The 144,179-nt window shown below is 43.7% G+C and overlaps 1 protein-coding gene across 1 annotated transcript; it reads right to left on the minus strand.

The window, feature by feature from the left end:
• Positions 1–5,708: 5,708 nt before the first annotated feature.
• On the minus strand, positions 5,709–70,773 carry UBE2H (ubiquitin conjugating enzyme E2 H). The gene is made up of 7 exons (XM_088468677.1): positions 70,314–70,773; positions 33,169–33,245; positions 31,157–31,231; positions 23,574–23,613; positions 22,476–22,528; positions 9,912–10,040; positions 5,709–7,707 (listed from the first exon to the last, which is right to left on the minus strand). The coding sequence occupies exons 1-7, from the start codon at positions 70,364–70,366 to the stop codon at positions 7,583–7,585; spliced, it is 552 nt and encodes a 183-aa protein (XP_088324803.1). The 5' UTR covers positions 70,367–70,773; the 3' UTR covers positions 5,709–7,582.
• Between the last annotated feature and the right edge of the window lie 73,406 nt (positions 70,774–144,179).

Genomic DNA, 144,179 nt, shown 5'->3' on the forward strand with positions numbered 1-144,179 from the left:
TAGGGTTTTTCTCTGCCCAAGGCTGGTCCAACTCCTTGGATCCTATATTCACTCACCCACCACCCATTGCTAAAGCCATCTCTATACATTACAACTTCTTGCATAACACACTGGATTATGAGGGAAACAGAACAGGGCTGCCCCAATGGTTGCATCATTTTCAAGAGTTAACAACAGATAAGCTTACTGCCATGGAAAAATCTTGCAGTCTCATACCTGCCAGTTCCTATAGGGAACATTTACTAAATACAATTCACAGAACATACATCAGTCCTCTAATACCCCTTTTACACCAGAGCAAAAACCTGGGTTTTTGCTGGGTCTACCCGGGTCGCAGCTCAGTGTAAAAGGGTCCCTGAAAAATAACCCAGGTCAAGTGACCCAGCAATCCAACCCAGGTAGCTACCAGGATGGACCCGGGTAATGGTGCAGTGTAAACGGTGCAACCCAAGTTATCTGACCTGGGTCATGCCTAAAATGAGCTGATTGGTGGTTGTGGAGCATTCACCTCCCACTTTTTATGACCTCACAGGTTTAGCAGGGCAGACCTAAGTTCAGTGTGAACAGGGCTGACCTGGGAGTAACCCAGAGCAAAGGTGCAGTGGAAATGGGTCTGACCAGGGTTGGAACCATGTCCAAAAACCCAGGTCGGACCTGGGTTTTTGGTGGAAAAGAGGTAACAGAGGGTTTATTTGATGTGGAAAGGGGGGGGGGGGGGGAGGAGAGCCTTTCCGCACAGCTAAAGATTCTACTATCTTCACATCTGCTATGTAATTTTGTATTTCATATGACATTACCTTACCTTGTTTTGTTGTATGGACTCTTTTGTATAACTATTATACAATGTTTAACGCATTGTGCTTTACCTTACACTGAGAAAAAAGTCTCTAAGTCTAATATTCTTCTGAGTCAATAAAAATCTAACACTAAAAAAAAAAAGTTATTAAATATAGCCATTAACGATCATTTTATTATTCGCCAGCTAAAACTTTTTTTTTTTTTTTTTAAAACAGAAATTTCTGGCACTGGTACCAGCTTTTTCACTTATACTTTCTGAGTTCATTATATAGTTGTGTTTATCAAGGGTACCAGGGTCCGTTGCAACAAAAGATCCCCAATCACCATCAACCCACCACCATATTTCATAGTGGGTATATAGTGGTTTACTCGGTATGGCTCCATCTTCTTATGCCAAAGACATTCGTTCAAACTTGGTGTTAAATTTACTAAACATCGCTTTTTCAAACATCTTTTTTTGTGGTTTTCCTGGCTGTTTTACCACACAATGCACCAATTTAGAAAACGCCACTAAACACATTTAACCTGATTCAGCAGTGGACGGAATTGCAATACCATCCTGCTAAAATTCTAATGCTGCAGGAGATGTCTGAAGTGGAGAGATGCCTCCTGTCAGCATCTGCGGTCCCAGCGTTGTGATAGAGGTCACAGTCTGAGATCGCCATTAGCGACACCGGCCGGCTTGCGAGGCCACAAGGTCTGCCCTTAGCCTCGTCCCTACCGATATACGTAGGGCAACACACCACCATATCTGGGAATGCAGACTGTCCCTGCACCACCCCACAAACGCATAGAGGAGCTTGCGTGCGATCTCGGCAGGACCCGGTTCTGCACATGCTCAGAACAAGTCATACACACGTGCAGATTCCCCATAATCGGGCATCTGTGTGAATAACCTAATCTGCGTACTCTGCTGGATTAAAAATTTAAAATTTTCATGTTAATAATAGAAGCCACCACATTGGGTATGTTTGTGTGAAGCTGCTTGAACAGTGTCATGTGAAAATTAACAAAGGACATAATTAATAGTCCTCGCCAGGATCTAAAAATGTGATCAGTCTAAAATCATTTCATGTGAATTTGAAGACTCTTTGGTGTCTGCTTCTTTAGCCCTTGATTGGGCCAGAGTATTGTAACCAACCCCATAAATATATATATATATATATATATATATATATAGAAACAAGCCCCAAATAATTAGACCCCTTTTAATTTTGGGGTTGTAATGGGGAAGACATTATTGTTTATTTATACATAATGTCACAAACATGTGCAGCACTGTACAGTGAAAATCTCATTCATATCAGTCCCTGCCCCACTGGAGCTTACAGTCTAAATTATGTAACATGCGCGAACACACACACACACACACACACACACACAGTTTGTCAGAATCCAGTTAACATACCAATATGTTGTTGGAGATTAGGAGGATGCTGGAGCACCTGGAGAAAACCCACACAAACACGGGGAGGACAGACACAGCTGAGGCAAAGGATGAATGCAATGTGAATAAGGAAAGGACAAGGATACAATTAACAAGTAGGACTAAAACAATGTCTGTATACAATTTCTGATCATAAACCACAGACAAATTATACTCTACCAGAACTCTAAAAAGTTTTAGCCAACTCTTAAACATTTGCTGTAATTTCCTATAATCATTCAATTGTCTAATTGTTTGTTAATGTTGGCTAAATTACAGTTCAGCTGGTCCTTGCATATATACTGAGGGTAACAACGCTGTACAATAAAAAGCCAAGCACAGCTATAGTGCTGGACATGAACACCTCTGCACTCTGTTTTCTATATATTGGTATCAGGGACCCTGTTCAGTGATGAAAAGGGAAATGAAATGTTGCTATTCACCAGCCCAGAACTTACATATGAAATAGGTCTAGCGTGAGGAATACATCAGCTTTTTGTTTAGCTGAGTAGTAGCACTTGAGCCTGGCTTTAGGGCCTTGTAATTCCAGTTCCCCTGAAACATATGATACTTTCAGATGGACCAATCTGGAAGCGGTTTTATATAGACCTGACGTTTCAGGCCCTGCCTCTTTGACCAAGCATCTCCAGCCCTTTCCTATCATCCTTCATATACTCAGTCACACTGAATGCCCTAGTAATCATCCTTCCAAGTTGAACTTTGCAGTTATTGTAATTTGTTGCTTTATCCTACTGTATAGTCTCACACCCTCACTCTTTGCTAATATTACCCTTTTCATCTATCACTCTCTCCTCCTATTAATACTTATTTTTTTTTACCTTTTATTCCTATTTATCCGGCTTCACTCCCTTGCTAAATAGGACTTTCTACACTCCAATATCTCTGCTCCCTTGTAGCCCATTTGTGAATCATGGGCATGATTCAGACCCGCTCGCAAGCGGATCGATGATGGCCCAGTGCGCATGCACGAGACCCGGATAGCGACGGCCAACCCATGGCTCCAGGTCTCGTACCAAAGGGGGCGTGCTGTCGATGTTGAGTGACAGCACGCCCCCTTTGGTGGGCGGGCCGGGGGCATGGCGACCCAGACAGAGGGAACGCCTACCGTCTGGGGCCCGGCCCCACTGACATCACAAGTGGTGGGAGTGCTTTCGGCTCTGTTGTTGCCGCAAGCCCAAGAGTGCTTTCGGCTCTGAGACCCTGCCACAAGGGTCTCGTCGGAAGCCCGATGGTCGTCTTGGTCTTGACCATCATCATGGCCACTCGCTATAGCTGTGGGTGGTCACCCACAGCTATGCGAGCGGCTAGGAGGCCGCTCAAAAAAAAACCAGAGGGCCGGCCCCGATTCAGAGCGAGCGCTCTGGTCAGAGCATCCGGCTCTAAATCAGGCCCTATATTCCCCATTTCTGTCTTTACTTTTCCCTTCAGCATTACAATGTGCTCACTCTTTCATTAGCTTGTAGCATCATAAAGTCCTGTTGCTCTAGCCAATGCTACCCAGTCAGCTCTGCCTCACAGAGTGTAAACTGCACTGGAACTGCCTGTGACTCAAGCTGGGCCCCTATTGGCACACACTTTATTAAACAAAACCTCCAACATGAAGTGATTTATAAAAATATAACCCACGATTGTCACTTGTAGCATGAGCAGTAATAATCATTTGGACATAATTACTTTCTATATGGTATCAGATTCTTACATTATCTCAGGCAATCTTGTACACTGTCCGTAACACTGCCTTTGTTCACTGATGAACTTATTATAGTTTATGGAGAGAACTCTCAAGGTCCTAACACGACATTTCAATGGTATTTACTGTCAATCTGAACTTGTCTTGACTATTAGAAAAGCTTGATTTTTTCTTTTTCTTTCAGCAATTAATGGTGCATATCCACGGTCAGATCTGTCAGACGAACGATGAACTACGAACGATTTTACCAACGATTTCATGAACTACGAACAATTGACTGTATTGAAATTAATGAAAATTGACCAAATCTGACTGCAAACTTAGATGTCAGATATCGTTATCTGACATGCGGGAACACACATCGTTCATCTGACAAACATGTCAGATTTTCCTTCAGATATGAACGATTGAACAATTTTTAGAATAGTTATTGTACAGATCTAAAGGAAAATCTGACCGTGTGTATGCACCATAAGGTGTAGATTTGCTTTATCAGATGTCTGCCAGATTTCTCTATAACACTCCACTGTACAGATCAGTTTACTGTGGAGTCAGGAAACGCAAAACAAGGTGGTGTAGCTGCACACAACTGAAACTCGTAGCCTGCACCATAGTTGATGGGTGGTATGAAGTTCTTGTGGTGATACCCTTTGTCCAGTGTGTTTCTCTCACTGACTGCCCTTCCATTAAAGCCACACTTTGTGACTCAACAAAAAAAAATAAAACTGACCAACGTTAAAATGTTGTATGTGAACAAGCTTGAAGACTTTGGGTGTAGCTTTTCGATTGCTTGAAGCAGCCTATGGTCTTCACTTTCAGTTAAGTTGCCCTGACACACCATCCCTAAGAAAATTGAAGGTGGTTGCCAATACTAATTTTAAAATTACCTAGTCTGTAATGGCGGAGTTTGGGAAGCTCTGGGCTAAGCTATTGACCCAGTGTCAAATTCAACTATAAGAAGGGTACAATTAAAAAAGAAAGAAAAGCTTCAAACATCTATACTGCAGCAGCATAGCGTCCTTTTAAAAGTACTGCAGTAGACTTATCACTCAACATATTCCCTTTGGATTCAATTTTCTGTTTGAGTTAAAAGTCATTGAAGTTCACTCAACATATCTACACTAGTAACACAACTGTCGGCAGTGACTGTAGGTTATTTCAGGTGCTAAACTGCTACTAGCGTTAAAAAAAGAAAAACATATAGGAGAGAAAATTATATAGGATGTTTGTTTCTTCTAGTCCAAAATGTAAGTCTACAGAAGAACAAGGAGCTCTTTTATAACAATTTTAATCTATAACCAAAACCAGTTCCACGTGCAGCAGCTTTTTGCCATGTGGGGTAAAATTTTCCTGTCACTGTAAATGGGATGAGGCAAACTACAAAAACCTCAAACCATTATTTTCAGTGAATGGTATAGGGCATGCACTAACCTTGGAATTTGGCAAGTACATTTAATACCTAGTACTTGCCCAATGATTTCATTTATATAGTTTGAAAATAACTTAAACCATTTTCCTTCTGTGACCTGCATTCCCACTAATATATTTGCAGGACGTTCATACATCACCTTTCCCACAGAACTAAATGATCAGTTTTGGATGTTCAGGTACAAAAAACCTACAGGTAAATAGCATGCCAGCCATTTCTCCCTCACTTACCCTTTTTAGGTCTCTCCCCACCCTAAACTACAGCTTCTGTAACGTGAGAGGGAGAAGAGATTCAGCATGCAGAATACTTCAAATGAAAAAATAAATAAAATGACCTCATGTAGCTATTCTACAGCTTCAGATAAAGCATTTTATTAAACATGAATATATTCTTATTTTATCACAACGCATGGGGGTGTTTTTGCATTTGAATAGAGTCCCAGCAAAACCAATCTAAATGTGGTGTGAAACAGGTACAATTCCCACATTATCATGTTTTATAATTAGTGCTCAAGCTAGGAAAATTTAGCATTTACTCTAAAATTAAGTGACAAATACATCATTTTCCATTAAATGCCGCATGACATTCTAAAATGACCATGTGAAACGTTCTTTAGCTTTAAACCACCAACAGGTCATGTGTTCTGAACTTCTTTAATCCAATTTACAGGGCCAGAATTTACCACACCTGTTGCCACACAAAAATCCTGAAAACATGACCTGCTTGGGGTACTTGAGGATATTTTAAAAACCATTGTCATCTTAACACAGAAGTTTGCCTAAAATGTGCCAATTTGAACCACTTCAGTATTCAAAAGGAAACTGCAAGTCTAACATGCATCTTACAAAAGTGCTTGAAATCCAAGTTTAAGAGCAAATAGAGACATCAGAACTTTAGAATAACAAAACGGTCATTGCGCATGGTATTTTAAGATGGACGACAAATCACTATTTTTGACCAGACTGCATTTAAAGTCTCTTTAGCACTAATTAATGTGGTTTTCAGTTATCTACTAATCCATATTTTGAGGTCCTGAACACAAAGACAAAGGCTTATACAGGGAACATTAAGTTACCACTTCTCTAAATGGAGAATATAAATGCGATTTCAAAGCTCTGCCATATTATGAGAACATTTCTGAATTGAATTGGCAGATATTACATCATGCTCTTTAATGCTGAGAAATGGTCTTTACCCATACAATGCTCCTTTCACATTGTCATGTTGGTTAGGGACCATCTACAGCCACTGATCACACATCTGAGCAGAGCTCCAGAAGAACCTTGAATAACAAGACTCACACCTGTAGTTGTCTCTATATTTGAAAGTAAATTAAGTCATACAATTCACCACCCTTATTCTCTGTAAAGGGACACAATGGCAATGGGTTTCTTCATCACAAGGTCAGCCCACCCCCACCTCTATCCTAACAAATAAATTCCTGCAAGATGGAACTCACCAGTACACTAGGAATTTAGACATTCCACTTCCCATCTTGGCATTAAAATAGAAGGATATATCCATGTTTAAAAAAAAAAAAAAAAAAGCCAAATTATATATACTTAAAACCTGAGACAGGCACTGATGAATTCCTGCTCTTAGGGGCAAACTGAACGTGGTTTTCAAAAACAAGTATGCAGGTATTAAAACAAAAAAAAAAAAAAAAGGGGGAAAGGAAGAAGAGGAGGGCAGCACCAAATGGCGTCCCACTAAAGCACACATTCCTTTAACGTTTGTCTTTGTAATCTTGGTTCGTTTTTTTAGTACAATAAGCCTCAATGTTCAACAGTAGGCTTTGGAGAATGTAATATTCCAGCAAAGAGTCCAAGACATGATCCACTTGGCAGGGCACTGAAATTGACAACACTACTTGAAAACTACATCACAGCAGCCAGAATTATGTGTTGTTTTGTGGGGTTGTTATATTGTTTTATCCTTCGAGTTCAAGTAGCGCACAATGTTGGACTGCTGAACTCATGCACACAGCTACCAAAATGGAATGTGGGGAGGGGGAAATATGCTATGCACATTGGTTTGAGAAATGATCGGGAAAATCAAGACCTAAAGGGTGATATATCAATGCTATTATTCATAAAAACCTTGTTTAGTAATAAAAAAAATTGCTTTGTTTAAATATGAATATTATAGTCTGCTTCTCATGGTTAGGAAAGAAGTCTTTGTATTTGTTTTTTCGCTTCCGAAAAGCAGATTGCTTCTACTACAACTCCATGTCCTGGGCTTCATCTTCCGAGAAGTCAGACATTGAGCTTTCAGACGAGCTGTCTCCTGTGCGCTCCTCCTGTTCTTTAAGCGCCTCTTCTGTTGCATATTTCTGGATATATTCTAGAGAAGATAAACATGGACTTTAAACTATGATAAATAGTGAAGATTACATTTAATATTTTATTATAGTTTGAGAATTAGGCAGATACAAAAGAATAAAAGTGCACAGGAGAAAAAAAAAAATACAATACCAAAAAACCTGACCGCTTGCTGGGCAAAAACAAGGATAAAGGGATTCTATCCTAGAGGCATTTAACATGTAATTAAGCCCTGCGACACTTGTCATGTTAGTCTAGAGAGGCAGAGGGAAGAATAGGGGAGCAAACAATTTTCAAACACATTGAAATCCAGAAGCCCTACTTAATAATTGACTATCATAGAGGATAAAATTAGAATTTCTTCGTGAAACACTTCACCAGTGTGATAGCCTGCTGTCAGAGCTGAACAGGATTTTCAAAACTGTTCCTTGACATTCATCTTAGTGAATTTGTTCTCAGAAGTGTCACAATGGGTACACATGGAGTGGCCAAAGCAAAACTTATAGTGTCAGCAGTTAGAATGCCGACTTCATCATGTCGTCACTGATGAAATGTTGAATGCCAACACTGTCAATAGGCGGAGAAGCAGCTGTTCTGGCAGTGAATACCCTAACCCAGAGGCTAATGTTCAGACTTTAGTCGCATGAAGCAGCTAATGTTGAAAAACTGCTGATGCGTTGGTAAGTACGCATAATAAGTTTGCAAAATGTGTACTTGTCAAGTGAAATGCTGTCAGTCGACATAACAATGTCATCAGCTAGCAAGTTGACATTTGCGGACACTCATGTCGACAGTACATTGTGACCGTTGACATACTGACATTCCAAACTTCACAACACTAGGAAACTGCTATATTATGCTAATGCAATTTCACAACTATTTTATAGCTGCTAAAGTTCTGTTTCATTTACAGCACCCTTCACATCACTACTCCAATCTATATGCATTTTCTAAATCCAGGCTTCTTTCTGCCAAGTACATAAGCACCCACTCCTACTTCCATATATTACTTCTCTCATGTTCTAGCTATACTATGAAAGGAATACACTTGTGCTGTCGACAGTCCATAAGTTGACAAACTAAATGTGGACGGGAGAATGCTGACATGATTGTAATGTTAAATAAAGCATTGTAATTGTGTTGGCATTAGAACTTTTGAAAAGGATTCTTTACAATTTTGTCTAAAGTTCTAATGCCAACACAGTTAAAATGTTTTAACATTAGCAGTGTCGCAGTGTTCTCCCCCCAATTTTTTTTTAAGCTGGAGAGGGATGGAGGTGTCCAAACTCAAATATAAATGACAGTATAAAAATACAGCTGTCCAGCATTTATGGATTTCACACAAAAGAAGCCAGTATTTACCAAGCAAGCAAAAAGAAGAAAATAAAAGGCATTTGCACCCTTTACAGTGCAGCATGGTTTGTCCAGGTGCAAAGATACTTTATTTTTTTTTTTTACATTGTTAACACGGGGAAGATTCTGAGTTGGGTGCACCCTTTTCTTATATATACAACATATTACAGGTTCATTTAGTATTATTTAATTCCCAACAATTTACACACTTGCAAAAGGGACAAGTGCATGTTTTATGCAACAAACCAGTCTCTCTTTTCCATTTCACCCATGCAAACAGGCTTTTCATTATAGTTTAACATTTTTTCTTTATTTTATACAATGCGTAGCTGGTTTAGTCTCCCAATGGTAAAACCCTGAAGATAACAGCTTTATAAAATGAAACCATTACAATGGAGTAAATAACTACAGTTTTCAGAGGCCTCTAGGCTCCTCCTCCTGTGTTATTCAGCCATGAATTAGCAAGTCAACTCCAATGCACTCTGGTGCACTAAGCCATAATGTAGGTACTTCATAATAGCTATTTTTTATTGTAGGAGGAGTTTACACAAGACATGCAATGGATATCTAATATACCTGTCCCATGAAAATATATTAGCCTTCTATGTCAAGAAACTGTTCTTTGAAACATAACACAAACTACTTTACCCAAAATTAATTTTTATTCAGATATCCATAACTCAAGTATGTAATGACAACAGTCTAAAGTACCATTATCAATGTTTTTTTGGTCAACTGTGTGGTTTCCCTTAACCAAACTATGTGTAACCAATGCCTGACTCCACAAGATGCCAGAATTTCCATAATCAAATTTTGATGTTGCCCACAATATACACAACAAGGAAAACTCACTTTCAAGCAATGTAAACTCACCTTTAATTTTCTGTTTGTACTCCTCTGGTCGATGTAGATACATAGCTGCAGCATCTCCATTAAGTGGATCTATTGGGTTTGGGTAAGCCAGCAGCTGGGGCAGAAACGACTCAAATATATTGGTAAGATCTGCAAGAAAATGGTTTTGCATGTTAGTTTTGTACTAAAGACATTGATATTGGTCACTCTCACTATAAAGTAAAAGAAAGAAAAGTGGGTCAGTATGATTGATTGCACTTATGACAATTATTTTGTATGGATTAGTAAATGTACACTTGTTTTGTTCAATTACATTTATTTTATCTTCAGATTATTAATACAAGTGAAATATGAACAAAAGAATACTTGAAGAGTGAAAAACTATATAGGCCCATTCCGTGAAAAGCGGAATTCCGCAAATAAGTATCGCCGATTGCGACTTTTAGCCAGGCGGAAACTGATCTCCATATTCAATTGCAAACACTTTTCGTGTACGCGAAAACGCAATGTAATAGGCGAAAAAGATTTGCCTATGAATAGCAGGAAAAAAGTGCAAAATAGCTATTTTGGGGTGCAAAGGTGGAGAAAGCACTCAGTATCCTTGGGGAAGCCCCACAAAAGGATAACTGCGTCAAAAAACCCTTAAAAAAGCGAGGAACACCCAAAAAGGCACTTTGAATGTAAGCTCTCACGAGCAGGGCCCTCTTCCCTCATGTGCTTTTCCTTTCTTTACTTACAGTATATTGATATCTACTCTATACTCCTTACAACAGCACCTAACCCTTGCATTTTGCCATCCTGTTACTGTTGCAGTAATGTTTATATAACATGTGCCGCTCCTGCAAGGTCTTGAACAGAACAAGAAAACAGTGACTTACAGTAGAACTGTTTATGTACTCTTTTATGTACTTTGTAAGGTGCTGCGGAACCCTTGTGGTGCCATATAAATAAAGGATAACAACTTTGAAAAATGGGGCAAAAGTGCAAAGTGGGGTAACAAACTTAAAAAGTAGCAAAAGAGACTTTTGGGGGGTCTGCAAGTATGAGCAAGGTGTTTTTGATTGCAGGTGTTTGCTGAAGGTGCGTTTTTTACGTTTCTTATAACTTTACTTTAGCGACTTTAAAATATGCTTGCACCAATTTTCTAGTACCCCAAATTTGACAGGACTACTTATTTTCTATAAAGAAATACTGCTTTATGCTATTCACCACTTGTGCAAAGACGCAAAATAGTGACAAGTGTGCGAACTTAAGTACCTCAAAATGTTTCATTAGGGCTAAATCAGGCATCGATACCCAATTTTTGTCAGTATCAAATATGTTTATTTTCGGGGACTGCCCCAAAGTTGTTCCTACCTCCCGATTTATTTTTTGTTAAATTATGTTTATTTAGAAGATTTTTTTCTCAAAACAAGAGAAAGAAAAAAACTATTTAAAAAACAAAACAAAACAAAAAGAAACACCTCCCATTAAAGCCCTAGAGTCATAAGCAGAGAGAAACTAAAATATCAACATAAGATAAAATATATTCAACCATTACTTTGGAAAAAATTTCAAAATAAACTCAGAATATCACAATATATTATGCCGTCCCGATGGGTCCCTGCCTGTAAGCATCCGAGGCCTCATCCTATCTGAGAGACCCAGGCCAAAAATACATACATTTTGTAAACAAATGGGAAATACTACCTCCCGTTCTATTGATACAATTGGTGACTCGGACCTAAAACGCTTGGACAGCACGGCATTCCTAGAGGTGCCAAAATGAGCACTGTGGGGTAAAACATTTAGGACATCTGTCAGAAGCTCCAGTCCCAAATCTACTCAGAAGTGAAGGGGCAAGATAAACCCTATGTAATATGAATAACTGAATCGGTTAATATCGCACTGCAGAGGTGGCAGACACAGGGCTACTCCGCATCAAAGACCACTCCGCGTCCTCCAGAGGGCCCAAATCCTGCACCCACTTAAGTCTAAGTGGTGTAAGGGCATCATCTGATTTAATAGTAAGAAGATGGGAATGAATTCTAGCCTACCTCCTGATTTTATATTTATAGACACCTTGGCCGAGAAGTAATAGGGTGAGTTTTCTCCTAGCGAGACCAACTCTGACCTTCTCGCAGCACATTTAAATGTCAGAGTTTGTCTCACAACTAGCAAATGTAATAGTCTGCAAACTTGTGAGTTCGAGGCTATTACATTATGAAAGCGAGTTTTCTCCTATGAAAACTTGAACCTTGCATTACAAGCAGGGCCGCCATCAGGGGGGGGGGGGGGGGGGGGGGACTGCCAGGACTAGAGTCCTGGGCCCAGACTCTGGCAGAAGGGAAGGGGGCCCCGCACCTGCTCCTCCCACCGCTGTACATGCATAGCCCGCAGTGATTGAACTACCCACTCCAACAAGGGACAGATTCCTTTTCAATCCACGATCGCAATGGGGGCGGAGCCAATGTAACAAGCCCCACCCCATACACCCACGAATCGAGTCATTGTGGAGGGGGCGTAGCCTAATGATGCAAGGTGCAAGGGGCCAGCTGCTGTTGCATCAGAGGAAGTATGTATGTCTATGTGTTAGTGTGTATGTGTTATTATAATATACTGTATATATGTGTATGAATGTTAGTGTATATAAGTGTGTTAGTGTGGATATGTGTATGTTAGTGTGTATATACTGTAGGTTTGTTTGGATAGATATATCTATTTGCTATATACTGTAAGTTTGTGTGATATATATTGTGATATAGTCGGGCTAGGGGGTCCCTTCTCCTGGGGTAGATTGACACCTCACACACAGCAGCCAGGAAACACACAAATCCAGGGTTTTCATGCAAGCTGGTCGGAACCAGTTTTATTGTGCAATATAAACACAATAAACAAAAAAATAAATCCTAGCCCGTCTGGGCACTAACTAGACAGGTTATTCCCTCTCTACAAGTGGCAGGGCCTACTGCCTTACACTTTCAAATATCACAGTGTCTCTGAACAAACCTCAGTGTGTTCTCCCCAGGGTATGTGAGACACTGAACCAAAACCTAACAGCTTATCTGAGCCACTTCCAGGTGCAACTACTAATCAGCCTGCTCTCAGACTGAAAGGCCCAACACCTGGAATGGCCTGTGGCTGGAGCCCTCCCTTCTCTTCTCACATCCACACCCCTAGGACCCATTATCCGGCTTTTACCAAAAGCCGGCACTTCTGGTCTGTTTGGCATAACAGACTTTCCCTGGTGTTTTTAAAACACATATGATAGGATTCTAGGACACACATATGCCATCCCAGACTTCTCCAGTGCTTCTATCACAAAAACATATACAGTACCAGTAAAAAGTTTGGACACACCTTCTCATTCAATGTTTTTTGTTTATTTAAATTATTTTCAACATAGTAGATTAATACTGAAGACATCAAAACTATGAAACACCACCTATGGAATTATGTTGTAAACAAAAGAGTGTTAAACAAATCAAATAGGTTTTAAATTTCTCAAAGTAGCCCCCTTTTACTTGGATGACAGCTTTGCACACTCTTGGCATTCTCTCAATCAGCTTCGTGATTTAGTCTCCTAGAATGGTTTTGAATTAACAGGTGTGCCTTGTCAAGAGTCAATCTGTGGAATTACTTGCCTTCTTAATGTGTTTGAGACCATCAGTTGTGTTGTGCAGAGGTAGGGTTAGTACACAGTGGACACCACTATTTGACTACTGAGTTGAGTGGTTGGTGCCATAATATGGATCACAACAGTAAAGAGAAACGACAGTCCATCATTACTTTAAGACATGAAGGTCAGTCGATACGGAACAATTCAAGAGCTTTGAATGTATCCTCAAGTGCAGTTGCAAAATCCATCAAACGCTATGATGAAACTGGCTCTCATGAGGACCGCCCCAGGAAAGGAAGACCAAGAGTTACCTCTGCTGCAGAGGATAAGTTCATTAGAGTTACCCGCCTCAGAAACAGCTACTTAACAGCACCTCAGATTAGAGACCACATAAAGTCTTCAGAGTTCAAGTAGCAGACAAATCTCAACATCAACTGTTCAGAGGAGACTGCATGAATCAGGCCTTCATGGTTGTATTGCTGCGAAGAAGCCACTACTGAGGATGAACGAGAAAAGAATTGTTTGGGCCAAGAAACACAAGGAATGGACATTAGACCAGTGGAAATCTGAACTTTGGTCTGATGAGTCCAAATTTGAGATTTTTGGTTTCAACCGCCGTGTCTTTTTGAGACGCAGAGAAGGTGAGCAGATGGTTTCTGCGTGTGTGGTTCCCACTGTGAAGCATGGAGGAGGTGTGATGGTGCTTTGCTGGTGACACTATTGGTGATTTATTTAAAATTCAAGGCACACAACCAGCATGCCTTCCACAGCATTCTGCAGCGCCATGCCATCCCATCTGGTTTGCGCTTACTGGGACCATCATTTGTTTTTCAACAAGACAATGACCCCAAACACACCTCTAGGCTATGTATGGGCTACCTGACCAGGAAGGGAAGTGATGGGAGCGCTGCGTCAGATGACCTGGGCTCCAATCACTCAACCTAAACCCAATTGAGCTGGTTTGGGATGAGTTGGACCGCAGAGTGAAGGAAAAGCAGCCAACAAGTGCTCAGCACCTCTGGGAACTCCTTCAAGACTGTTGGAAAACCATTCCAGGAGACTACCTCATGAAGCCGATTGAGAGAATGCCAAGAGTGTGCAAAGCTGTCATCCAAGCAAAGGGGGGCTACTTTGAGGAATCAAAAAAAATCAATATATGTGTTATGTTGTAAACAAAAAAGTGTTTAAAATATAATTCCATGTGTTCTTTCATAGTTTTTATGTCTTCAGTATTAATCTACTATGTTGAAAATAATTTAAACAAAAACCACTGAATGAGAAGGTGCCCAAACTTTTGACTGGTACTTTATGTACATATGGGTATGAAATAAATGTTATAATATATATCTATCTAGCTCTATCTATATCTATATCACACATTACACACACACATTGTATAGGTGTGTATTTAATAAACACACGCGCACACACGTATAATATATAATTTATATTCGACCCCCCCGAAAATCCTGCGTTTGCCCCATTTTTTTTTTCTTTGACACGCAGCTGGACGGAGGAGCAGCCACGGGGCGCAAGGAGCAGCGCCAGCCAGAAGGAAGGAGCATTCTTCAAGATAAGGTAAGTCATGACTCACGAGACTTAGCAGTAGCGCGGGAAGGGGCCTATTTTATCAGTCCCGGCCCCACAATTTCTGATGGCAGCCCTGATTACAAGGTCCAAGTTATACTGAAGCCTTCACAGATCAGTGAAGGCTTTGGTGTTACAAAAAAAAAGTGGGATTCCCCCCTAAAAGCATAACCAGCCCTGGGCTCTGTTGAGCCTGTCCTGGTTCTTAAAATACATGGGGAAAAAAATACAGGGGACATAATGAGTAGGTGTTCCATGTATTTTCTGTAACCAGCACCAGACTCTTTCATGTATAAAGATTGGTACTAATTTCTCTATTAAGTCTATCCGGTTCTAGTCACTTGGTATTACTGCTGTTAAACATACATTGTATCCAATTTTTACACTGTGTAGTTGAGCAAGTCAGTACCTAAATGCTGTATTGCTACAGATCAATCAGATAATGCTCAAAAAGTTGTTAAGTAAATTGGATTTTCAACAGTTTATATTAAGCAAATAGGTGTTGTGTGGCACTATGTATTTATTATAAACATCTTTTAACTGTATGACTTACATTTGTTAGATGAACAGAACCACAGTTTAATTACTCGCATTAGCATGGATGTTCCTTATACATAATGGTGGTCCTAATACTCATAAATTAACCTATAACCTATTCTGTCGCCAAATGGTTTATGTTCAACCATCTGTCTGGAAAAACTGGTAATATATGGGAGCAAACAATAGAAATTTGATCCCAAACACTGGAAAATGAACCAGATTTTCCTTCCCACTAGACAGTTCTCTATAGGTGTGTATGCAGCCTTACTCTCAAATCTTAAGCTGGGTACACACTAGGGGCGGAATTCAATTGATTCCAGCCCCTATCGCGCCTGACTGAGCTATTCAATTCTTGCTCCTGTCGGGCACGATCAGCTGCTAGCGCTACATTTCAGCTCGCAGCCCCTGGGGGATGAGAGCTGAAATGTGCGAAAAGTGACATGTTTGGGCGCCCAATCACTTTTCGCAATCGCGCCCAGCACTTTGGTCGGGTTTAGCTACTTTACGCAGCTATACCCGACCACTTTGGGCGCTATCAGCACGAAAATCTAGAACAATTGCATAGCGGCCCGCGATCTCCTATCACTTTAGACGGGAGATGCGGGCCGCAAAAACATTTGAATTCCGCCCTAGATGTCTAGTGTGCCAGACATCTTCAGCGACGGAACTCGGTATCGGCAAGTGTATACACAATTGCCGATGCCGGCAGCAACTGAGAGACGGCCATGTTGCATTCGGCATGTAAGTCTGACTGAGGATGTCGCTGATGATGTCGCTGATGATGCACGGGAGCGCGCATAGTCAGCGACATAGCAAGTACACATTAGACTATGTGCCAGATATGTAGCAGACTACATTGTCCAGCATTAGATGCGTTAATAGGAATACTGTACAGGTTGAGTCTCCCATATCCAAAATGCTTGGGACCAAGGGTATTTTGGATATCGGAATATTCCGTATTTTGGAATAATTGCATACCATTTTGAAATGTCTTAGGAAAAGGGCCCAAATCTAAACACAGAATGCATTTATGGTTCATATACACTTTATATACACAAATCCTGAAGGTTTATTTTATACAATATTTTCAATAATTTTGTGGCTCAAACAAAGTTTGTGTAGATACATGAAATTCATTTATATGTCATATACACCTTATACACACAGCCTATAGGTAATTTTATACTTTATTTTTAATAATTTTGTGCCTTAAACAAAGTTTGTGTACATTGAACCATCAAAAATCAAAGGTTTCACTATTTCAGTCATGCTAAAAATATTCCGTATTTCGGAATATTTGGATATGGGAGACTCAACCTGTATTGACCATGTAATAAAAAAAAATAAAAAAAATCATGCCAGATTCAGAGACATCCATACTTTTGGAAAGGGGTTGTTCATTCCTGATTAAACAAAACTGTAGGTCTACAAAAAAAAAAATAAAAAAAAATTCAGCTTTAGCCAGGATATCCCAAATGTGATTGATGTAGCCGGCATCCCTGCGCACACAATGACGGCAGTCAAAATTTCCGGCTCCAGAGTCCGGACGGCTGCGATCCAGACAGTGATTTTAGGGTTAGGCTGCGGGAGGAGAGAGTTAGATTGCGTGGAGGACGACGGTTGGGGTCAGGCGTAGGGAGTTTAGGTTTAGTGTTAGGCTGCTGGAAAGGTGTGTTAGGGGAAGGGTTAGGATCTTATCTGCACGAGTCGGGATTTCCATAGTCAGGATTACGCTGCCGGGATTCTGACTGCCGGCATTGCGTGCACCAGGAGCACGTACCCAATCCATCCCAAATTAAATCTGGTCACCAAAAAGTTATCCATGGACTAGTGTTTAAACTTCTGGGTCCCACAAACACTACCAGCCACAGCTCCTCACTGATGCTGCTCCTGGAATGCTCTCCTTGTTCCTGTTGGCTAGCATATGTATTTTTTAAATATGAGAAAAAAAAAACTGGCGATTCCGGTGAATGAAACCAAGAACTGATCCAATCAATATTCATGAAGAGCCACAAATTTTAATCTCCCACCCAGAAAAACTGTGTGCTTTACTCTGTCAATGTGCCAGGCCAAGGAGTGTTCTCAGTTGGGGTTCCCAGAGGGGTGGACGTCAAAATAACTAAATAAATTAATCTCTCATTTACACATTTGTGAATGTTGGTAGGACTTTCAAACAAGGCAAGTTGTATTTCAGATTTACTGGTTTATTGTGGGGCAAATAGGTAAAGCGCATTAACTGAACATAACTAAAAAGTCTAAAATTTCCTTATGCTTCTACTAGGTTGTACTTTCCAATACCGTAAAATTAGAGATATTTTGAATTAAAATTTAAAATGCAGGGATAAAATAATGCAATAGTGGGAATTAGCAAATAAGTAATCATTTAGTTGTGAATCCCTAAAAACCACATTAAACTGGCTAACACTTGCATTAACACCAGACATGCATGAATGAGCCACAAAAGCCACTTATAAAGGAAAGACTAGATGGGCCAAGTGTCTGCCGTCAAATTCTATGTTCTACAGCATAAAAAAAAACAAAAAAAAAACCGAACATTTCTTAAAGAGCTTTGTGGAATAGGACAACTGGCAGAGAAATGCCCACAATGTGTATTCTATAAAAAACGGATTTCAGACAGTCTGTGGGAATATATATGCCAACTAGCTGACCTCAGATATTTACTATTTACATTTCCTTCATCCCATTTTAATTTATATACCTAGTTCCAGTGATGTGCGGTCAGGTGAGGCAAGTTAGAGCATTTCCGGTCATACTTCGGTATACTCCAAAGTTTGACTATTTAATTTTTTTTTTTCTTATTTTAAGAAATTATAAATTTCTTAATCTAATAGTTTTTATAGTTAAAACTCTGGAGTAAAAAGTGTATAGCAGGTGATTCACTTCCTCCCCTGTCTACCTTTTCTACACATCCCTGATCAAAACACCAAACATCCAGTACTATATACTGCTGCACCTTTGTATAATGCCCACATGAACCCTCGGGTTCATATATGTACTACTGCCTACAAGGTAAAGGAGCATGGTAGTATCTATAAAATTATTATATATATATTTTGAATTGAAGGTGGGTTATACATCTAATGAAAACAGTTCTCAATTAAAGGATTTCTTTGTAAACCACCATGGTGGTTCTCTCCTCAGATGTTAGGATCACCAGGCTGCTGGGTGAGCTCACTCTGGAGCAGGCCACATAGAATTACCCATGTGAGAAGCAGTTCTCCCTCAAATCATTCTCTCCCCCTGGGACTTATTGATGGTCATTGTAAAATAGACCTTGAGAGGGAACTGCAGCCTCTTGAACTCTGATTACTCAGTCATCGAGTCAGGACATTGCACAGGGGGTGGAAACGTTTTACCCTTTTCACCCCCTTAGGATTCGAATTTCGAAAAATCCCTGCTAAGTGGAGTCTTCCAGGATTGTTTTGTTCATGTGCACCTCAGGGTGATCTTACTGGTACCTGGCTCTGTTCATCTCAAAGTTATTTTGTTGGTACATGACCATCGCAGCATGGTGCACCGCGGGACTACTTTGCTGTGGCTGCAGGCAGCATAATCCAATATTCAACTGTGGAGCCACACCAACTGCCAGTCGTATTTGGCAGCACTTGGGGTGGCAGTTGGTGTGGCTCCCCTATTTGAATATTGGGCTGCGCTGCCTGCAGCCACAGCAAAGTAGTCCTGCGGTGCACTGTGCACCACTCGTCCCAGACAATGAGCTTACAGTCCTACAGCACTTAGGCCATGTTGCTTGGTCACCCAATCATTTGGGCTGAGCATTAATGAGTCAGTACAATTGTTTTTATATATTAAGATGGTAGTAATGCTATCAAACAAGCAATACTAGTCAACTTGCAAAATAAAGAAATACTGAAGTATAAAGGTCTACAACTAGAAATTTTCTAATGTATCCTTCAATATAGGCAACTGCATCTAAGATGAAGCAAACTATTCACAGAAGAAAATATTTGCGTAAAAATAAGTTTATAAAATGTTAATTTGGACATTGATACAAGCTATAATGCACATATTTTTTCTTTGTGCTAGGAGTTGCCATACGGTGGGTGCCATTTCGCTTTAATTTTCCATAGCACTAAGGGTTGTATTGTATAATAATGAAGAAAATACACAATGTCCTGGAGTATGAGCTCGAGAAACAGAGGTGCAGTTTTAGGAAGGAAAACCAAAGAGGTCCCTACTTGAGAGCAAACATCCTAGACAGGAGGAGAAGACAAACAGGGTGGCACAAAGTGGGTAGTAGAGATTGTGGCAAGTTTTGGGATAATGTTTGATAGTGTACACGTGTATCTGTAGGTTTCTCCATCTCCACAAACAAATACATAGTGCAGTGTGTGGGGGGGGGTCGAGTGGAGTGTTTTTAGTATTCTGTGTTTCTTTATGACATTATTGTTTGGCAATATACACATACAATTTAAACTCCATAGCAAGCTATGTATAAAAACACTGATCTAATACAGTCTGCAATTCTCTAGATTGCACAATTCCACCAATAAGTAAATCGCCACATTGCTTATATCAAATTGTTCTTTAATACCTGCTGAACACCACTGCCATGTTATTTTAGTAGATAGACTCAAAGCCAGTTAGTTTCTAGGAATGAAACAATCTTCTATAATTCTATATGTAAACAGCCAAACATCAGCCACATATGCCAGTTAACCACTGGCTGTATCTTCATCTTGTGCAGTTATCTATACAAAAACCTTCTTAAATGAGATTATGTGGTATTCATACTTGCCTAAACAATAGGCAGAAAGACAATTGTCCGAATAGTCTCACTACAGCCAGATTAATCCCCAAAACATTAACCCGTGATCATCAATCCATGATTCAAGGTAATAACTGATTTTGTAATACAGTAAAGCTATCCTCTCTCATGTAGAAATGTATTACTCAGCAGTATTAATTAGAATATAAAGCTTACCATAAAGACAATTAAATGTAAAAAAAAAAAAAAAAACACTTAATCATAATGCATTGACCAATATCTATTGCTGTATATTATGTCAGAGTAAGCAATGATACATGTTGCAGTCTATTTAATTTGTACTATAACAGTTTCTGTAACCATTTGATGCAATTTTTGGGTAGTGATATTATATTATAAATATATATAGCTAGGAGGACCATCTATGGCTAAGATGACTATTTTAAACCTAAATGTATGAGAGCTTTGAATTTAAGTAAAGAAATTGTCTACCTTTACGAGTAATATCCATCAGCGGCTCCTGACTTTACTTCGGGCAGTCTACCCGCTGCCCTACAAGCAAAACTTCTGTGTTGCCCCAGCTTTCTGGAGGGCAGACTCATCAATGCAAACTGCCTCCTACGCTGGCACTCAGACAATTGGCGAAATCTAAAACATACAGGCACTTACCACATTGGGACCCATTGGATTCTGGCGGATTTCTTCCCAATTATCTCAAGATTGTCATACTTTCCATGGAATTGCCTGGTTTATATGCCACTTGTGACGCCTTACTAATGCTTTTATCTTTAGATATCTGCTATACATTATCAGTCTGAACCATTTAAGTATACTAACCATCCAACTCCTAACAGTATACCACAGTTGGGAGCTTAACCAAGTGACAATTATTGCATTGTTTTTTTAATTACATTTTTATATTAACTGTACTTATATTGAATTACTAAGGATTTATCAGTGTTACGTTATATTAAAATTATATATAATAGGAGCCTCCAGGTCATTCAAGAGCTCAGAACTGTCTATAAGCAGAACTGCACACAAAACCAGTCAGCTTATTCACTACCTTCACAAATTCCTAACGGAGCTTAACAGAGGCCATTGGAGAGACATGACGATTTCAAGGGGTCTGGATCAGCAGGAGAGTTGACTGACAGAGCTGCTTTTGGGGAGGTAGCACAGTCCTGAACCACTGTGAGTGGTTTGCAGAATTTGGGCGTGGGTGGGAGACCTGTGTCAACCATAGGACAACGTTGCTGACATGCGGGCCATAGTTGAGGTGTATGCCAGGGTGACCGTGGCCCAATTAGAGAAGGAGATGGGCATCTCATCAGGATCCATCCACTTGATACTACACGGAAAGCTTGGCCTGAACAAGGTTTCTGCACACTGTGTGCCCGAGAGCAGAAGGCGGCTCGGGTGACTTGGAGCCGAAACATGCTGGCCAGGTTTGCTGGCTCAAACTCCGTCTGGGAGATCATCAGTGGTGATGAATCCTCTGGATCTACAGTTTCGACCTGGCCCAGTGGGCTCTAGTTGGAGGTGCACCACCACAGAAGTTCCGAAGTGAGCGCAGCATGGCCAAACAGATGGTGGCTATTTTTGTGGCCAAGACTGGTCATGTAGCTACCGTACCACTCATGCAGCAGCGCAGTCACTGGGGACTGGTACGCTAACCAACATCTGCAACAAGTGCTGGAAGCAATTTCCAAGAACGCATGCTCGTGGTGCCCTTCTCCATCGCGCTAAAGCAACTGCCCACAAGTGGTGGATTTTCTAGCCCATTAACACATTCAGGAATTTGGTAATTTGCCGTACAGTGACTGTGTACCCACAAATCAAGCGCAAGATGAGTTATTTGTTTTGAAAACATGCCTGCTTCACCAAGTAGATGGAGCGCATGCAACTTTAAATTTTTTCAAAGTACTCGCCAAAGACATTTAAGCAAGGTTCACTTTGTAACTCTAGTACTTTTTGTACATCCGGACACTTATTGCACACCCCTCATATTACTCATGATTAGAAGAGAAATTTATATTTCTTCGTCTCCCATAGTTACATCAATGACAACTGAGTAAAAGGTAACATCCACTGTATAGTTAGAGGGACTCACCATACAGAGCTGTCCAGGTTTGATTGATGACATCTAGACACACCGTACCTGACCTGCAGAGTGACACGCAAAGCTTTACAATGACGTAACAGATTTAGCAAGCATCCTGCATAAGGTTAACATAACTTGAAGAATTAGAAGCCTCTAAACCTGTATTCTTTTATTTTCCATTTGTAAATACTAGTCAAGTTTGAGGTTTCAAAGTTCCGAACATTATAATTTGAAAGGGGTGGTATATTTTGTCTACTTTCAGAATGTTAACATGGTCAAAATGTCGGCATGCATCATGTAGATACTGATAAAATGTCCACGTTACAATGTCGAGAAACAGTCAGTGGTGTCTAGTGGTGACTTAACTGGTCCGGCAGGTCCAGTAAGGTCTTCTGGGTACTGCAGCGTTGAGTATGCCTAACCCTTAACCCTCCACCTAGCGTCTAACCTTACCTCCTGTAGCCGAATTCTAACTGCCCCTACCCTCCTGTAGCCTAGCCATAAACTCCCCTCCCCTCCTGGAACTCAACACCTAACCCTTTGTTGCCAGTCCATGCAGAATGTCAGCATTTTACATATCATTATTCTGCATATGCTGACATTTTAATAATGTCAAATTGTCATGCCAACATTGTAAATGTCGACCTTGTGTGACAGCATACGAGGTATGACCTCACTGAGGGTATAATCAGGTCATCAAAAGAAAAAAATATGACATAGCAGGCACAGTTCCTCGAGTTGATTCCTAGGCCGCAAACAGGGATAGCATAAAAAGTAATAGTACTTGTTCTGGGCACAATAAGCCATATACAATATTGGAGTATAGTCCCTAAATGAGGGTAGTGTCCAATTCTAACAGATGTTTTGATAGATTAAACTAAAATTTACTAAATAAAATACTTCTGGGAATCATACAAAAGTTTAACGAGACATTTTTACATTATCACAAAATTGCAACCATGCAATTCATAGTATATCTTGATACAACTAATTCCTTTATTATGGCCTCTAATTACACAAATTGCTAACAATATTGCTGAAATATTCTGCTACAGAAGTGGTAGAGAAAAAAATGTATTGCAAATAAAAACAAAAAACACAACTTACGCTTCATCAATATTGGGGTGAAATATTTTGTTCATAAATCCTAAAAATAAAAAAAGGTAAATATGCATTTAAAAAAAAAAAAATCATAAAAATTAAGTTTAGTTATCAATGCAGTTTTGCAACAGTCTTCATATCTTATCAATACTTATATTAAAATTACCATTTAACTGCAATGTATTTAAGAATGTACTGAGCAAGTGAGCAAAGAGTTCACTGGACCTCCGTATGAATAAAGCAGGCTACTGAGTAAAGCAGTTTTTTTCAAATATTGGGATAGTGACTAGCAAAGTTAAGGACCACGTTTGAAGTGAGTTAAAGAAAATAAATGCTGTGCAACAATCCTTCTATTATCTGCCCGCCATTGCCGCAAGGTAAGAACCACCAAGGAATAATACAACCGTAGCGTTGGGAAATAGAGCTGCCAGCACAGAGCACAGCCCAGGAGTCTTTCCACCATTTGCCACACTTGTGAGAAAAGGACCCATTGACTTTGCTACTTCCCATCCGCCAGCAGTCCTTCAAATCTCCTTCCCCCTTTCCCGTCCACTGCCTCTCATGCAGTCCGTATAGTCAGTGCACCCCTGCACTCCATCTGCAGTGTTTTTTACATCCGTCACTTTATCTCTCGTCATTATTCCCTACTCCTTACCTCCATAAGGGGTCTATTTACTAAGCTTTCGGCAGTTAGGAGCCGATTGGCTGATAAAGTTAATGGAGATAAAGCATCAGCCAATCAGCTCCTAACTGCCATCTCACAAGCTGTTTGAAAAATGATAGTTAGGAGCAGATTGGCTGGTACCTTATCTCCATTCACTTAATCTCCATCCAAAGCTTAGTAAATAGACCCCTTAGTCGCTATATTGTTGCACAGCATTTCTTCTCTTCCCTTTTCCTCAGGACTTAAGACATGCATGTTAAACAGTGCTTTGATGGTCATACAATCAATGACTTTAGAGCCACGTTTTCTTCTAATATTCATATTGAAACATCCCATTGTTCAAATACCTCTTTATTAGCACCCTTTGGTTAGCACTTGGGTTCTCTCCTTCACATATGACAACCAAGGAGGACCTCAATGACAAACAAATGCAGTTCTGCCAGACATTAAATTCTACCTATTAAAGGACCATTAATCAGCTTGTTTGCAAGTTTTCAGTTATTACAATGCAAGGGGCAACATATTACCTTCTTCATACAAGTTAAACATTAAGGCACAGTTTTCCCAAACTCTGGCCTCAAGGTACCCCTAACAGTCAATTTTTAAGGATATCCATTCTTAAACAAAGATGATTAAGTTAAACTGACAGGTACTAATCAAGTCACCTGTGCTTATGTATAGATATTCTTAAAACCTGCACTGTTAGGGTACCTTGAGGACAGTGTTTGGGAAACCCTTCATTAAGGGGTTTATTTAATGAAGTGTGATTTGTTGAAATTGCTGGCTTTTGAATTGGGATTAAAAGCAGCAATAGGTTTACAGACAAAATCCAGGGCTTTGGGTTGCGAAATGCAGATTTTCCAATCCAAGTTTTGGTGAAAACTATTGGTTTCAACAAATAGATTTTCATGAAATAAACCATTAAGTCTTGGTTGAATAACACAGGGACAAATTTCTCAAACTAGGATGTTATTTCCATTGACAACTCAACAAAAAAATCTCACTAGTATATTTTAAAATACAATTAAAAATAAACAAGGCCGTAGCTAGTGTAGTGCGACCAGTGCCATGGCACAGGGCTCCGCATGGCAGGGGGCACTGTTTGGGCCTTTCAAGCTTCCTGTATATTATCATTCTCATTTGTACCTTCCTCTTCTTTTATCCAAAGCATCTCCTGGCTGCCCCAGAAGTACCCTTATCTCTTCCCTGGCCCTACCCTATAAAGCCATGGCCCTTTTTCAGGCACACTCTTATGTCCCCATTTGAAAAATTGGCAATGGTCTCTCTGGCACAGGGCACCAAAAAGTCTAGTTATGTCTCTGAAAATAAGAGGTATGGTAGACATACCTAGATAACTCCTTTTCTTCGAGGTCCATAAGGATACCACGGCGATATAATGGTGGGAGACAAGGCACCAAACTGTTAGTTTCAGCTCCCAGGATGCCCTGGGTCCTCCTCCATATATACCCTGCTCCTAGCCATAGGACTTCAGTTTAGTTAACAAGCCTCAAGGCAGGAGAAGGAAAGAGAAGGAAAAGCAATCGTACATCAGAAACACTTACAAAGTGAGAGAATCTGCCCGAAAGAAAAAAAAGTTTTACCCATGCAGCCAGGTGCCCTGTGGACCTCGAAGAATAGGAGTTATCTAGGCAAGTCTACCATAACTGATTTTCTTCTTCAGGGTCCATAGGGATACTATGGGTATGTCCTAAATCAGTTCCCATAGGGTGGGGAATACTACTGAGCAGAAAGGAGAACTCATCGCTCAAAGGAAGCATCCTGAGAGGCAAAAGTATCAAAGGCATAAAACCTAAGAAAAGTGTGGACAGAAGACCACATGGCCCTACAGACAGAGTAGCATGTGCCGTCACAGTGCTTGGGACAGGGAGATCAGCCTGTGTGTACACTCGAGAGATAGTTATGCGTAGCCATCTTGCCAGAGTCTGCTTATTGTTAGAAAATCAGATGCTCTTTTTGTATTATATTTTTTTCACAGTTTCTATGCTTCACAGATATGGAGAGCACCAACTACATCCAGGGAGGCTTCACCTAGAGAAAAATCTGGAGCCTGAAGAGATGGAACTACAATTTCTACATTCACATGAAAACGGGACACTACCTTAGGTGGGAAACCCTCCCTTGTACGTAGAACAGCCTTATCCTCGTGAAAAAGGAAAGATGGGGAGCGGCAAGAAACCGCTGCCAAATCAGAGACTACTTGCAGATGAGATAGCGAGGAGAGAAAACAAAAAAATAAGGGTCTTTGCTGTCAACCATTTCAGAGTCCAAGGGTTCAAATGGGGGAGCTTGTAGCGCCTTCAGAACAAACGACAAATTCCCTGAAAGATGTGTTGACCTGTCACTGCTCCCCATCTGCGAAGACTGCCGTCTGTGGTGAGCAGCACCCAATTTGGAAACCAGAATGAGAGCCCTATTATTCAGATGATCCTCTCTCAGCCACCACAGGAGGGAGTGACGAACCTCTGGAGTAAGAAGGATCCTCTGGGACCTTTTTAGAGGATACTGTATGTTCCACTTGGAGAGAATCAATCTTTGCAGAGGCATGGAGTGGAGCTGAGCATACCCCACCAAGTCGAAGGTGGATACCATTGACCCCAGGACCTACATTGCTAGCAGAATGGATACCCTTCGCATTTGAAACAGCTTGCGTATTCGTAACGCTAGGGCCACAATCTTGTTCTCCGGCAGAAACAGTCTGTGCCCGAGAATCCAGAAGAGCTCCCACATGCACCATCTGCTGTGTTGGAGAAAGTGATGATTTCTTCCAATTGATGACCCAGCTGTGCTTTTGTAAGCAGGCTATGGTCAGCTGAAGATGGTTTTGTAATACAACCAGAGTGTGCCATTATCAGAAGGTCGTCTAGATATGGCAAAATTCTGACTCCCCGACGTCTGAGATAAGCTGTCATGACTGCCATTATTTTGGTAAAAACCGGGGAGCCATAGATAGGCTAAAGGGTAGAGCCCAAAATTGGTAATGCTGCTGAAGGAAAGCAAACCGTAAAAATTGCTGGTGGGATGATATAATAGGGACATGCAGATATGCATCCCCGGCTCCCTTGCCAAAATAATTGACCGGAGTTTTCATACGAAACTTGGGTACATGGATAAATCTGTTGAGGGTCTTCAGATTTAGTATAGGGCGATAAGCCCCATTCAGTTTCTGAACCAGAAATAGATTAGAATAACCACCCCTTCCCTGTTGCAACACAGGGATCGGGACTATTACCCCCGCTTGCAGCAGGGAGTGAAGGGCTTCCTGAAAGGCCAAGGCTTTAAACGCATCTGATGGGGGACCTGTGCAATGAAACTTTTGGGGAGGATGCCTCTTGAAAATGGTGGGCATATCCCTGAGACCACTTCTTGTACCCAGGCATCTGTTTGGTGCCAACAATCTGCAAACTGAAGTCCCCCAGGAGGAGGCCCGCCCCATCAGGCAAAGTGTTTGTTATCCGGCTTAGAAGCTGGATGTCTTACCGGCCTTGACTTCTTAGTTTGTTGCCTTGATATTTTGCGAAAACTAGACGCCTTAGAGGAAGGCTGTTCCATTGCTCGTCCCCGAGAACCGAAGGACTGAAAAGAAACCTGTCTAGACTTTATAGTTGCCGTAGATGGCAGACCTGCTGACTTTGAAGCCACCAGAGTAGCTATTTTAGCCAAGTCTGCTCCAAAAAGTACTCTTCCACAGAAAGGTAAAACCTCTAGCGCACTCTTTGCTCCTGTATCAGCTTTCCAGGATCTTAACCAAAGGGCACTACGTGCCACTATTGAAGCTGCTGATGCTTTAGAAGCTAAAAATTCCAGCATCTACTGCAGCTTCTCCCAATATATGAGAGATATACATCATCTGTTCTCTGGTAGCATTTGGTAAAGAATTTTCCAATGTTCCCATCCATTCTTCAACCGCTTTGGCTACCCAGGCTCCAGCCATAGCTGGACGAGTAACAGCTCCAGATGAAGAAATAATTTTAAGACACACCTCAATCTTTTTATCCGTGGAATCCTTCAGGGAAGATGGCGACTGAATAGGCAATGTATCATTTTTGATTAATGCGTTACATGAGCATCCACAGTAGGAGGTACCTCCCACTTAGCAAATACAGAAGCCAGGAAAGGATACAACGATGTTATTCTCTTATTGACATAAAAAAGTTTGTCAGGGTTACCCTATGCCTCATCCATAAGCTCAGTGAGCTGTTCAGATTCAGGGAATTCCGCTTTGACCACCTTCTGGTGGAGTTTAAACACTGGAGCCTTCTTACTATGAGCTGGTTCATCATCCTGAATGTCTAGGATTGATTTAAACACCTTCACCAAAGGAGGAACATACAATGTGGACAGATGGTCATCCTCCCCAGAGCTAGACCCTGGAGACATACATAATTGGGCATCATCTGAATCCTCGGATGATGCGTCTGAATCCATATGTTGAGCAGACTGATAAAAAGCTAACTTGCGCTTAGGTGTCTGAAGAGTCTATTTACTAAGCTGTGTTAGGAGCTGATTGGCTGGCACCATATCACTCTTCACTCTGTCTCCTAACACTGCTTAGTAAATAGACCCCTCAGTAACTACCGGTCTGCTATCAACATTAGACGGTGCCATACTCTGACTAGAATGGCCATCAACATCCTTCCAGGAAAAATGCATAGTTGGTGCAACCATAGCATGCTGTGGACACCCCATCCAAGGAGGCATAGTGTGAGCAGCCATACGATCCACAAACTGCTTCATTACCTGGGACAAAAGAGGATACCAAAGAGGATACCAGGAACAGGTAAGTTGGACTGGTTAGATGGCCCTTTACGACAGACACACAAACATGTTTTAAGAGGACAAATAAGCCGTACATGATTTACATGAAACCAGCACAGAGGGCTCCCCCTCCTGTATCCCTCTATTTTATTACATGTCCAAAATAAATGCAATAATCACAATGTTATGCGACAGCCTTCACAAAATCTTAATGAATGTGAAGTACTCAGAAAAAGACCTCCACCCAAAGAGGATGGAGAGAAAAACAGTGCTAATTATAATGGAAAGCAGAAATAAAAAACAGCGTCAATATGGCAGCTAGCAAACAGTCACATACAATGCTTATGTAATAAAATTACAATCGACTTTAAATAAACTACACAAACACAAAGGAATGGTAGGATTATAGAGCACTGTATACCTTAACCAAGGGAGAAGTATACAGGGAGACTAACCCAAATGCTCCTGAGTCCAACGGCTACAGGGCGCACTGAGCGTGGACCATGAGAGTCTCATACAGGTGGAAGGTAGGCGGAGCAACCCAGACGTGCAAAATCCTTCGTAAAGACTGCGTCTGGGTAGGAACTGCTGGGGGAGTGCCTACCTCCCCCCAAGGCGGTGTTAACCAGCCGGGTACACTGGCCTCGTGGCAGCAGATGAGTCTGCTGCCGATCCTCGGCGTCAGACGATGAGGCCCCGATGGTGTATTGAGGACGCAGACAGTCCCGGGCCCCTACAGCAGCGGCTTCTGGTGCGTCTGACACCAGAAGCAAGGACTGCCGCACGCGATTCCCCGTAAGTGAGGAATTGTCTTACCCGACATCTCCGTACATCCGGTTGCAGTACAGGTCGCAGCACTGCGGCTAGCAAGCTAAGCCGCAACCTGCCGAAATCACCAGCCCAGTTACTGTGGTGTTGCGGTCCGGCGGAGGTAGATGGAGTCGCAGTATATGCCTCTTATTTCAGACGCTTAGTACTGCCAACCCAAAAACTTAAAATAAAAGCTTAGGACTACCAGAGCAATCCCCTGTTATAAACGCGCGTCTTTAGCCTGCCGCACTAAACAAACAACTGAAGTCCTATGGCTAGGGTATATATGGAGGAGAACCCAAGGCATCCTGGGAGCTGAAGCTTTAACTGTTTGGTGCATGGTCTCCAACCATAATATCCCCATGGTATCCCTGTGGATCCCTATGGACCCTGAAGAAGAAATTACCATATCAAAAGCAAAAATAAATAAACCCAGTTAACTCTAAAGCCGCAGCAGTCAGAGGCAGCTTTATGTAAACTATACAACATAGTGTTCTCCCCGTAAATTTTTTCCAGCCAAGTCGCATCAAAAAGTAGCCGGGTGGGGGCCTTCGCAATTATGCGCGCGCCGGGAAAAGGGGTAACTCCCTTACCAATCCAGCCCGACAGGTCTCAGGCTGCTACCCCACTGGCTCTGTCAAAAGTACCCATTATGCAGTGCCCCCTGTATTTGTGCCCTTTATACGGTGCCCCCCTGTAGTTTTCCCCTTTATGCATTGCACAGTGTAGTTTAGCTTTGCCCTTATGCAGTGCCCCCAGACCAGTCCCTTATGTTGTGCCCCAGGCCTAAATAATGCCCCCAGACTGGCCCCTTATGCAGTGCCCCCAGGTTTAAATAGTGTCCCTTATGCAGTGCCCCAAGGCTTAAATAATGCCCCTTAGGCAGTGCCCCCAGACCCTTCCTGGCCCTGGTCCCAGCCCCAGCCCAGAACTTGCCTTTACTTGCTGGCCGTTCGTGGTCACTCCCATTGCCTCGCGCTGACTGGATCTAACTAGATCCAGCAGGCACGCGGGGCAGGCTCCTCACGTCACGGGTGACGTCATGACGTCACCTGCACAGTGCATCACTGGGAACACTTGCCTCTGAAGCGATCGGGGGCCAGCGTTCCACAGCAGGGGTCGGCGGGGGAAAGTGCTGTGCAGCAGGCTGTTTCTGCAGGGTGATGCGCCCACAGAAAACAGCCTGGGGAGAACACTGAACATACATAATTGTAAACTTCTAAAACATGACTGTTACGTTTTACATAGTTTAGATATTTAAAGTCAACATTTAAAGATGCATAATTGACACACTCAACATCCTGTTAGAATAAGCCAGGAACCAGGGAGCATTACAAACCTATAGAAGGAGATTTGAAAGGATATTTATCTGGAAGGTCCACTCTAACTTTCCACACGCCACCTTCATATGGTGCTGCCATAAAGAAGAAAAAAAAAAAAATAGTGAGTGCTTCTAAGATTAAAATGAAGTGAAAAAAATAAATAAAGGGTTAAAATGCCAAAAACTATTGAAGATAAGAACATTCGCAAGAAAAAAAAAAAAAGTGGATCCAGTTTTAAAAAAAAAAATAAAATAAAATTACTGACAGAACTTCCAGTGGGCAGGCTATTCAGCATGGCTGCCTTCATAGGGGGGAATTCAATTCAACGCGAATTGAAGAGCGCCAGCAGCGAGCTCCCGAAGCTATTCAATTCAGTGCGCTGTGTGGTCGGAGAATGCAGGTTATCGCGCCTTAACACCAGCATTCTCTGACCAAAGTGCCGGGCGCGTGGCTGTGCAGAAAAACAGCTGCGTGCCCGGCACTTTGGTCGGATTTCTCCTCGCATACCCAGGGGGTGCGAGAAGAAATCCTTAGCCCGCCCAAACAGCGCTGTGTATTGAATAGCTTCGGGAGCTCCCTCCAGTCGCTACTCAACATTGCGCTGAATTGAATTCCCCCCATAGATTGTGATTATATACACAATTCCCTATGAACCTCATTCTTATATATAAAAAGAATTGGCCTTTTGGTTATGCATTCGGACACCCCTGCACCAATTGGGATGAAACGTGAGGTCGTCCATTTGTATCCTGTCCAGGTTTTAGAGGAATTAGGGTCCCGGTCGGACCTCTTGGTGTACGCTGGGCAGAAGTTTGATTCGGGGAGCATGTTCTTGACCTTACACTGGATGGATTTGGATGAAAACCACAGAGGGATGACAGTTGGTCTGAAATGCCTAATGGAGTGGTTAGGGTCCCGGTCGGACCTGACGGCGGAGTGCGCCAGACAGATTTTGACCCAGGGAGCCTGTTCTGGACCTTCCACTGGATGGATTTTGACATCACATAAAAAAAAAACAAAAAAAAAAAACTTAACTTGAAGATTTAAACCCGGGCAACGCCAGGAACTTCAACTAGTTAATGAATATCGAGATAATCCGGATCATGTCCCGCGATACATGTTACCACTTATTTAATTTGGCCATCGCCATATTAAGGGGACAATTAGTGCCACCAAAGATCAAATTAACCACTTTCACAGATTATATTTTGCGTTTGTCAAATCTTACTGAATAACTAGACCTCATCTTCACTGTTTTGAGACACTTTAGGGAGGTGTACGTCCCCCCCCCCCCCACCCATAATTTCATTATTAGTTTCTCTTCCTTTTGAAAATTACCAGTCGAGCATCATTAACTGTATCTGGTATTTTGGTAGGAGATAGGATGGTTGCATCTCTTAAGCCGGGTACACACTAGACGATATTTTGTCCGATCCGGAAGACGTAGTGAGTACCGGCTGGCTATAATATTATATATATTAATATACATACATACACACACACACATTTGCTGAAGTGGTATCCAAAACAGTCTGCAGCCCATGGAAACCTTCAGATACCAATCTAGAAGGAGACAGTATGTATAAAAAAAAAAAATTTCTTTCTACATTAGCCACATCTGGTCCTACAAATTTAGCTTAGTATGGAGTTTGCAATAAAGCAGAGTGGCAGATTTTCTCCATGCTTCAAGGGTGCTTTACATGTTCACATAACATGAATTCTGGAGCAGGAACTAAGCCTTACCAACATCAAATCTACAGCAATTAGGCTTTAGAGACCATGTTGTGTGCAGAAGAGAAAGTAGTCTAAGGTCATTCGTGTAACTGAGGCTGACCAATGCAGCTTTTCGGTTTTGACCTCTGCAACAGTTATGGACTTTAGAACCAAGATAACACTTAAAGCTTATATTTATTTAGAGTTATAGTTACTCATACTGCATGAACACACAGTAATTTATTGACACCCGTTTATTGATTCTCTAGACAGAAATGCTATTCAATACATAAGCCAACAATGGTATAATACTTACTTCCTTGTGGTCCATAAAACTTCACTATAAATTCATTTAGTCCGCCTAGGATTGTGACTTCATGTTTGCTCTCAATGCTAAAGCAGTTGGTTAAAGAAAACTAAAATAAAACATTCTACATTGTGCTCATTTTATCAGGCCCATACACAGAAGAGACATACTTTCCAAAACCAGATTAAAATAAATTATATATTATTAATAAGGATAGGGTTAACAAGGGTTGGGAGTTTGTACTGTCACTCACCTGCTAAAACAATATTTCTGAGGTTAACCAAAGATTTTTGTTAGCCCATACCAACTATCAAATAATCTACAACATGAGACAATGAGGAAACGGGTAGAACTAAAATTATCATGCCGAGATCAGGGCAGTGGTCTAAATTTTTTTTTACATAACGTCCTGCTTCATATGATAGAATACAGAAAAAGAATGCAGAAGCACACTTTAGACATTAAGCCAATAGGAAACAGAACAGTTGTGCATTAAGAGTCGAACATTGCTTCCCAAGGTCTGAAATCAACATTGAGGATCTTTTATTAGCTTAGTTACCCATGGACTATCTTGTTGAGGTAGAGTGTTCTAAAGCAGGGATGGGGAACCTCAGACCCGGGGGCCGTATAAGGCCCACGGAATAATTTGGTCTGGCCCTCCAAGCTTTTTCTGCTAGCCTCATCTGGCTAGCAGGGTGCTTAGAATGACACCAGGCAGCCAGAATCTATGCAGCAGTGCCGCCTGGTGTATCAGACGGTTACACCACTGCCCTTACAGCTCCCCGGAGCATCCTCAGGATATTCCGGGCATTGCTGTAATCACCGGCGTTTGTGGCCCCGCGTGAGATCACACATTGGGGGCGTGGTCTGCACCGGGACGGCGAATAATGTTATATATCTCAAAATGGCCCTCGGCAGAAAAAAGGTTCCCCACCCCTGCTCTAAAGTTTGATCCTGCAGTCTTGCCATATATTATCTATAGTAGTTTTAGAAGAAAAAAAAACGTATGGGACGGATGCCACTAAACACAGTGAATAGTGAAAACACTGATAAGTCCTGGAAGTTTTTTTTTTCACTTTTCACTCATCTGGACAATGCACACTACATATCATTTTGTTTGGGCACACTGCGTTGGATTCTTTTATGCAATTACTATCGCTGTTGGGTGACTGAAATACAAGGAGTTCTTAAAGTACCCCAAAAACAGTGTTAGCAGGATTCATATACCTCATTTCACCTAAGCAATGGTGCAAGCATATCACCGACACGTGTTTCCATAGTTAAGCACGTCAGAGGAGAGGGTAACCTGATATACATCAAGGCATTCACTTCACATAAATGGCATGATCAGGGGAGATGGTGTTGTGAATAAGCATGCTGATGAGGTATTTTTCACAGCCTCTCTGCATACCAAATAGGTAAAATACCACTATCATATCTTCTTACTTTAAACCAGATTGATTTTAATCTGGCACATTTTCTTCATGTGACTGCTGATTCAAATACATCCATTAACACTGATTTCAGTAAAAATGTTTTTAGTGTGCTGCCGAGTCTTTATAAAGCAGCGGATCCAATCAAGACACTGGCAGGTGGGATGCCGAACGTCATATCACTGCCCATACTTGCCTACAATCCCAGAAGTCGCGGGAGGCTCTCGATTGTTCGGGTAGCCCCCCCGCACCCCCGGAAGTGTAAGCAGATTTCCCGCATCCTGCCCACTTACTAGTGAAGCGGGCAGGATGGGGAGATTTAATGGGGAATTTGCTGGTCCGCGAGGAGGAGGTGATGCTAAACGACGCGATCTGCGTCATTTAGCCCTGCCCCCTCACAGGCCTGTGATTTGCGTACCTTTCCACGAAATAGGCGGGGTCTAAGTAAACTGTTCAGCCCCCCAAACCGGCCTGCAGGGGGGGCTGCTCCCGGAAAGCATTTACAGGAAGTCGGTAAGTATGGCACTACTTTATACACTAGGCCAGACCAACCTGTAGTTCTCCAGCTGTTGTGAATCTACAATTCCCAGCATGCCCTGCCACAGTTTGCTCTTAGGGAATGGTAAAACTGTTGCAGGGCATGCTGGGAATTGTAGTTTCACAACAGTTGGAGTGCCACAGGTTGGGCAGGCCCAATAAACTCCATGAAATTTTATTTGTCCAATACAAATTCAAGCAACATTTCTGCTAGGATTTTAATTACACATTGGACAGTGTACTAGATTGCAGAATATGGTGGGCCAGGTTCTGTATGCATATCAGAAGCATGCATCGACATACAGTAACCATGAAGCCAGGCACATAATGTACTCTTACACACCAGAGTCTCTTCCCAAAAAGAAAAAGCTGTTCCAGGAATCTGAGCTGCTGTCATTACATGACAGCTTGTGTTTTCTGCTACAAGACATAACATCAGCTAAAAATACAACATCAACATGAAAGAACATTAACCCCTAACACTGCTGCAGCATGTAACTAAATAAAGTGTCTATACAAGTACAAACTAGAATTGGAGCAAACCAATTGTTTATGGGAAGTAACAGTCATTTAGGACTTTATATAAAAATATTCTCTTGCAACAGATCAGCAGCATTAAAAGGTAAGCGCGATAGAGTGCACTTAGTTGGTCGAAGAGATGTGCAGTCAGTGAGCCCTTAGTTCTCAATCTGAGGTTTGTCAATTATTAGAAGTTGTTTTCCACATCTTTTGTATGCTTAAGACTATTGGATAAAGCAAATAAATAACACATTAAACATGTTAAAAGTATGCATGCAAAAGGTAAATATAGAACATGACTAGCATGTTTTGGAGGGAATCAGTATGAAATACACCCCCCCCACCCCCCCACCCCCTTCCCCGCTGCCTAAAACTAAGTCCCCTGGGGGGGGTGCCTGACCCCAAGTCCCCCCCCGGGGGTGCCTAACCCTAACCCTCCCTCCCCTAGCCTAACCCTAAAACTCCAGTGGGGGTGCCTAACCCAAGTTCCCCCCAGGAGCCCTAAACCTAGCCCTCCCCCCCACAGCTGCCCGCTCGTTGCGCCTGGCATCCCTTCGAATGGGATGCCGGGCGCCGGTCTCCCGGCGTCGTGGAAATGTCAGGCGTCTCTAGACGCCCGGCATTTCACCCTCGCCGGGATATGACAGTTGGGAAGCCGGCTGTCGGTATTAAGGCAGCCGGTTTCCCGATTGTATACCGTTTTGGAGTAATCTTCCAGGTTTATAGTATTCATGAGTATTAAGGATTGTACTAATATGCAGTATGTGCATTGTGCTCCTACACAAACTAGGGAAGGTTAGCGATTCATATAAGAAGATTGTGATAGCCAGTATGCTCGGGAAATTTTATTTTTACCAAAAGATAAAATTTGAGAGTGGGTATAAAGCTATGCGATTATGTATTCAGCTAACGCAATAGAATACATTGAGCCATCTGTACACACTGCACGATACAGTGTACGACTAAGGTGTGTTGTTCCATGCTGCCTTTAGCAGCACAGCAGATGGGACAGCGATGAACGACCCGCAGGCATATGCGACCATGATTACACACTATGCAACCCGTACAATATAGTGTTGCAATACACGTCAGAGCGATAATAGTGCAAGGGATCGCATAGTGTGTACCCAGCTTTAGTCGTAATATCGGATGTCAGCTGAGATCAGTAGAAAAGGCTGTTGAGCGATGAAGACAAACTCACACTGAATGCATCTGGCAATCACCACACTAATAAGAGTTAAGCTGGGAACACTATACAATAGTTCGTCTAATATATCGATCATACGTGGATCAGAACGATATACTGTACACATACCAATGGAGGCGTCGTGTGATTGCGCACCCCCCCCCAAAACACACAGCACCTGCCCCACCCACCTACTGGATCCTGCAGGCAGCAGCAGTGCAGCTCTGGACAGAGCAGAGGCGGGCACTGGGTGAATTGTGGGCGCCAGCCAAAACCTGCTGGCCGCGGCTGCCGCATACAGTCAGGCAGTCAGCCCGAGGGACCTGGCTGGCCAGAGAAGGAAGAGTGGCATGGGATCTGTAGTATTTTACGGCTTAAGCTGCCCATCCAATAGGTGATTATACCTAGCGATGGAGCGATGACGGTCGTTATTGCTCCATCGCTCGGCAATCGCCCGCAAATCGGGCAGTAAAAGGTTAAAAACGATCCATGCGCGCGCCCGCTGGTCGTTTTTAACATCAATCATCGCCCGAACACGACGGTCAACCTGACGACCGCCGTCAGGTTGCCATGTTCGGGGATGATTGATCTGCATACACTGAACGTCCAGTGTATGCAGTTCACCCTGCGGGAGACGGCGTCGTCGTAATCGTGCAGTTGTCCCCCGCATCGTTAAGTGGATGGGCAGCATTAGAGTGAGCAGTAAAACAAGAGATATGGTAAGAACTTACCTTTGTTATCTCTGTTTCTACGAAGTCCATAGGGTCCACAGGGTTGACCTTGGGGTATATAGCTGGATCTGGATCCACAGGATCCTGGGAGCTTTGCTGCTCCCAGGATACACTTGGGTCCATCCTCCTCTATACCCCGCCCCCGAGCCCAGGCACCTCAGTTGATAAGCAGCCAAGGCCGGAGGAGGAGACTAAACAGAGAGAAGGAAGACTGGAACACACAAGAAACCATACTCACAGAAATGGGAGACGGAAAACCGGTGACCAGCCACACAGCCCATATGAAGCCAGGTGCGTCAGGGCGGGTTTCCTGATGACACTATGGACTTCATAGAAACAGAGATAACAAAGGTAAGTTCTTACCATATCTCTCGTTTTCTACTTCAGGATCCATAGGGGTCCACAGGGTTGACCTTGGGGATGTCCCAAAGCAGTTCAACTAAGGGCGGGACTCTCCTGTGCAGAAAGGAGACCCCGGCGCCCGAAGGATGCATCCTGAGAGGCAAAGGTGTCAAACACATAGAACCTCAAAACATCTGAATGGAAGACCAGGTGCCCGGCTTACATAGCTGAACAGCAGAGGTGCCACGTCTAGCAGCCCAAGAGGGACCCACAGAACGAGTGGAATGAGCCTTAACCGAGGCTGGCACAGGTAAACCCTCCTGTGCATAAGCCTCACAAATAACGGAACAAAGCCAACGGGCTAACGTTTGTTTGATGGCAGGCCAACCCCTCCTGTGAAAACCAAAGAGGACGAACAATGAATCAGACTTCCTAACAGAAGCAGTCCGGTCCACATAGATTCTAAGCGCACGGACTACATCTAAGGAAGCCTCACTAGCTGAAAGATCAGGAGACTGAAAAGCTGGCACAACAAGTTCCTGATTGATGTGGAACTTCGAAACCACTTTAGGTAAAAACTCAGGACGAGTGCGGAGCACCGCTCTGTCCTGGTGAAAAATCAGAAAAGGGGGGCGACAGGAAAGCGCCCCCAACTCTGACACCCTCCTGGCAGAAGCAATTGCCAGGAGAACAGTCAACCACTTGAGCTCCACCGACTCAAGAGGCTCAAAAGGAGCACCCTGCAGGACCCGAAGAACCACCGCCAAGTCCCAAGGAGCCACAGGAGGCTGGATTCGGAGAACACCTTGGAAAAAGGTGTGAACATCTGGCAGCGTAGCAATCGTTGGAACCACACGGACAATGCGGACACATGAACCTTCAGAGAGGCAAGGCCAAACCTGATTGAAGAATTTCCAAGATCCTAGAAACTCGGAACACCTGAGGATCATAGTTTCTGGACTCACACCACTGAAAGTAAGTGCGCCACACCCTGTGGTAAATCTGTGCGGAAGCAGGCTTGCGTCCCTGAGCATGGTACTAATAACCGAACCAGAGAAGCCCAGAGACCTTAAGACGGCTGTCTCAAGAGCCGCGCCGCCAAAGACAGCCGACCCAGATCTGGTTAAAGGCAGGGCCTTTGAGACAATAGGTCCTGACGCTGAGGAAGAAGGTACTGAGCGTTGGAGAGACTCCTGAGATTGGAGTACCAAGGACGTCTGGGCCACACCGGAGCCACCAGCAAGAGCGTGCCGCCGTCCCGCTTGAATTTCCACATGACCCGAGGTAGCAGGGATATCGGCGGAAACGTCCATTTCAGCAACAGCGCGTCCACCAGACATGCGCCTGCGTCTCTTGTCCTTGATCCGTAAACGGGTAACTTGTGATTGTGATGGGAAGCCATCAAGTCCAGCCCCGGCAGCCCCCATCTGTCCACGAGTAGCTGAAACACCTCTGGGTGAAGCGACCATTCCCCGGGATGCACGTCGTGACGGCTGAGGAAGTCCACCTCCCAATTGAGGACTCCGGGGATGAAGACTGCCGAGATCGCTGGAATGTGGCACTCCGCCCAAGCAAGGATGCGAGACACCTAAGACATCGCAGCCCGACTGAGAGTTCCTCCCTGGTGGTTGATATATGCCACCGTGGTGGCGTTGTCGGACTGCACCTGAACCGCCTTTCCGTTAAGAGCGGGGCCGGACGACTGCAGGGCCCCGTATACCGCCCACAGTTCCAGGATGTTGATGGGGAGAAGCGCTTCTTCCGCAGACCAACGACCCTGAAGTGACAACGAGCCGGTCACTGCCCCACAACCCCGGAGACTGGCATCCGTTGTGATCAGGACCCAGTCTGGGATCAAAAAGGGGCGCCCCTTGACCAGATGAGCTGTCTGAAGCCACCAAGCCAAAGACTGCCGAACCTCCGGGGACAACACCAGCATCTGAGAGCAGAACCGGTGAGGTAACCCGTTCCATTCCGATAGAATCAGCCCCTGCAGGGGCAGTGAATGGAAGTGGGAAAATTCCACCATGTCAAATGCCGACACCATGGACCCCAGAACTCTCATAGCCGAATGGACCGACAGGCGGCAACTGTGTATCCGCAGCTGTAGGGAGGAGACCTTCTCTGGAGTCAGGAAGATCCTTTGCTGACGAGAATCCAGCAGGGCTCCCAAATGAACCATCCGCTGTGATGAAATCAGGGAGGACTTTCTCCAATTTATCAACCACCCGTGTGCTTACAGGCAAGCGATAGTCAGGTGGAGATGTTGAAGCAGTACCTCTGGGGAGCTTGCCAGCAAAAGGGGGTCGTCCAGATAAGGCAGCAGCCGTACATTCTGGTTCCGAAGATGTGCAGCCATGACTGCCATCACTTTGGTGAATACCCTCGGTGCCGTGGAGAGGCCAAAGGGTAGCGCCCAAAACTGATAATGATGAAGGATAGCGAACCTCAGATATCGCTGGTGCAAAGGTGCTATTGGAACATGGAGGTAGGCGTCCTGGATATCCAGGGACACCATGTAATCCCCAGGTTCCATCGCCAGAATGATGGAACGAAATGTTTCCATCCTGAATTTGGGAACTCTGAGGAATTTGTTCAGAGACTTCAAATTGAGGATAGGGCGATGAGAACCATTGGGTTTCTGCACCAGAAACAGTAGAATAGTACCCCGTCCCTCGTTGTGATTGAGGAACGGGAACAATGACCCCTGCTTTCAGCAAGGACTCTAAGCCTCCTAAATCTGCAAAGCCTTTGTTTTGTCCTGAGAAGGACTCGCGCAGAAAAACTGGTGGGGCGGTCTGTGCCGAAAAGACAGGGCGTACACCTGGGAGACCACTTCTCGAACCCAGGCATCCGTGGTGGTATTGTGCCAGCACACTGGGCAAATTGAAGAAGTCGGCCTCCCACTCTGGGGTCCCCCAGAGGGAGGCCCGTCCCATCAGGCAGAAGGTTTATCCTCCTGCTTGGAAGAAGGGCGCCTGGCACTCCAGGCCTGCTTCTTGGGCTTAGAGGCGCTCTTGGTCGCCGACTGCCTCGGGAAGGACCGAAAGGCAGAGCTCCGCACCTTGGCAGGTGCTGAAGCCGAAAGGAGGAAGGCTGATTTAGACTTAGCCAGAGTATCCACTATTTTGTCCAAGTCTGGACCAAATAGCAACTCTCCATTAAAAAGGTAAAGCCTCCAGGCCCTTTTTGGAGTCTGCGTCAGCTCTCCAGGACCGCAGCCACAAGGACCGACGCGCCGACACAGCTGCAGCAGACACCCTTGAGGTCAGCAGGCTTGCATCCAACAATGCTTCACCAATATAGGAAGCCACATCTCATTTGTCCTATCAACGCTCTCTGGATATCCGAAGCATCATCCAGAAAGGTATCCCCCAAAGTGTTGGCCCAGCTCTCGATGGCCTTAGCCACCCAAGAGAAGGCCATGGACGGACGGGCCACTGCCCCAGAGAGTAGATAGACTTTAAACAAGTTTCCACTTCCCTGTCCGTGGGATCCTTCAGGGAGGAGATAAGACTGTAAAGGCAAAGTACCGCTTTAAATTAAGCGGGTGACATGGGAATCCACCACAGGCAGAGTTTCCCATTTCCTGCAACGAGCCTCAGGAAAAGGATAGTTGGATGCCAACCGTTTCTGTGGTTGGAATCTCTTGCTGGGCAACTGCCAGGCCCCCGCCATATGACCATATGATCAGTCAACTGGTCGGACAGGGGAAAAACAGTCAAAGCTAGTTTGGCCTTTTTAAAATTAGGATACTTCGACCTGGGAGCCGGCGCATCCTCCTCTATATGAAAGATGGCCCATACCGCCCTAACCAATGCCGGCACATTAATGGAGGATTTAGTCTCCACCTCCTGGGCCCCGGCATCCGAGTCAGAGTCCTCATGGACCTCTCCGTCATCCGAAGAACGTCTGTGTCAGTGAACTGTGCCGCCAGTGAAGCCGGAACGGGTCGCTTGGACGCCTTTGGGGGCAAATCACTGTGTAATATCGACTGAAAAGCCGATGACTAGGCCACCAGGCTCTGAACAGAGCTGGAGAGGACATCCACCCAGGGAGGGGGTACTGCCTGAGGATACCCCTGAAAGGGTACCATTGACTGCTACGTCACAGTGGGAGACTGCACGTACACAGGCAATTCCGCATAAGGACTCACAGTCTGAGACCCGGGAGGAGACTGCACCAAATGCGTAACACCTGGGGAACGGGGGATGGTAGGTTGGGGCAACGCCCTAGAAGGGACCGCAGTGTGGACCGCAAGCCGGTCCGCGATCGAGGCCAGCACTTGTGAAGACATCACCCAAGGAGGATCCTGTGCCACCGGGGGTTTAGAGGGACCAGGTACCAGCTGGCACCGCCCGCACAGACCGTCCTGAGACAAATCCACCCCATCAACCCTGCCGAACAGCGCCTGCAGGAAAACAACACAGGAGCCACGGAGCACTCATTCTCATCAGATGTGACACAATAACTTTACAATAAAAACATATCACCGAAAAAGAGGTGAGGCGTTTAACACCTGCGCACTCCCAAGTATGCAACACAAACAGCACACAATATGGTACTGTGTAGCACACCACTGTATGCGACGGACCTCACAAATACGTAGATTTATATAAGTGAGGTACCCAGAAAAAAACACCCCTCCCCCACACACCTGCGGGCCTGTAGGAGAAGGAAAGGGATAGTGATAAGATGACAGTCAGCAGAAAATTAGCAGACAGCAGCACTAGCAAAAAGTCACATACCATGCAGGAAGTAATACTCACTGCACCTTTCGCTACAATCAACCTCCAAGATTCAGTGTCTGGGAGGGCTATAGCGCTGCAAACACAGTCCTTTTGCAGGGGAGAGGTACGCAGGGGGACCAGTCCACGCACCACCTGGGTGATCTGCGCTGCCACTGAGAAGATGGCCGCCGGAGGGCTCTGAGGAGGAATGGCCGCAAGAGGAACAGCCCAGCGACTCCAGCACGCGTGAGAAGGTGCACTGGGCTGAGTGAAGGAGCCGCTAAAGCAGGGAAGGTTGCCTCCCCTGGCTAGCAATTAACCCCAGGGACGCTGGTTCCCCTCCAGCAATTACACCCTGGTGGTCCAGCGGTCAGATGGGGTTTTCCATTGCAGGGGGAGCCCGCCGCCGCTACTAGCGCCGCCATGTCCCCAGAGACCGGTGGCTGAAGACTGCATTTGTTATCCCCCGCGCGCAGCGCTGCACGTGGCTTACCTGGCCCCGTGCGTCCGGCAGCAGTCAGTGGGAGGTCCAGGAGCCACGCTAGTACTGACTCTGGGGTCCCGCTGCGATCCCCAGATCAGTACTGGCGTCGCAGCGCCAGTGGGGCTGTTGGAGCGGCAGAGTGGACGTCCAGATGGACAGTCTGATTATGCAGCCCCACTGCCAAGAGTGACCCGACTCCGGCCGGGCACCAACTAAAACTGAGGTGCCTGGGTTCGGGGGCGGGGTATAGAGGAGGATGGACCCAAGTGCATCCTGGGAGCAGCAAAGCTTTAACTGCGTGGTGCCCATGGATCCAGATCCAGCTATACCCCAAGGTCAACCCTGTGGACCCCCTATGAACCCTGAAGTAGAAAAGAAACTACAAATCCCATGATGCATTGCCAACAGGATGAAGAGTTCAGGAACCCATGGCTGTTATCGTTACAGCACTGGGGGCCATCTACTGATTATGGTGAGAAATAATCAGATGCAGGCACCCTAGAGTCAATTAAAGTGCATGAAATAAGTGACACTGGGATAGATTTTTCACATGATTAGGCCCCTGGTTCAGAATTGTATACACTGTTACCTAGAGTAACCTTTCTGTACATAGCAGCCCTTTCAGAAATCATGCTTGGGTTTTATCAAGCATAATATAAAAACTTATACTAGCGTTCCCGCTAGGCTGTTTTACCCGCAAAAACGTGTCCCGCGGGTGGGAAAAATAGTGGTGCAGCAATAACCGTCCGTTGGTGAATAGATGCTGTGTGCATGGCATCTATTGAGGGGGGAGAGCTTTTGGGGCAGCCCCTGGCATGTCCAAGAGATGCCCCCAAGCGTGATGAAAAGGAGACATAGCTTAAAAACAGACCCCTCTTCTTGTGGCCACTCCCCTTTTCAGGTACGAGTCTTCGTGCCCTTTATAGTCCGGCCCTGCCCCGCGCTGTACCTAGAGTGTTGACTATTATACAGACTGATTTCCCTTTCTGTTCTTTAAGTTTGCACAACTTTTCTGATTACCACAAAAGCTTATACCTCTGACTGTCTACCTCAGGTTATATCCTATTTTGGTATTTATTATTAACCATCTGTTTCTTGCAGTAGACTTGTAATAAAACATGCTGTAATACTATGTGGACTTTACAGCCTCAGCCCAGCATGCATTCTTGAGGTTGACATTGTATGCCGCCTTCATTGACGCGTCTGAAAAACGTATTAAAAATTAAAGCTTTAGAGTCATAAAGCATGGATATATTAGTGTGAACTATACAAATTATATGCTGAATATATTTAATACAAGAATATGTATTTATTAGCAAAGACATATACACTTCATATTAATGAAGACTTCAGGCTGCATTCAAGCTGATGGTTACAACTATGATATATAAACTAATCCTGGCATACAGTGAATAGGTGCATTGCAATTTCTGACATATGGAATAGCACAACTGCGATGCATGCCATAAATATAAACTCGCTTCATATAGAAATAGAAGCTCATAGGCAACATGAACATAGGAAAGACTGTGTAAACAGTTACTATTTCTAGACAATGCAAACAAAACCCAAGCATGAAAAAATCTAATCAGACAAAGGGCCGTTTCAATTAGCCGCGAAAAGTGCAGTTTGGAGAAAAGTTTACCGATTTGGACTTTGTTTTCAACTTGTCTCCGTATTCAAAACAGGAGAAAAGTTCTCTATGTATAGGCAGGCAAATTGGAAGTGCAAAACCATTATTTTGTGGTGCAAATGTGGGGATTTGGTCCAGAACCCTTTGGAACCTAATAACTAATCAGTAAAAAAAAAAAAAAAAAACACCCTAAAAAGATTTTTTGTGAAGACCCCAAAAAAGAAAGAAAAAAAAAGTTACAAAATGGGTAAAAAGTGGGGGGCCTGGTACTTTGGGGGCTATATGGACGGGACAGGTGTTTTTGGGATTGCACGAGACTGCAGCAAGTGTATTTTTCAGATTTTTTTTAAAATCACCACTTTAGAGACATCAAAACATGCTAGTACCCATTTTCATGAACCCCAAATTTGACCTCTGTACTTATTTTTCCCAAAAGAAATTGCTTTTTCATTTTCAGTACTTCTGCATATAAGCATATAACACAAAACACTTTTAGGGCTGTTAGAACACTACTATATTGATTTCTAGTGTTGGTGCAGCTTTTTCTGGGGTACAGACTGATTTCCCCCCAAAAAACCACAATGAATAAAATTCATCGCACTGCAGTCTGCCTTGCTGTGTGACTGAATACCTGTAGCAGGAGGTGGCATGCAGCTACGTGACATATTGACGCATCTCGGTCTCCGTTTCATGCCAGGATTGGGCTGCACCTGAGCCACTTGGAAAAGTCCAGCGCTGCCTGCCTACAAGATGCAACATGGTGGGTGCAGGCAGGGTTGCATCAAAAATTTGTGGGGCCCAGTATAAAATAAGTAGTGCTCCCCAATTAGGGGCACACAAATGAGGGGAAGCAAAAATATACTTATAAAGGCTGGGTGGGCAGAGGCACACATGATGCAAGGCAAAGGCACACACGGGGGTTAGGGTAGAGGCACACGAGAGATGCAGAAAAAGAAGGGGTCCCTTGACGCTGGGCTGCAGGCTTATATGTTTTTATCAAATCATGACAAAATCCCCTTGGTTTTATTTGCTGCATACACAGACTTGCAGTATATTATTGCTAGCACCAATTGCTGCGCTGCTGGTACCATGTATGATATGGGTAAAACCGAGCGCGCACACACACACACACACACACACTATTATATTATATATTACACACACTAGCCATTGACAGACATTGTACTTGGTGGTAAGGATATGGGGAGGGGGGTGTCAATGAACACAATTAGCAGGAGGGAGTGTGTTAGGACAGCTCTATATAGTCACTGGGGCCCGGCAGCAATAACATCAGATTGGATGCCTGTCATAGTATGCAGTCTGCAGGGAGCTCTCAGTCGGCTCTGCAACACTTTGTACATTGATGTGGTGAGCAGTCTCGGGACGTTCCCTGCTCACCACACTGAGCTCCGCACAGCAGCCGCACTGTAATGACAGGCAGCCAATCTGACTTTCTGCTAGGCTGCCTGTCACACCTCACTCAATGCTGCAAGCCGCAGATAGTATAGACAGCCGCCCGGCAGCCGTAGGGCACCTCTCCTGCAGACATAAGCAGGCCTCCCAAACACTCCAGGCTCCTTATGTATGTACTGGGTGCAGGACCCGGTGGCGGCCACACAGCGCCCACGATGTTATGGCAGCTGGGTCGTGGCCTGAATTACCAGTTACCCCGTTCGTCACCAAACCCCCGCCTGCTACCCATTTATACTTACAGGAGCAGGGGGAAGTCGTCACGGAGTCGCATGTCACTGTAGTGCGGTGCCGCTACATAGTCGAGGTACGGTGCCAATGATGAGTTCTGCCCTGACTCCACCCCCGCTTTTTATAGACTGCAGCCGGGCCAGATCATCAGGGAGCCAGGGATTGGCCGCAGCAGAGCGCGTGCCCGGTACTCAATACCGGGTAAAATACGTGCTATAGCCAACTTCAGTCTTAGGGGGCATACGACATGTCTAAATGGTCAAGTGTCAATAAAAAGCCTAGTGTTTAAAATTAGGTGTCAACATTTTAAACAGGTTGACTGTCAGTGGCGACATTGTACATGTTAACATGAAAATGTCAAAATGTACTGTCGACATGGAATACCTGTGATATCCTGTAGTCAACAATTATGTCGAATAAACATACTGAACCCACAGAAAGGCGTCTTATTAAATACAAGAATGTTCCTTGAATGGTGGTGGCAACTTTCAGTTTGGAGCAGGTACAGGACCCATCCACACAGCTGTCATCGAGCAATATCCAGCACCAAATATAACGGAAGGTTCTATTTTTCCATAGCTAAAGAATGGTTGTAGCTCTGCCCACACTCCTCTCCATTTGGAGTAATACATTTTATGAATATTTTACAGGCACATTTAACTTACAAATTGCCATGTCTAATTAAGTATGCAGGCTTCCTAACTGTAGGCCAACCACAAACAAAATGAGGTACCATTTAATCACTGAACAGCAGCAAAAATTTGTGCTCCAATCATTAAAGGAAATGCCAAGCCTACTAAAAAGGTCACAGGCCATAAAAAAGCAACCATGAGATAATGTTCAGAGAGATTTTTCACACTAACCATGACAAGGTGATCTATAGAACCAATAAAACTGGCTTACACAGTTGCAACAACTACAGACTGAGAATCCGATTATACAACACCTGCATGTTTCTGTTCCATTACACTGTGCTACAGTAAAGAAAGACACATTAATTTGAACCCTAATCGGTTTAACATCTGTGCTCTCATAAGTGTTCCTCTCACTTTAAAAGAATGTCATAATGCCTTCACAAGGCTGCACAGCTACAGTATCTCCACTTTGGCACAAAGTTACATATGGGAGAATAGCATTTTTTACTATATGTCATACATTTTACCAGAACAGTTACTTGTGCTGAGTTAGCAAATGTTTAGAAAAAAAACCCCAATCACATATAACCTCAATTGTAAATTAAATGATGTCAGGGAAGATAGCATTCAGTAACAGTTTAAAAAAAAAAAAAAGTCTAAATTTTACTGGAGCAATTTATATTGCCTTCTAGTAAAGCAAAGTTTGACTCACTACTATGTTCTAAAATCCTAAATCAATATTTGTTCAGGTGCTCAACACCTAAAGGAGAGGAGGCTCAGGGGTCTTCTAAAAAGCATATCGCACCTGAAGAGAAGCTATATTGTAATATTAGCTCAACATCAAACTGTTACAATTTGTCTCTGCCATCACTGGTGGCTTGGGCAGGTTGACCAAATAAGGACAGTAGCACAGCATGAAGTATACTCATTCTAAACCTCTACTGTGGGAAAGCCTAGCACCTCTAAAGAATGAGTCAGCTGCTGCACAGGCACCAGTTTTCCTAGATCACCTGCTCTCAATTTGAAGGCTTACAACTAAAGGGGCCCATCCATCACCGGCATCGTAGAAATCCAACATGTTGGATTTTCCTGATTTGACGATTGCGATCAAAAAAAAAAAAAAAAAAAAGATCGATCGTCAAATCGGGGAAATGTATTTAACATGTAATATTTCAGCGATCCTGCGACGGATCGTTGACCATCGATGTTAGCCGGCGTTTCTGCCCGGCAGATCGGCATTTCCGATCGTGTCGCAGGATCGCAGTAATACCGGTAAGATATATGGGCACCTTAAAGCTTCGTGGAGGAAAATAAAAAAAAGTCTTAAAACCAAATGCTTCTTAGCAGATTTATATATATATCACATATATACACACACACACACACACACACACACACACACAGGAAGACCCCTGTACCCCAGAGACCAGGCGGCACTCAGCGGGCTTCCAAAAAAATAGCAAACAGATTTTATTCCATAAATCGACGTTTCAAGACCTGCACGGTCTTTTCATCAGTATATACATTACATAGACAAATGCAAAAATAAGCTTACCTATATACCCAAGTGTGTCAAAGAAAAAACTAGCACCAGCTGCTTTCCGTGACCAGTGTCGTCTCGTGGAGCACAGGGTCCGTGACCTCATCACACTGCGTCTAGACCGGCAAGGAACTCCCAGCGTTGTCTGGGAAACAGTAACCAGGCAATAGTAAACAAATAACTCTAAGAAGAGTATGTGATGTCCCGGGCCGCGGACCTCTGCTGCTCCCTGAGCGAACAACTGTAAAGAACAAAGACAAACTGTTGATAGTAAACAGTGCTCATACAAATAAAGACAAGTTTAAAAAATATAGCAAGGCACAGGTAAATTAAAATGGTATTATAATGAAGCAAAGCAGAACTAAGTATATGTATATATAAGTCCCAAGTTTTGAATATATAAATGTTCAATATGATCAGTACTAATAAAGATAAATCAGCATTAGAATTAACAATATATAGGTCAGTTATAAAAATATATATTCCAAGGAAGTTTTTCATTAAGCCCACCAGGGGATACTGTATTTAGGGAAAATATCCAACGTGCTTCCCTTATTGAGAGTAATAAGGTTCAATGGGGTATGTGATCAATGATTTTGTAACTCAGATCTTTTAATTGATGCTTTGCTTCACTAAAATGTCTGGCCACTGGTTGCTTGCTTGCTTTGCCTTCGATGGCCGCTTTAATAGTCAACCGATGGAGGGCCATCCTCTCCTTAAACATTCTGATAGTTTGTCCAATGTAACACAAACCGCACGGGCAGGTTATCACATATACTACAAAGCGAGTTGAACAAGTGACCACATGTTTGATATTAAACACACTACCCATGTGTGGGTGTTTAAAAGTAGAACCCATCTCCAAGTATTTGCATGTGGTACATGAAAAACACCTATAGCATCCAGGTTGTTTTGTAAAGGTAAATTCATTCTTCCGTTTGAAGGGAGTTGTATCACTCCTCACCAAAATGTCTTTAAGATTTCTGCCCCGTCTGTAACTTACCAGAGGGTATTTAATAAACCGGGCAGATCTTTATCAATCCGGATGATTGGCCAGAGTGCCTTTGATGCTCTAGGGATCACCGAGCTAGCCAACGTATATTCTGTGATCAGGGGGATCTTGTCCCTAGTGTCCCGTATAATCGTATTGTTCAATAAGGTAGACCTTGACATTTGTAGTACTTTTTTTTTGTTTTAATAATATCTGTTTGTTGTATTCTCTTTTTTCAAAAACTTAGTGACAATCTGATCAAGTTCCTTTTCCACATCACTGTTATTGCTGGTAATCCGAATTGCACGTATCATCTGGGACCTAGCCAGTCCCTTTTTCAATGCCGGAGGATGAAAGCTGCTTGACATAAGTAACGTATTGCGATCAGTGTCCTTAGTATATAATGATGTCTCAAATTTATTATTGATTATCTTAATGGTAACATCCAGATAATTTATAGACGAAGTACTAGAATCAGAGGTAAATTTAATCGGAGTATTCTGATCATTGACACTAGATATCATATTTTTAAAGGATAGTTCATCCCCTTTCCAGAGCAGGAACAAGTCGTCTATGTATCTCACATAGAAACTTATATTCGCTGCGATGGCTGGATCAGTAAAGAAAAAGTTCTCTTCCTGGGCAAACATGTATATGTTGGCAAAGGCCGGTGCCACATTAGAGGCCATAGCACATCCGCTTCGTTGTAAATAATACTCGCCATTGAATAAAAAATAGTTTCTGGTTAAGGTAAGTTCTAACAGGGATATAAAGAAATCAATGTTCACAATATCAAAATTCACCTTGTGTAAAAATGTTTTTGTGGCATCAATGCCCTCCTTATGCGGTATCACCGTATACAGGCTCTTCACATCAAGTGTATACATTAAGAAATTATCCGATACATGTCCAAAAGAGGAGAGTTTCTGTAGAAGGGAAGTAGTGTCCTTGAGAAATGTTTTTTTGTGCCATAACAAATGGTTGTATAAGGTTATCCAAAAATTGAGAGAGATAGGTTGATATAAAGATCCTCGGGCAGAAATTATAGGACTGCCTGGCGGTTTAGTCTGATCTTTGTGGATCTTGGGCACCGTGTACAGTAGTGGTACCACAGGGTACGTTTGTGTTAATACTTTGATAATTTTAGGTTCCAGGATTTTATTCTCTTGGGCCTGTAATAGAATGTTGTCCAGTTCTCTTTTATACACTCCCGTTGGATCACCACAAAGCTTTTCATATGTATTGTGATCAGACAGTTGTCTATCTCAAATTGATAATCATGTAGATTCTGGATAACTATGGCTCCCCCTTTGTCCGCAGGGCGGATGATTATGGAGGAGTCCTCTGATAGCGTTTTCAGAGCTTTCTGTTCCTCCGGGGATATATTATGATAAATTTTGGGTTGTGCCTGTAGAAACCTGTGTACTGAATCATCCATCGGTCTAGAAAATGTTTTTATAGAAGAATTGTTGGATACCGGATCAAAATTAGAAGAGTACTTTTTTAAAAAGGATGTAAACAATGAAGAAGATTCCTCAGAGTTGAGATTTTCTTGATGTTGAAAATATTCCTTTCGTCTCAATGTACGTGCAAATTCCCCCTCCCATTCAAACAGTTCTATTTGTATGCTTCCTACTTCTGGAAATATACACACACACACACACACACACGGGGGCAGGGGGTGGGCATAGAAAGAGAAAGTGACAAACATACTATATTTAAGCAGCTGCTGTCACAGTACACCTATAGGTTCCAGCCACTTTTATCAAACATATCCGGCACCAGTATTCTCCATTCATCCAGTCATGTCAGACTACAAAAATCTATAATGAGGTTATCAACAAGTTGCAATTGAAGGTGAACCTGGCTGCATCTTGCAAAATGCTCAAAACCAGAATATCAAAGAGGCAAGAGTTCCAAAATATAGTACCATGACACCAATAAAGCAATTTGTACATTTCCAGAATTTTACCAACAACTGTAACCAAACCCTATCTTCTATAGTTCCAGATTTTCACCTAATGGCCCCCATACACTAGCGACTGATTGCCGCAATACAGAGATGCCGGTTCGGAGGATCAGTGAGATCGAACATGTTGGATCTCTGGTTGGATGATCAGTGAAATCCAACATATTGGATTTCACGGATTTGCCCATCACGATCAAATTATGATCGGAATGATCAAATCTGAAATTTAATATGGAGTGTTTCACCGATTCTCCAATTGATCGCAGCACATAGATGGCCGCCGGTCTGCATTTCCGACCAGCGTTTCCGATTGCAGGATCGTACAATCTGTCGCCTAGAGTAGGGGCCCCATAAGCCCTGCTGCAATTGTAACTTTTTGGCAAAGGTAATTTGTCAGCCTACATTGCATCTAACAGGGATAAGTTTTCACCACTGCATAGGTGGCGAAAAAAAGTGCACAATTGGGGTTTCGGGGTGCAGAATTTAAAAAAAAAAATAAAAAAAAAATAATTAGCCTGCAGCCTTTGGGATGTCCCTGTAACGTAATCTGTGTAAAGTAAAAAGCATAGAAAACCCCGAAAAATTAATTTTGGGGGCAAAAAAAAAAAAAAAAGTTGGGGGACAAACTTAAAATCTAGCGAAATCGACTTTGGGGGTGCCAAGTATGCAGTGTCTTCTAGAATGCGGGTGGATTTTTGAAAAACAATTTTAGGGACTTAAAAATATGCTTGCACCCATTTTCATGTACCCCAAAGTTGATGGGACTACCTTTTTTTTTTTTTTAAAAAGCTAAACGCCATTCTTCACCACTTCAAAAGGTGCATTTATGCACCTGCCACAGCTGTTTAAAAACCAAATTACCTTTAGTGGACCAAATTGGGGGTACCAGTAGTGAACCCCATGTCAGACCATCTTTTAGGGGGTGACTGGCTGATTTCCCCAAAAGTGACAGGACTTTGAGACTTACCGTTCCACAGGGTCCAGTTTTTACAGATTCCTAATTGAATACAGGGATAAACGGGCACGCGCCCGTTGCTTTAACCCCTCCAAAAATGGCGATGGCGAAAAGTCCGACCTCAACTTTTCAGTTAAAATTGAATACCGGCCTTAGTCTTCGGATCTTTAATAGGAAACAGAAATTGTTGTTTTTATATACAATTCATTTCTTGAATTTAGTTATTAAACACCAAATGCACGGTGTGGGAAAAAGTTATGGCTTAAATTCAGAAACAGCAGTAAGTTTTCAAGCAAAATACCAGTTTCATGTTCTGCCACAATCTCTAGGTTTCAACTTTGACTAAGCCTCAATTTAAATTTTGCTTCTTTTCAGTTTTTTTGATGTTAGCTTGTTTTTGTATAATTTACTTGTTGTATGACCCAACCATGCGCTTCAGATCGCGTACAGGATGACCAGACTACTTACAATGAAGAGCCAGGACCCCCTCTAGCCGGCCAAGAACAGCAGCTCGACGTGTCCGATTCGACAAGCCGACGGAAGACCTCTGCAGAGATGTTGACCCATGCCGCCTGGATAGCTTCCCACATCTCCCTGATAATTGTAGGTACAGGATCTTGGGGGTGAATGGACCTCTCCAGCATGTCCCATATTGCTCGATTTGGTTCAAGTCAGGTGAACGTGGTGGCCAACCATTCATCTGAACTCTTCAGAAAGCTCATAGAACCAATTCTGGACAACTTGGGGCAGAGACTGTGCAATATCCTGCTGGAATATTCCAACATTCTGAGGTTACATGAAGTCCATGAAGGGCTGCAAATGGTCAACCAGCAATTCAACGTAGCAGTTACCAGTCAATGACATGTTCAGGCGGACCAGCGGACCCCGCCCATGCCATGTGAACACACTACACACCAACTGCCTGCAGGGTGCCTTGTTGACAACTGGGGTCCATGGCCTCATGGGGTCTGTGCCACAGAAAAACCCTACCATAAACCCAAAATAACTGGAAACGTGACTCAGACCAAGCCACGTCACCAGTCCTCCAGGGTCCAATTAGCGCAGTCACAAGCTCAGGTGAGATGCTGTATCCGATGTTGTAGTGTCAGCAGGGGCACTCTGGTGGGTCTTCTGCTCCCATATCCCATGGAAGCTAAAAAACGCTGCACTGACCTGTTGGATATAAGTCTGGTACCTCCTTCATTGAATGCGGATGTGATTTGAGTCAGTGTCGCTTGTCTGTTACCACAGACCATTCTGATCAGATGCTGCTGGTCACGATCATTAAGTGGTGGTGGGCCACTGCGCTGACCAAGGTGGGTCGAAATGCCTTCCATAAGGTATTCCTGGTACACAACACCGTAGATCGAGGCAGTGCCTGACAAATATTTCTAGGAGCCAGGATGAAAGTGTAGGAGCCAGATCACTGTCCCCCCAAAAAAAAATTACAGGAGTGATTGAGGAGTACAGCTCTGTGTATTATGCAACTGTTATACACACTATACTAAGCCACAAAATGGTCGCAGTTGAATGGATATAGTAACAGAGGCCTCCTCACTGCTCTGCACAGCTCCCCTGCTCCACGCCCCACCCTCCAGTAATAACGGACCACATTTCATATAAAACAATGGTGCCAGAAAGTACAACAGACCACCCTCCCCTCATGGTCACACCACTATCCCTCTGAAGCCGCTCCGCAATCCCTAGCCACGCGTAGACCCTATTACTGGGGAGCTCTATGCAGCCAGAGATAGGCAACAGTAGACAGCCAGGACATACAGGAGGATTAGCGTAGACTGAGACAGACAGCAGATGTCAGAGCAGGACAGGAGGAGTCAGCACAGGCCAGGACAGCAGTCACCGCAGACGACACTCAGCACATGCACTCCTGTGCATGAAATGACCACCACAATACTGTAGGCACGAATCTCCGCGGGGGCTGATGAGGATCTGCTTCCTCCCTCACTGTAAAATCTGGTAGCCAGGCAGCAAGATCTGGTAACCTTGGCGACCTGGCCCCTGGAATTTGTAAAGCCCTGGATCAAGGAATGTTAAAATGTCCACACAATTTCGGAAACAGAATGTCCCATCAGTCAAGCACCCACTAACATGTCCCATTTGAACTCCGATCATTTATATTGCTTTACCATGAGCAACCTAGCTGTGTTCAAGCCGACTCATGAAATGTCAGATAACTGATGTAGGTCTGGGCATTTCCAAGACAATCACAGTACGGTGGTGCCACCTACCATTACCTTTACATACTGCTATCCCATTACTTGACACTTCAGTATAATTTTTTTAGGAATATACAGCAGAATTCATGTTTTGTCAGTTATGGAAGTCACCCAGATCTTGGCATCAAAGCATCCACACACCATCAGACTACCATCACCAAGATGGACTGTTGGTATGATGGTCTTACTATGGAATGCAGTATGTTTTACATCAGCCATAATGGAAGCCATGCCATACAAAAAGTTCCTCTTTTAACTCTTCTGGTATTAGAACATCCTCCCAAAAGTCTTTTGAATCATTTATGAAGTGCCACCAATTAAGCTGTGCTATACATGCAATATTTTGACATGGACAAATTTCTGCCCCACTTGAGCATATGGTCTAAAAAAATAAATAAAAAAAAGTTGAAATACAAGCTCATGCACACAGTGGTCAGCAGTCAATTATCCCATCAGTATTTTTTCTTTTTTGGAGTGTGGGAGGAAATCCATCCAAACATGGAGGTGAAAGCAGAACCACACTGATAGGACTATGGTTTGGAAGGGATGTAGTCAGCTGACTACTGCCGACACAGATATCCCAACAAGGGAGTTAAGATAGGCATCGAAATGCCGATGCCCATCTCAATCCCAACCCCGGAAAGCAGACGGACGGATACCCGAACGAGGCAAGTCCGGGGTGCCTGCCCTCTTAGCCGGAGGGGGAAGGGTTAGGGTAGGTAGCCTTAGGTTTTTGTGGGGTTAGCCACCCCTAAGGGGGGGAGGGGGGGTGTTCGGTTTAGGCACGAAGCAGGGGGACTTCGATTGAGGAACTAAGTATGCTTACCCGACCACTGTCGGGATACCAATCATCAGGATGCCGCTGTCTGTATTCTGACAGGAGGCATCCAGACAGCCGGCATATCATACCGATTCTATTTGGAATGCTACACATGAAACCACTGCTGTAAGGTAGTAATGCTAGCCACAGAGCTGCTATCCTGCCCCAAGTACTTCTTGGCAAATGAGACAATATTTCTGTTGTGTTAGCAGGAAGGATCCTTGAGACAACTAGGTTGATTTTCACCCACTTCTGGGAAGATGCACTACTGTAATAAATGATCTTATCTGCATTTCAAGAGAACAGACCTTTTGTTCGGTGGAGCTAGAGATTACTTTGTAACTCTTGTGAAACAAATATCACCTTTTTGTTTTATTTTCAGGAACTTTAATCATGGCAAAATGTGCTCATTGAATATACGTGCATGAGCTAAGATGGTAAAAGGTCAAAGTAAGGGAGTTTTAAATTGAGCAGACTGTGATCAGCCATCTATTAAATTTGGTTAGTCTTCTAAGGGTGCAGTTACTTTGTAATTTTTTCTCAGATTACCTCTCTAATGCTGGATATTTTTGCTCTTTTTATATAATTTACTAAAACAAATATGCAATAACAGATTAAATAAGGAAGTAGGCAAATCATTTTTCATAGCATTACAAATGTTCATTTACAATTTAACACTGCAATCCCATAAAAACACTTTTTTACTTAAACATTTTTACTGCAAGATACATGCGGATGTTAATCTTTTTTTTTTTTCAAGCTATTAATGCTTTACAGTTTAATAAGTGTCAGGTTTCCATGTCTGCCACAATCACATGACATCATGAAGTGAGCACAGAGCCTTTGTAAGCACAACCTTTTCCCATCATAAGCTTGGATAGGGGGCTCCAATGCTGATTAGGTGCCCCTCTCCTGCTGAAATGCAAATTCCTTCCAATGACAAAGCCTGCATCCATACAAGTATCTCGCACAGACATTTTGTACTAGAAAGAGTGGAATAGGGGCATTACCCAAAGGTGCTGCATTAAACATCAGTGACAAATATTTGGAATGTAATATAAATCCCGGCTGTCAAGATGGTAAGTATTGGTGTTAGGTTTAGGGGTAGGGTTAGGATACTTACCGACAGATGTCTGTATCCTAACCCTGTCGGGAAGCCAGTGTCGGGATGTTGACCACCGGCATTCCATATCCAACCCAAATTTCATATGCAGTGGTTTAAAAGTGTTGTGGGGTCAATAGATTATACTCCAGTAACCTTAATACGTTTATGCACGTAAATTCAGCACCAGAAGAAAAGCAAAAAAAAAAAAACCATGCTACAACGCAAATATTCCCAGTCACAAGTGCAAATGCTAGTGGATATATAATCTTGGAAACAAATGGGTTCTTTATTCCTATACTCAAAAAACTTTAAATGAATAACTCAGATCTACTTTTTGTAGTTTCTCAGAATAAAAAGGTGAAACGTTTCAAAACCAGTGGCTTAGAATAAAAAAAAAAAAAAAAGGGGTCGAAGTGGGATTTCAGCTTTTTTTTTATGTCTTTTGTATTTTTTGTTTTGTAAGTCCTATGGAATTATAATTGGCCACACTGAATGATTTCATCAGCTTTGAAAATTGCATAATTTTGAACACCAGGCATTTCAGGATCCAAGATTGACAGACATCACGTTGCAAGAGCTGCCTCACATGTGCTTTAGTTTTGAAAACTATTATAACTTTGCAACTAGGCAGAAAAAGGGAAAGCCACCTCTGCAATGGCTACTTACCAGTGCATTCTTTTATTTTAATAAAACTGACAGTTGGCATTAAATTAACAATGCCAGTCCATTACTATGGTGACAAAAGCTAGGAATTGGTACAATGGCAAAAATACTAGGTCTCATTTTTATATTAAAAGCATGTACAACAAATTATATATTTGAAATCTTGCAAAAACAGGAGCGCACTGTTAGAATATGAGTTGGGCTAAACATAATAAATAGGTCATGAATTGGTAAAAGTGGCAATCTTCAAGCTATTTTGTTGCTTGATATAAAGGTTTTTCCAAACAAAAAGATAAAAAATATTTCAGCTTTAAAATTTAGCAGCTGTGTTCAATTTAATGTGATTATAGCTTTTCATGATGATGTGGCCACTAAGTGGCACTGTTCTGAGGTAGTGTGGGTGAGTATCTACACAACTTAAGCTGGGTAAACACTGGCCTACATATTGGCCATTCAATTGGATAGCTGATATACTGTGCGCGCGTTAGCCAGTGTGTACTGACGATATGTCTAAACGATGCCGTTCACAGACATATCACGTCAGCTGTGCAACACAGCAGATGGCAGATATATCAGCTTATCGGGCAGTGTGTACGACTGGTCAGCCGACCGCCTGTACACTTGCTGTAGAGGAAACATCACAATTGGGCAGGCACATGTAAATGCCTGCCCAGTTGTGACATCAGTCTACACATCAGGCCGACGATTGGCAAATGTGTACGCACTTACCAATCGCCAGATAGGATGGCGGATCAGCCTTATGGCCGATCCGTCATCCTAGTATGTACCCACCTTTACAGTTTAAGGAATATAACATTAAATCAATTTCATTTGTAAAAATATTAGTTCCAATGTAAGTGTAAACAAATTATATGACCTTATCAGGGGATGCAATCGGGAAGCCAGCTGACATTATACCGACAGCCGGCTTCCCGACTGTCATATCCCGGCGAGGGTGAAATGACCGGCGTCTAGATGTAGACACCGCTCATTTCACCGATGCCGAGAGACCGGCATGCCAATCGAAGGGGGGTGAGGGAGGGTTAGATTTAGGGTTCCCGGGGGGGGGGGGGGGGGGGACGGGACTTGGGGTTAGGCACCCCCCCGGGAGGTTAAGGTTAGGCTAGGGGGAGGGAGGGTTACGCACCCCCCGGGGGACTTAGGTGTAGGCAGCGGGGAAGGGGGGTTAAGTTTAGGCACTTAGAGGGGGGGGGGATTAGGGTTAGGCACTTAGAGGGGGTGGGAGAGGTTAAGGTTAGGCACCCCCCCGGGAGGTTAGGGTTAGGCTAGAGGAGGGAGGGTTAGGCACCCCCTGGGGGACTTAGGTGTAGGCAGCGGGGAAGGGGGGATTAGGGTTAGGCACCCCTAAGGGAGGGTTAGGGGGGTAGGTTAGGTTAGTTAATACTTACCTGGGGACGATCAGGATTTCCAGCGCTGTCGGGCTGCCGCGATCTGTTCCTCTGTCGGCCTGTCGCTGCCGGGAATCGAACTGCCGGCCATGCGGCCGGTGGTATTACAATACTGATTCCCCTTATCAGACATAAAACTCCCCATTTTATTTCTTTACCAATTCTATGAGGAAGTAACATGTAAAGCCTCACTTTTTTGTCTTTCAAGTGAACTACAGTAATAGGCTTAACTCACGAATACTCAAAATAAAGAGTCAGCATTCTCAGGAATATAGGTTCATAGCATAAAATGGCTGCCCCCTCTGTCAAAGTCAAATAATTGGTTATGATCGTTGTGCAATCATTATCCGACTATCTAATAGTCTATGGTCTGACGATGTGTTTCCACGACGCTACTTTGCGTGCGCAATCCGAAGCGCTAAACTGCGTATTCACAACACGCATACACGGATGCCCACACAAATATATACTTACACACGGAAGCTCATATACGTACACACATACTCACTGATTTGTATATAGTTGCTAATTCAACACACGGGCGCATATGTGCAAGATGGTTCCCATTCACAATAGTTACTAACCAGAGTTATTAAAGGTATTTTTAACTAATAATTATGATATAATATGCACTTAGAGGAGATCTAAAGTTTAGAGCATAGTGGACATGTCATGTTTGGTATCATACTAAATCCCTGTTTATTTGCAGACTCCCGTTCCAATCGGCAAAGGAGTCACATCTTGCTTCTGCTAGTTATGAATGATAGGGAGTTATTGCATTGAATGTTAGTATTTATATGCAGTGTTGTAGCTAGTATTAACCAGTTGTTCAGCGGGAAACAACACAAAGACCGTTGGAGAACTAAGCCATGCCCCTGATGACACCGTATGAATCAACCAATGACTAGATTATCCAGAAGCAAGAACAAATGGAAACCTGTCAACTAGTTCCTTTGTTAACGTTGAACTCTAAGGTATATAAGCTGTGACCCGACTCCAGTGTACAGACATCCTCTTTGATGACCACAGGCTTCTGGATTGATGACTGTATACTGAGACCAGTGCGACTTTCAACGCTAAATAGCGACTATTAGGAATCAATACCTCAGATAAGTGCGGTTTATAGAAGTGCTTACAGAACACTTGCTTAAGTGGAAAAACATCCACTTAAATGGAAGGCAAATAATGTATAGCTCAGAAGATACAAGCTCCAGGATAATTTATATTATATTGGCCGCAACACATGTAAACAGATAAAAAATGATCCAAATGCCTGCAGCATTCTTCAAGGAGAATGCTTATGGTGCTTTCCTTTAACCATGTGAGCAAAAACTATAGGTTCATAGGGTGCCTAGTGCAGTGTACAATGTGAGGATCAGGTTCGGACAGATATTTAATTTACACTCGACACTGAACAATATATTTCATTTATAAAGTCTAAAAGGCCTATATTTAAACTGCATGTAGTTAAATATACAGACGGAGGGGGGAGGCTTAGGTTTAGGCAGCATAGCGGTGTTAGCGTTAGGTTTGGGGGGGTTAGGTATAGGCACGAAGGGGGGACACTTAGGTTTAGTCACTAACAGGGAGGGTTAGGGTGCAGGGTGGGGAGGGTTAGGCTACAAGAAGTGAGGGTTAGGGGGAGGGTGAGTATACATACCTGAGCCCTGCCGGGATACCAACCATCCGGATGCCGCTGTTGGTATTTTGACAGAAGGCATCCCCGACAGCTGGCATTACATACAGATTCCATTTAAACAAGCGGCTAGTTTTCAAAGCCACTGATTTTCGGCAGTTTTGACCGTGGGATTTAAAACAGCAATAACAAGTCAAGCAAAATTTTAGCATTCAGTATTACCTTTTAATATTCTGTGAGCAAGGCTGCCAATCAGTAAATATAGCAAAGCTGCGGGACGGCTGGCATAGTGGTTCACATTACTGCCTCACAGCGCTGAGGTCATGCGTTCAATTCCTGGTAAAGGCACTGTGTGGAATTTGTATGTCCTCCCAATGTTTTTGTGCATTTCCTATAGGTAATCCGGTTTCCTTCCACAATGCAAAAACATACTGCTAGGTTAATCGACTCCTGACAAAAAAAACCAAAAAAACAGGCAGATGCAAGGATGACACCTAGACAGTAGGACCAAGTAGCAGGAGAGGTCTAGGGAGAGGGGGTAATATTGATGATTTATAGAGATTTAAAGTGTCCACATAATGCACAATCTGGCAGTTTGACACATCGAAACGACAGATCATGCATAATATGTGCAAATCACGAGTGTCCACTCACGATAACGATGAATGTACGAGTCGTATTGTCAGATCTTACCTTGTGCAGGTAAGATTTGACAATTTTACACGATCCAGTGGCATATCGTTCAGTGTTTATGCCTGAACGATATGATGTTCGGATCCACACGATGCTGCGTGCTTGGATCAGGTAGGTCCGTGATGCATGCATCAAGACACAGATTTACACACGGATCAGTGCGATCCATGATGCAAGCAGCTGTGATAAAAGATGCATGGACGGATCAGTCCAAAAAATAAAAATAAAAAAAAGTGCCACAGATGCATGGACAGATCTCGCCGATTAGTCCATGCATCTGTCTTATTGACTTTTTTTTTTTTTTTTTTTTTTTAAACAAATGCATGCATCACGGATCTTCCTGATCCGTGCATGCATCTGTCTGCTATCGTGCCTGATCTAAGCATACGCAAATCGTTAAATCATGCATGATGGATCTTGTGTCACATTGTGCAGTTTTGGCTGCACATCATGTCCTGGAGTTCCAGGGAGAGTTCAAGGGTAATAGTTAACGAGATCGTAACGTTGCTTACATCGTTCCGTGTGTAGTGGCCTTTATAGTTTGGGAAAGCACTAGATTTTCCAAGAGGAAAATATCAGCACACAGGGGGATATAGGTAGGGAACACACTGAAAGGTTTGGGATGGAGAGGTAAATCTGGGTATCAGCATACAGGTGGCACTGGGGGCCGAAGGAGTCAATAAGCTCACCGAGGGAAGTGGTGCAGAGGGAAAGGGGCATTTTAAATAGTAAACTAGCGCTAGCGTTCCCACTAGGCCGTTTTAGTGGGGCGCGGCGCCCTGTTGTCCTTCTGGAGGGCAAAAAGCACCCTGCCCTCCAGAAGGAGGGCAAAAAGAGCTCTGCCCTAACAGCCTGCGGGTGCAGTCTTCACCCGCAGGTCGTCATGTCCGGCGTGTGGAGAAATGTGCGGTGACCCTGTCACCGCTGGAGAATAGACGCTGGGTGCATGCGCCCGGCATCTATTCTCCCTGTCTGCAGTGCTTGGGGGCTGCCTGGCGTGTCCGTAAGTGCCGGGCATGCCCCCAAGAGTGATGAAAAGGGGACGCGTCTTATAGACACGCCCCCTTTTCAATGGTCACGCCCCCTTGGGCGCACACACAAAGGTGCCCTCTCTGGCTCCTGCACCCTGTCTGCCGCCGGAGCTAGAGTGAACACTATAGTGCCAAGACATCTGATTGTAGCAGCGCATGACTTTTCATTGTATTAATTAGAAAAAAAAACAAAAAAACCCAACACCAACTAGTTATTTACCAGGTTTTACCCATGTAGACCTTAGACCAGGGATTCCCAACTACGGTCCTCAAGGCACACTAACAGACCAGGTTTCAAGGATAGCCATACTTGAGCACAGGTGTATTAATATCTCAGTTATTTTGATTTAACCATCTGTGCTGAGGCATGGATATCACTAAAACCTGGACTGTTGGTGTGCCTTGAGGACCAAGGTTAGGAAACACTACCTTAGACATTTATTTCCATATCATCTTAACTTGTATATGCTTAGTTTATTTTATGCCTCTGGTGTAAAGGAGTGTGGCGACTCCGAAGGTGGGGCTGCAGCGCAGTCCAATATTCAAACAGGGGAGCCACACCAACTGCTGCCAATCATCACTGGTAGTTGGTACTGCTGCCAAACATCACTAGAGGTTGGTACTGCTGCCAAACATCACTAGAGGTTGGTACTGCTGCCAAACATCACTAGAGGTTGGTACTGCTGCCAAACATCACTAGAGGTTGTTGGTGTAGCTCTCCTATTTGAATATGGGACTGCGCTGCAGCCCCACTTCTGAAGCCACCACTCGACCCAATAAGCTTACAAACCCCACACCACTTTAACCATGTTGCCTTGTCACCCAAACACCTCGGAGAGGAAACATTTTACCACTTTTCACCCCCAAAGGAGCGAATGTCGGAAAATCTCTGCTTATGGTGCATACACACGGTCAGATATGTCAGATGAACGATTTTAGACTATTAAAATGAATGGATTCGTCCAAATCTGACTGCAAACAACGTGCATCGTTCATCGCTGCAGGCTCACGTCAGATTTTCTTTCAGATATGAACGATTTTTAAAATAGTTCTAGTTCAGATCTGACAGAAAATCTGACCGTGTGTATGCACCATTAGTGGGTGCTTACATCAAGGAAGGAATATACTCCCCGAATTTCATGTTTCTAGGCCAAGGGGTTTTGGCAGGGTGGTGATGAGTCAGAGAGGACACTGCATAGGGGAGAAAACATTTTAGCCCTTTTCACCCCCTTAGGATTGAAATTTTCAAAAAATCCCTGCTTAGTGGGTGCCTATGTCATCAAAGGTATATACTCCCTGAATTTCATGTTTCTAGGTCCAATGCTTATCACATGGACACATATGTACTAGGATTAATTTATATAAAAGTCAGAAGCCAACTTACCAGGATGATTTTGTAGTGTGGGAGAAAATTGGAGGGCCCAGAGGAAACTCGCATATATTTAGAGAACATATAAACTTTGCTTAGATTAGCCATGAACATGAATAAACTCATGTCCTCAGAGCTATGAGATAGTAACACTAACCCACTATGCCAATCGTGCAGCCTTCTTTATTTTTTATTTTTTCTTCAAATAGAAGAAAAAAAGTGTTTATTCCGACAATAAATTTAATTTCAAAAGTATCTAGATTTGTAAATCAGGTACATGGGTAAACATTTTGAGTACTTATTTAAAGGTTTCAAAGGACTGATAAGTGAAGCACTCAAAGAGCACACAGTGGGCCAATTGCGGAGTTTGTATGTATTTGCAAAAATAACAATGTTTAATTGTCCACAATGAACAAGAGCACTTTATCTCACTCACTACACCTCCCATCTAGTGTTTGGAGAAAGTGCAGTAAGTATAGTCAACACTTTCACAATGATCAACAGGTCACTATTGTTAGAGCTACTTAAGTCAGAGCAAATACTATGGTCACATCTACAACCATACATACATATGTGCAACTAGAAGGGGGCTTGGTGAACTAGTAATGCCCATACAAATATTACTATTATCTTTTATTTATATGGCACCACAAAGGTTCCACAGTGCCTCACAGTACATAAGCAGATGAGCAAGCAATTAACCAGCAACTTACGGTACAAAACAATGCAGGACAAGGACAGTTTATAAACATTGCTGCAATAGCCATTATAACACTCAAAAAAGCAGCAGGACATCTGCAACCCAGTGTTAGGTGTCCTTGTGGGGAGTTTGGTGTAGACGGCCGCATGAATAAGGGAAGGAGAAGCACATGAGGGAAGAGGGCCCCGCTTGTGAGCTTACATTCTAAAGGGGAGGGGCAGACAGACAGGTGACACAGATGATGTAGACAGTGAGGAAGAAGCATGGAGCAGCAGGTTAGGATGAGAGCCCATTTGAAGATTTGTAGAGAGTCTGATACGTAGAGGGAGAGAGTTCCATAGATGGGAAGCAGTATGGGCAAAATCTTGGGAGGCGGGAGTGGGAGGAATTAATCATTTGGCAATAAAATACTGCTATCCATTTGGTCATGTGAGCAATTAGGCCACAGACCTCAAATAAAAGATGGCCTACCCAATTAATTGAAAGTATCTAACATTAAAGGAGGGTACACACCTGACATATCTGAGGATGATGGTTGTTCATACACACTGAACGGCCATCATCTGCTTGTGCCCTCGGGTCCCGGCGGGAGCATGTCCCTCCCCGCGGCTGCAGCTGTGTGTACGGGCGGTCGGCACCTGCCGATGAACAGATATATCTGCAGACATCTGTCCATCGGCTGTGCAGCACAGCCAATGCGATATGTTGGTGAACGACTACGTTCACCGACATATCGCAGGTACACACTGGCCGACGTGCAGCAGATATATTGGCCAATCGATCGGCCAATATATCTGTCAGTGTGTACCCAGCATAACAATATAATGTAAATAGATGACAAAATACAATACTTTCAACTGCTTCCTAGAGGTCAGCATCAGAGCTTTAGGGGTCTATTTATCAAGCAGTGAAAAGTGTGGAGAAGTTGCTTATAGCAAGTGCAACCAATCAGCTTTGAAGTATCATTTATCAAGTACAGTCTATAAAATAGGCGGTGATTGGTTTGCTATGGGCAACTTCTCCACTGGTTCACTTCTCCACGATTTTCACTGCTTGATAAATAGACCCCTTAATCTTGTAATACTAGTGCAGACAACATGTGAACATATGCATGCGCCATGATGAATGATCCATGCAACTATGTACTAAGGAACCATAATTTTACATGCTTTACTACCATTACAACATACAGGTGGAAAAGTACTAAGTTTCCAACAAAGCCTGCTGCATTTACAGCTTGTAAATACACTGCAGAGGAATCAAAACTAAGGCCCACTGGCCAAGTGCGGCCCTCTACCTGCTCCAATGTGGCACTGACTGGCCCCCAGTTTGGAGTCTTCGACCAGTCACTACATGAATGCACCTATACCATGGCAAGTAGGAGCTGTGGGCTCCCTGCTCAAGAGACAGGCAGAGCTGAGGCAACACCCCCTGAGTGGAAGCAGCAGCCTGTCCAGGTTTCCCACACCTATGCTGTCCCCCAACCCACATAGCAGCGCGAGACACGGGGCAGACAAAGATCAAAGACTGTTTGTGAGGAGAATATGTGAGGATAGGGACCTGGGTAGTGATTGGGATTTTTATCTGAGGAAGGACAGGCACTGGTGACTGTATATCAGGAAGAATTGCGTATGAAGGAGCATAGGATACAGGAACAGTACTTTAGGAGGTAACATACCATAACCTGAGGATAATAGAACAGACCGCAGTCATTAACTGAGAGACAGTATAGGCCAGGGACTCTCGCCTGCAGACAAGTCACAACCTCACTGTATGCATTCATACAGCATCTCCTAGCAATACTAATCACTGCCATCTAAAATAATTTAAAAATATATATATTTAAAGATATTTTTATTAATTTTAGCATAAGATTTACTCAAAGAACCAGTTTGTAATTGTTATGAGGCCTAGCGAAAAAAAAAAAAAAAAAAAAGTGTGGCCTTCCGTTCAAAGTCTTTAACTGGTGCGGTCGCAGCCAGCTGGGCTTTACCAGACAGTTGTATCCCATACGACCGTGCCACCCACCTGTGCCCTCTGCACATATGCAGAACTGATTTCCTCTGGTTCGCTTGCCTCCTAGCAATGATGTAGTAGTCTGCAAACACAGATATCACTGCTGGAATCACACCCCAGAACGCCATGTGAACTGTGTTCTGGAGCAAGTGTGCCAAGGAGGAAAATGTGAGTAGAGGCACTTAGTTCACCCCTGAAAACTATTAGACTGATCTCAGGGGTGGGGGATGGGCAGGTAATGCCCCATTAGATTCATTCAGGGCTGGTGGCAAAGTAGTGAAAAAAAATTACACCAGTCACAGGTGAGAAGGGGGAGCGGGGAGTTATACAACAGGGTATCTTTCACCACTGAGGGGGGTGGGGATGTTATTGTTAAAGGGATCTATTTACCACTGGGGGCGGGAGAGGGGGTGTCTATTGCCAATAGGGGGGTGGAAAGTAATTTTAGCATGGGCGCCTATGGACTCGCAGGGGTGCAAGTCCATACCACTGCACCATTGTTGATATTTATTATTTGTTTAATAAAATATCAACAATTTCCTGGTGCCATTTGAACAAAAAAATGTTTGTTTTTTTTAAAAAGCACCAGTCAAGTGTTAATACAGCACTTCAGGAATAATAAAAAAAAAAAAAAAAAAAGTTTGGATGCCCCTCCTGTAGAGAGATGTCAGTCAGTGCATTGCGATTCAATCTTGTTGCATCCAATCAGGTCCGGTGTATTATATAGCTGTTACGCATGTCGACATGGGCAGTATTAAATTGTTTTTAGCGCGCTCGATCTCCCGTCTATAGTAATGGTAGATCGCGGGGTGCTATTCAATTGATGTCGATCTTCGCATCGATTGAGTCCAAAGAGGTCTGGTTTAGCAGCGTAAAACCACTACACCCGATCAGAATGCTGGGTGCGATCCTAAAAAGTGCCATTTGGGCACGCAATTCTGTTTGCAACCCCCCCGGGGTTGCGAGCTGAAATGTCTGAGCCGACAGTTGATTGCGCCAAACAGGAGCTCCATCGGGCTAATACAATTGAATACCGCCCATAATGTCAACATGGTGATAATGTCAAGTACATTTGTAATGTATGCCTAAAGATAATGTCGACATTTTGACTGTCATTTTCAGGTGTCAACATGGTCAATATCAACTTCCTGACTGCACACCCATCCAACCATGAGATTAAACATTTATATGCATATAAAAGGGAACTTACATTACACTACAAGCCATCACATTTAAAAAAACAAAAAAAAAAAAACACATACTAATTTACATAAGTAAAAAATATCATCTAAAGTTACTCAATTAAAACTGGGTAAACACCATAATAATAAAGTGCCAAATGTATTTATTTTGTATGTAAAAGTTTTAGGTCTGTCTTCAGTCTCTACAATTTTTAAACGTTAGATACAAAAAAGCAGCACAAAAACGATTTTACCACTATGTACACACATCCTGCATGGCCAGTCTGTCTTTGTAGACAACACTTTCCTTTGTCACTTGATCAGCTGTTTGCTTGGCCCATCCCATCTCCCTGCTTCCGGGTAGTAACAGAAGAGCCAATAGTATGACAGCAAGCTGACAAAACAAGCAGCTCAGCACTCCTGCTCTACTAATATGCAACAGTTTATTAAGGAAGTTACAGCAAAGGGGGTGGGGGCTGCATATTCACATCAGATACTTTCCAGATCTTTTAAACCATAAGTAACCTCTCCCCTTTAGAAGACCTAAGCTATTCACGGCTGCAATATAAAGAGAAGCAGTTTCAGAACATAACCAACATGTACAAACATAATTTATGTGCCATGTAGACTGAACTGCAATTAGGTACAGGACCAATTACTTCTAGTGGGATATGAAGAATTACACACACACACTATATTATATATATATATATATATATATATATATATTATATATTATATGTTATATATATATTTCCAGAAGTAGGAAGCATACAAATAGAACTGTTTGAATGGGAGGGGGAATGAAAACATTTCAGTGAGTCAGAATTTCTACAGGCTGGTTGTCATTAACAAACCCAAAACATTTCCAACTCAATATTAAACAGAGTCTTAATCTTAGACAAAAGAAATAGGAGAGAACTACAGTAACTGTATCCTGTCCTAAGAAGATCACAAATATATATACACTTGCAGTAAACAAGGCAGCACTCCCCGTATAGAAAAAAAAAAAAAAAAATTATATATATATTACATACACACACACACTGATCACTGCCAAAATATTAATTGTATTTCATAATGTAGTGAATATATGCTTGTTATTCAGAAAGATTACAAGGCCACATTCTTCCCTGCTCCATCAAACAACTTCAACAACACTGCCTTTCACAGAAGGCAGACTGCTTAATTTTCTAGGATCTAGACAAACAGCTTTAGTGTCCTTTCCTTCTGATACATTTGGGTAAAACAGACTTGAATGGCAGACTAAAAGGGTGGAGAGGAATAACATTCAAACAAAACTGTTTCAGAGCCAAGAAGCCCAGGCCCTAATGCACAGCTCCTTTAAAGCTACTGGTGCCAGACAGACCCTATGAAGCATACAGGCTCTGAAAGACAAATACTCAAGTCAACTTTTGTATTGCCGTAAGGAAGGGGGCTGGTTAGAGGGGTCGCATGGACCAACGCTAAAACTATTCATGACAGACCTAAACTTAAGCGCACACAGAGAAAGATGACGTTAGAAGAAGTCAATATAAAAATAATGGACATTTTAATCCCCACTACTAAAATGTGTTTCAGATCTCCAGTTCTCAGACAATGACAGGTGACCCTTTCTTTGCTGAAGAGTCCTGCATTGCAGACCTGACAAGTCCAATAGGATTCTGTGTTCATTTAATGCAATGACACTTTCAGAAATCATTGTGTCTGACGCTAGAAACGAACAAAGAAACAGCCATGTATTGTAAACCCTCCTGTCAAAATTGTATCTGTACACTATGTTCCCTGTGGTTAGAGATCTAATTTAAGCTCTAGGGTGAGGTGTCTGCAAAACATTGCACATGCTATGATAAATTTGGCTTTTCATTCAAGATAGACATTTCTCAGGATAGAAAAAACATGTCTATAACACAGCTCAAAATCTAATTATGCCATCACAAGCCAACATGAAACCAAAGACTGCTTCCTTTTCTGTTCAGTATCATAATACAACACAACCACCCTTAAGATTTAGCGGATATTCAATCATAAAGTTAAAGAAAAAGAAAGGCCACCATATGGCTACATTAATGCACTAATAAAAAGGTCTCACTCACACATAACCACAATTAAATCTCAACTATTTATTGATGTACTTTAAACAAATACCAAAATAAACCACCAGCAACCACCATACAAATCTTGGGAGTTGTAGAACCACACTGGAAATATCACATAAGTTGCCACCACAGAGAACCTTAGGACAGTGGAGATATAAAAATATATAAGAACGTATCACATCTGCCATCACATCTATCAGAAAACACAAGCACTTACCTGATGTGACAACAAACAACCAACCCCCACCCCCCCCACACCACTAACATACATAATCAGGCCAACTCCTCATGTGTATAAGCCCCCTCCTGTATATGCGGCCTGCCAGCCCTAGCACTCAGCAACTACTTGTAAACAGAATCCCTGCTGATTGTGAATATACTACACTCAGAGGATAGAGAAAAAAAAAAAAAAATTATATATATATATATATATATATATTTTTTTTTTTTTTTTTTTTTTTTCACACACACACATTATACACATACACTCAAACACACACAGGTGGACTAATTGATATTTTAGTAACACAGCCGTTGCAGTGCTGGCTTAGGCTAGTACAGGGGCACAGCATTATTACATAGTGTTGCGGCCCAGAGTAGGGACTCCCCGTTAGCAGACGGTATGACCGTCACACCGGGGGCACAGGAGAGCCGTCCGCAGCAGCAGGGAGGAGGAGGAAAGGAAGATGGCAGCAGACACAATGAGGGCACCTCTGGGGGTTAGTCTCACATGCTAGTGACACAGCGTCTCCCCACCTGTTTAGCCCCCGGTACCCAGCGCACCCCCTTGCCCCCCCGCAGAAGGATACAGTTTGACAACATCCGTGTCCATTCGCCTCTTGCCCGGGCTGGGAGATGACATGGTTGCAGCTCCCCCCCGGGGTCTCCCACTCCGCTGGATGCACAGGGCTGGGGGGCTGGATGGCGAGGGAGAAAGAGGGGTGCTGCTCTGTCCCGACGGGGCCTGACGCTCACTCGGTGTATGGTGTATCTATGTGGCTGGGGGGCCGGGCCTCACTGTCGGTTCCCCCAGCCCCTGTGGTTGCCGATTCCTCCGCTCACCGGGGACTCCCCGTCAGTGCACAGATCATATAACCGACTACGAGCACCGCTGTCACGTGACTCCGCCAGCAGTGACGCGCCGGTCGCGGAGGAAGACTTAAAAACAGAGGAGAGCGGGGCGGGGCCAGTCTAGAGGGGGCGGAGGGATCTATGTGCTGGCCAAGCCTCTGTTTGGAGCGTGGTTCCTTGTTCACCAACACTAGTGCCACTGCTTGCCAGTTACTACTATATTGGGAGTCAGGCGGCAACTTATATAGGTAGGGGGAACGGCGCGGAGACGTCTGGGAATTGTAGTAATTTTTTTTTTGGCTTCTGTGATAATTAAGTGTGACAGTGTAACTAAAACACTATGGGTGTGGGTCACATTTGCATAAGACAGTTGTATGGTATCATTCTCAAGCAATTTAATTAAGTTTTAATTCAGTCAGTGATTTGTTATGAGGCCTTAAATTAGATTTTCCTCATTCTAGTATTAGGCTCAAAACACTGACTTATTGAACACATTTACAGATGATTGCTAACTTTTACATTTACCATCATAGATACATTTCAGCACTTTTTTAAAAGTTTTGTCCCGTAACAAGGAAAAAAATTGCAAGGTCTGTTAAAGCCCTCATCTGTAATGTAAAAAAAAAACATCTGACAAACATAGTAATACATAGGGATGGTCTTCTGTGTGCCGTTTATCGAAGGTTGCCATCAATGGAAAATACGGACGAAACCATCAGTGGTATGAAACTATGCAATGGCGTACCATCGATGGTACCTGGCAGCCGCGGTGTAGGGCTACTGGCTGACAGCCTGTTCATAGAAAACAATAATGCATTTAATTATTACAGTGATATTGTTGTAGTTTGTAAATAAAATTTAAGCACACGCACATTTCCAAGGAGATACGTACAGAAGTAGAGCACGCTTCAGAGGTCACTTCCTCCTAGTTTACTCGGCAGTACTACAGCTAGGTGAGCTACCAAAATTAAGACCGTGAGCTGCCGGTAGCTCGCGAGCTACGGGTTGGAGACCACTGGCCTAGTAGCTCTGCAGTGCAAGTGTAGGAAAAAAAAAAAAAAACATCAGATCCACAGCTACCATTGATGGCGGGAAGCTATCTGCATCTCCACTATCGATGCTAAAACTACCATTGGCAGGTAACCATCGATAGTTGATGCCCATCCCTAGTAATACTGGGCCTGATTCAGAGATGTACATAAACCCGATGGCTAACGTCCATCGCCGATGGTTCTGGGTCTACGCAGACCAGGTCCAGCATGCTAGCTAAAGGACCCCTTAGCCACAGCATGATTTACATACTACACAGTTTGGGGGGAGGCATCCAGAACCATTCTCCAAAATAGGGGGGGTGTCGGCCCCGTTTTGGAGGCGTGCCGAGCCCAGGGTCTGCATCGTCTGTCGGTCAGGCTTAGTAAGTCTCAGCTTACGCAGCTTGGTCAAAAAAAGCAACCATCGCGTCTACAGACACTGCACTCGGTTCGCAGATGCATGCAGGAGGTGTCTATTTCCTGCAGACACCACCTGCTGCATTTGCATTTAGTTGGACGGTATTGCTCAGCCGCTTCCCTGTGGCTGTGCAATACCGTCCATCTCTGAATCAGGCCTGCAGTCTTCATAGTCCAACATAGTTATGGGGTAGATTCAGTTAGCCGTAAGCTCCCACTGGATCCTTGTGTGATGTGTCATTGTACACACTACTGGGTATTACGGTAAATAAAACATTGACCGTTAAAACCTCTATGGCCAGTTACACACCTGTCGGTTTTGGCCATCTGGCCAAGAAACAGGCAGAAGCCGGATGGTGTTTTTCATACACTTAGTGCCTTTCACATGCTACGGCTTTGAGTCACTTTTAATATATATATTTTTTTTACTTATCGACTGGGCATGCGCAGCAGCAGTTGCTGCACAAGCCGTCCGTTGTGTGTGTAAGGAAACATTGGCCCTCATTCAGAGCCGTACACTCTGAGCAGAGCGCACGCTCTGAATGAGGGCCGGGCTCCATTTTCATGGAGCGTCCTCCTGGACGCTCGTATAGCTGTGGGTCACCACCCACAGGCTATACGAGCGTGCATTGTGATGGTCGCGATGGTCGAGACCATCGCGACCATCGAATTTGCGAGCCGGAGCCTGCGGTTGAGGTTTTCAACCGCAAGCTCCGGAGTGATTTTGGCTCTATCAGAGCCAAAATCACTCCCACTGACATCACTAGTGATGTCAGTGGGCCTGCTTTTGACGGGAGGCGTTCCCGTGGGAACGCCCCCATCAGGGAGGCACGCCCCCGGCACGCCCACCAAAGGGGGCGTGCTGTCAATCAACATTGACAGCACGCCCCCTTTGATCGGACACAACGAGCGAAGGACTTTCCTTCGCTCGTCGCGTTTGGCGCATGCGCACGACGGAGCTCCCTCCGTCGTGCGCATGCTCAGTCCATAACATCGACCCACTTGCGAGCGGACAGCCGCTCGCGAGTGGGTCTGAATCAGGCCCATTGTTTCCTATAGACCACTGGTGTGCAGGGACGGCACGGGCACTGTATGGCAGCCGTCCTTACAGTGGATATTCCCGGCTATAACACGGCAACCGTGCCATGCCCGGGCCGTGTGAAACGACCCACCTGCTTCCCTGCTTAACTATATTTCACACCCAATAAAAAAAGGGAGGCTTTTTGCCACCCTGTCAAAACCGGCAAGTGTGAAACTAGCCTTAGGGACACATGCAAGCATAAGTAATGTTTCTTACCTGAAGTATATGGATATCTCATTGCAAAAGGTTCCTACGGGACTATGGGCCAGTTTCAGAGTTGAACACTATACCGATGTTTATGCAGTTGAGCGATTATCGGTGGTTTGCGCATTAGTCTCAGCCGTATTGCCCACGCGCTGCAAATGAGTTGTGATCGTGCTCGCTGTGAGGATTCACTCGCAATTGATTGACATGAAGAGACCATTTTGTTTGTGGTTATGGGGAGTCCCGGCCAAAACGCGGGCGCGTCGGGCTGTTACCTGGGCGTGTACTAGCCAGCATCTGTTATCGCGCATGCAGAGAACAAAGCTCCTGCATCTCAGTTACCACTGCCATTCTGAGTGACCGTAAACTCATTCGAGGAGTCGATATTTTGAGGATCTGCGTCCAATGCTGCGTTTGTGTACCAGTTGCGGCCTGCTACGAGGGCTTTGGTTGGCGTCTCAATACAAATTCTGCTGGCTGATGTATTAGCATTTTAGCAATTGCTAAGCGCCAAAATTCGCAAATGCATTTGCAGGGCCGCCTACAGTAGGAGCTGCGTCCTGGGCAGAAGGGACTGAGGCACCCGTTAACCCTGCACGCGGCGAGTGCGACCACCCCCAAACAACCACCTAAATTACGTTATTTGGGGGTGTGTCCGTATGGCACGCCTCCCGTTTAACGTCAAGCTTGGGGTAAGCCCAGCACTCCGTCAGTAGCTCGGCTGCCCCCAGCCTTCTCCCTGCACTGAATGGATGCTGCGGATTCAGGTAAGTGTTTTGTGTATGTGTATATGTATTATGTAGTGGGGACTACTGTCCGGGTGCATGTATCACTACTGGGGGCACTGCACAGGGGGGACCACTACTGGGGGCACTGTACAATGGGCACTGCATAGGGAGGAACCACTGCTGGGGACACTGTGTAAGGGGGACCACTACTAGGGCACTGTATAAGGGGCACTGCATAGGGGGGACCACTACTGTGGGCACTGTATAAGGTTGCACTACTGTGGGCACTGTATAAGGGTGCACTACTGGGGGCACTATATAAGGGTGCACTACTGGGAGCACTATATAAGGGTGCACTACTGGGGGCATTGTATAAGGGGCACTACTCTGGGCACTGCATAAGGGGGACCACTACTGGGGGCACTGTACAGGGAAGACCACTGCTGGGGGCACTGTATAAGGGGCACTACTGGGGCCACTGTATATGGGGGCTAATGATTCCTACCTATCTATACACTCTAAAATTATCGCTGTTTAGCGTTATGAGTCGCACAAGAAATAATTGCTTTCAGACTTTGATTGTGGTTCCAAAGCACAAAAAGTTATTATTCACCATAAAAACAGATAGTTACATGCTGTGATCTAAATACAATTAGCGCAAACAAATTATACAGTCGTTACATACGCACACGCTCTGGATCCAGATCCCGGCATCAAAGATGAAACCTTCGTCAACAGCAAAGCAAGAAGACTGGGCTCTAGTTTCAGAGAGCCTGCATATATACCCTTACAGAGATAGGCAATACAATAGAACAGGTTGGCATGATTCCATTGGTTCTTCTTCCTGGTTCTTCTGTTACAGTACAGTTCATAGGTCAATTCATATGGTCACAATCCAGCCTCCAACAGCTCTTTGTGTCCATTTTCCCACTGTATAACAAATCTAACATGGCTGCATTACAGGATACATTTTAATGCCTAACTGTCTATGATCCATAATTTGCAGACACATGTTGCGATTTCTTCACTGATGGAACTGGAAATCTGCAAAGACACTGGTTTAGAATGACACCAAACACGGTCTGCTTGTCATGCACTAAACCTTAGACATCAAATAACATGTATTTCACAACATTATTGATAATTAATAAAATCTTAAATATTAACCTTAATGCTAGCGAACCTTTTTATGTAAGTGTGCAGTGTGTAAGTATTGGGGTATTGAGAAAAGACGCTAGTTAGCGTTGTGCGACTACGTGTTTTGTGGAGTACACCGTGGTACGTATTTTGCAGGGTTGATCATATGATATGTTTTAGTAACTGTCTGTATTTATATAATGAGGACTTTTAACATCTTTCTATTGCGTGGGAATCGCACGACGCTAAATAATAGCATCGCCGTATGTACTTATAATGTGCGAGATTCACTAAAATGGCGCTGGGCGGCCAGTCGCAAAATGGTGTCTTGTTGCCATTTGCAAAATGGCGTTGTGCAGATTTAATTTTAAACAGATTCTGTCTCAGCCAATTATCCAGCTTCGACAGTCCACCCTTTGATAGCAAACAACATGCTATCACACTCTGGTTTTAAAATTTATTTAGGCTTACACTATGACATATTATTTAAAGTTATATTATGGGATGGCACAAGTTGGTTCTTAAACCATCAATAATGTGTCTCTGGGAGGGACATAAAACTACCCTTATACGCACACCGCATATCTTGGGAGATCATGGGAAAGATGTGGGGATGCACCAATCCTATAAAGGAAGTCTTGAAGGGGATAGGGACTTGCATTATTTAAGATGTTTTAAAATAACATTTTAATAACACATTTCATGTATGGCTAAATTTATACATCATCTGATGGTACACTCTAGTTCAGGGTTGTAATGCAGTCCTACATTTACCTCAGTATTCATATTGTTACCTCTAAACACCATCAAAATTTCATTCTTTCGGTTTACCTTATCTTTACATTTTCCATATTTCAACACAGTAGGAACACACCTGACACATAAGCCAATTACTATGATGACAACCAATATGAGGATCAGGATTTTACCTATACTAGCAATCATTTCCTGGACCCACTCTCCTAGGCCGGAGAACTATTTCACTGGGTTCAACCATGAAAAACATTCCTCTACCTTCTCCTCTACTTCAGCCATTGAAGCATTATGGTTCTTCTGAAATTCCCATTTCAGCTGCAGAATTTCGTCCATCTTCCGGTCTATCACCTCCTTGGGATCACTAATGTTATTGGTAATGTATGTGCAACACTTTACACCAAATTGGGTGGCCAAAGTTACGCAATACCCTCCAGTGACAGCTGTTAAATAATTTAACACTAGTCTATGTTGCACTAGTTCTTTCTTGTAAGCTTGCAACTCCCTACCTCTATATCTAAACGTGTCATCATACATCTCGGTGATAAAATCTATTAATTTAGCAAGGTCTTGGATATATCTAAAATTTAGTGTACCCCGAGCGATCCTGGTGGGATCCAATGCTACCAAAACTTGAAAGCCAGTTGTTTCACTAATTAACTGTGTGGCTTTATGTACATCACCAGGTATCATATTTCTTTTGTCTCTGTGTTCGTACTGTGGGCCTGATTCAGACCTGGACGCTATTTGCGGACGGTCGTTCCAAAAAAGGGGCTGGCTATTTAAATTGAGCGCTCGCTCTTTGCGGTTTGTCTGAGCGAGCAAACGAAAAATGCGCTTGCTACTTTGTAAAGACGCCCCTTTGCCGTTTGCATCACACGTCATCTCCGGTATTTATTAGATTAATCGGGTACATTGAATGGCATCTGAACTGCTCGCAGTGCTTGTGGTAGCTTGTTCCTACCACTATCACTGCGAGCAGTTCAGGCTAAAAGACAACCAAGTGACGTGGTCGATGACGCTCCTTTACAAATTATGCACTCCCATTAAACGCCCTTTTGACCATTAGGAATGCCTGCGTTCGGATCTCCACCCCCCCGTTCTCAAGCACCTTCCCGTTACCACCCACAAACGGTACATTCTGTCAATCAAATTAGCAGCCCCTCGCTGTTTTGCGAGCGCACAATTTCCGACCGTAATGACTGGTTTGCGCATGTGCATTATGACCCATACGCATGCGCAGTTGTGCGAACATCGCTCAGAGAGGACGAGCGGCCTCTTACAAGCGGCTCTGAATCAGGCCCTGTGTGTGAAGATATGGTGATAGTGTGTTTTATGAATACCAAACATGTCACCGTGTGTAAGGGTCATAACTTCTGGGACTACGCTTCCCAGGTAACACAAACCTTCGGAACTCGGAGAGAGCCACTTATATGCTTTCCTTCTACATATAAAAAATACATCATCGGGGAGAACATAAGGAATAGAATGCATCATGATCATCCAACACATTTCCCTAACAAATGATCCTATCTCAGGTTCTCCCAACTGGCTAATACACGTTTCTGGTTGTATAACCCTAGCACAGTACCCTTCTGGTACTCTGCCAACCATTTCTTTGATGTTACTTAGTGTATATTTATACCGGAAGTGTCTTCCGCCCAACCTAATTGTGCGTAACAGTTATTCATAGGCTCATGATCAGCTCTTAGTGAGAAGGTCATCGTCTGGTCATTCCCAGTCACCTCCCAACTTCCTGGTTCATTGGAGTTGGTGATGTTCAAACATAAAAGTGATTTATCTACTTGGTACTGGTGGAGTTTCAAATGGGGTGGTTTGGTGTTAAGAAATTTTCCATCCAATGTCTTCCCTTTTTGTAATTCTAAAATCTCAGAGACATTTAATGGAAATGGAACTAACCCTACATTATGCTGTCCTTGGGGCACATGAGAGCACACCCAACAGTCGGTTTGGTTTAAAACTTTGCCCACCATGGTATGATAATCCTCTAAAGGATACCCACCCCAATATTGGTTATACTTAGGTTGGCACTGTTGGATGCATCTCTCATTGACTACGGACCCCCTTGAACTCACACATACAATAATCCTCAGACGATAGACCTTCACACTGTATCTGAGTATCCAGAACAGCAGATATCTTAGCAATTACTGTACTGGGTTTGGTCAGATACTCCCCCAGTTGGTTTAGCACTCCGTATCCCGACTCTACTCTATTGATATCACCATCAGCTCCTCTCTTCGTCCTCTGTCCTCCGTCACAGAAACCAGAGATCACGAAACAAACCAAGATAATGAGAACTCTGGGAGAAAAACACAAAGATAACCACAGCAGACCAATCCATTGCTGAAAACAAGGATCTACAAATTTCTTTAGCTCAGGTATCTCACTGTAACCTTTAACCCTCCTGGAACAGGCTTGCAATTGACAGGTCTATGTTATCTGCCTCGATTCCGCCTTGTCTCTCCACTGGTTGGTTGACCTTCTTACAGTAAGTGGAATGGACCCAGGTATCTCTCTCCGCCACCTTCAATGAAGTTGTACTCGTCAGTAACACCTGATACAGACCTTCACACCGATCTGTCAAACAACCTGAATGCAAGAAATTTCTGATCATAACAAATTCTCCAGGTTCAACATCATGACAGTTTGTTTCAGGCATATCATGTGACAACAATTTCAGTTTCTGCTGTTGCTGTTTTAACTGTTTACTCATTGTAAGATACCTTACAGTTACCTCGTTGTTACTTTTCAAATCTTTCTGTGGACTTACAATCAAATGAGGTTGTCTACCAAACAGTATTTCAAAGGGAGACAGATTGAGAGGGGGTCTAGGAGTTGTCCTGATACTGTGGAGGACAAGTGGTAGTGCTTCTGGCCAGCCCAGTCCAGTTTCCGCCATGATTTTACTTAATTTGTTTTTAATAGTCCCGTTCATCCTCTCCATCCTGGTGCTGGCTTGCGGTCATTAGGGGGTATGAAGTCTACTATTAATACCCATCAACTTACACATGTTTTGGAAGACATCCCCTGTGAAATGAGTACCCCTATCACTTTCAATAATTCTAGGGCTACCGTATCTGCATACAAACTCCTGAACAATCTTCAAAGCAGTAAATGCAGCAGTATTAGTAGCAGCTGGGTATGCCTCAACCCAATTAGAAAACACATCAGTGCACACTAATACATACTTGAGATTCCAGCAGGGTGGTAATTGGATGAAATCAATTTGTATTACCTGAAAAGGTCCATCGGTCGGAGGAATGTGGGATGGTTCGGTAGGGATCGTTTTCCCAATGTTTTTCCTTAAGCAGGTCAGACAGGACATTGCTCTCTTTTCCGCTTGAGAAGAAAAACCTGGTGCACACCAGTATGCTCTCACCAATTTGCACATAGCTTGCTTTCCCAAGTGAGTCAGACCATGCACTGCCTCAGCCAGGCTTGGGTAGTACGCCTTGGGAGCCACTGGCTTACCTTGTCCATCTCTCCAGAGTCCAGAGGACTCTTGCCCACATCCCTTGGACCTCCAGACTGCCTTTTCCTGGATGGAACACAAATTTTGCATCTCAATTAATTTCACCATGTCAATCATTTGAAATATAATTTGGTTAATTTGCACATTTACTTTTAACCCTGCTGCCCATTTGGCAGCTTTGTCTGCCCTATTGTTGCCCAGTGACACCAGATCATCCTCACATGTATGGGCTTTACGCTTAAATACCGCCACTGTCTTAGGCAATTGGATCACTGTGAGTAGTCCTTTTATATGTCTGAAATGTGCGATTGGTGCGCCTGCTGCTGTCATAAAATTTCTCAGATGCCATAGAGCCCCTAAAGCATGTACCACACCGAAGGTGTACCTAGAGTCAGTGTAGATATTGGCAGATTTACCTTCTGCTAACTCACACGTTCTCCTTAATGCCACCAGCTCCGCCACTTGGGCTGAATGAGGTGGACCTAAAGGTTCAGCCTCTATGATATCTTTGTCATTTACTACAGCATAACCTGTACATGACTCTCCAGTGTTAGTTTGTCTATGACAACTCCCATCCATGTAAAATGTCACATCTACATTTTCTAAAGGTGTATCCCGTATGTCAGGTCTTGCAGTAAAGGTCTGATTCAGATATTCCATACAATCATGTGCATCAATATACCTGCAGAACTCACCTTCCACCAGCTACTCACCTCCTTTGTGCATCCTGTTGCACATATGGTAAATACATTGCTGGATTTAACGTACTTCAATGTTTGATGGTGAAGTTTGCAGGTGCTATTAGGGCTACTTCCCATTTTGTGAATCTAGCTGAGGAGACATGTCTGGTTTGGGCAGAGTTTAGCAAAGCAGATACAGCATGGGGAGTATAGACAATCATATCATGGCCTAATACCACATCCTCATTCTTACTGACCAATAGAGCATTTGCTGCTACACTTCTTAAACACGTTGGGAGTGATCTTGCCACAGTGTCCAATTGTGCACTGTAGTATGCTATGGGCCTACTGGCATCACCATGTTTTTGTGTGAGGACACCTGCTGCACAACCATTAGCTTCCGTACAGTACAAATTGAAAGGTTTTTCATAATCAGGTATTCCCAATGCAGGTGCTCTTGTCAGACTATCCTTGAGATTAAGGAAAGCCTGCTCTAATTCCTCTGTGTGTATGACACGATCGGGCTTTGAGGAAGAGACTAAGTCCTGTAATGGCAAGGCCAAAATAGAAAAACCTGGGATCCACATTCTGCAGTATCCACACATTCCCAAGAAGGTACGGATTTGCTGTTGGTTCTGCGGCAGTGTCATGGTCTGTATGGTTTGGATTCTGTCATTTGTCAGATGTTGTAACCCCTAGGTTAGGCAATGTTCCAAATATTTAACCCTGGACTGGCATGGCTGTAGTTTGTCCTTAGCAACCCTGTGTCCTGTTTGCGAGAGATGGAGCAACAAAAGTTTAGTATTATTTAAAAATGACATAAATGAATCAGAACATAACAATAAATCGTCTACATATTGTATTAGAACAGATCCATTGGCAGGTTGAAAAGATTGTAAAAAGTCGTGTAAGGCCTGGGAGAAGATACTGGGGCTGTCTATGAAGCCCTGGGGCAATCGTGTCCATGTGTATTGTACACCCCTGTATGTAAAAGCGAATAGGTACTGACAGTCAGGATGAAGAGGTACAGAGAAGAAAGCAGAGCAGAGGTCAATGACAGTGAAATGGGTTGCATTTGGTGGGATCTGCATAAGAATGACAGCTGGATTTGGCACTATGGGAAATTGGCTATCTACTACCTTATTAACCCCTCTAAGGTCTTGTACCAGCATATAACCCCTCCCACCACTCTTTTTCACAGGAAAGATGGGACTAATGGCTACACTTGCTGTACGGACTAAAATTCCCTGTTGTAATTAACGCTCAATTATGGGATAAACCCCTATCTCTACCTCCTGTTTTAATGGGTACTGGGGAATTTTTGGAGCTTTCCTACTGCTTTTTAGATTTACCATTATGGGAGCTACATTTGCCATTAATTCAGTGTCCTGTCCATCCTTGGTCCAAAGTGAATCTGGTATTTGGGATAACATTTGATCTACCTGAGATGGATTTTTACCTGAACCGGTAGAGTGATACATTAACCTTTGGGGAGTGTCCAACATATCCCTCACCTTGTGCGCAACTCTCTCTGGGATATCTTGAAATATACCATCAGGGGTACAATATATGACACATCCCATCTTACATAAATCACTTCCCAGTAGGTTAGTAGGAGCCGCAGCTGCCAGGAGAAAAGAATGCCTGGTATGCAATGGCCTGATAGTAACCTCTGTGGATTTGGTTAAAGGATAATGTTGCACTTTACCCGTTAAACACCCATTGCTGGTACTGTCTTGCTGGTCACCTGTAAATTAGCTGGAGATTTTATCACTGATCTGGTCGCCCCTGTGTCAACAAGAAAAGGATGTTTAGTACCAGATACCTCAACCATCATCACTGGTTCTTCCCTAGTACTTCCCGTTAACCTGACTATCTGTAGACTACCGGTATGACCTGACCCCTACCGTTGACTCTCACTCTCCAATACAGCATTTAAGGCCACAATTGGAGCTGGTGACTGTGGGATATTTCCTGTACTCTGTGTATATCCCTTATGTGGATATCCAGGTACTCCCTGGTTAGGGGGTCCTACCTTCTTCACCTTACAGTTCCTACTTACATGTCCCACTTAGTTACAGTTCAAGCACCTTCGTGAGTGGGGTGGGTGAAAAGGTTGCTGTGTGGGTTGAGCGGTAGAGAAAGATTATGGATGTGGATAAGGATTTTGAGGGTAATATGGTGGCTGTGGATAGTATGGGTTTTGTGGCTGTGTGTGATAAGTGGGGTAGGGCTGTGTTTGTGGCGATGCAGGATTGGTGAGGGCGTGTAGCTGTGAAGGTGCATGTGTGTCTGGTGGCTGTGATGTTACATTCATTCCTTCTAAAGCTTGAATACTAACAGCCATTAGATTCTCACTCTGGGTCTCTCTCTTCTTGAGGATGTTTTTATCATACTCAATAGTGGACTCCCTAAGTGTGTCTACAGTAACTCCTCTCCAGCCAAGTAGAGAGGTCTGGACTCGGATTTTTAGATTGTCTTTAAGACCATCCATAAGCACCGTGATGTTCCCTATGGTGAGTGCTATCTTTAATATCTTCTATCCCAGTTTACTGGGTGATAGCCTGCAGAGCTTGGGTACAGTAATCCTCTGCAGATTCATTTTCTTTTTGTTTTATGGTGAAATTTTACTCCAGTTAACTACTACTGGAAAATATACACCCAATTGAGTTATTATGCGGGTAATGTTACCTTGGTTACCCTCATCTGTTAAGGGACCATCTCCCTCCAATATGCAATCCGTGATAAACTTTTTCACGTCGGTATTGTGTGGAAGACACACCCTTAACACCACTCGCCAATCTTTATTGGTTGGCACGTGAGCATTAACAAAATTTTTCAAAAATCTTTGGCATTTTGCTAATTCCTTCTTAGGGTCAGGGAAGTCATTCATTATGGAATTTAGCTCAGCTCTTGTCCAAGGACAATGCATTGCTACCTCCATTGTGGGCACTACACCATTCGCATCTGCATTCCCATTTGTAACAGTTATTGTCTGGATGAGATGGATACCAGCCACACTGTTACCTTTGACCTTGTTACCTGGCTGGAGATTTAGCCTATTACTGCTACGTATAGGGTTAACAAATTCCTCTACGTGTGCAGAGGATGATAACACTTCCTGTACTACCACTGATGAAGATGGGGCCACCACTCGTGCTTGTTGTGATGGAGCATCTAACATGTGTACAGCATGGGAAATGGCAGACATAACAACAGGTTCATTATCCGCATCAGAAACATTTTCCTTGTGATTACTCAAGAGAGGGTACAAGTTACATGTTACATTTTTATGAGTTTTTACATCGACTATACCTCCACCCCCATCCGCATAGGGCGGTGGTGGTGCATCGTGAACCACTGGCAATATCTCCCGCAATGCTACCTTGCTGTGTGTGCGCGCTATTTTGTGGCGCGCACGCACCGCATTTACCGCTGCGTGCGCACTCCCTTGCATCATGCACACAACACTGGTTTGCGTCGCATGCACACCCTTAAGCCACGTATCTCCCTCATGTTGCCATAACTTTAAACAATCGTTATACTTTATCTTTTTCATTCGAGAGTGCACCATACAGATGCTATCTCGGACATTGTACAATACCTCCTTATCAAAGCTGCCAATTCTGGGAAACAGTTTCAGACTTTTCCTCGTCATTTCAAACCATACATCACAGTACCTAGTTGCATAAGCACCGTACTTAGTATGCATAATATGCAGTGCCGACCCAAACGGCGCTTCCAACAGCAGCACATCATCTAACATCTCTACCGTTTGTTTGGCTCCCATCTTTGGGAAAATAACACTAAACTTTTCAATAGAGATTTAGATCGGTGAAAGAATGTCAAGGCTACTTTCACTTACCTGTGGACGATATTAACAGGATGCGCCCACACACCTATGGAAGAATAACCAGGCTGCTTCCACGCACCTAATCCCTATTTGACTACCTTTCACTGCTAGCATGTAGGCATTCCAATAACACCTTCCCTTTTCAGTGATTTCGTCCACCCTCTGCTCAGTTCACAATCACAATTTGCCACAACTGTGCGATTCAATTACAATGCCCAATAACCCTAACTGATCACTGAATGCTGCAATCACACTGAGAGCCGATACCTACAACAAGACAACAACTACCCCTGCTTATGTGTATACTACCGAGCCACTATGACGACACCAGGCACCTAGCACTTAAGGGTCCTACGATACCCTTAGCTAGGGAACATGTTACCCCTACCAACACACGTTCACTGTTACACACTGTTTTCCTGCGCAGAAAAATAAACGTTCTCCCAGATTTTGGCAACACAGACTAAGATATTTACAATAATGCTATCACTCTATCAATATCACAATACAATCTCAACAGCTTTGTTTAAAACACGTGGCAGCAATACAGGAAATATGTATACGCTATTGTGCGACTAGTCGCATACACAATAATGCAACTGCTACACAAAACGTATTATTACCCTTACGTTATTGTGCGACTTCCCCTTTTAACATGAAATTCTATCAACGAAGAAAAACAAACTTTTTCCTCCCATGTCCCTGGATTCTAATCAGCGCTCCTTGAACTCTCACAATAACGGGTAGCAGGCTCTCAGCAACAAAATGGTAGCAGGTATTAGAAGGCACAATGCGTTCTTTCCTGCTTATGGCGCCTCCACCCTTTTGCTGAGAGATCGCTGACCGAGTGTTACCGTGTGACCGGTAGCGTGATTTCACACTGCGAGCCCCCCACTATTGATTCCTACCTTTCACTCTAAACTTGTCGCTGTTTAGCGTTATGAGTCGCACCAGAAATAATTGCTTTCAGACTTTGATTATGGCTCCAAAGCACAAAAAGTTATTATTCACTATAAAAACATATAGTTACATGCTGTGATCTAAAAATAATTAGCGCAAACAAATTATACAGTCACAAGGTACAGTCATTACATACGCACGCGCTCTGGATCTAGATCCCGGCATCAAAGATGAAACCTTTGTAAACAGCAAAGCAAGAAGACTGGGCTCTAGTTTCAGAGAGCCTGCATATATACCCTTACAGAGATAGGCAATACAATAGAACAGGTTGGCATGATTCCATTGGTTCTTCTTCCTGGTTCTTCTGTTACAGTACAGTTCATATGTCAATTCATATGGTCACAATCCAGCCTCCAACTGCTCTTTGTGTCCATTTTCCCGCTGCATAACAAATCTAACCTGGCTGCATTACAGGATACATTTTAATGCCCATGATCCATAATTTGCAGACACATGTTGCGATTTCTTCACCGATGGAACCGGAAATCTGCAAAGACACAGTGGTTTAGAATGACACCAAACATGGTCTGCTTATCATGCACTAAACCTTAGATATCAAATAAAATGTATTTCACAACATTGCTGATAATTAATAAAACCTTAAATATTAACCTTAATGCTAGCGAACCTTTTTATGTAAGTGTGCAGTGTGTAAGTATTGGGGTATTGAGAAAAGACGCTAGTTAGCGTTGTGCGACTACGTGTTTTGTGGAGTACACCGTGGTACGTGTTTTGCAGGGTTGATCATATTATATGTTTTAGTAACTGTATTTATATAATGAGGACTTTTAATATCTTTCTATTGCGTGGGAATCGCACGACGCTAAATAATAGCATCGCCGTATGTACTTATAATGTGTGAGATTCGCTAAAATGGCGCTGGGCGGCCAGTCGCAAAATGGCATCGTGCAGATTTAATTTTAAACAGATTCTGTCTCAGCCAATCATCCAGCTTCGACAGGGCACTACTGGGGGCACTGAATAGGGGGGAGCACTACTGGGGCCACTGTATAAGGGGCATTACTGGGGGCATTGTGTCGAAACTGGATTATTGGCTGAGACATGATCAGTTTAAAATTGAATCGCAGCGACACCATCTTGCGACTGGCTGCAAGACGCCATTTTGCGAAATGGCCGCCTAAGTGCCATTTTAGATAAACTCACACTTTAGTACATGTGGCGATAATACTATTAGCATCATGCGAATGCATCTGTGGCCATCGCCATAGGTTACGGCAATTCACCAAAAGCCCATTTCATTACTTTACGTATTATAAAGGATATATATATTTCAGAAATGGCTTTACAGTATGCCAAAATTGATTGCATTAGCTGAATAAAGCAAATGGCCAAGTGACAACTAGCTTGTGTAGATAAGCTTCCTGGAATAACATCTGCTCCCACTCCAGGTGGTCCGGCTAGAATACACACCTTACATTAGCAGGCTTCCTGCAATGACATGATTTCAACGACTAGAGTGTCATCTTAGGTCTGTCTCTTATAGCTGGGCTATTTGCATTTCACACAAGAGACTGGGAGAACAAAGAGTTTTTCTTTTGAAGCCTGGGACAGGTGGGGGGACTGCTGACAGAGTGGGCATGTGGAACTATCTGGCTCAGGATGTCACACTGCTAAGATGTTCACTTAGTGAGAGTTAAGTGCACCCTTCCTCATACACACATTAATACATCTTTATGTCAAACCCCGAATACTCACACATTACATATTCACACATAAGGTTTAATAAGCTTTAAAGTATATGATTTAAGTTGGTTCAGTTAGTTTAAATGCTGTGAAATAAAGATATTTGATAACTACGGTTCTATACATGTTAAGAAAGCTGTGTTTGGTTTCGAACTGATGCGTACTCTTTCAACAGAATTCCGGTACTATCGGTGTGGAGATCGCATCATGCATTCTCAACTTATGGACTGCAGAAACTACAAGCAACAAAATGTATATTTTATGAACAACTGTTAGGATGCAGCATGGGGAGGCGGGAATGCACTGTAACATATGCTTCTCCCCTGGGAACCAATGGCATAAGCAAGAAACTTCTCTATTGTCCTGCCTATTCTGGGGGGGTATAAACATGTGTGCTCAAACACTGGGTGTTTAGTCTTCTTGCTGAATGCTGATTGACGGAGGTTTTCTTTCTGAATGCCGGGATCTGGTCCAGAGGCGCTGCGTATGTATACTGTACTTGGGTCTGTATAATTCCTTTGCGCTAAATTGTACACAGATCATAGCGTATAACTGACTGTACTTTTACTTGAATAATACTTTGTGCTTCTGAACCACATGTTCTGAGTCTGGAGTCTCTATTTATTGTATGACTGTGTACGCAAATTAGCGTCATCCTTAGAGGTTTATAGGAAGGATTTTAGAAGGTACAGGCAGGGGTATATAGAGGTTCATTTTAATATCATCAGATGGGGGCTCATCTAGTGAAGTCACTTACCTACTCACACGGCACATACGGCTATCGATGTCTCAGCAAAGGGTGGAGTGGCCACATGCAGGGTTTTCCTGCAACCGCTTTGTGCTGAAAAATCGCTATCTGTTTTTCGTATGAGCAAAGGAAGCTGACTAGAATCCAAGGACAAGAAAGGAAAAAGTTTGTTTTCCTTTGTTGATAGAACCTAGCGTTTAAAGGGGTGCCGCAGTATTGAATACGCGGCTGAGTCACAGCTTTGCACACAGCAAAGACGCACTTTTGCGTACGCAGTTAAAAAGTCATTATACAGTTGTGTGGTAGTCGCATTATTGTGTATGCGGCTGGTCACACAATAGTGTATACGTACTTCCAGTTCTACTGCCACGTGTTTAAACAAAGCCGTCGAGGTTTACCTTTTTCAATTGTTATCAATATCTGGGTTAACATTTATTTTTCTGCGCAGGAAAAAGTGTGTAACAGTGAATATTTGTTGGACAAAGTTAAGGGTATCGTATGATCCTTAAGGGCTAGGTGCAAGGGTTAGTCTAGCCGCTCGGTAAGTAGCTTTACCGTTCTATACACAGTAGCAGGTGTACATGTTGTCTTTGTTGTAGAGAGGTGCATGGGAGCGGCTGACATATAAACTTCCATAGGTGTGGAAGTTGCCTTACTAAATCTTATCCGGGTGTGGAAGTTGCCTTTTTCAAATCTTATCCAGGTGTGTGGGCGCCGCCGACTTAAATCGTCCACAGGTAAGTGAAAGTATCTTGATTGTCTTTCACCAGTTTAAATCTTTATTGATAAGCATAGGATTTTGTCTCAGAATGGGAGCCATGCAAACAGTAGAGATGTTAGACAATGATGTGCTGCTAATGAAAGCTCCGATTGGATCGCCCCGTCGTATTATGCATACTAAGTACGGTACTTATGCAAGAAGATATTGTGATGTATGGTTTAAAATGACGATGAAGAGTGTTAGACTGTTTCCCAGAATTGGTAGTTTTGATAAGGATGTATTAGATAATGTCCGGGATCACATCAGTTTGATGCGCTCCCAAGAGAAAAAGGTCAAATATTGTGAATGTTTAAAATTGTGGCAGCATGAAGGGGATGCATGGCTTAAAAATGTGCAAGCGATGCAAACTAGCGTCGCGAGCGCATTGCCAGAAAATACATCTGCAACGCTAAATTGCAATACGGGCGAGCCGCAAAATGGCGCGCACGTGCGGTAAGGTAGCGTTGTGGAGAGTATTGCCAGCAGTTCACGCTCACTTCTGCTGATATTAAAAAGAACCTCTATATACCCCTGCCTGTACCTTCGAAAATCCTTCCTATAAACCTCTAAGGATGACGCTAATTTGCGTACGCAGTCATACAGTAAATAAAGATATAAAAATAATGGGAGTGCTGGTAACTGGCTACTGGTTTAAAAAATAAATTTATTCCATAAAAAACAATCAATTATGCATCAATCCAATCTTTCCAACGCAAGTGGAATTATTAATAGGGCTAAATTGCCACAATTTAAGGCACGGATCCGGCTTTATCTATTTAAAACAATATATAACATATGACATGTAAAACCTCGATGTATAATAAAATCAATCCGATAATATCAAACACTATTTAGGATCATTGGGCATCGACTCGGTTCGAATATAGTAGCGGTGTGTATAGTCAGGGGTTAATGATGGTCAGCGGATTTATATTAGTTGTTGTTAGTATAGATATCCATTCACTGACAATTAGTATGTAAATTAACAGTCACGTGCAGTCACAATATAGCAGATGATAGAAAGCGGCTTATATTATGCAGTTTGCAAGGTATTCCTGCTGCTGTATATTTTAATACATTACCATCCGTCCAATATTGGAAAGGTTTAATAGAATAGAGCTGACCTCTACCCCAGTGCAGGGGGAGGAAATAGGGCAATGTTGACCACTTGTGAAAGTCAGTGTTGGACACAGTGTGTCAATGGTATCAGAGCTGTATGACAAGCGGTCCAGAGGTACTTGTAGCCTCAGACAGAGGGACCTCTATTGCTGATTCACGGCACTCCTTGCCACTGGCTGTATGTAAGTCACTAAGACACGCTGAAACACGCTGGCTCCCTCACGCTCCGCTACTTCCGGTATCGGGCTTGTAGCTTCTGGTTTGCGTTCCACAAGTCCACTGACGTGTTTCTCCGCCCTATGACACAGCGGTTTCATCAAAAGATAGTTCACTACCCATTGGTGCTGTATTATATCCCTCTTGGTGTACACTCATTGGTTCACTTCCAATCCTAATTAGGGAAATACGATTCCAACTAATAATATATTGCATTGATGCTTTTCAACAGAATAGATCATCAAAACTCACACATTCATAGTAAAAATAGTAAATACAACTTGTACAATTTATTAGTCTCTATCTTGTCATACTTTGAGGTGCCTATATAAAGTCAACATTAAACATTAGAGTACCTTTCACCTTAAATATCCATCTATATTTCGAAGTTTAAATCTTACAATTAACCATATGGTGAGTAGTTGTTTATATGTTATTAAATCCCTACTTGCAACCATATTACAGCCTGTTCCTTAGAAAGAGGGGGGAAACAACAAAAAATATCATCATAATCATGTCTTAGTAATAATAAATAATATAAATGGCAGATATACTAAAGTAATTTACAAAGATCTAGTATAGAGCTCAGTTAAGGATCTTATCACAATAAAAATAGAGGTTAGACCTAAATAAGGCGACCATTAGGCCTCTTCCATTATTTAATTCAAAACTAGATATACAGATTTTATATAAACCACCATAATGTGATTCTACAGAAATAGTTACTATAATTAAGGGAAAAACCCACATAAAGGCATAAGCATATAAATTGCTAATTATAATAGATAGCCACATCACATATAGAACTCATTCATGGTATTAGTATATAAGATCATATAGAGGAGGGAGAGAGAACTTGACAATGGCCCAAAAAGGATATATTATTCAATTTGATTGTTTCATTGAGACCAACTGGTTCCAAGGTTTGTAACAGTACGCCTCCCTTTTACACTATATATTGAACCTATTACCACCTCTGTCAGTACTTTTTATTTGTTCAATAGCTTTCATTTTAATTTTACTCATATAGCCTTTAATACAGACTGATAAATGTTTAGACATACTATGTGTAGAATTATTCTCCATGATATTTCTCCGATGTTCTAGAAATCTGGTGTTAAGTGTACGTGTGGTACGTCCCACGTACTGGAGGCCGTATCGACACTCAATAATATATATAACGTAATTAGAGTTACAGTTAAGAAAGGATTCTATGTAAAATACTTCCGATGAGACTTTAGATTGAAAAGTATTGTCCCTATGTCCTGCATTTTTACATGTCATGCATTTCTCCCTTCCACATCTAAAAAAACCTTTTGGTTTTTCAGGTAACCAATTTAGATGGTCATCTACATTATGTCTAATATTTACATTATTATTTCTCCTATCATTAGTATCACGATTTTTCTTGTACAAATGAGGAGCTAATTTCTGTTTCAAATTGTCAGATTTCTTATAAACAATCTTTATATCATCACCAATAATGGGACCTAAAGCCGAGTCTGCCTTTAGTATAGATGTATTTTTTCTAATTATCTCTTTTATTGCATAAGCATGAGTATTATATTGTGTAATAAACAGACAATATGTTTCCCAATCCTTATCCTGTTTCTGTAATTTTTTGTATCAATAACTCCTTTCTATTCTTTTTAAATGTGTCCTCCAGTGCTTTACCTAAGATGTATGTTGGGTACCCTTGTTCCACGAATTCTTCATATACTTTTTTCACCTGCTCTTGATATTTTACTTCATTGGAGAAATTTCTTATTATACGGAAAAATTTACTTTTTGGAATATTATTACGCCAAGCTTTTAAGTGACTACTACCATATTGTAGAAAATTATTGGAATCAACCTTTTTAAAAAAGGTCTCTGTATATATTTGATCCTCCATAGCCAGTAGTGCAATATCCAGAAATTGAATGTGTGTAGAACTGAAAGTGCTGGTGAATTTTAAATCATAATTATTAGTGTTTAAATATTTTATAAAATCAAGAATAGATGTGCTGTCCCCATTCCAAATAAAAAATAAATCATCTATATACCTGCCATAGAGGACCAGGATCGCCCCAAAGCCCCAAAGTCACTGCCCCAAATGAGCTCCTCCTTGAGCGAGCCCATATATAGATTGGCGTAACTCGGGGCGAACCTGGTCCCCATGGCAGTCCCCCATGTTTGCAAATAATATTTAGTGTCAAATAAAAAATAATTGTGCTCTAATATAATAATAAAGACTTAGACCTGGAATCTGTGGTTCCAAAGCACAAGTGTTATTCAAGTAAAAGTACAGACAGTTACACGCAATTGATCCAGACACAATTTAGGCACAAAAGGAATTATACAGACCCAAGTACAGTATACATACGCAGCACTTCCGGTACCAGATGTTAGGCATCAGCAAGAAACCCCTCAGTCAGCATTCAGCAAGAAGACTACAGACCCAGTGTTTGAGAATACATATTTATACCCCCCCAGAATAGACAGGACAATAGAGAAGTTTGCTGTTGATGTCATTGGTTCCCAGGGGAGAAGCACCTGTTACAAAGCATTTAACAGGCTGGTTCAAATAGACTCTCCTTGCCTCTAACAGCTGGGTGTCTTTCCCTTCCCGCCCCCTGTAACATCCTAACAGTTGTTCATGAAATATACATTTTGTTGCTTGTAGCCTCTGCGATCCATAACTCGAGAATGCATGATGCGACCTCACCACCGATAACACCGGAATACTGTAAAAAGAGTACGCATCAGTACAAAACCAAACACGACTTGTTTAGCATGTATAAAACCTTAGTTATCAAATATCTTTATTTCACAGTGTTTATATTAACTGAATAAACTTAAATCTTATATCTTAAAGCTAATGGAACCTTGTAAGTGAATATGTAATGTGTGAGTGTAGGGGGTTTGATATGAAGATGCTAGATAACTGGGGACAGATGCGTGCGCATTTAGCTACTAAACGGTATCTTCATTTGGGGTCTTAAGCATAATGTGTGTATGTAAAATGGTGAAAGATGCAATCGCATGATGCTAACAATTGTGCATTCGCTACTGGGCGTCATGTTAGCAGCTCAATTGTGCGTAATGTGCGGTGTTTATGCATGAGATTCCTTCTATGATGACTTAACATATTTATATATATATGTAGTATATATATATATATATATATTTATACATACATACATACACACACATATCATTCCTCACTCACAGTTTCAGACTGCAATGCAAATGTGATCTCCAGCTGTGAAACTAAACCATCCTGTCTGGGTATGAAACTAAAACCTGTTTGGATTCAGACAAATCCAATTGTGTAGATCAATGCCTGGATTATATTACAATTGCCAACAGGGATTCCCAATTTGTATGTAAATCACTCACAGTTTCTGGTGCATTATCTATTCTATTTAAATTATCAAAAACATTGCCATCTGTTCTTAGCTCGTGAGTTGTAGCTTAAAGTGATGCTGGTTGCAAAATGGCGTCTTGCAGATTCTTGTTTCTAAAATGGAGTCTAGCTGCCATTCGCAAGATGGCGTCGCGCACGCTTCAATTTTAAACTGATCTTGTCTCAGCCAATTATCCAGCTTTGACACCTCCCCCACCTTATGTGGATGGAGGTGCAAGTACAGTTACCAAAAATACCCATAAAAATGTAACAAGCAATTTGTACCCTCTCTTAAGCAACCATAAAGAAAATGTTTAATATGTGGATGATGAGCCTATTGTAATGTCTGCCATTTCCCATGCTGTGCAAATGATAGATGCTGCATCACCACAATCACGGGTGGTGCCGCCATCTCCATCGGTAACAGCAAGGGAAGTGTTAACACACTCTGCACCCGTAGAGGAAGTTGTTAATACCATACATAGCAGCAGCAGATTAAACCCCCAGCCAGGTAACCAGGTCAGAGGTAGCAACGCATCCCATTCGGACGATAACTGTTCCGATCGGAAATGCAGATGCGAACGGTGTAGTGCCCATGAGGGAAGTGGTAATGCATTGTCCATGGACAAGAGCGGAATTAAATGCCATCATAAATTATTTCCCCGATCCCAAAAAGGAACTAGCCAAATGTCAAAGATTTGTGAGAAATTTGGGTAGTTCACATGAGCCAACTAATAAAGAGTGGCGTGTGGTGTTAAGGGCCTGTCTGCCACGCAATACCGACGTGACAAAATTTATCACGGATTGTGTATTGGATGGTGACGTTCCCTTAACAGACCAAGTAAACCAAGGTAACATTTCCCGCATTGTAACTCAATTGGGTATATATTTTCCAGTAGTAGTTAACTGGAACAAAATTTTCACAATCAAGCAAAAGGAGAGTGAATCTGCAGAGGATTATTGCGATCGGGCTCTGCAGGCTATCACCCAGTACACTGGGATAGAAGATATTAAAGATAGCACTCACCACAGGGGAATTATAGTCACGGTACTCATGGACGGTCTGAGAGACGACTTAAAGACTCGGGCTCAGACCTCACAGCCTGGCTGGAGGGGACTTACAATAGATAACCTTATAGAGCCTGCCATAGAACATGATAAAAATATCACAAAGAAGAGAGAGACCCAGAGCGAAAAACTAATGGCTGTCAGTATCCAAGCTCTGGAAGGAATGACAATAACATCACAGCCAACCGACACACCTGCACCCAAACACACACCTGCACCTGAACAATTACACGTCCTCACCAATCCCACACCACAGCAAACACATCCTTACCCCACATATCATCATACACAACCACAGGTCCCATACTCATATCCCCCACAATATCCTTACCCTCCCTATCCTTACCCATACACACCACCTTTCCCTCTTGCTCAAATCCCACAACAATCTTTTCATCCACCCCGTTCAAAAACATGTTTTAACTTCAACCAAGCGGGACACATAAGTAAGAACTGCAAAGTGAAGAACACCACACAGGAACACGGGTTTCCCATGGGTTCATAGGCATCCCAGTATCTTCTCCCAGGCCTTATATGACTGTTTACAATGTTTTCAACCTATCAATGGATCTGTTCTAATGTAAAATGTGGACGATTTATTGTTGTATTTTAGGTCATGTTTAAATGATAATAAACTGTTGTGCTTTATCTCCCACTCATAGGACACAAGGTTGCTAAGGATAAATGGCAGCCATGCCAGGCTAAGGTCAACTACTCGGAATACTATCCAACCCAGTGGCACAGGCATTATTTAGAGCAGTAGCTATTAATAACAAAATTTAATTGCAGGAACCTGTATGCAGATACTATATCCCTAGAATTATTAAAAATGATGGGGGGACTTATTTTACAGGTGACGTTTCCAAGAACATGTGTAAGGTGATGGGTAACAACACTAAGATTATCCCAGACTGTCTTTTCCTTTATTTGCCCCCCTTTGAGATACTGTTCAAACAGGCAGCCTCATGTGAAAATATGATAATGAGGTTACTGTACAGGGTCTCACGAAGATGAATGTGAATAACAGAAATTGAAAGTGTTATTAACTAACATATTTAATGCAAACTGTCATGATGTCAAATCTGGAGAATTTGTTATGATCCCAAATTTTTTTTAGCTCAGGTTATTTGACTGATCGGTGGAATGGTCCGTATCTGACTATACAACATCCCCAAAGGGTGGCCGGGGAAGATACGTGGGTCCATTCCACTCACTATAGGGAGGTTAACCAACCAGTGGAGATACAAGGTGGAGACAAGGCCGATAACGTGGACCTGTCGATTGCGAGCTTGTGCCGGAAGGATTAAAAAGGTGACGGTGAGATATCTGAGCTAAAGAAATGTGTAGATCAGTGCTTCCAGCAATGGAGTGGTCTGCTGTGGTCATCCTAGTTCTTCTTTTTTCCAGAGTTTTTGTCGTGATGATCTGTTTGGAGATACTCAGTGTCTGTGATGGAGGACCGATTGAGGAAATGGGAGCTGATGGCAGTGCTGATGGAGTGGAGTCAGGAGGAATGCAATGCCAATCAGGGGAGTGTCTGACCAATTTTAGTATTGTAATTGTTATGTTATTTGGGAAGAATACTTCCAGAAGTTATGACCCTCACACATGTTAAAATGCTTGGTATACATAAAAACACACCATCACCATATCTTCACACGCAATATGAACACAGAGGCAAGAGAAATATGATACCTGGTGACGTGCATAAAGCCACTCAGTTAATCAGTGAGACAACTGGCTTTCAAGTTTTAGTCGCATTGGATCCCACCAGGATCGCTCGGGGCACATTAAATTTTAGATATAATGAGGAACTTGCTAAATTGATAGATAATATCACCGAGATGTACGATGACACATTCAGATATACAGGGAGAGAATTGCAAGCGTACAAGAAAGAACTGGTGCAACACAGGCTAGTGTTGAATTATTTAACTGCTGTTACTGGAGGGTATTGCGTAACATTAGCCACCCAATTTGGAGTAAAATGTTGCACCTATGTCACCAATGATACCAGCGACCCTAAGGAGGAGATAGACCGGAAGATGGATGAAATTCTGCAGCTAAAGTGGGAATTTCGCAAGAACCATAACGCTTCAGTGGCTGAAGTAGGGGAGAAGATAGAAGGATGGGTTTCATGGTTGAACCCAGTGAAATGGTTCTCAGGTCTAGGGGAATGGGTCCAGGAAGTGATCGCCAGCATAGGCAAATTCTTGATCCTTATACTAATTGTCATCATAATAATTGGCATATGCGTCCGGTGTGTTCCTATTGTGTTGAAGTGTGGAAAATGTAAAAAATAGAGTAAAATGAAAGAATGAAATTATGATGGTGGCCAGTATGAATACCGAGGTAAATACAGAACTGCATTACAACCCTGAGCTAGGAAATACCATCATTTAATGTATTATATTTAGACATGCATAGAATGTATTATTGAAATGTTATTTTTAAAACACCTCAGATAATGTAACGTCTAAATTCCCCTTCAAGACTGGTTTTATAAGACTGGTGCATCCCCACACCTTTCACATGATCTTCCAAGATCAGCGGTGTGCGTATAATAGTAGTTTTATGTCCCCAACCAGAGACACATTATTGATGGATTAAGAACCACCTTATGCCATCCCATAATCACACTAAATAATATTTAAATGTAAACCTAAATTAAATTTTAAGATCAGATTGTGATAGCATGTTGTTCGCTATCAAAGGGTGGACTGTCAAAGCTGGATTATTGGCTGAGACAAGATCAGTTTAAAATTGAATCGCAGCGACACCATCTTGCGACTGGCCGCAAGACACCATTTTGCGAAATGGCCGCCTAAGCGCCATTTTAGATAAACTCACACTTTAGTACATGTGGCGATAATACTATTAGCATCATGCGAATGCATCTGTGGCCATCGCCATAGGTTACGGCAATTCACCAAAAGCCCATTTAATTACTTTACGTATTATAAAGGATATATATATTTCAGAAATGGCTTTACAGTATGCCAAAATTGATTGCATTAGCTGAATAAAGCAAATGGCCAAGTGACAACTAGCTTGTGTAGATAAGCTTCCTGGAATAACGTCTGCTCCCACTCCAGGTGGTCCGGCTAGAATACACACCTTACATTAGCAGGCTTCCTGCAATGACATGATTTCAAAGACTAGAGTGTCATCTTAGGTCTGTCTCTTGTAGCTGGGCCATTTTCATTTCACACAAGAGACTGGGAGAATAAAGAGTTTTTCTTTTGAAGCCTGGGACAGGTGGGGGGGGACTGCTGACAGAGTGGGCATGTGGAACTATCTGGCTCAGGATGTCACACTGCTAAGATGTTCACTTAGTGAGAGTTAAGTGCACCCTTCCTCATACACACATTAATACATCTTTATATCAAACCCCGAATACTCACACATTACATATTCACACATAAGGTTTAATAAGCTTTAAAGTATTTGATTTAAGTTGGTTCAGTTAGTTTAAATGCTGTGAAATAAAGATATTTGATAACTACGGTTCTATACATGTTAAGAAAGCTGTGTTTGGTTTCGAACTGATGCGTACTCTTTCAACAGAATTCTGGTACTATCGGTGTGGAGATCGCATCATGCATTCTCAACTTATGGACCGCAGAAACTACAAGCAACAAAATGTATATTTTATGAACAACTGTTAGGATGCAGCATGGGGAGGCTGGAGGGAAAAGACCCTCAGTTGTTAGAGGCTGGGCGAGTCTATTTGAACCAGCCTGTTAAATGCACTGTAACATATGCTTCTCCCCTGGGAACCAATGGCATAAGCAAGAAACTTCTCTATTGTCCTGTCTATTCTGGGGGGGTATAAACATGTGTGCTCAAACACTGGGTCTTTAGTCTTCTTGCTGAATGCTGATTGACGGAGGTTTTCTTTCTGAATGCCGGGATCTGGTCCAGAGGTGCTGCGTATGTATACTGTACTTGGGTCTGTATAATTCCTTTGCGCTAAATTGTAAACAGATCATAGCGTGTAACTAACTGTACTTTTACTTGAATAACACTTTGTGCTTCGGAACCACATGTTCTGAGTCTGGAGTCTCTATTTATTGTATGACTGCGTACGCAACTTAGCGTCATCCTTAGAGGTTTATAGGAAGGATTTTAGAAGGTACAGGCAGGGGTATATAGAGGTTCATTTTAATATCGTCAACTGCATAGGGGGGGACCACTACTGGGGGCACTGTATAAAGGGCACTACTGGGGGCACTGTATAAGGGTGCTCTAATGGGGACACTGTATAAGGTGCACTACTGGGGGCACTGTATAAGGGGCACTACTGGGACACTACTACATGGGGAACTGCTACTGGGGACATTGCATAAGCGGCACTACTACAGTAGGCATTGCAAGAGGGGCACTACTACTGGGGGCATTAAGGTGCATATGGAATGGAAAGGAATGTTCCCTGAGTGACAAGAAATGGTGGTGTGTCATGTTGACACGCCCCCATTTTTCAGTGACCACGTCCTTGTGACAAGTGGCCACGCCCATTTTTTCACCGCACACACACATAGGGGGGGTGTGTCCATTTTTCATTTGCCCTGGGCTCCAAATACCCTAGTTACGCCACTGCATATTGGTTCAGCCAGATTGCATAAGAAAAAGTACTTAGTTGTGAGCTATGGGCCTGATTGCAAGATTTACGCTAATGCATTCGCAACTGCAATCTCTTAATATATACTTAAATAATGTCTTTCAAAGCTTACCCTAGTATACGGGCGGCCACTGCTGCCTTTTCATATCTGTCCGCCTACGTGCATCAGCGTAAACATCGGGAACATTGACGCAGATCGGGCAGCCAAACAGCTTCTGAGTGAAGTTTGACCTGTCTCAAACACTGCGTCTCTCCTGAATACTGAGAGCTCTCATGCTGCAAAGAAGATTGCAATGGCTAATTTATGCACACCCATAAATTGGCGTTTAAACAGTCAATTACATCTGCATTTCCTAAGCCACCTACCCCTACCGCTTACAACCTGTCACTCACTTGCGAGTAAATGCTCTTTCATGCATGCGCAATGATTAAAAATCATTCAAGCAGTGTTAATATCAGCACTGTGTAACTCGTGGAATCAGGCCGAATATGTTCCAGTCATACAGCATTGCTGAAGTCACAAGCCATGACTAACCACATCCGTGACTTGGATATACTTTATATTTTACATACGGTTTCAGGATTTAATCATGCATTTACTTATCACCCAAGTACAAATCTAGCTGAATGTCCCCCAAATTCAGTAATCTCACATCCATCTCGCCAGTCAATACCCCGATGCTGGCATCCAGACAGGGTAATGATACCGACACCTATATATAGGTATCCTAACCATACACCTATCCCTACCCTAATCCTCCCTCCCCGGTGCATGAACCTAATCTCCCCCCTAGTGCATAAACCTAACTTCCCCCTCCCCGAACCTTAAAGCTAACCCTCACTCTAGTGCTTAACCATAACCCTCCCCGAAGTGCCTAACCCTCCCCAAAACCCGCTACTTACCTTCAAGCTGTCGGCGATCGGGATGCAGGATTCTGACTGGTGTCGGGATTCCGGCACTGGCATTCTAAGCACCGGGTTATTGAGGCTAACCCCCCCCCCGCAGCCTAATCCTAACCCTCCCCTCCTGCAGCCTAACCCTCCCCCTAGTGCCTAATCCTAAACCCTAAACCTAACCCTCCCCATAACTGTAATACTTATCACTGGGATGCCGGTGGTCGGGATTTTGGCGCTGGGATTCCGACAGCTGTCGGGATTTCGTCGCCGGTAATCTTGACAGCTGGAATTCTGAGCTCCAGCAGGATAATAACTACATCCCATTTGCCCATACTCCACAGCCTACCAATTTCTTCACAGTATTTTACATTCATTCTTGCACTTCTCCTCTTGATCCTCTCTGGGTTTTCTTCCTGACATCCTTGGCCATCAGGCCCGTACCCTCATTTTACCCCTGGTACACAGCATGTACCACCTGTTGTCCAATGGAGACGTGTCCTGCCAGTTCGAGCCCCCTCTCCACCCTCTTTTACAGTTATCCTTACTAAAGTTTATTTCCCCCCTCCCTTCCAAAATATGTCTGGGCCTGGAAGAAACCTAGGATCAATGCAAATATTCTTCAACAACACCAGAGGGTGGACTAAGTCTTCCCAGTGCCTCTGCCACTAATTACCAGTTTCATTCTGATTATAACATACCACTTGCTCACTCACTCTTCCCTTCTAAGATCATTCTGTAATACCTTGGCCTTTTTCCCAGCCAAGAGCACAAGGCCTTTGATTTCTGATCCAAGTACAATTTTACATATATGCTAATATGTGCAGTCGCAAAGCACTCGCATCCAGACACCCACTTTTCCTCTCACACATCTGTAAAACCTTCCATTCCAGCCAAAACATTGGTAACATCGAAGTACATCAGAGCCACCCGCACATTTACAGCAGGTCAGACCTCACTTATAAATTGATAACTTTCCTGTGCGCAGTGACCATCCAAGCTGTGTATGCCATCGTAGTGACTAATCAATGTACGCCCCGTAACAGCGTTCAAACGCACTGGCATGCCTGCGCTCTCTGACCACTCCCCCATCACTACCCCCAAATGGTAGTTCCTGTCAATCACTCCCCGATGGGTCTGCGTAGTCACGGCGATTGCAGTCCCAATCGCAGTGAGGCATTCGCGCAGTACTCAACAATCGGCCATCTGCGTACGTGATCTCATCAGTGATCTTTGCTTAATAAGGCCCCATGTTGAAGTGTGGTAATCAAGCCAAAGGTAGAACAGCCTGTGGAGGTTAATTTGATAAACCTGAAGAGGTAGGTTTTCAGGCATAGTTTAGAGACTATAGGGAAAGTCTTTTTGTACTAGGGACGGAATTCTACAGGGTGGGTGCAGCCTGAACAAAGGCCCTCATTCAGAGCCGCTCGTTAGCGGCAGTACGCTCGTTCCGAGCGATGTTTGCACATCTGCGCATGCGTACGCTTTTTAGTACGCATGCGCGAACCAGTCAGTGCGGCCGAAAATCCTTTGTACGCTATATAGCGAGTGCCTGCTATTTTGAGTGACAGAATGAGGCGTATGTGGGTGGTAACAGGGGAAGGTGCTTGAAAATGGGGAGTGGAGATCCGAACGCAGGCGTGCTTAAAGGTCAAAACGGGCGTTTTATGGGTGTGTATATTTAAAACAGCAGCGTCATTGACCACGTCACTGGGTTATTTTATAGCCAGAACTGCACGCAAATTTGTGGTAGCAAACACCAACCACAAGAATAGCGAGCAGTTCATACGCTGGTCGATGTACTCGATTAATCTAATAAATAGCGGACATGACGTAGGATGCGTGCGGCCAGGGGGCGTTTTTACCAAATAAACGAGCGTATGTTTTGCTCGTTCGTTCAGACTTAGAGGTGTGAACACACTGCAATGTGCGTACGGATCATTTAAATAGCCACCCCTTGATTTTAAACGAACGACCGCAAATAGCGTGCGGCTCTGAATGAGGGCCAAAGTCCTATCAGCAACTAATGAACAGGGATAAGAGGTACATATATTGAGTAGAGCAAACAGATCAAGTTGGGAGATATTTTGAGATAAGTATTAAGTAATCAGATTGTTGGTGTTCTTTTTTTTTTTTTACAACATTCTATGTTAGTTGAAGTATTTTATATTGTATTTGGTAAATTACAGGCAACCAGTGTAGGAACTGATGGAGCCGAGCAGAAGTAAAAAATAAAATAAAATAAAAGTTGCAAAATAGATTGTAGGGCTGAAACCATGCTTAAGAGGAATAACGGTAAGAAGGCAATTGCAATAAACAATATAGGGGATCTGTAAGGCAGCACTATTACCACTTGACCAGAAAAAAACAAAGCAGATGTAAGAGATTCTTAAGGCACACATCCACTAGACCAGGGATGGGGAACCTTTTTTCTGCCAAGGGCCATTTTAATATATAAAACATTGGGCCTGATTCAGAGCCGTTCGCTATTTGCGGTCGTTCGTTCAAAAACAAGGGGTGGCTATTCAAATGATCCGTTCGCAAATTGCAGTCTGTTCACACCTCTAAGTCTGAACGAGCGAGCAAAACATACGCTCGTTTATTTGTTAAAAACGCCCCCTGGCCGCTCGCACCATACGTCATGTCCACTATTTATTAGATTAATCGAGTACATCGACCAGCGTATGAACTGCTCGCTATTCTTGTGGTTGGTTTTTGCTACCACAATCTTGCGAGCAGTTCTGGCTATAAAATAACCCAGTGACGTGGTCAATGACGCTGCTGTATTAATTAGGCACACCCATAAAACGCCCGTTTTGACCTTTAAGCACGCCTGCGTTCGGATCTCCACTCCCCATTTTCAAGCACCTTCCCCTGTTACCACCCACATACGCCTCATTCTGTCACTCAAAATAGCAGGCATTCGCTATATTGCGAGCACATGAATTTCGGCCGCACTGACTGGTTCGCGCATGCGTATAACGATCCGTACGCATGCGCAGATGTGCGAACATAGCTCGGAACGAGCGTACTGCCGCTAGCGAGTGGCTCCGAATGAGGGCCATTATTTGTTGGCCCGGTGCAGGCCATGCCCCCTCAGTGTGATGTCACCCGGGGGCGTAGTCACAATCACTGAAAATTGCAGCAATGCCCGGAGCATCCTGAGGATGCTTCGGGGAGCTGTAAGGGCAGCAGTGTGACCGTCTGCATGATCACCACTCTTGACAAAGAGTGGTGGGTCAAAACGCATCGGCGGCAGGTGTGTGGACCTCTCAAGAAAACTGCCCTGGACGTTTGTAAGCTTTGGGACCCTGTGTGTATGACCCCCTAGAAATATCCAGAATTTCAAGGGAACTGGTGACCTAGGGGTCCCATTGCACACTTCTTCGGGTGGCTGTATTGCTCTTATTACCAGTCGAACCAACTATCTAGTCACCAGAGACTACAGCGGGACGAAAATACGTTGAGAGCTGGAGAATTGGACCTCCTGTATACCATCTCTATAACACTTTGGACAGATAAGCCCATTTTATACTGTGAAATTGTACGAGTCTTTGTTGTATGTTTAATTAAATATTGTGTGTGTTAAAACGTATCACACGATCTGGAGGCTCTATTTTCTTGTTTTTTATATGTCTGGCTCTTTATTGAAGTGGAAGTTCAAGAGACATTATATACAATACCTTATGAAAAGCTGCAGTCGGTACGAGGCTAAAATTCTTTTGGGTGTTGGTGATTGCTTCGATTCATCACACGAGTGATTAATGTTTTTTCTGACACTATGGGCCAAATGTAATAGGGTGAGAGTTTAGAAAATGTGAGAGTTTAGCAGTAAACTCTCACATTGGTCGAGATTTATCTTCAAAATGGGAAAACATCTGGATGAGATTTTAAATCGTGAGAGTTTTCTAAGTCTAAAAAAACATGCAAGTTCGCTCTGTTACTTTGTTTTTGGACTCTATTACATTGGCAAAGTTTAAAAAGTGTCAGAAACTCTCACTTTTCTAAACTCTCACCCTATTACATTTGGCCCTATGTGTTTTTTTGCATGATCACATTATTTCTGTGCAATTAGCATAAGTCTTATACATTATCAGGTTACACTATGTGTTTTTTAATTTTTTCCTTTGCTTGAGCAAATAATTCCTGGAGCACTGTATACGGAAACCCCGTCAGGACGTCCTTGAAAGATCATATGGACTCTCTATGAACATTGTTGTTGTGAAGCAGCTAAATTAAGAACTGGTACACTGAAGGTGCCGTTCCTTCATTACTTTTATTATTCCTTAATGATTGTCTGAATAGATCATCTTGTGGGAGGACTGGCAGCTACCTTATAAGGGAGTGTCCTGTACAAATACTTTTTGGAGTAATCATTGCATGAGCTTTGTGCGCCACTTACATTATTTTGTAATATACATATATATATATATATATATATATAATATATTAGTGACAGGGTCAGCATAATTCCACTTGAAGCAAATGTGGAATATCCACATCTCCCAGGTTTGGTAGACCAAAGGCATTAGGAATGTGTAATGTTCAGTCTGGAAAGGCAGCTGCTTACAGACACCTGTGTAATGCGGCCCATATACGGCGCGATAAAAAGACGTACAACCTGTCTTATTAGAATTCCATTGAAATATTCCCTTGAAATTTTAGATACGATGTGTTCAAAAGGTGAACGATTTTTCGAACGATTATACGATCCGATACTTCGTTTCACGATTACAAATCATAAACGATTGAACAGTTGTGCACATAACCATTACGATAAATTGGCTGGAATGTGAATAGGGGAGCGCTTATCTAGGGGCTATAAAAGGCAGCCACCATTGTAGGTATGTTATATACTCTGCTCTGTGACTAGTGAAGCTTGGTTGTATACCTGCTGAACGCTGTGTGCATTGTTAAAGGCTTGCCTTGTACAAAGTGTTGTATTCCTTCTGATTTCTGTCATCTTCTGATGGATTCCTATCGCCATAAGCTACTTGAAGCTGAAAGGCGAGGAAGCTGAGGAGACGAGGAGAAGAGGAGGATGAGGTCGTGCTGGACTAAAGAGTGGCTGACGAGGAGGGAGAGTCGCTCCCATATGCCCCTGCTGATGGAAATTAGGGAGAACAACCTGGATGATTATCGCAACTATCTGCTTATGGATGACGCCACATTCCAGGAGTTGCTGTGTCTGGTGACTTCTTATATTCAGAGGCAGTGCACCAGCATGAGGATGGCCATTCCGACTGAGGGCAGGTTGGTGGCTACCCTGCAATATCTGGCTACAGGACGGTCAAAGACCTGAAGTTTGGGACCCTCATTTCCGCCCAGGCGTTGGGGCGCATCATACCCGAAGCCTGTGATGCCATTGTAAAAGTCCTGAAGTACCAGTATTTTAAGGTGAGTAAAAACACAACACTTTTTTTCAGGTGTAAAAAAAAAATTTTTTTTCATTTTATTTTTTTTGTAACCTGTTTGCAATCAAACGTTTTGTTAATTAACGTATTGTTAATTACAACATATTACGTTGTAATCAACATAGTAAAATATAAATAATGTTTAAATCAAACCAACATGGTTTGTTTATTATACAACATATTTGCCAGTTTTTTGTCGCCCCATACCGCTGGAGCATAACTTTTCCCTTTACAGGAACACACATAAATATTATCAGCCATTTTTTTGTTGCCCAATACCGGCTGCATGGTATGCGGTGTGTCAGGTGACGGATTGAACAGGCCAAGAAGCACATGGCGCAAGTGCAGATTGAGGCCCCGGCAAACCTCAATCTGCCCTTGCGCCATGCATTTTAGTGGCCCTGCCCAATCCGCATCATCCACACCCCATACCATGCAGCAGGTATTGGGAGATAACAAAATGGCTCATAGAGTAGAAAATAAGAGCATAAAACTTTTTCCAACATCACCCAATATTATAAAATTCGGGGTTCTCAGCTCCCTCAGCCAACATGGCACTATATAAAACCTCCATAGAGGTGGATGTGGAGGGGTAGGTCATCTCGGGCCTACTGTAAGTGGGAGGGGGTGTAGGAATGGATGGGGATGGCCCCATTCGTTCTGTGGCCAGATAGGTTGGTGGTGGGCGACCATGGTAGGGTGGTGCTGCGTAAGGAAGTGGAGGCGATAGGAGTAGAGGACCTGCAGGTGGAAGTGGAGGGGACGGGGTTACCGGGTCTAGGTGAAGCGTAGAGGTGCCTGTCAGCTTCTTTAATTTACCCTGCATAATGACCTGGTAAATTATTCTTTCAGCATGAAGCTGTTGCTCCTCCTCCATCATACGCATGCTACTTGTAACATGTGATCCCAGGCTGTCGAAGTGGTTTGGGGGTTTGCAGAGCGCCTGTCTGACTTGCTGCATTAATGGATCCAGGTTTGGCAGACTCCTGCGTGCCTGTCTTCTAGCTCGGCGGGGAGGCTGTGATGCCTCTGCAACACTCTCAGGAGTTGTAGCCATTGCACTTGGTGGACTAATAGAGGGGTCCAAGTCAGCCGGGAAAGACTGTAGGAGTAGAGAGAGATTAATGTTAATATACAGTAAAGTCTAATTTATAATTTTTCTTTATTTTAGTTTCCTACAACGGTGGAGGACTGGCAGACCATAGGTGATAAATTTGATTGCTGCTGGAATTTTCCAAATTGCGGAGGAGCCATTGATGGGAAACACATACGTATTATCCCGCCTACCCACAGCGGTTCATTTTATTTTAACTACAAGGATTTTTACAGTAACGTGTGGATGGCGGTGGCCAATGCCAACATTAATTTATTTATGTGGACGTGGGAAAAAATGGCCGTGCTTCAGATGGTGGATCCTTCAAAAATACAGAATTTTATAACAGACTATTCACCAACCGTATCAATTTGCCATCTTCAGCGGTTACGAAGCACGGCCTCAACAATGTGTTCGTGGCTGACAAGGCATTTGCTCTACATGAACATTTATCAAAGCCGTATGGACAGAGAGAAATGCATTTTCAATTATCGCCTATCTAGGGCCCGGCAAATAGTTGAAAATGCGTTTGGGATAATGTGCAGCAGGTTCCGGATATTCCATACGGCTATAAACCTTTGTGTGGACAAAACTGATTCTGTCGTCATGGCCTGTTGTGTTCTGCACAATTTTTTGAGGAAAAAACGTACCTTACGACTGCTGACTATGGGGATGGCCATCGACGAGCAGAAGCAAACACACAAGGGTTTACAAATGCCCTCTGTCACCACACCAACAGTGAGGGAGACAGTAGCAAGTGCGCGGACAAAAGAGGTCTGGGAGCAATACCTGGCCTACTTTAATGGAGTGGGCACTGTACCATGGCAGGAGGACAGTACCAGATAATGAACTTGTATGTACTTACCACATCCATAGTAGAGGCCGGCTCATCCTCTGGGTTCTCCACTGGTACAGCCACTGGTACAGCCTCTTCTTCCGGGCCTGTATCTGCAAGTAGACTTTGTGAAGATCTCTGGGGCTCTTCCTCGTGGAGAAATTCAAGAAGGGGGTAGTACCAGAGTGTGCTGTTATAGACGTCATCCGTCCCTGCACCTGACGACCGCTACTCTGTCTCCTTCCTCCGCTCTTTAACCACTTGCCTGGCACGGTCGTATCAGATACACCACACCAGGCTGGGCTTTCCCTGACATGGACGTATCTGATACGACCAGTCAGAAGTGCCCACTAGGCAGCTGCAGGAAGCTAATCTTCCCACAGCCGCCTATGTCAGAGGGAGCTGCTGGTCCCTCTGCTCCCTCAGATTCCCCGCCAGTGTGTCCCGATCACTGCCGGCCACAGTGATCGGGCACCCAGCGGGACCCCCTTCCGGCAGCCTGTCTTGAATAGAAGAAAACAGCAGCTGCGGCTCCCGATAGCCACAGCTGCTGCCGGCGTAAACCCACTCAGGGGAAAGCTTCCCTTACATCACGGGGCAGCTGTTGCGCTATGTCCCTGGCTGCTTCCACCCTTTCCTTCCCGGCGCGGCATACAAGTACTGTAGAGAAACAGCAGCTACGCCGGGATGGGAGCGATCAGGGACAGAGCGCGGCTGCTGCTTCTCTATAGTACTTGTATGCCACGCTGGGATGTAAGGGGTGGGAGCGCCGGGAACACAGCACAGCAGCTGTTCCGGCATGTAAGGGGTGGGAGCGTCGGGAACATAGTGCAACAGCCACTCCGGCATTTAAGGGGTGGGAGCGGCCGGGGACTTAGAGCAACAGCCGCTCCAGCATGTAAGGGGTGGCCGGTGGGAGCGCCGGGGACTTAGAGCAGCAGCCGCTCCGGGTTGGAAGCGGTGAGAGAGCGGCCATGGACACTTGTTCCCCTGCGCGGCTGCCAGTGTTCTGTCCCCGGCCCCTCCTTCCAGCTACAACTCTGCCCCTGCCCGTCACCCATGTCCTCATTACAGTTATCGGACATTGGGCCTGATTCAGACCCACTCGCGAGCGGCTGTCCGCTCGCAAGTGGGTCGATGTTCTGGACTGAGCATGCGCACGATGGAGGGAGCTCCGTCGTGCGCATGCGCCAGACGCGACGAGCGAAGGAAAGTCCTTCGCTCGTTGTGTCCGTTCAAAGGGGGCGTGCTGTCAATGTTGATTGACAGCACGCCCCCTTTGGTAGGCGTGCCGGGGGCGTGCCTCCCTGACGGGGGCGTTCCCACGGGAACGCCTCCCGTCAAAAGCCGGCCCACTGACATCACTAGTGATGTCAGTGGGAGTGATTTTGGCTCTGATAGAGCCAAAATCACTCCGGAGCTTGCGGTTGAAAACCTCAACCGCAGGCTCCGGCTCGCAAATTCGATGGTCGCGATGGTCTCGACCATCGCGGCCATCAAAATGCACGCTCGTATAGCCTGTGGGTGGTTACCCACAGCTATATGAGCGTCCAGAAGGACGCTCCATTTTCATGGAGGTCGGCCCTCATTCAGAGCGTGCGCTCTGCTCAGAGCGTACGGCTCTGAATGAGGGCCATTGTATTTTGTATTAAAAAAAAAATCACACACTATATATATATATACACATACATACACACACATATATATATATATATATATATATATATGTATACATATATAAATATATATGTATATGTGTGTATATAAATATATATATATATAAACACACATATATACATATATATATATTTATATATGTGTGTGTGTGTGTGTGTGTGTGTGTGTGTGTGTGTGTGTGTGTATATATATATATATATATATATATAGTTATATACATATATATATTGTGATAGGATCACTGGTAAAGTGGTCTGTGACAGGGACATTTATCCCAGATTCCTGTCTTATGTGTTTTAAACCTCCAGGAGAAAGTCTGAAGTGTAGCAGGCTTGAGTTTCGGCTTTTTGAAAAGCTGGTTTGGGACCTGGGGGTTGTGGGTGAGAGGAGAGGGAGGGCTCCACCCACGGCCACTCCAGGTTTTGGGCCTTGCAGCCTGGTAACAGGCTTGTTAGGGTTTCCACCTGAGAGTGGCCAATATAAGCCTAGTGTGTTTAGGGCTGATTGTCTCACCTGGGAGAGCAGACAGGGAGTTTGCTCAGAGACACTTGAAAACCTAACTGTAAGTGTTGTGCTGTGCTTTTGTTGCTGGTGAGGGCATTAGGCCCTGCCAGGTGCTGGTAGTGAGGGAACTACCTGTGAAGTTAGTGCCCCGACAGGGCTAGGATTTACGTTTATGTTTTCTTTGTGTTATTTCTGACATTGTACAATAAAGACTGGCGCCGACCAGCTTGTACTTGCATCCAGACTGGTGTGCTGCTTCCCTGCTGCTGTGTGTGTGTGTAAGGAAGGAGTCCTCTACCCAGGAGAGGGACCCCCTAACCTGTGTCACAATATGGTGGAGAATGTGGGCACCCACACACACTGAAGTTGCAGCAAGAGGAAAACTTTCCATTTAAAAATTAAAGGGACAGACACCCAATTTGTGAGTGTGGAAATAACACTGTGTCCTTGGAGTCCCATAGAGGAGGCGTCAGCCAATGCTCAGAGAGGCAAGGTTCAGCTTCCAACCTACACCCCAGGACAAAATGGAGGACATTATTAAGGCCTTGCTCCAAGCTACAACAGCTCAGCAGGAATCTACCAGAGCTCAGCAGGAGACGAACAAACTTCAGCAGGAATCTACCTGGGCTCAGCAGGAATCTACCAGGGCACAGCAGGAATCCACCAGGGTGCAACTGTTGGCCTTGGAGACAGCCCAGAGGCAACAACAGGTCACCATCGAGGAAACCCGCCAGGCCTTAGCGGAAAACAGCCAGGCTATAAGAGAGGTGGTACAGCACCTGGTTGCCCGGCCCAGAGATGTTACTACTGGTCCTCCCACCACCACTCACTCCGTACGAGCCAGTCACTTCCTCCAAAAGATGACTTCAGGCGATGATGTGGAGGCCTATCTCGCCGCATTTGAAAAAACGGCCGAAAGGGAGAGTTGGCCCCAGGAGCAGTGGGCAAGTCTGGTGGCACCTTTTTTGTCTGGGGAGCCACCAAAGGCCTATTTCGACTTATGCCTGGCTGATGCCAAGGACTATAAAAAACTAAAACAGGAGATCCTAACTCGCTTGGGAGCCACCACCTTTGTTCGTGCCCAACGGGTCCACCGCTGGGAGTTTCATATGGATAAGCCTCCACGTTCACAGATGCATGACCTCGTCCATCTGTCCTCAAAATGGCTACAGCCCGAGACGCTGACAGGACCACAGATCGTGGAAAGGGTCGTAATGGACCGGTACCTGCGATCGTTACCTGCGACTCTGCGCAAGTGGGTGAGCCATGCAGACCCTAAGTCCGCGGACCAGTTGGTCGAGCTGGTGGAGAGGTACGTGGCGGCTGAGGAGCTGATGAGTATGCCCCACCGAGCCCCGGCGAACTCCCACCGACACTGGTAAGACTGTTCCAGGGGAGAATGGTGCTGGGCGGTGGAATGTACCTAAGACTGAGGGTGTAGAACCTGGAGACAGGCCTGCCAGGCCAGGAAGGTTCTTGCCCCGTAAACGACTAGACATTAATATGATTCAGTGTTTCCGGTGTGGTGACTTCGGCCATATTTCCGCTAATTGTTCACTTACAACTGAACCTATGCAATGTGATACTGCTCATGTCTACCGCAGGGGGTCTTTCTTTGCACAGACAGCCTGTACGGCTGACCGGCAGGCTGAGACTGATAAGCACATGTGTGTACTCACTGTAGATGGCAACCGAGTAGAGGCACTGTTAGACTCTGGTAGCTTGGTGACACTTATATAAGCTGAGCTGGTGAACCCCTTGAGGCATAAGGGGAAAACTGTTGATGTGACCTGCATACATGGGGATAATCGATATTATGTTACTGCCGAGGTGAACATCGAGACACCATGTGGCTCTGCTATAGTTTCTGTGGGTTTGGTGCCTGGTCTGATGTACGATGCAATATTGGGGAGAGACTTTGCTCACTTCTGGAAATTGTGGGAAAGCCGTTTTGTTCCAGAAGTGAACAACCCCGGTCCACTTGAGAAGGTTGTCGATATAGTGGAGGAGGGAGTTTCTTCTGAGTCAGAGTTATTCCCTTTTCCTACTATGGTTGGCGAACTAGAGAATGCAGAGCGTGACGGTGGCCTGCCAACTGATGTGCCTCCCATTGAGGTGGGAAGTGTTGTTGGGCCAGTGGATCATCTGCCTGATTTAGAGGTGCCGATAGTGAGAGAGCACCTGAAACCGGCTCAACAGGCACAGCAGAGGGTATACAACCGCAATGCTCGGTTACGCAGCTTTGCTCCTGGGGACAGAGTGTTAGTATTGGTTCCCACGGGGAAAAATAAACTTTTGGCTAAATGGCAAGGGCCCTTTGAAATCTTAGAAAGAGTGGGACAGGTCAATTACAAAGTTTACCAGCCGGGGAAAAGAGAGCCGGAACAAATATACCATATAAATCTGTTAAAGCCCTGGAAAGTTAGAACGGTACTGTCGGCCGTCCGAGCCCCTCCAGTAAGTCCAGGGCCCTTAGTTCCTGAAGTGACAGTGGCAAAAACCCTGTCGGCAATTCAACAACAAGAGGTCAAGGAGTTTCTGGTCAGAAATAGGGTGCTGTTCTCTGACGTACCTGGGAAAACCTCGGTCGTTAAACATGACATCATCACTGACCCAAGGGTTAAAGTTAATCTAAAGCCCTATAGGTTACCAGAAGCACCAAGAGCATCGGTGTCGAAGGAAATTAAAAATATGCTAGAGTTAGGGGTTATTGAAGTATCACATAGTGAATGGTCAAGTCCCATTGTGCTGATTCCAAAGCCCGACGGGAGTGTGCATTTCTGCAATGACTTCCGAAAGTTAAACAGTGTTTCAAAATTCGATGCCTACCCGGTGCCACAGTGATGAAGGAGGCGTTGGCCATAAAGTGGGCGTTAGAGGCTCTCAGGTACTACTTGGTTGGAAGAAAGTTCAAATTGATCACTGACCATGCCTTTGAAGTAGATGTCCGAAAATAAGGACAGTAGTGCGAGAATTACGAGATGGTTGTTGGCGTTACAAACTTCTAAATTTTCAGTGGAACACAGGCCAGGGGGCCTGTTGTTTATTGCAGACGCGTTATCACGCGTTCATTGTTTGGGGGCTTCAGTTGTTCCGCCCCATAGGTCGAAACAAAGGGGGGGGATATGTGATAGGATCACTGGTAAAGTGGTCTGTGACAGGGACATTTATTCCAGATTCCTGTCTTATGTGTTTTAAACCTCCAGGAGAAAGTCTGCAGTGTAGCAGGCTTGAGTTTCGGCTTTTTGAAAAGCCGGTTTGGGACCTGGGGGTTGTGGGTGAGAGGAGAGGGAGGGCTCCACCCACGGCCACTCCAGGTTTTGGGCCTTGCAGCCTGGTAACAGGCTTGTTAGGGTTTCCACCTGAGAGTGGCCAATATAAGCCTAGTGTGTTTAGTGCTGATTGTCTCACCTGGGAGAGCAGACAGGGAGTTTGCTCAGAGACACTTGAAAACCTAACTGTAAGTGTTGTGCTGTGCTTTTGTTGCTGGTGAGGGCATTAGGCCCTGCCAGGTTCTGGTAGTGAGGGAACTACCTGTGAAGTTAGTGCCCCGACAGGTCTAGGATTTATGTTTATGTTTTCTTTATATTTCTGACATTGTACAATAAAGACTGGCGCCGACCAGCTTGTACTTGCATCCAGACTGGTGTGCTGCTTCCCTGCTGCTGTGTGTGTGTGTAAGGAAGGAGTCCTCTACCCAGGAGAGGGACCCCCTAACCTAACTGTGTCACAATATATATATATATATATATATATATATATAAAGCACTAATCCACGGCACTCACCATTCCTAGTTTTGGGGTGCAACATGGTATGTGACCACATTGTTTGAATAGAAATCACAGGGGCTCTGCACTCACCATAATAACTAATAATAATAAACATAATTGTTTATTATTATTATTATTAGTTATTATGGTGAGTGCAGAGCCCCTGTGATTTCTATATATATATATATATATATATATATATATGTATATATGTATATAAAACACATACAGGTAGAGAATTTCCCATATCCTAAATGCTCGGAACCAGGAGCATGTCGGATATGGAATGTTTTCAGCATTTAGAATACCTCGGAGTACGGCGGCGTAGGTGGGTGTCCAGTGTCCAGCTTGCATTGTAGGGGGTCAGCTGCGTCCATGAGAGAGTGTGGGTGTTTAGCGGCGTCCATGGAAGGGTGCGGGGGTCCAGTGGTGTTCGCGACGGGGTACAAGGGGGTTCGGCAGGGGTGTGGGAGGGTCCAGTGGCGTCAACAGCTGTCAATGGCCATCATTACAGTATACCATAAAAATTGCGTTGGAATAGTTTTAAAAAGTTGTTCTTGACCTAATTCAATCATTAAAAAAAAACGCCAATTTCGGAGCAGTTTTTGCAAAAAAAAATTGTCAGTTACGTGGTTAATATACACTATGTGGAGGTTTTGGATGCGTCTTCTCACCCAATCTGAACAAGCCTCATCATGGAAGGGGAGGGAAAAGGTGACTATGTCATCTATCGCCGTTGCCCTGCGATGTTTCTTTTTATAGTACTTGGACTTCACCTTCCACAGGCACTCGTGAGCGCGATAATGCTCGAGGAATCCACTTATAAACTGGTGTTCTCGAGGGCTATTAATTTCTGTGGAAATAAAAATCAGAAACATCTGTAAATATAATATATATATTTATTTTTAAATGTTTGAAAATGTTATTGTTGATCATTGATTGTGTTATAATGTTTATGGTTGAGTTTATAGTTGGTCGAGTTTTTAGTTAATAGTTGAGTTTTAAGTTGATTTTAATAAAATGTAACATTTTTAAATATTTATCTGTGTACATAAATCAGTGGCATAGTGGTATATAAACAATGGCAGTGCCAGGGGTCATATGCATTGGTGGCATAGTGGTATATAAACAATGCTGTACTAAGTGCCACGATGTATACTCACTTCAAATTCACACTCCACACACTGCGATGCGATGCTGCTGCTCGGACGTCGTCTCATACAAAATGGAGGAAGGAAGTGGCTAGGGATTTTATACACCTCGTAATAAGATATCGGATCGTATTACCTGCCAAAAGTGATACGATGTGTGTCCCATCGTGGTAAGATAGGTCGCCCTCGTACGGTTTTCCAGTACGAGTGGCGATCCGATTATATGACTGCGGGGATGCGCATCGCCATCATATGTACACCAACTAACATACGATGTGAACGATTGATTGGTACTATCGATCTAAATAGTACACATCGTGTAAAAAATCTTAGCGTGTATGGCCGGCCTACGGCTGGTTTAAGAACTGCAGAGACACTGGGGAAACTGAGCCTGATGGTGAAATAGTCGCCCAGCTTATAAGCCAGGTGGTGACTAGTGTTAGGGCTCCTGGACTTGCGAGTCCACTGAAGAAATATTGCTGTTTTGAAGACTTTGTGTAACATCTTGCTTGTGAAACTGCCATATCCTGTGTACCTGCCTGTGGTGAGCAATAAAACTACTGATGTATTTTACCCGGTCTATGTGATTCTTGTCACTATATATATATATATATATATATATATATATATATATATATATATATATATAATGTAAATGTGTGTGTATGAAATATATATATATATATATATATATATATATATATATATATATATATATATGTTAGGATCTGAGGCCCTGATTCAGAGCCGGACACTCTGAAAGAGCGCTCGCTCTGAATCAGGGCGTCTTTTTTTTTTTTTTTTTGTGCGGCCTCCTGGCAGCTCGCACACTTGTGGGTGACCACCCACAGCTATAGCGAGCGGCAAGGTTGATAGTCACAATGGTCAAGACCATCGCGACTATCGGGCTTGCGATGAGACCCTTGTGGTAGGGTCTCGTGGCCATAAGCCCCAGAGAGATTTCGGCTCTAACAAAGCCCCTTTGGGCAGCCACCCCCCCGGCCCGCCCACCAAAGGGGGCGAGCTGTCACTTAACATCGACAGCTCACCCCCTTTGGTGCGAGACCCGGAGCAACGGATTGGCGGTCGCTAGTCGGGTCTCGCGCATGCGCACGACGGAGCCGGCTCCGTCGTGCGCATGCGCTGTGGGCCACCATCGACCCGGTTGCGAGCGTTCAGCGCTTGCGACCGGGTCTGAATCAGGCCCTGAGTTTGTTGTGGACCCGGGGTAATAACTAGAGCTGACACTTGAACAGACAAACTGAAAAGTGGGTTTTGTAATGGGTGATCTTGAAGACATGTACACTGTTAATATAAAGTCCTGAATATAGATGGGGAGTTGATGACTTGAAACTGAAGTGAAGCAAGAGTGGGTAATGTCCAGGTAGTGACAGAAATAATAAAAAGTCTTTGTAATCCGAATCCAAAACTGCAGACAGGATATCAGGTTACAAATTGATACTGGTGAGATGAAATCCAGATAGGTTATGGAGTAGTTGAATAGTAGGAGCACTTGGTTAACTGATGAGTAGTACTGAGATGGTTCAGTTTAGAAACTGGATAGCTGCAGAGAGCTAGGTAACTGGAGGCAGTATAGGGACAGGGTGAACTGCACACTCAGGTCTTTAGGCAGGGAGAGGGTTAATAGAAGGTGCAGGGTGGCTCCAGCAAGAGACTGGGAGCAGGCAGAGCAATGCAGGCTCCTTGGAAGCTGGGATCCAGCAAGAGCACAGGCAAGCAGGGAACAGATAGGTCACAGGAGCACAGGAACTCTCTCACAGCATGCGTTGTGAAACACATTGTACTGGCAACTATGGGGAGCTCTGAACTCCCTTAAGTACTCAGTGCAGGATCGTGAATGGCCGGAGAGAGCATGTGACATGCCAGGATTGGAGCAACTAAGTCACATGACCAGAAGCAAGATGGCGTCGCCCATACCAGAATGGAATGGAAACACCACCAGGCTTACCCTAGACAGAATGACACAGTGCCTGCAGAACACCTCGCACAGCCAACATCAGCCCCTCTGCCGGAAGGACCACCCTCACAGGTAATACCTGTCATCACCTGTGCCAGGAAACCCTGGTCGTGACAATATATATATATATTTTAAAGGGCCCTCATAAGTTCCCCCTAGAGAGTGTTCCTCCGGTACAGACACTGTGTCTAGGTGGAGTTTGGGGGACTTGTCTGTTTGTCTGGCCTTCTTCTGTGGACATCTGTAGCCCTGGTAAGCAAATACAGCTGCGCAAAGGATGCAGACTACTTAGAAGACAGATCCCTGACTGCACCCATCAAACTGTTTACTGCTGTTGTCATGTGTCTAATGTGGTCAATGAGTGATAAGATATCGCCATATGCTTCACAGCCTTCTATATCTGTTGGTACATGTGGCTCTTTGATCAAGCATTTTGTAGGGTGTGGAACTCGTCTAGGACATCATAAATATTTTGAAGGGATTGACCTTGTGGTGGCAGGGTTGGCATAATCTGCGGTCAGTCCTATTGCCTTTCTTCTGGCAACTATGGGGAGCTCTGAACTCCCTTAAGTACTCAATGCAGGATCGTGAATGGTCGGAGAGAGCATGTGAAATGCCAGTATTGGCGCAACTAAGTCACATGACCAGAAGCAAGCTGGCGGTGCCCATACCAGAATGGAATGGAAACACCACCAGGCTTACCCTAGCCAGAATGACACAGTGCCTGTGGAACACCTCGCACAGCCAACGCCTGCTGCCAGACACCAGCCCCTCCACTGGAAGGACCGCACCACAGCACCCTCACAGGTAATACCTGTCATCCCCTATGCCAGGAAACCCTGGTCATGATAGTACCCCCCTCCTTACGAGTGGCCTCAGGACACTCACCAGGGTTCTCCGGATGGGCATAGTGAAGCTTCCTGATGAGCATAGGGGCGTGGACGTCTTGGGCATTAGTCCAGCATCGTTCTTGCAGGCCATAACCTCGCCAAACCAGAAGATACTGTAACTGACCTCGTCGAACACGGGAATCCAAGATGTGGGATACTTCAAATTCCACACCTCTCTCAGTTTGGACACGGGGAGGAACTGGAAGGACTTTGAGGAACTTGCTGAGAATCAACGGCTTGAGCAGGGATATGTGGAAAGAATTAGGGATTCTTAGGTAGGAGGGAAGTTGGAAATGGTAGGAAACTGGATTAATTATTTCAGTAATGGAAAAGGGTCCAATGAATCGTGGGGCGAACTTCATTGATGGAACTCTGAGGTGCAAATTACGGGTAGAAAACCAAACTTGACTCCCGACTTGCATTTGAGGCACTTTCCTTCGCTTCCTTTCCGCCTGAATTTTGTAACATAGGGATGTCTTCTCCAAATCTGTGCGTACTTGAGCCCACATTGAAGTGAACTTCCGTACAGTGTTATCCACAGCCGGTACATCAAAGACAGGCAGACTCTGAAATTCAGGGATTCAAGGGTGAAGGCCGTGCACAATAAAAAATGGAGTTTGATTCGTGGAGGAATGATAAGAAGCGTTGTGCGCAAATTCAACCCAGGGAAGCAATTCTCTTGGGAGGAGGACATAAAGATTCTTAAAAAATGTCTCGAGATCCTGATTTACTCTTTCAGTAGATCTATTACTTTGCGGATGATAGGCCATAGAGAAATTCAACTTCACTTGTAAAACAGAACAGAGAGCTGTCCAAAACTTTGCTACAAAGTGAACACCATGATCCGAGACAATCTCGGCAGGAAGTCCATGGAGACGAAATATGTGATGAACAAAAAGATGAGCCAGATCCGATGCAGAAGGTAATTTCTTCAGAGGAACATAGTGAACAATTTTTGAAAACCGGTCTATCACAACCGAGATGGTGGTATAGCCATTAGAATTTGGCAAATCTGTTACAAAATCCATGGAGAGATGTGTCCACGGGCGAGATGGTATGGGTAGAGGTAATAGTTCACCAGCAGGAGATTGACGAGGAGACTTGTGCTGAGCACATGAAGTACATGAAGAAATGAACTACACTATGTCAATTTTCATTGATGGCCACCAGTAAGACCTTTTTAGGAACTCCAGAGTTTTCCGAATGCCAGAGTGTCCTGCAAACCGTGAAGAATGAGCCCATGTAAGTAGCTGCTTCCTTAACTCCGGGGCCACAAAGGTTTTCCCAACAGGAGGTTGTAGTTGAATTGTAGCAAATACTTTTGACTCTAGCACCAGGGTACTCTGTAAAATCTCAGAATTGTTATCACAGGATAGGGACCTTGACAAGGCATCAGCCTTTTGGTTGAGAGCTCCTGAGCGGAAGGTCAAAGTAAATTGAAAACGAGCAAAAAATATTGCCCAGCGGGCCAGACGAGGACTCACACACTGGATATTTTTTAAGGAAAGAAGATTCCTATGATCAGTGAAGACAGTAAAGGGGAATTTAGCCCCTTGCAAAAGGTATCGCCATTCTTTTAATGCTAACTTAATGGCTAACAGTTCTTGTTCACCTATGGCGTAGTTCCTCTCGGCTGGAGAGAACTTCTTAGAAAAGAACTGGCATGGATGGATTCGATTATCCTCAAATCATTGAGAGGACAGTTCCCACTGCCTCTGAAGATGCATCCACTTCTAATAGGAAGGGTCTATCCAAGTCAGGTTGTTTTAAGACTGGAGCTGTTATGAAAGCCTGTTTCAGAAGTTGGAAAGCAGTTTCTGCCTCAGGATACCACAGAGCAGGGTTGGCATTTTTGCGAATTAATGCTGTAATGTGAGCCATTAAAGATGAAAATCCTTTGATGAAACGTCTATAATAATTGGCGAATCCAAGCAGTCTCTGAACAGCCTTCAATGTCTGAGGTCGAGACCAGTCCAGAATCGCTTGAACTTTTTAAGGATCCATCTCCAGGCTAGAACCTGAGATGATATATTGAAGGAATGGTACACTTGAAACGCTGAAGACACATTTTTCCAATTTGCAGTAGAGATGGTTCTCCCTCAGATGAGATAGGACTTCTTTTACATGTTTGTGGTGGTCCTCTAGGGTTGAAGAAAAATCAGAATGTCATCTAGATAGACAACAACGGAGACATATTACAGATCTCTGAAGATTTCATTGACAAAACCTTGAAAAACAGCAGGTGCATTGCACAACCCAAAGGGCATGACAAGACATTCAAATGTCTATCCCTTGTACTGAATGCGGTCTTCCACTCATCTCCATCGCGGATACGAATCAGATTGTAAGCCCTGCGTAGGTCTAACTTGGAGAATATGGTAGATCCCTTGACTCTATCAAATAATTCTGTAATCATTGGGAGTGGATATCTGTTCTTAACCATAATATCATTAAGGCCTCTGTAGTCTATACACGGTCTTAGCCCACCATCCTTCTTAGCAACGAAAAAGAAACCTGCACCAGCAGGAGAAGTGGAAGGTCGAATTAAACCTTTCTCCAGATTCTCCCGGATATACTTCGACATGGCTTTGGTCTCTGGCAGGGATAAAGGATTAGTATAACCACAAGGAGGAATCTTGTCAGGTAGTAGATCGACTGGACAATCCCATTTTCTGTGAGGTGGTAAGACATTAGCCTGTTTTTCAGAACAGACATCAGCAAAGGATAGGTATTCTTTAGGTATTCTTTAGGTATTGCTGAAGATACTATCGATGCTATTTTCCTCACAGGTCATACTTTGGGAAGACAAGATTCCTGACAACTTGTACTCCATGAGAGGACCTGCATTGTGCACCAGTCAATCCTGGGGTTGTGCTGTCGTAACCATGGAAATCCTAGAATAAATTCATGGGAAGCCTTGGGTATAACTAGGAACCTAAGATGCTCAGAATGGAGTGCTCCAATATGAACCAAGACTGGATGGGTTTCCTTAGAGACAGTTCAGTTTAAGAAGTTCGCCCATCTACAGAGGTCAGGGAGATAGAGTGTTCAAGAGATGTACAAGGAATTTATAACTTGTCCACAAAACTAGAGGTCATGAAGTTTCCCGCTGCTCCAGAATTTAACAGAGCAGTGACGAAAACGGGTTTAGGCATCAAGTCTAAAGCTACGGCTAAGACTGAATCTTTAACTTTTGGGGACGGACTTATTACTCCTAACTTGATGTCCCCGGGACCAGTTAGGAATGGGCATTTCCTGACTTATGGGAACAGGAGGCCACCAGGTGACCCGAATCTCCTCAATATAGACAGAGGTTTTTTTACTATTCTTCTCTGCCGTTCCTCTTTAGAGAGACAGGCATGATTCACCTGCATGGGCTCTTCATCTGTAGGAGGAGGTAGGCGGATAGGAGAGGATAGTGGGAGTGGCTTGTAACAGTCAGTTTTATGCTTCTCAGCCTCTCTAAAGCGTAGGTCTATTTTCTTTCAGAGAGAAATCATATCATTAAGATTAGTAGGAAACTCAGTATACAATCGGGAAACCGTCTGCCTTAATACCGACGGCTTCCCGACTGTCATGTCCCGGCGAGGGTGAAATGCCGGTTGTCTAGATGTAGATGCCTGATATTTCCCCGACGCCGGGAGACCGGCGCCCAGCATCCCGATCAAAGGGATGCTGGGCGCCGCGAGCGGACAGCCACTGGGGGGGGAGGGTTAGGTTTAGGGCACCCGGGGGGGACTTAGGGTTGGGCACCCCCTCGGGAGGGTTAGGGTTAGGCTAGGGGGAGGGAGGGTTAGGGTTAGGCACCCCTGGGGGAACCTTAGGGTTAGGCACCCACCGGGGGACTTAGGTTTAGGCAGCGGGGAAGGGGGGGTTAGGGTTAGGCACTTAGATGGGGGATTAGGGTTAGGCACTTGGGGGGAGGTTAGGGTTAGGCACCCCTGAGGAGGGTTAGGGGGTTAGGTTAGGTTAGTTTATACTTACCTTAGCGACGATCGGGATTTCCAGCGCTGTCGGGCTTACGCTGCCAGGAACTGTGCTTTTGTTGGCCAGGCGCTGCCAGGAATCGGCAAGCGGTTTTTCATACCAATTCCGGAAGCTCGTTGGTGACCAGATCATCCTTTAATCAGTCAGAAAGTCTGTATCAAAAAGCTGAGGTAAGGGCTTTCTCATTCCACTTGAGCTCTGATGCCAAAATCTGAAACTGTACAACATACTGGCTGATAGGACTTGTTCCCTGTTTTAGAGTCATAATACTGGATGAGGCTGAAATGGTTCTTCCTGGCTCATCAAAAATCTTCCTGAATGATGTTAGGAATTCAGTATAATTGTCCAGAAGGGAGGAGCAGGTGTAATCACTGTTACATTTGAAGTAGTCAAAGAAGTTTTCAGAATATGTTGACGTTTAGTAATTTCTTGTAAAAACTGGGCCATTTGGTGCTGCATAGCTTCCAGGTTTACCAAACAGCCTGCTATGCACCGAATTAAATCCATTCCGGACTCCTGTCCCGTGGCCGAGTCCATTTGGTCAGTGCAAACTGTTAGGATCTGAGTTTGTTGTGGACCCGGGGTAGTAACAGGAGCAGACACCTGAACAGACTTAAACTGAAAAGTGTTTTTTTTAATGGGTGAACTTGAAGATATGTACACTGTTAATATAAAGTTCTGAATATAGATGGGGAGGTGATGACTTGAAACTGAAGTGAAGCAAGAGTGGGTAATGTCCAGGTAGTGACAGAAAAAATAAAAGTATTTGTAATCCAAATGGTCACTGCAAGACTGCAGGTTACAAATTGATACTGGTGAGATGAAATCCAGAGAGGTTATGGAGTAGTTGAATAGTAGGAGCACTTGGTTAGCTGATGAGTAGTACTGAGATGGTTCAGTGTAGAAACTGGATAGCTGCAGAGAGCTAGGTAACTGGAGGCAGTGTAGGGACAGGGTTAACTGCACACTCAGGTCTTTAGGCAGGGAAAGGGTTAATAGAAGGTGCAGGGTGGTTCCAGCAAGAGACTGGGAGCAGGCAGAGCAATGCAGGCTCCTTGGAAGCTGGGATCCAGCAAGAGTACAGGCAAGCAGGGAACAGACAGGTCACAGGAGCACAGGAACTCTCTCACAGCATGCGCTGTGAAACACATTGCACTGGCAACTATGGGGAGCTCTGAACTCCCTTAAGTGCAGGATCGTGATTGGTCAGAGAGAGCATGTGACATGCCAGGATTGGAGCAACTAAGTCACATGACCAGAAGCAAGATGGCGGTGCCCATACCAGAACGGAATGGAAACACCACCAGGCTTATCGTAGCCAGAGTGACACAGTGCCTGCGGAACACTTCACACAGCCAACATCAGCCCCCACGCCACAGCACCCTCACAGGTAATACCCATCGTCCCCTGTGCCGGGAAACCCTGGTCGTGACAATATATATATATATATTTTTTTTTTTTTTAAAGGGCCCTCATAAGTCCCCCCTAGAGAGTGTTCCTCCGGTACAGACACTGTGTCTAGATGGAGGACTTGTCTGTTTGTTTGGCCTTCTTCTGTGGACATCTGTGGCCCGGGTAAGCAAATACAGCTGCACAAAGGATGCAGACTACTTAGAAGACAGATCCCTGACTGCACCCATTAAACTGTTTACTGCTGTTGTCATTCTACTAGTCATGTGTCTAATGTGGTCAATGAGTGATAAGATATCGCCATATGCTTCACAGCCTTCTGTATCTGTTGGTACATGTGGGCTCTTTGATCAAGCATTTTGTAGGGTGTGGAACTCGTCTAGGACATCATAAATATTATGAAGGGATTGACCTTGTGGTGGCAGGGTTGGCATAATCTCCGGTCAGTCCTATTGCCTTTCTTCTTCACAGGGTGGCAAAAGCATTATTGAGTTTTTAATTATTATTATTATTATTATTATTATTATTATTAGAAATAAGGTCACCTGCTACTTCTCAATCATCCTCCTCAGCTTGCTGGATACTGTTTGTGGCAGCTTCCCGTTCCTCTCCTGTGGTACAGATTCACCATCTGAGAATGGTGTAATCTGTACCCCAAGCCAAACAGAGCAGGGAAGTTGCATACTTCCCTGCTCTCTGCCCGACACCCGGCACTGGCTCCGCCCCCTTTCCTGCTGGTCTAGGAAATGGGCTGAGGTCTTGACCGGTGCCGGACAGAAAGAATTTCTCACAAGAGGAACTGGTTCCCCACACTTCACAGAGGACCACAAGGAGAAGATTGGACCGCCTGAGCTCTCATTCTTGGATTGCATCTCAAAAGAGGTAAGTGTATATGAAAAATGTATAAAAAGTCTTTAAAAACAGTTAAAATCATGTAATATTTGTAATCCAAAATCTGATATTCGGATTTAAAATCAGAACTCCAAACCGCGACTCTGTCTGGGTTTCCTCAGGAGATCAGAACCACGAGTCGGATCTGTCCGGATTCGCAAAATTCAGGTGGTTTCTGGGAAACCTAATCGTACATCTCTAGTAGATAGGTTACCTTCTGTGCCTACTGCTGCTGTCTTCTCCAACATCTTCAACTTCATTTGTCTTTTTACATCAGAAAATCGTTTTCTGCAGTTCTTCACAGAACATTTCACTGTGCCAACAGAATTCACCCTTGCATACACTCCTATCCACAGCTGCCTCTTCCTAGCCATAAACGTATTTTTGGCAGCTAGACTGCCCAGAATTCAGTCATACACTGCATTTTCTTCAAAAGTAAACTGCACATTGTAGCCGATTTAGGCCCCTATTTCTGAGAAAATATGAAATTGCCCTGAAAATTAACTTTCCGTATCATTGCATATTGTAGCAATAATTTTTTTTTCAGGGCTATCTATCAAAGATCTCTTGTCAGGACAGCAGCTGAAAATCTTGACAGTGACATAACAGATGTTCCTATCACTTCACTACCTTTTCTAAAACTGCACATGAGTGGACATAAGTCCACTTATGTGCTGTATAATAGTTAGAAAATGCCCACGAAGGAAGACAGAGGCATCTACCAAGGAATTGCAAGATCACTCTCCTGTGTTAATTCTTTCATGGATAAGAATAAGCTAAAGCCATCTGAAGACAAATGGGGGCAAATCTCCAAAGATCTACACTTTTCAGAGCTTGATTAATTGGGTCAGGCCACAGTCCCCATTTTCAAGGACTTTTTGTTTGTTTGTTTTCTGGAACCAGGAAGTTCTTCTACTGTCATTACTGGGTTCCGGACTATAGATAGACAGTAATTAGATAGACACCAGATGTTAGACAGTCAGTAGTCAGGGACACAAGTCAGACACACTAAAGTTTGACATGTATAAAGGTAGACATGTACAAAAGGTCGGCATGAAAATGGTAGACACAAAAATGGTCAACACTTTAAAAAAATTTTTAGGTTTAGGGTTAGGCACTTACCCAGACAGTTAGAGTTGAGCACCAGGAAGGAGGGTTAGGATTAGGGTGAAGATTAGGGCTAAAAAAACAAAAAAGATATTTGTTGACCATTTTTGTGTCGACCATTTTAATGTCAAACTTTTGTCCCTATATATCGCATATTGTATACCTATTGACTGTCTAACATCTGGTATCTATTTAATTACTGTCTATTTCTTATACCACACCCGTCATTACTACTATATTTTGACACCTTCCTGGAACATATATCACAACGCTAGACCATTTTAGCTACCTAATAGACCAGGCAAACACTAACCTGACCACAGGACTTTCAACAGTTTAAGGTGTCTATGTACTAAGCCTTGGGGAGAGATAAAGTGGACAGAGATAAAGTTCCAACCAATCAGCTCCTAGCTGTCATTTTCAAACACAAACTATAAAGTGACAGGAGCTGATAGGTTTGTACTTTATATCAATTCACTTTCTCTCTCTCCAATGGACAAATGTAATAGGGTGAGAGTTTAGACAATGTGAGAGTTTTCTCAGACTTTTAAACTTGGCCAATGTATTAGAGTCCGAGAACAGTCAAACTTGCATGTTTTTCAGACTAAAATAACTCACACGATTTAAACTCTCATCCAGATGTTTTCCCATTTTGAAAATACAACTCGACCAATGTAATAGTGTGAGAGTTTACTGCTAAACTCTCACATTTTCTAAACTCTCACTCTATTACATTTGGCTCCAAGGCTTAGTACATAGGCCCCTAAGTCAGTACAGCTACCTGTTTTTCATAGTATTGATACCTATATTTAGGGGCGGAACTATGAGAGACAATAGAGGCACCTGCCACTGGGCTCCAGCACTGAAGGGGCACCTCCTCCATTGCCCACAATATATTTACGCCACTTAGGGCTGTAACTATGTACCTGGAGTGTACCGTCACAGCTGCCCAATACATGGCACCTCTTCCCGGCACCTGAGAAGCCACTAAACACTAGTGGGGAGCCTCCGTATATCTATACCCTGTCCCTACTCATTGGTGTCGCTTCTTTTGAAACTGTGACACATCTGGCGCCCCCTCATCCACAACTCTCTGTCTCCCTCCTCACTGGTGGCAGCCCTAGCCGCTCTGACCCGTGCAGCAGTCCCGGCACATCCCCTCAACAACTCCCGTCCCACTCCTCCCTGGGGACAGCCCTAGCCGTGGATACGTGCAGCAGTCCTGGTGCCCCCCCACTCCCATAACTCTCCATCCCACTCCTCCCTGGTGGAAGCCCTAGCCACTTGCACACGTGCAGCAGTCACGGCACATCCCCTCATGCAGTCGGCAGTAGACTGGGCATTTTGTGATTTGTAGTCCCACCACAGTGGCAGTCTTACAGTATCTTGACTCAGTCCTCAAAACCACCACATCAGGTGGTTTTCCTCTTCATCAATGGGGTATCAGGACTTAGGAGGGCTCTCCACACACATCAGGTGGCTTTCACCTCCATCAGAAGGACTCTGAGCCTCATGCTAATTGTACCTCACAGGTCACTATTTTATCTGTGACTAATGCATACAGATGTGACCACATACATCTATCCTCCAAGCGACACATCATGACTGTAGAGTGACTCGGTAGCGGCGGACATCTTTTCGTGGGAATTTTTCCCTCAAATACATTTTATTCAAACAGCAATGCAAACAGGACACACAAGCAGCTTCTGATGATTAAAATGATCTGTGGCATTCCCAGGGGAGTAGCGAGGGTGGTTCCGATGGAGCATGAGCTCTGGGCGCCAAAATCGATAGAGGGCGCCATCCAGGGTTCCGGAATTCATGGAGCGTTGCACAGTTTGACGGCCGCCTGTAAGTTTTATCTTGTTTGTTTGCTCTATAGCCTAAATAAGTTACGGATCTGAGATCCGTTTCTACAGTTCATTCTCCCTCAAGATGCCCTGATTGCCCTCCCTCCGGCCCTCCCTCCTCTGTGATCATATTCTGTCACCTCCCCTTTCCTGTCATATTGATTACATTCACTTCTGACCTCTTTAATTCCCTCCCCTATCTACCCTGTGATCGGCTCTTTGCCCTGTCCTCTCCTTTCTCATTGGCTTCTGTCACTACCCCTCTCTGATTTGCTTTGCCTCTCACTTCTCATTTCTTATTGGCCTCTCTCATCTCCCCTCTCTGATCATCACTTTCCTCTCCCCTTCCCCGGTTTGATCCCCTCCGTCCTTCTCTCCTCATTCATTCATTGTGCTCCAATGGACTTAAAAGTTAAACTTCAATTATAATGTATGAGATTTAAAAAAAAAAGTCATTGCTTTGCTATTTAAATTTTAAAGTAATGAGGTGCTCCCAGACATGACCATACAGTGTTATTTGAAAGGTCTTTTAAAAAATATTAGGCAACCTGAAATAATAATAATGGTGGTAGATAGAACATGGTTAGTAGTACTCACATTAATATAGGTGCAATGTATATTGGCGAAGTAGGAGCATAGCTGAAAAGGGAGCTTCCCATAGGTGTTCCCACTCCAGTGAAAGCTGCTTGAGGCAGTAATTGCAGTAATAAACTGTGCACCCTGTAGAATTTATCTCTAGCACATGTACTCTGTCAATTTAAGTTAAATGATCAGAATATATAATACAATCTCCTCTACTGACTAATAATAATGATTCTAAGGAGATAATAGGTGCTATAAATATAAATAAATAAAGCATCACCGAAGCATTCCATTCCCCCAATGAGACTTCAATGCCCAGCGTGATACTGCCACTGTTTTCTGTTTTTCTCTTCACTTCAGTATTCCCCCGCAGGCTAGCCATACCCCTCTGGCACAGTTCAGTACTGGGAGGAAGGGGGGGGGCACTGTGACATGCACTTTCTCCGGGTGCTATGATTCCATGCTACTCCTTTGGGTATGCCTATGTTCTGTGTGCCACTGTGGCTGTATCTGCATGTGAAATGCTACATCACAGTGTCAGCGGCTGTGATGGGGGGGGCACCAAATTATAACTTGCATCTGGGATGAACTTACACCATACTTGCCTACTTTTGAAAAAGCATTTCAGGGAGATTGTGAAAGCAACACCTACGAGCGTGCGTTAAACTGGGCGTGTACTGCTATATCTGAGAGGCGTGTCATAAAATTGATTTACATCCACATGTAAATGAGCCCCAAAGCAGTTAGTAAGATCTACTTGTTGATGAAAATATACTGATACTTCTCAGAAAATACATGTAGCCTTAGGGATCATTGTGCCTTATATCCAATGCAGTGAAATTATACTAATGATCCCATTTGAATGTTTATATCTCTGTTTTTTCTTTTATAGAACAGTGTCATAATGGGGGTAAGGTGAAATGAGGGAGATTGTGAGACTCTTCAGGGAGACAGGGAGATTGCTGCTATTTCAGGGAGTCTCCCTGACAATGAGGGAGGGTTGGCAAGTATGACTTACACCACTGCCTATATTCATAGGAAAAAAAGCACTTCTAATTTCTCTTACATTAGGCTCTTGTTATATTGCTAAAGTATATGCGTGATTTTTAGGCAAAAATTATTTGGTGAGAAGGTCCTTTAGTTTTTTCAGATGGAGCAGTGGCCTGGATCACTAAATAATCACCTATTTTCCTCTCTCTTCTTCTACCTGCTGCCCTAATAGGATGTCTACCTCCTGCAGAATATCCTTGTTCTACTTATGCCCTCTTCTCTCACCATTCTGACAGAAAAACACAAAACAGACAGACAGAACCCTCAACACTGAGAAAAAAAAGACAAACACTTATAATCTCACAACAGTCACACACCAATACGACATAGAATAATGAAATTAAAAACAAACAGACAAAAAATATACTAAACTAAGCACAGGCACAAAACACAGCAATTGGGAATCAAATTGCAAAGCACAACAATCCACCAAACTACAAAACCACTATTCTCACCTTTCCTTTCTCCTACCACTAAAGCTGGGTACACACTGACAGATACATTGGGCGATCACTTGATCGGCCAATGTATCTGCTGCCCGTCGGGCAGTGTGTACCCGCGATATGTAGGACAACGTCCGCATTCACTGACATAACGCATTGGCTGTGCTTCACAGCCGATGGACAGATATGTCTGCAGACATATCTGTCCATCGACAGGTGTGTACGGGCGGGCTGCAGACCGCCCGTACACACACAGCGGCAGCCGCTTGAGGGGGGCAAGACACACCCCTGACACGCCCACCGGCCACCGGGTCCAGCCCCCCGGCCACCGGGACCTGAGGGCACAAGCAGATGATGGCCGTTCAGTGTGTATGAACGATCATCATCTGCAGATCACTCGATCTGCAGATATATCTGTCAGGTGTCTACCCACCTTAAGGCCGGGTACAGTACACACTAGAACAATATCTTCCAGATTTGTCATTTACAGGCAAATTGGAATGGCAAATTGTGAAGATAGTTCAGTGTGTACCGAAAATTGCGCACTCCCGCAAGTCGTTTACGATATCTTCTGGTAGGCTGTGGTGCACGGTCAATTATAACACATTGTGTAAAATGCCATGCTGTTAAATGCAGCATGTCATTGTACATCGCGCTGCATCGTGCAGTGTGTACACATGGTGCGATATGTCATTCTGATGTGTACCCGGCCTAGGGCTTGCAACCCCTATCTACTAATCTTAAGCAGTAGGCAGTCTTATATAGTGCTGCTGACGTAGAAATTGCACATTTCCTGTGGTTTGAAATCAGAAAAACAGGTTAAAGCAATATTTAAAACATGCAGCATTTCCTTAAACATGCCTGTTTCAGTTTTAAGTTAACCATCCAAAGTACCTAATATGCTCTCTAAATAAGAAAATCTCTTTGAAACTTTTAAATCCTCAATAATAGAAATAAAAAAATATGCTATATTTATCTGTTGAATTATATATGAAAAAATTGAGAATTTTACAGCTCCTAAAATCTAATTGCAGTGCTTAAACAGATTTCTACTGTATAAATTTATTTATGCCGATAAGCAACTTATTTATTTGTTGTGGCAATGAACGCTTCCATATTCATTAAATCTATATTTTTTTTTATTAGATCACTGTGAAACTGTACATGTGATTTTATTTTTTTATTTATTAAAAGCAAAGTACAATAGCACTGTGCATACTTTTGTTTATTCTCTGGTTCAGTTTTACAGCATCTTCTATAATTTAGCAGCACATTGCATGGAGAGGGTGTAATCTTGGTAACCCTGAGTTCACCTCCTGTATGGGGAACTCCTACTGTATGTGAGAGACTGCCCACCTGTGAACATTGAGTGAGATGGGAGACAGAAGGGGGACTGCCTATTTTGTCAGCCCCCGGCCCCACAATTTCTGATGGCATCTCTGGCTCCCCTGCTCCATGCCTGGATTGCTTTCCCATACAGTAGTATGGGGAGGTAATTAATGGAAGAACGGAAAGCTTAGCATTCCGTTCCGCAGCTGTCTTCAGATTCGCCATCTCAGGACAAAAAGACCAGGGAAGTTGAATACTTTCCTGCTCTCTGCCCAGCACCCGCCGCTTGCTCTGTCCCCTTTATAGACCATTGCAACAGCAACGTATTGAGTAGCTGGTCTCAGATTAATAGTGGATTTTCTTCAGTTTCACTCAAAATATTATTAGAAGGCTAAAGTTAATGTGAATATAAAACTTGATAACATTGTAAACAAAAATTATATCTAACTGATACGATATATAGTTAAAATTAACAATTCATAGCTGCAAATCTACAGAAATAGACCCCAGAGATCAGATCAGGGTGTGTCAAGTCTGGGGACAACTGTATGATGTCTTGTAACTGTGATTATGCAACCAAGATCTATGCAAGAGGAAAAGATTTAACAAAAGTTAATATTCCTTGAGATGGTACGGTTCCCATCTATTTGTCAACTGTAATTTTACTCACCTACTATGTCTGTGTCAGCTTCACATACAACTTTTTAGATGCTAAAAATGCATGTACAGGTGCAAATATCCAGTAAACCTCCCACTGTATTTTGGGAAGAAGAGAACCCAGCTAAGCCTCCAGCAGTAAATACTTATAAAAGGGGTTTTCACCAGAATTCTCACTATTTACCAACGCCTGCAGAATGCAATGGTCAACGGTGGAATCTCTGGTGGCGGACACCGCGGGGGGCTCTGATGTAAATCACTGGGAACTAGGAAGCCTGCTAATACATATTTAAGCAGAACAGCAGCAGAACCTGCTCCATTGGCTGTCCTCCTGTTCTATCACCATCTCAGGATGATAATAGTAGATGCAAATCTGAGAAAACAATGGCTTATTATTATTAAAATAAAGCATTTTTTAGGTTACAAATATATTTAATATACATTTTTTGACATGTAACTTTTTTGCATTTTTTTTTAATTTTTCATTCTGCATAAATCTGCACCTAGAAGCCCCGAGACTGGGCTCCCCAGCAATGCTATAAGTTACTGCTTTTGCTGCAGGCCAGTATTGCTCAGCTGACCCAGCAGTTTCTTTCAATAAATAGCCTTGAGAGTTTCTCCTAACACCACCACCCACTACACGGAATTGCACATGATTTTTATTTTTGCTGTTTAAGTTTAATGTTTTTGTTACAGCTTACTCACTGAACCTTTAGGTTAATCTTGTAACCTGAATGATTAATGCTATAACAATGACCTGCTCTCTTGAATATTGTTCAAGAATCCTTAATGAGTGGTACACTCCTTGCTTAATTACTACCCTTCAAAACATCTTCTAACGCTACCTACGTATTCTCTGTGCGGATGAAAATCAACAACATATTTGTCATGATTGGTAGTATTAATCACTCCTATAAAACCAGCTGTTCTTGAACTAAAGGGTCAAACTAAAAGTCCTGTCAAACGAGATCTACATTAATAAATAGCTAGCAAGTGGCAACTCGCCAGAGCCAAATTAGGTTCTAACATCCTGTGTAAAACTGCATTACAGTGTGTAGTATATTTTGTGGTACCTAGGCCATGCACTGTCAGTCTATTAAATGTATTTCCCATTGTTTCCTTAGAGCAGCTTAGCTCTCTTGGCAGCCATGTGTTTTTTAGTTAAAAATGACAAGTAGTCAAAATATTCCACAGTGCTGAACAATAGGCAATTTAGATTTATAAAAAATTTAAAATAAATGGACATATACAACCTTCTGGATTTTTGTGGAAATACAGTAGACAGAACTGTGGGTTCAATGTTAGAAAGTCATAGTACATACTAGTATAAACAAAGTCATAATCTAGGGACAGGCAAAGGGCATGACAGGTTGTACAGATTCAAGTGCAGTAAACATGCCAGATACTTTACATAATGGAATCAGAGTAGTGAAGAGCAAAGTCAGATCAATACCACAAGTCAAGAAGAATAGGTAGAAGCTAGAGCTGGCAATATATCTGGTTGAAATCACTATTTTTACTTTTTCAGTTGTCAGTTTGCCATCTCTACCAAGGGCCTAATTCAGACGATGGTGCCCTAATGCGCATGCGCACGACGGAGGGAGCTCCGTCATGCGCATGCGCGAGACCCGCATAGCGTCAGCCAAGCTGTCGCTATGGGTCTCGCACCAAAGGGGGCGTGCTGTCGATGGTGACTGACAGCACGCCCCCTTTGGTGGGCGTGCCGGGGGCGTTGCTGCCCAGACGGAGGCGTTCCCATGACATCACTGACATCACTAGTGATGTCAGTGGGAGTGCTTTTGGCTCTGATAGAGCCAAAAGCACTCCTGGGCTTGCGGCAGCGAGACCCTACCGCTGGGTCTCGTCGCAAACCCGATGGTCGCGATGGTCTTGACCATCGCGACCATCTTTTTGGCCGCTCGCATAAGCTGTGGGTGGTCACCCACAGCTATGCAAGTGGCCAGGAGGCCGCTCCATTTTTAGGTAGGAGGGCCCTGATTCAGAGCGAGCGCTCTGATCAGAGCCCAAGTTTGGTAACATATCAATAATTAGTATTCAGTAGAATAAAAATATTCATCACTTTAGTAAATTAGTTTGTCATGATCCTACTATCACACAGTACAAAATGCCACACAATCAAATTCTGTGGCAGCACTGGCTTTATCTTGTTAGTTCTAAGATTTTTTTTTGTTGGACCAACACTGGGTTCTACTGTCAAGAAGAGTTGGTCTTTTTCAGAAATATATGGGTTCTTTTGGAACTATAAAATTCAGTAGATAGTGCCCTCTGGGACATTCAAGATAGACATTGACTTGAAAAGATCAATGTTGCCAAATAATCCGTTGGTACACATAACAAACTCTGGGGGAGATGTATCAATCCTTGGAGACAGATAAAGTGCTGTTTGAAAAATGACAATTATGAGCGGATTGGTTGGTACTGTATCTCTCTCCAAGCGTTGATACCTTTCCCTCTCTTAATCCAATCACCATGTATATTACACTCTAAAGAGCCATACACACACAAGACGATATCTTTGAATGATAACGAAATCGTTCAACGATATATCGTTCATATTGTTCAGTGTGTATGTAGTGAACGACCAACGATGCGCGTTCCCGCTGGATGATAACGATATATATCTTTGGTCGCCCGTACATGCAGACCAATTTGGACGATATCGTCAAGAATTGCCAGTTCAGAGATGTGGCAGGATGACTTCACTGAAAGAGATCTATCATTGTGTACAGAAAATATCATTTGTCCTGCACTACAGAAATTTCAAAGGAAATCTTTCACCAATATCGTTCATACAGCACATCATCCCGTGTGTATACACCTTAGGAATGTTGTACATGTTGTGGTGTAATTGATGGTTATTGATTTTTCAACCACGTGTTGTTATAATATAGGGGGTCATTCAGACCCACTCGCGAGCGGCAGTACGCTCGCAAGCGGGTCGATGTTCCCCACTGCGCATGCGCACGACGGAGGGAGCTCCGTCGTGCGCATGCGCGAGACCCGGCGAGCGACGGGCTTTCCATCGCTCGGGGTCTCGCACCAAAGGGGGCGTGCTGTCGATGCTGATTGACAGCACGCCCCCTTTGGTGGGCGTGCCTGCCAGACGGAGGCGTTCCCATGGGAACGCCTACCGTCTGAAGCCGGCCCCACTGACATCACTACGATGTCAGTGGGAGTGATTTTGGCTCTGATAGAGCCAAAATCACTCCTGGCCTTGCGGCTGGGAAACCCGACCGCAGGGTTTCCCTCGCAAGTCCGATGGTCGCGATGGTCCATCTTTTTGCACGCTCGTATATGCTGTGGGTGGTGACCCACAGCTATACGAGCGTCCAGGAGGACGCTCCATTTTAATGGAGGAGGGCCCTGATTCAGAGCGAGCGCTCTGGTCAGAGCGTCCGGCTCTGAATCAGGGCCATAGTCTTTATTATTATTCACAAGCTTCGAAGTACATAATAGTCACTTCTGGCAACGATCCTGGGTAAATGTGCCTTGTATAGGTTCACTCGCGACTGATCCAAATAGTCACTACAATACAGTCAATGCTTTGCAGGTCCCAACAATTTCAGTACTTCAGTAATCACTCTGCGCAGCTCTGGTCCACCAAAAACACCCCTTATTCACATGTGTTAAAAAGTACAGTGTCAGGATCTTATAGACTATGGGGGAGATGTATCAAGCCTTGGAGAGAGAGATAAAGTGGAGAGAGATAAAGTACCAACCAATCAGCTTCTGCCATTTTTCAAACTCGGAAAGTGATAGCGGCTAATTGGTTGGCACTTGATCTCTCTCTATTTTATCTCTCTGTAAAGGTTTGATACATCTCCTATGTTGCAGAGAAATTCCTGGGTCAATACTCACTCTTCCGAGTTGTACTTCTATGCTGGTCTCTCCTCCTTTGTTTCTCAGCTGTGGTGTGAGTGTCGGTAAGTGGTCAGTATGTGTACTGCTAGAGTAACCAATTTCATACTAAGGTAGTGTTTTTGGATATAGAAAATTAATTTATGCTATTGAGCGCTGTACAATCAGTTTATGCTACATAATAATATATACTTTGTTTGGAACTATGGATCAATAAAAAAAACAACTTAGTTAAACAAATAAGAGGTGTACTGCCTGGTGGCAGTAAGCAGGGATAAAGAACCAAGGAAGTGACAGCTTTACTACTCACTGTTTCCATAGCAATTTGATAAAACCACAAGTATCAGTCCTATCATTTTCCCAGAGCAGGAGCACACTGGCACAGTCTGAAGCCCAGGTATATCAGCTACAGGAATAGGGCATGTATTTGCTCTCTGTCTATCTGGACATGGCAGGTAGGGTAAAATGCAGGATATGTGCAGGTAGAGAGATAAACGCTGGTTTTCTGTGGATATGTTTGTGAATAGACTATTCTTGGTCTCCATTTGAACTGACTTCCTCTGATAAAGCCATGCCATGTGTGATTGAAGAGAACAGGAATTGGATAAGGTGTAACCTATGGCACCTTCGTTGACAGATCTCCTCCATTATTAATTTTTTTCTTTTTACAGATGGGAGATTTTGGAAGTTGGGTTCTTGAAGTACTCATACAGTGAGTGGTAGGGATGTAAAACATTGAAATCAGGGACCCGTGTATGTGTTAGGAGCCGCGGTGGTTCCTAGGAGATCTGAACGCCAGTGTCAGTAACCACTTTGCATGCTGGTCCAAGTCATTGCTAGGAGACTGGGTTGCCTCTGTAGTTGAACAAAAGCAGCACAGGAATGTTTGCAGCTGGTGTTAATTAGCTGGGACATTCATTAGTTGCTTTCCTATGTGTAGCATCACACCTGTAGCATAATACACTTGCAGGGGGTTTGTTTTGCTTGATTGGTCAGTTTAAGGCTGACAGGCCATTACTTCCTTGTCAGTCATAGATTCATGCCTTGGTGTTTAGCTTGCTGATCTTGGTACCTGGTGAAACTCTGTATTGCTGATATCCGGATTCATTTGTGCACGCCCAGTCTGGTCTATGGTCTCCTGTTCTCTGCCTCACCTTATTGTTTTAATTAATTCTGGAAAAGTGCTGTTTGTCGGCAATTACCATTATCAAGCTACCTATTTAAACTTACATATTGTATCCAGTTACTCCAGCATTAACAAATTGGTTACTTGTTAATTGTATGAGTCCCTACTATCCTGAGTGAAGTCCTGGCAGCATCTTAGTACCAGTGACAGCATCTCTCTCTATGGAAAAAGGGAGGCTGTTCTAGGCGAAGACCTCTGTAGTGTAGTTCTAGGGGTCTCATGCAATTATTCAGGTGTATCATAACATTATGACTGACTAAAAACATTATCTGGAGGTAGAATTTCATGTTCAGATTAATTCTGCTGTGCACAATCCTATTCAAGATTTGGCAGACAAAAAATTCAAAATGTATCTCAAAGGCTTCAAAATGTATCTTTTTTTCCTTGTATATAAGAGGAAACACTTAGATCTGCTTCATCTACCCAGCAAACAAAAAATTAAACTATGATACAACCCCCTGGATCATTTCACTGGAGACTGGAAGTTTTTTTCAAAACTTTAAAGAGACCTGCAAATTATATTTTAGATTGAGGCCTTATTCATACAGATCTGAGTTCCAAAGAGTGGGAATTGTAATCGCTTTGCTACAGGGGGACCCGCAAACTTGGGCCTTGGGTTGAGTTCTGACCATATAGTTTTTCAGTCTTAAAAATTGAAAGCGACAAAGCTTGGTGGATAAGGATGGGGTCCATTTAAGAATACAATTAATCTGTTTTGATTCCAGACCAGATTTTATTTAATCTACTGGTTACCAATGTTTCTGCTTTCCTAGATAGTAGAGCTGCCAGCAACTATTTAGATATTGACTTTTCCAAGCCCCTTGGCATTCCTCGTATTGACCTAGCTCAAGCAGTTACAGTGTGTGGTCTTGATGGAAATCCTCTCATAGGTGGCAAAATCAAGTATCAGACGCCTCCAGTCCATTTGACATAGAGTTCTCTGCACTCTGAGAATGTGGTGTTCTTTTTGATACACTGTCCTATGGTTTCATTCATTTGGGGACATCCTTGGTTTAAACATCATAATCCTTTGATTGATTAGGATAAAGGATAAATAATTAATGGGCTGTAACTGTGGGCCTGATTCAGACACGGTCGCAAGCGCTGAGCGCTCGCAACCGGGTCGATGGTGGCCCACAGCGCATGCGCACGACGGAGCCGGCTCTGTCGTGCGCATGCGCGAGACCCGGCTAACGATGGGCAATCCGCACCAAAGGGGGCAAGTTGTCAATGATGAGTGACAGCTCGCCCCCTTTGGTGGGCGGGCCGGGGGGGTGGCTGCCCAAACGGAGGCGTTCCTGAGGGAACGCTTGCTGTTTGGGGGCGGCCCCACTAACATCACTAACTGTTCGAGCCGAAAGCTCTCTGGGGCTTGCGATGAACGAGACCCTACCACAAGGGTCTCGTCGCAAGCCCGATGTTTGACATTACTAGTACAAATATTTAGGGATGTGCGCCGACCAGTGGCGGGCTGGGCCAGGGGGCAGGGTGCCATCTGCCCCCCGGACTGCAGCGTCATGCGGGCCGCGAGCTGGTGCAGTCTGTGTCACTGTGACACAGACTGCACCGCGTGTGTAGCGCTGACCGGACGGCTCCGGCAGCTGTGTGTTTGTTGTAATCAGCAGCCGATGAGAGTATGTCAGACTCTCATTAACTGCTGCTGCGCCCACTCCGGGAGCCGCTCCATCTTCCGGCTCCCGCAGTGGGCAATGGGAGAGACGTCATGATGTCATATGACGTCTCTCCCATAATGCAGAGCGGCCCGGCCCGGGAGGACAGACGGAGGAGCAGATGGCGGCGGCGGGAGCGGGGATTCAGGTAAGTGTTTTTTTTTATTTTGTTTTTTTATATTATGTGTGTCTACTAGGGGGGTCTGGCACTACTGGGGGCACTACAAAGGGGGGGACTACTACTACTGGGGGCATTACAAGGGGGTGGGAGACTACTACTACTGGGGACTACTACTACTGGGGACACTACAAGTGGGGGACTACTACCACTGGAGACACTACAAGGGGGGCACTACTACTACTGGAATTGTCCTTGGGCCCTTCCACTAACCTTTATGTTGTATATAGGACATGCACAGTTCAACAAACCAATCACTTGGGACTGCCAATTGTTGCTGAAGCGATTGTTTTGTTTGGGCCCCCACAAAACAAGCTGCCAAAGGACATCTGACATTGCTGGCAATGATCTCTACATGCACAAACTGGCTTCACAGAGGCAACATGTTGTCACCATCATCATCCGATTCCTCACCCTTACCAGTGTGTACATCATCTTCACACAATATTAATTTGTCCTTGCTGGAATCCACCATTAAAGCCTCAGATGCCTCTGAAATTTATGGATGCAATTGGCTGTAAAGGTTTACCTCGTGAAATTTGTAGTTCATTTTGATGAAAATCATCTTTTCCACATTTTGAGAAGTAGTCTCCTATGCCGATCGCTGACAAGATTCCTGGCTGTGCTGAAAACTCTGTCTGAGTACACACTGGAGGGTGGGCAGCTCAAGTAAGCAAAGCCAGTTTGCGCAAGGGCCTCCAAATTGCCTTTTTTCCTGCCAGTAGTGAAGTGGACTGTCTGACATGCCTATTTGGATGCTATCATTAAAATTGTCCTCAACCATTCTTTGAACGGTGACCATATCAGATGGAGTCATGGTAGAGGTCTCATTAATTGTAGGCAATTCTTTTAGACCCAACCTGATGTCAAAACTTGGTTGTGTTGACTCATCAGCATCACCAGTGGGTCTTTTTGTGGGAAAGTTTAGTTTTTTCCTGGCAGCCGCACTTGCTGGAGAAACTAAAAGAGGAGCCATCGCTGCATCACGTGCCGCTTGAGCTCACAATTTGCTTACCAATAGCTCCTTGCATCTCTTCAGATCTGAAGTAGAGGTAGGGACCTGACTCTCCTCAGGAATTTGTGACATTTCTGAGTGCACAGTTGGTTCCTGTGCCTTATCGACTTTAATTTTTTTGAAACATCTACAGGGCTTACATCATCATAAGAGGCAGAACCACCAGTCATAGATAAAGGCAAAGGCCTTAGCCTTTCCTTGCCACTTCTTGTGGTGAAAGGAATATTGCCAATTTTATGTCTTTCTGCAGCTAAATTTCCCATTATTTTATTTACCACTGTAAAAGATTGGTTCTTTGATTTTAGATGCCCTGACTTAAGCCTTGTATGCCCTTGGGCATCGGCTTTAGTAGATGATGTAGACGGACTAATATCATCATGATTGGTGGCACTGGCAGCAGCTCCAGCACTAGTATGTGGTTCTTGCTCTCCTCCTCCTCCTGATCGTTCTCCATATTAAACAAACACAAATTAAGTGGAGTACAGCACACATGTCAATTTGTACTAATTTTAAATATTACACTACGATATCAATGACCTACACTGTCACATTATTTTTTATGAATAAGAAAAGAATAAAGCATTGTACTACCATTTACAGTGCCACAAGAATTTCTATGAGTAAAACACTGACCTACCACTTACAGTGTCACAATATATTTTATGAATAAGACACTGCAGTACTACTTACAGTACCACAATATTTTTTATGAAGAATAGCACACTGCGCTATGACATCGTATCAAAACACGTGGATGATAAACTGCGGTCTGGCAGGCAGTGTCACTGAACAATAATAGCGTAGCTAGCGCACACAAAAAATACTGAAAAAAATATTTCTTTTTTGTGGAATGCTAATTTTATTTTACTTTTATTTTTATTACACTGGGGAAGACCACCCCTGGATGAGGCAGCAGCCCCTTGATGAATAACACAGCACCCCTTTATGGACAACAAAGCACCCCTGTGGAGTGCGGACGGACCACCTGAAGAGTCACAAATACGTGGATGATAAACTGCGGTCTGGGCGACAGTGTACCCAAACAATTATTATTTTTACACTGGGGAAGAGCACCCCTGGACGAGGCAGCAGGCCCTAGATGAACTTGTGGAATGATAATTATTAATTTTTACTTTTTTTTTTACACTGGGGAAGGGCACCCCTGGATTAACAGAGCACCTCTGGATGACACAGCACCCCTTTATGAACTGCAGCTCTAGCCCCTTGATTGACAGGACAACAGTGACACAGCAGAGGCCCCCCCTTTATGTACTGCAGCCCCAGCCCAACAACACTGCACCCTTGAACAACAGAGAGGAACAGAGCCCCTTGATTGACAGGACAACAGTGACATAGCAGCACCCCCCACTTTATGTACTGCAGCCCCAGCCCAACAACACTGCACCCTTAAACAACAGAGAAGACAGAGCCCCTTGACTGACAGGACAACAGTGACACAGAAGCATCCCCCACTCTATGTACTGCAACCCCAGCCCGACAACACTGCACCCTTGAACAACAGAGAAGAACAGAGCACGTCTGTTCTGTACACTCTCCACTGCTGGAGTGCCGATCACCTTTATAGAATCCAAAACCCGCGAGAATCCGACAGCGGGTTGATGATGTTTTGCCTCATTTTGGATTCCAAGTTACACAGGAAAACCCGAGCCGGACTCGGATCCCCTATGTTCCGGTGGGTCCGGTTCTCCGAGAACCAGACCCGCTCATCTCTACAAATATTGCAACAAGTTACTAAAGGATTCCCTCCTCATTAACATGAGTTCTGGGATGTCTTCTCTAAAGCAAAGCTGATACATTGCCTCCTCATAGAGATTTAATTCCTGAAGCGCTAAACTGTCTAAAGGAAGGCTTTATGCTTTATCTGTCCTGAAAAAGATAGATGGTGGTCTTCGGTCCTGTATTGATTTTAGGGGCCTGAATAAAATCACAGTCAAGAACACCTATCCGTTACCTCTCATATCTGTAACCCTAACCTTAAACCTAACCCTAAAACTAACACAAAAATGTGCTGTCGACATTCTGGTATCAACATTTGAAATATCATAATTTTGAACATGTCGACATTCAGAATCTAACGACCATCTAAGCTTTGCAAAAGAACTTGCAGAGTTCAGGTCTTATCAATACTTTTATTTGTATGCATTGTAACACATTTCTAGATGCACAAAACAATGAGGACATAGGAGCCAACAAGCCGTTTTTTGTTTTTTTTTAAAATAAAAATCTGAACTGCCCAAAATGTTTGGGATAGGTTCTTAAACTCGGTCCTCAGGAACCCAAACAGTTTATGTTCTCCAGGTCTCCTAACAAAATAATTAGCTCCACCTGTGGATCTTTTAAAATGCCTCAGTGAGTAATGAATGCACCTGTGCATCTGCTAGATGACCTGTAAAACGTGAACTGCTTGGGATCCTGAGGACCTAAGTTTGAGAACCACTGGGCTGGAAAGTTGTGGTGAAAAATAACAAATAATCTATTATTATAAAATTGGTCCTTGATTTAAATTAGGTCATGCTTATGTGATATATATATATACATACACACACTTAATATGGTAGAATACATACATACATATACACACATGTGTATATGTATTATATTTATATATATATATATATATATATTGTAGTTCAGTACAAATGTCCACACAGACTAGAATGCAATCACAGAGGGAAAGCGCAAACGTGAGAATAGTAAAAAAAACACAATATTTAATAAAATCTGCTCACATACATCAAAGTTAGAAGTTTCACGTGTGATCTGGTGGTGGTGGGTCTGTAAACTTAGCCGGACATCTTCCGTACTCAGCGACCAGCCGCACAACGCACTGCCTCTGGAAGTAGACAGATGACTGTTCCACAGTCTCATAGTTCCTGGCCACGGGCAGTAAGAAAGGGTTTTTAAAAAATAAAATGTATACTAATGTCCCCATCAATTTAAGGTGTCCTTTTATCTGTTTACAGGTCCAGTCTCTGTAATATAGATAGTCTAAAAGGGCTACCGAAGGGCTTCTCCACCCAGGCTTGTATTCAGCATGGGTGTGTACTGCACAGTCGAAAAAAAAATATATGTTAATATAATTTATTTTTTGTTTTTGCATAGAGTCCCTTGGTTGAGGCTCCCACTGTAGGCTCTTTCTGATAGTGCCTCACAATTAGGGATGTGCAGGCTCGGTTTTACTCGGATTTACTCGGTTCTTATCGCCACTTTACCGCAAATTCGGATTTATTATATTGGCTATCCAAAACACATGATAGGCGATAGCCAATAAAATGCCGTTTAAAGCTCCGAGTAAAACCGAACCCGCTCACCCCTACTCACAATGGTCATATTCTGCACCCCCCACACAGGTCACAGTTCTGGCTGGCAGGGGCTCACACGAGTACTCACACTGACACAGACACAGAGCAGCTTTGCTGGTGGTGCCTAGATGATGAAGGAGTCATGACGATTGGCGTCACATCATGGCTGCCACTGTCAGCCCCCTCTGACCGGGCCTCCTGAATGTCACAACAACTCACTCCCGACCTCCCCAGCTCACAGCTCCGGCACACTCCCACTTTCTGTGGATATTTTTGTGAATAGACTATTCTTGGTCTCCATTTGAACTGACTTCCACTGATAAAGCCATGCCATGTGTGATTGAAGAGAACAGGAATTGGATAAGGTGTAACCTATGGCACCTTCGTTGACAGACCTCCTCCATTATTAATTTTTTTCTTTTTACAGATGGGAGATTTTGGAAGTTGGGTTCATGAAGTACTCATACAGTGAGTGGTAGGGATGTAAAACATTGAAATCAGGGACCAGTGTATGTGTTAGGAGCCGCGGTGGTTCCTAGGAGATCTGAACGCCAGTGTCAGTAACCACTTTGCATGCTGGTCCAAGTCATTGCTAGGAGACTGGGTTGCCTCTGTAGTTGAACAAAAGCAGCACAGGAATGTTTGCAGCTGGTGTTAATTAGCTGGGACATTCATTAGTTGCTTTCCTATGTGTAGCATCACACCTGTAGCATAATACACTTGCAGGGGGTTTGTTTTGCTTGATTGGTCAGTTTAAGGCTGACAGGCCATTACTTCCTTGTCAGTCATAGATTCATGCCTTGGTGTTTAGCTTGCTGATCTTGGTACCTGGTGAAACTCTGTATTGCTGATATCCGGATTCATTTGTGCACGCCCAGTCTGGTCTATGGTCTCCTGTTCTCTGCATCACCTTATTGTTTTAATTAATTCTGGAAAAGTGCTGTTTGTCGGCAATTACCATTATCAAGCTACCTATTTAAACTCACATATTGTATCCAGTTACTCCAGCATTAACAAATTGGTTAATTGTTAATTGTATGAGTCCCTACTATCCTGAGTGAAGTCCTGGCAGCATCTTAGTACCAGTGACAGCATCTCTCTCTATGGAAAAAGGGAGGCTGTTCTAGGCGAAGACCTCTGTAGTGTAGTTCTAGGGGTCTCATGCAATTATTCAGGTGTATCATAACATTATGACTGACTAAAAACATTATCTGGAGGTAGAATTTCATGTTCAGATTAATTCTGCTGTGCACAATCCTATTCAAGATTTGGCAGACAAAAAATTCAAAATGTATCTCAAAGGCTTCAAAATTTATCTTTTTTTCCTTGTATATAAGAGGAAACTCTTAGATCTGCTTCATCTACCCAGCAAACAAAAAATTAAACTATGATACAACCCCCTGGATCATTTCACTGGAGACTGGAAGTTTTTTTCAAAACTTTAAAGAGACCTGCAAATTATATTTTAGATTGAGGCCTTATTCATACAGATCTGAGTTCCAAAGAGTGGGAATTGTAATCGCTTTGCTACAGGGGGACCCGCAAACTTGGGCCTTGGGTTGAGTTCTGACCATATAGTTTTACAGTCTTAAAAATTGAAAGCGACAAAGCTTGGTAGATAAGGATGGGGTCCATTTAAGAATACAATTAATCTGTTTTGATTCCAGACCAGATTTTATTTAATCTACTGGTTACCAATGTTTCTGCTTTCCTAGATAGTAGAGCTGCCAGCAACTATTTAGATATTGACTTTTCCAAGCCCCTTGGCATTCCTCGTATTGACCTAGCTCAAGCAGTTACAGTGTGTGGTCTTGATGGAAATCCTCTCATAGGTGGCAAAATCAAGTATCAGACGCCTCCAGTCCATTTGACATAGAGTTCTCTGCACTCTGAGAATGTGGTGTTCTTTTTGATACACTGTCCTATGGTTTCATTCATTTTGGGACATCCTTGGTTTAAACATCATAATCCTTTGATTGATTAGGATAAAGGATAAATAATTAATGGGTTGTAACTGTGGGCCTGATTCAGACCCGGTCGCAAGCGCTGAGCGCTCGCAACCGGGTCGATGGTGGCCCACAGCGCATGCGCACGACGGAGCCGGCTCTGTCGTGCGCATGCGCGAGACCCGGCTAACGATGGGCAATCTGCACCAAAGGGGGCAAGCTGTCAATGTTGAGTGACAGCTCGCCCCCTTTGGTGGGCGGGCTGGGGGGGTGGCTGCCCAAACGGAGGCGTTCCTGAGGGAATGCTTGCTGTTTGGGGGCGGCCCCACTGACATCACTGTTCGAGCCGAAAACTCTCTGGGGCTTGCGATGAACGAGACCCTACCACAAGGGTCTCGTCGCAAGCCCGATGTTTGACATTACTAGTACAAATATTTAGGGATGTGCGCCGACCAGTGGCGGGCTGGGCCGGGGGGCAGGGTGCCATGTGCCCCCCGGGCCGCAGCGTCATGCGGGCCGCGAGCTGGTGCAGTCTGTGTCACTGTGACACAGACTGCACCGCGTGTGTAGCGCTGACCGGACGGCTCCGGCAGCTGTGTGTTTGTTGTAATCAGCAGCCGATGAGAGTCTGTCAGACTCTCATTAGCTGCTGCTGCGCCCACTCCGGGAGCCGCTCCATCTTCCGGCTCCCGCAGTGGGCAATGGGAGAGACGTCATGATGTCATATGACGTCTCTCCCATAATGCAGAGCGGCCCGGCCCGGGAGGACAGACGGAGGAGCAGATGGCGGCGGCGGGAGCGGGGATTCAGGTAAGTGGTTTTTTTTATTTTGTTTTTTTATATTATGTGTGTCTACTGGGGGGGGGGCTGGCACTACTGGGGGCACTACAAAGGGGGGGACTACTACTACTGGGGGCATTACAAGGGGGT

The sequence above is a fragment of the Taudactylus pleione genome, unplaced genomic scaffold (genome assembly GCF_031769625.1).
Source record: "Taudactylus pleione unplaced genomic scaffold, aTauple2 ptg000086l, whole genome shotgun sequence".
Classification (NCBI taxonomy): Eukaryota; Metazoa; Chordata; class Amphibia; order Anura; family Myobatrachidae; genus Taudactylus; species Taudactylus pleione.

Coding starts and splice junctions, on each gene's coding strand:
- UBE2H (XM_088468677.1), bottom strand. CDS start 70,366: ATGTCATCTCCCAGCCCGGGCAAGAGGCGAATGGACACGGATGTTGTC. Junction 33,246..70,313: donor GACACGGATGTTGTCAAACT/GTATCCTTCTGC, acceptor CAACTGCTTTAG/CATTGAGAGCAAACATGAAG. Junction 23,614..31,156: donor TTTCAAATCTCCTTCTATAG/GTTTGTAATGCT, acceptor TTTTATTTTTAG/GATTTATGAACAAAATATTT.